Below are 139323 nucleotides of genomic sequence, written 5' to 3' on the forward strand. Positions count from 1 at the left end.
TGTGGCTCTGGAAGTAGTAGCGAAGCTTCCATGCTGCCATGACCACCGCATACACCATCTTCTCCATTTCTGAATACAACAATTTTGACCCATTTAGGGCTTCGGAAATGAAGTATATAAGCACCTGTGTCAATGCGCCTTCGATCGTGTGCTCTTCGACGAGAGCAGCACTTACGGCTGCGCCTGATGTGGAGATGTACAATAGCAACTCCGCTTTATCTGACGGACAGGACATGACTGCCAATTTTTCAATATATTGCTTTAGGTCTTCGAAAGCCTTCGCTTGCTCTTCGCCCCATTCCATGTTGCATGAGCCTTTCAGCGCCTTAAAAAATGGAAGGCACTTCTCCGCAGATTTTGATATGAATCGGTTAAGTGAAGCCAACCTGCCTGTTAACTTTTGCACCCCCTTTCTTGTAGTTGGCAGCTTCATCCTCCTGATGGCTTCTACCTTCTCTGGATTTGCCTCAATTCCTCTTTCGGTGATCATGCATCCCAATAATTTGCCTCTTCGGACCCCTAAGACGCATTTCTCCGAGTTCAGCTTCAGACCCTGACGACGAAGGTTCGCGAATGTTTCACGAAGGTCCTGGATATGATCCTCCTTCTTCTTACTTCGCACAACAACGCCATCGACATATGTGGAGATGTTCCTTCCCAGTTGATCTCCCAGTACTTTCTTGATCATTCTGTTAAAAGTGCATCCGGTATTGCGGAGGCCCTCAGGCATTCTCATGTACCAATATGTCCCGAAGGGGGTGGTAAAACTGGTATTCCCTTCGTCTTCCTTGTTCATGAATATCTGGTGGTAACCTGAGAAACAATCCAATATACTGAGCATCTCCGAGCAAGCTGCTGCATCGACTAGGGTGTCAATTCGTGGTAGTGGGTATTCATCCTTCGGGCATGCCTTGTTCAAGATTGTGAAGTCAATGCACATTCGCCACTTCCCGTTCTTCTTCGGTACCATGACAACATTTGCTAGCCACTCCGGGTACTGGACTTCACGGATAACGCCTGCGTCCAGCAATTTTTGTACTTCGTCCTGAGCCGCCTTCTGCCTTTCTTCGGACATTGTCCTATGGCCCTGCTTTACTGGTTTCGCCTTCGGGTTCACCCTGCGCTCATGCTCGATGACCTCTCTACTGACCCCTCGTAGATCCGAAGAGGACCAAGAAAACACATCTTGATTGTTGCAGAGAAACTATATAAGTCTGGCCTCCTCGGACTCTTCAAGCCCTTTTCCGATGATCACCATTCGGTCGGGCACATCTTCGCACAATGGAACCTTCTTCGTGTGCTCCGCCGGGGATACTCCCCCTGATTTCTCTGGCTCTTCGCTGTTTGCAGCCTCATTGTCCTCATCTGGCGTTTCAATGATGTGGACATTCTTGTTTGCGGTTGATGCATTGTCTTCGCATCTTCTTGCTTCTTCCTGATTGCCGAAGACTGTGACAATTCCTCCGGCCGTAGGCAGCTTCATCAATAGATGCGACTGATGGATTACTGCTGCGAATTTGACCAAGGTGTTGCGGCCGAAGATAGCGTTGTAGGGGTAGTTTATGTCGACCACATCGAAGGTTATCGCTTCGGTTCTCTATGCTGCACCTTCGCCGAACGTGACATTGAGCTCTATCTTTCCCAGAGCTTCGATTCTCTTGCCTCCGAAGCCAATGAGTGGATACTGCGACTTCTTCAATGCTGTTTCTGTGAAACCGATTTTGACGAAGCACTGCCAGACGAGGATATCTGCAGAGCTCCCATTGTCAACCAAGATTCTCGCTACATCATTTCCTGCGAAGTGCACTGAATTCTTGCCGATGTTTGCCCTTATGACGAGGGGGTCATTATGTGGATAGTGCTGCAGCCGAAGGTCGGCCTGCGTGAAAGATATTAGGACATGCAACCAAGTTGTTCGGAAGCATCTGCCTTCACTCACATGAGAGACAGTTCTAAAGTATTCTTTGCGTTGCCTCTTCGTCTCCAACACTAGTTCGTTTGACCCTCCGGAGATGGCGTTGATGATGTTAACCCTACGGCCGGAGGGCGCGTCGCTTGCTCGCTCTGGTATCTGCCCCGGCTCAAGCTTCGGAGGTGGGGGTAAACTTGTCGGGTCGTAAGACTGTGGCGTGGAGCTCCTCGACCATGTCTGATTGTACTGCTGAGGTGGTAGCATCGGTACTGATTGTTGCGAAGGTGGCGCATACGGTAGCGGATTGTAGTTGAAGACCGGGTATGACACCGGCCAATTTGGCGTAGGATCCCAAGTGGTTGACGTCGCCGAAGACTGTGGTGGCAACTGCGAGGTATGGTTGACTGGCTTCGCTGGCTGGGAATTCTGCCGATCAAACTCTTCTTTTCTTTCAATGGCGAAGGGGCATTCATTTGTCCAACGGCCTTTGTCTTTGCCGTGGAAAAAACAGAACGGAATTTTCTCCCTTCGACCGCCGCTGTCTCTTCGGCTTTTGTTGTGTCATACCTCGCGATGGTGACGATCGTCGCGGTTGGTCCTTTCCTCTTGGCGGTCCCTCTCGCCTTTCACCTGGTGATGGTGTCTGGGCTCTCGGGGTTCTTCTTCGGAGACATTGTTCACCGTTCTTTTGTGCTTCGGCTCATCTGCGTGCCACGGTTTTGAGTGGGACCTCTCGCTGTTTCGTGACTTCTTCTGCTCGCTCTTCTCCTCGAGCCTTCTTCTCTTCGCACGGTCGGATATGCAATATTCTTGCATTATCTCGAACAGCTTCGTTACTGTCTTCGGCTTGCACCGGGATATGTATTCTCCGCATGGTCCTAGGTTGATCCCCTTTACCACCGAATCGATGATGCTTTGGTCGGCGACATTTGGTGCTCTTGCACGAAGCTTCATGACACTCTGAAGATATTCTTGCAAGGTCATGCTACCTTGCCTGAGATCGTAAAAATCACAGGATGTGACTTCGTCGGGCCTCATGGCGCGAAGACTTGCACACAACTCGAAGCGAAGCTGCTTCCAAGACAAAATGGTTCCTGGTGGAATGTTTGCGTACCACCGCTGCGCCAAGCCCTTCAATGCGAGGAAGAGCGCCTTCGCTTTACACGCATTACCTCCTCCTAATACTCCTATGGTGGCTTCGTATTTGGGGAGGAACTCTTCGGGATCTGACTCCCCATCGAACTGCGGCAATATTGCTGGGTTGAGGCGATGAGGCCACTGCTCCTCCTCCAGCTCTTCGGACAATGGTGATATTCTTTGATGCCTTCTACGGTAGTGCTCTTCGCCGTCTGACTCAGAATGGTCAGAGATCTCTTCGACCGGCACGAACTTTGGGCAGAGCCTTGGTGGTTCATGCTGCCGCGGGTTGACCACAATCATCTCCTTCTGCGGTGGTGGTGGTGGTGGTGGTGGTGGTGGTGCCTGCAATTTCTCGAGCTGCAGCCGCTGTGCATGGAACTTCTCCTGCAGCGCATTGCAGCGAAGCTCCTCCTCCCTCAACTTGTTGTACTGCTCTTGACGCTCTGCTCCTGTGAGCATGGTCTCCTTCCCCTTCGCTCTTGTTATCATTTGTCTCTCCGAAGGCTCTGCTTCCAAGGCCTACTGCTGAGCTCTTCGTGCCTCTTCAATGCGGGCGTCGATGCGACGCATCGCCGCAATGTCTTTGGCTGAGACGCCGATGTCCAGAAGGTTGACTTCAAGCTGGCCGTCTGCGAGGGCATCGACGGAGATGACGTCGCTGCTGGTCCCGTTCGCCTGTGTTGCTGCTGGTTCGCCCTGCGAAAGGTGTTGCCGTGGCCGTCGTCGTCGTGTCCTCCAAAGTGTCTCCGTTGGTTCCCTTCTTCTTCGTCGCCGCCATGTGGTGTATCGAACCGACGGGTGGGTGTCAAACTGTTGGTGGAGAGTGTCTCCGGAACAGACGGACACTACAACAGTAAGGGACAAGCACACGATTCAAGTAGTAAATATTCTCTCTCTATTCAATGTCCCATCAATGAACATTACAAGAGGTATTTATAGGTGGCGTTACACCTCCCACGTACATTTACTCTTCTACACTCTTACAATGGTCATATTTCTGAAATATTCCTGGACGTACACGTAATTTCCCTAATACAAGCTTAGTGCGCTACAGTTCAGATGGGCCCACAACTGCAGATAATCCTCTTCGGCCTTCTCCACGAAGACTACACGGCATGTTGCTTACTCCTCGCTGATGCTCGCATCGTCTGGTCTTCGCGGGTCTTCGGCTTCCGACCCGAAGACAAGCGATGGCTACGTGGCCCGTTATTTATTCCTTGTCGTGACGCTCCCGTCGACCGGTCCCCGCGAGTCTTCGTCTTCCGACCCGAAGACGAGCGAAGACGGGAATCTTCTGTGTTCACTCCCGTTGGCTTCAATATTCTTGCTGCCCTGTCTTCGCGCACCTTCGGCGACCGGACCGAAGGTGGTGTCCCCAACAGTAGCCCCTCGGAGCCTCGGTCCGAACCTCGAGAGGGGCGCGGCTTCGACCCCGTGGACGCGGTCGGCGTTCCGAAGCGCCACCCTTCGGGCTAGGCGACGCGATAGTAGTTGGCGAAGCACAGTCCGTGTCAACCTGCAAAAATTGTACAGTCGTCGAGGAAGGAAAATTTTCAGGGTTAAACCGTTAGTTCGCGCCAAAACTGTCAGTTTTTAAAATTGGGCGGGAATTCTTGTGGTGGTTCGAAGACTTTGAAAAGACAGAGTTACCCCCGGTCTCTTAATCTCAGACGTGCAGCTAAATATTAGGTAATTAAATTTTAGTCCATATCTATTTGGATCTATGGACTAAACTTTAAGTGAGACATACATAGAAATATTACCCTTGGATTATTACCCTATATGGGCATAGTGAGAGGTAGTTTGGTCCCTTTGCAGTACATGGATGGAAAATGGGATGCGGCATTGACGATATAAATTAAAATTTCTATGGCACTTAGAGGAATTTCTAAATTTCTGTGCCAGAGAAGGAATAGACTCGTGTTCCTTTGTGATAAATTTGCAAGACACCAAGGAAAGATCCAAGTAGTTTATATGTGCAGTTTGTGCATCAAGGTTGGGCATTTAATAAGCAGGCACATAAGCCTTCGAAACCTGCTTTTTTTTTGTGAGGGCAGCATATTTGGCTAATTTCCCTCTTGTAATTGTCTATTTGTTTTTCTTTTATTAACTTTTAGATGAAAATATTGTCCTTGATGACGATCAAAGTCCCTATAACTTCCTGTAGAAAAGACATAAATACAACGGCACTTGTCTGCATATGAGATGGAGCACCAAATAATTTTGGCGGCAATGCATGGATTAAAGAAAAGGTGAGAGCGATGCTGCTGTGCATATGGCGGGGATGGCTGATGCAAACCACTGGCATTTTGTGGCTGAATACCTAAGCCTGCTTGCCTTTCGAGAAATCATTTTAGGCATCGCATTTTCGACGCCTTTGTTTGAACGTGCGTGTACCTTTCAGGCTCCCTGCGTGACGCATTTATTTTTGTAGATTCCTTGCTGTTCATGAAATTTCTTGGAGAGATCGGAGGACCCGTGCTCCAACAGGGATGAAATATGCGTTGGCATCCAGTCCATTCACAAGATCTTTACCGATTCATTTCAAGCACATGAATTCATCCAAGTTGAAGCCCCAAGTGTGTGTGTGTGTGTGTGTGTGTGTGTGTGTGTGTGTGTGTGTGTGTGTGTGTGTGTGTGTGTGTGTGTGTGTGTGTGTGTGTGTGTGTTCAAGTTGAACTTGAATTCAATTCATCTTCTCTCGAGTGAATACGACCAAAGCTACTAGCCCATAGTATTTCATAAGGAACGAGCTAGGGTTCTGGTAGTTAGGGGCCTGCTGACCTTCAAAAAGAAAATTTATACGGGCCTTGATCTTTCTTCTAGAAATACTGAAACAGGCATATTATTATTCTTGCTTTAGCCGGTTGATGAAAAGGGCCATTAACTTTTGCAGAACAGACATCTGTGTCTGTGGCCTCGCATTCCACGATCTACGGCGATCTGACTGAAAGATCCCCTAAAGCGGATGCCACATTTACAGGAGCTGATTTGCAGCTGCAAAATGCGTGCGCACGAGGCCAGCCACTGGCCGGTATCTATCCTTGTTCACAGCTGTCGATTTTTCAGAGGCCAGGCATCTCCGGCGGGGACCTGAACGCCACAGATTCAGATATACGTAGCCTGCTGGTCACCGGGCAGGGACTTGGAGCAGAAGCCGCCCGGCCGGCAGGCAGCATCATCATCTTTTTTTCTAGATCTCCGGCGGCAAGGCAACACCCCAGCAGCTTTACGGTGATTCAACCCCTTGTTGTAAAAGCGACACCGACCCTTCAAATTGCAGGGGTCATTATCGCGACAAATTAAAAGAAGACAAGAAAAAGAATGCACGCATCAGGAACAGTTCTTCCACGTCCTCGGCCTCCATGGGCTGCTCCGGCCGGTTACCTCTCAACTCTCAAGTGGTGCTTTGTGGCAGTACCCTACCTGACTACGTACTCAAACTGAAGCCCACAAAAGACGGAAGTATGAGTAGATCTTTTTCTTTGGTTGCGCCGTGCCTAAATTATTTAAAGGAAATTTGAAAAAGGAATAACGCCAAATGAATACCGCAGTTCAGTGAGTCTTTATTTTCTCAAAACGATATCCATGCTGTATCTATTTTTCGAAACACAATACAGATGCAAATGCTCACTTATCGTTGTATGTCATTTGCAGGGGCGGATGCACACCCCGGGCCACCCGGGCCGTGGCCCGGGGTTCGACCCAAATTTTTTTCATTTTGCAGTAGTTTTTACCTCTGAATTTGGATTAATTGTTGAAAAATGACTTGGATCAATTGCTGAAGAAGAATAAATATATTACTTCGCGATGACGCTTTTTGTATGTTATCTATCTTTCTGTTTATATTTTCATGTATCTTTTGAACTGTGAATTTGTGGACGTCTATACTTAAAACTCGGCCCGGGGTTCGACTCAATCCTGGTTCCGCCACTGGTCATTTGTATTTAAGTATATAACCGTGTCCTATATTGACTCTTTTTTCAATAAAAAGAGCTTTACTGAATAATAAACTTTCAGCCTCAGTAAACTAGCCGATACACACAACCTTTAATAAACATAAGAAAAGAGAAGAGCAATAAGACTCCATATTTAAGTAATTTTACAATTTGGACACACTCTTGGATTGGGTAATCACACTTTTGCAAATTCTCCTCTCCCACCCTCCTGCGCCCCTCTCCTTGAATGTTCAAATTTTCATAGTTTGCACGGAGAGGTTAAATAACACATATTATCAGGATCAACATATCTCCCAACACATATAAATCTACTATGCTCCAACTAGATGTAACATGACTTGAAATTAATAAAATTTTCCTTTTTGAAAAAAAACTTCAGAGAAATGTCTTCATGCGATTGAATTTGTTTTCTTAGTACAACATAGTGAGATGATCATAAACTTCATCATCATCCTACAACAGGATTCCATGGACAATGCATTTAAAGCACCTCACATATCTCAAAATTGAAGTCCAACCATTCTCTGATGACCGATTGACTAGTAGCATATGACCAGCAACCACAAATTAAAAGATGATCGATACGACTGACTTGATAACCGGAATCCTCTTGAGTGATAATTGTGCTTCTTATTTACACAGAAGCTCCATCAAACTGGAGCATTGGCCTCCAACTATTCTGACTTGATAACCGGAATCCCCTTAGCTTGAGCGATAATTCCGCCCTGGTAGGACATTGAGAGGGGATAAGTGCACCGGCAGTACCGTCGCTTCTCCAACGTAAACTATGTCAGTTTTATTCAAAGATCCCACGGCACAACAGAAGGGGGAGGAGGAACAATGATAGACGATTTCAAGGAGGAAAATGCTAAAAGGCGCCACCCTTGTCAGCCAGTTAGAGTGATGAGCAGAAGGCTTCGTTGTCATATGTTTGAACACCACAAACACCAACTATACCATTACACAAACTGTGCCGATGATAATCAATTCCTGCAAGTGAATACCGAAATCGGTGCAGATATGGACATGAACCGTCATTATTGTTACGACAAGATCCATGACATCTGCATTACGGCGGATCAAGCTACACATGTATCTTGATGCATAACTTCTTTTTACTTTGGAACATAGTACATAGCATACGCTCACAAACGCTCTTTCAACCTTTATCACTGAACTATGAATATGGGTGAATTACCCGAACATATCAGGTGCAAATCAATCTGTCCGTGCAAATTATGGAAACTTCAATTTGGGCCATCAGATCAACATCCAAGGAGAGGGGCGCAGAGAGGGGGAGGGGGGATTTGCAAAAGTGTGATTACCCAATCAAAGGGTGGATCTAGATTGTAAAATTATCCAATCCTCTATACCCCTTATATGTTGATCTGATGGCCCAGATTGAATTTTCTATAGTTTGCACGAAGAGGTTGGTTTGCACGTGATATGTTGCCTTCTAATATATGGGGTCACGAGGAGTACTGCACATAATAATTTGATGCACCTCCAAACATTTTCTAGTAGGTTCTATGCATGTAGCATTCCTCGATGGCGAACGGGTTTGTGTGAGTTGCGAGCACCAAGCCACAAGGGGCGCGAGACATGCCCCCTACAACGCAGATTTGGTGAGCGCAGGTGCTCCCCCCCACCCACCCCACCTATACACTCAGCTGCCGCCGGGCCTGACACCGCCACCGGCTATCCCACCCTGTCCCGCCGGGGCGCTATCGTGCCCCCTCGCCCACACCGCGCCCCCTCGCCCACGCCCACGCCGCCGTCTTTTCTAAGCCCAACGGGCATGATATTCCCAAAATCCGAACTCACTAAGTTGGCCGTCTTCCTCCACCACTCCGGCTGCCGGCCGCCGGCGACCGCCCCGCCCACCAACCATCCTGACGGCACCCGACGGTGTTGGTGCCGGCGTGCGGCGCGAATCTTGGCGCACATCGACCGAGTGCTCAGAGAGAGAACAGGAGCCGCCGCGCTCACCATAATATTTCCGTGCCCCCCTACAGCTACAGCTATAGCCCCTACTCCATCCAAATGAGAATCTGGACGCCAATCGAAGGGTCGTCGCGCGGCTGGGAGCGGCCGGCGCGGCGCCAAGTGGCCCCTGCAAAAAATCCGCCACACCCGCATCAACCCACTGGCCCTGGTGCGTCCAGCCAGGCCTGGGCCAGGCCCCCTCCCTCCCTCCCTCCATCCATCCCCAAGCCCACGCGCTGACACGCACAACGCGCCCCGGCCAAACAAAACAGCTTGCGCCGCAGGTCCATGCGTGGTCGCTCCCACCCGCCCCGGGCGCGGCCATCCCCCGCGCACCACGTAGCCGGGGCGAGCGCAGCCACACGCCGCCCCGCGGAGGCCACGCTCTCCTCCCAAGCACCATAACATCCGCCAGCGCCCCCGCCGCGCGCGCCACCGCCCGCTCCAACCCCAGCTTCTTTAACGTCTAGCAGCAGCCGCCCACCTCCACCCGCCCGCTCGCTCTCCTCCTCTCCGACCCACCGATCCCCAGCTGATCTTTTTCCGCTCCTCTCATTCCCTCCTCGGCTACTAGCTGCCAGTTGCACTTGCACCGCGCAGCATCTTGCTTTGTCCAGCGCGTGCAGCAGGAAGGGGCCGGGCTGTGCATGGCGCCGTCCGACTCTCAGCCGTGCACGCAGCAGCGGCCGCTGCCACCAGCGGGCGAGCTGCAGCAGCCGGCGGCGGCGGCGGTCTGCGACGTCGCCGCTTCGGACGACCGGGCGCCTGCGGCTGGGACGTCCGAGTCCCAGAAGGCGCCAGCGGAGGCGGCGGTGGCCAGCAAGGCTCTGGCGGCCGTGGAGCCGGAGAAGAAGAAGCAGGACAGGGCGGCGGCGGAGGATGCCGGGGAGGCCGTGGTGCCGCGGCGGCCGGCGGCGGCGGGGGCCGAGGAGAGCGCACGGGAGCGGCTGAAGCGGCACCGCACGGAGATGGCGGGCCGGGTGCGGATCCCGGACATGTGGGGCCAGGAGCGCCTGCTCAAGGACTGGGTCGACTGCGCCGTCTTCGACCGCCCGCTCGCCGCCACCACGGGGCTCCTCACCGCCCGCGACGCGCTCGTCGCCGAGTGCGCCGCCGCGCGCCGCCCGGCGGTGGTCTCGCACGGCCCCGCGGGGCGCACGCTCCGGGTCCAGAACGGCTGCTCGTGATCGCCTACTCGATCGCCTGCCGCGCGCGTGCATGCAGCTGAGATCAAGTCAAGTGCTTTTCTTTTCTTTTCTTTTTGCCCCCTACTACTTCTCGCTCTCTCCCTTCTCGATGATGTGATTAACTGATTACGTACACGTCTAGTCGAATCTCTGTTGGCCCGAATATGAATTTGATCGATAACCCCATCGAGTAATTAATACTCATGCTTGACTAGCACTGGTGGTTGTAATTAACGTAGTTGATCACCATTTTTAAGCATGCAACAATCTGTTTGGACCAACACTCCAGCTTAATTCGGGGGTGAATTCATCAAGAGCTCTTTATTTCCGTTTCATATGTTCATGTGTGGATTGAAAATTTCTCGTCCCTAGCTTGTGCCTACAAGCTAGACTTCTTGTGCATGCCTCTGCGATCCTATAATAATCTCTTGAACAACGCAGTTTAATTTTTCCCCCGGTAACGGAGTAAAACAATGCATCGGAATATTCAACTTATTTGCTGTGTGTTTTCTTTTGATGTGTGTCTTTCTCAGCGGCGGCGTATGGCAAATATTCTCTTTGCCTTGTGTGCCCGATACAGTGCACACGGCAAAGTCGTAAGCACACGGCAAATGTGCCGTTACCAGTAGTGATCTGAATAAGCGAGTGCTATCGCATGCGCTCATAAGTTCATTTGCTTGTTTTGTCATGAATTCATGTGTGCGCGTGCTTAATCACGCTCGTAGTCAAACTTTATTTACTACTGTACCACTGCCACAATAATCGCAAAGATCTCAAGCAGCGGCAAATATCTCTAGCCAATGAGGATAGCTTGAAGCAGCAGGAGCGCAGATTTAGATCTCCATGATGAAACCAGCACGAGATACTGCATCAACGTCTTACCGACGTGGCCTCCTGCCCTTCTTTCGTTTGATCGTCTTTCCGTTTGTGGAACAGATTCTCCCCCGCTTTACTGTACATGTTTTACGCACTAGCAGTCAACTAGCTAGTCCACCAATCCTCGGAAAAGTAATGAAAAGAAAAGAACATGTCACATTCACGGTATTTATACATGTGCACGCATGCATACCCATGATCTAGAGCCCTGAACATGAATAAAAAGCGAGATCCAAGTTATTAGGAGAAATTAATCAGGTGGATTTTCATCAAAAAGAAGAAATTGACAACTAAATTTGAGATCAAGAGGCGTTGAACAGCAAGATGTGGTTATTAGAATACACAATCAGACCCTCTTTGGAACCCAGGATTCTCAAAACACCGGAATATGGAAAAACTAGGAATCAAATGTCATTGTATCTTCAATCCTATGGAATAAGGAAACACATAAAAACTATATAGGAACGGCCATTTTGGATGGAAATTGGACGAGAGTGACATAAAGAAAACTTTTCATGATGTCTAACCTCTTGGTAGAATTATATTATATTCCTCCAAAATTGCTATGGAACAAAGCCGTTCCACATGAATTTCATGAGATTGGTAGGAATCCAATCCTTAATTTATTCCAAAGGTCCTTATAGAAAAATTCATATTGGAGCCAAATTTTATTAAATTCTTCCACTTTTTCGTTGTTCTAAAAGGAACCTCACGTCTCTTATCTCAACCATTCGAGCTGGGGACTATTTCTAGGCATGTGTATAGTCACCGGAAATGTGCCACGATATAGTATAACTAGCTAGCTAGAGAGATTCAAGAAGAACCAATCAACAAATGATCCATCACATAGAAGATCATTAACTTAATGTCGAGGATAATTTGACTTCGTAAATCTCGAGTATATAAATCTTTCAGCTCAGTCTCTCGGAGGTGCTCATAGGGATAGAGTTGCATGCATGTATTCATAAAAGGTGAGTGTGCGTGCGTTTGTGAGCATCCGTGTTTGTACTGTGTTTCGTCGCAAACAGGATAATTTGACATATATGTGACCAAGAGAATGGATGGCTACCTAGCTGGTGAACTTGATAGCTGATGCTAGCTGGAACAAATGCTCTCTCTCTCTCTCTCTCTCTCTCTCTCTCTCTCTCTCTCTATATATATATATATATATATATATATATATATATATATATATATATATATATATATATATATATATATATATTACTGTACTATCATAACTGCATTCACAAGATAGTTCTCCCTATAGCGAAATTAGGTATAAATTAACAATCTCTAAACGGATTTGCTACTTTGCAAACTTGATGTGTGCTAACAAACCTGGCACAACTCATAATATTAAGAATTTTGTACTCCCTTCATGTAATATATGATGAGATACACATGTGGGAGTAGCTACAAGCAAGTGTAGAATGGAATTTTCCTATATTTTGAAGAGTATGTACATGGAGTATGTGATCACACTTGAACATCTGTGATGGTATATACATTAGGTATGTAACGATATATGAAGTATGTAGACATACTTATTTTATATACTAATAATAAAGTATAATCATATATATTTAAAAGAGTAAATTGCACTCCAGGTCCCCAAACTTGTCCCGAAGTTTCGCTTGGGTCCCCAAACTCGCAAATCGGGCATCTGGGTCCCTAAATTCAACTTTGCGGTTCATTGACAGTCCAAAACCTGCCAGCGCAGCACCCTTTGCCCACGTGGAATGCCACGCGGGACCTGCTATAGGGTGCTTTTGCGAAAACCCCCCTTCCCTTGTAGTTTTTGTCAAACCCTAGTCCCCCGCGTCTCCTCGCCTGCCATCCCCAAATCGGATAGGGTTGCTCTGCTCCCCTTCGCTCACCCCGCCGCCGTAGCCACGGTCCCGCCGCCGCCGCCTCCTCCCTTGCAGGTGCCATGCACAGCGAGTCGAGCGCGTCGGCCTCGAATCCGAGTAGTCAGCTCCCACTCATCTAGTGCACGGAATGCGGAGGGGCCAGAGTCATGGTGCGCCGGTCGCGGAAGGAGTGGAGCAAAGGGCGACTCTTCTTTTGCTGTCCGTTCTACAAGGTGAGTGATCTTTCCTTGGCAATGCAGAATTGAGGTGAACGTTGTGCTTATTGAGTTATCGCCATGTAGATGGATGGCTCCGGCTGTCCGTTTTGGTACTGGGAAGAGGATTACGTCAAGGTGCTAGAGCAGAAGAGAATCCTTGGTCATGGTGGCAGGATGCAGGCACAAGTTGAAGCTGGTGGCAGCGCTATGGGCCGGATTGGATTGCATACAGAAGGAAGTGAAGGTGGCAAAGAGGTGGTGAATTGGATGAAAATTTTGTGCATTGTTAGTGTTTGTATGCTGTTAGTGCAGGTGCTGAACTTGTTTGTTACCCTCATGAAGTGAAAGAAACAAGTTCTGGTAACCTTGTGTACTAGTAATGGCAGGTGTTTGGAAATGTATCCCAGAATTAGTAGCATGTGTAGGAGTACTCTATATGTAGCTATGTATGCAGTGCAATGTATGAACTCTATGGTCAGCTAATGGAAGATCTATGCAATGTCATTCATCGTCTCATGAATTGAGAGCACATAGTGAACCAGATTAAGCATCCATTCATTGTAGCTTGCAATCTGTCATTGTTTTCAGATTTTTGACCATACTGTGTACCATACTGTCAGAGTTTGGACAGCAAAATAGTAGATGTGAGCATATCCTATTCTAGCTTTCCCATAGAGTTCTTTCCCATATTATGTACACAAAAGACAACTATGCGCTATACAAAAGCTTCATAGAGGCGTAGACAAAAGCTTGCATCCTGGCTGTACAAAAGTATTGTCTGAACTAATTGCCTAATCCTTCCTTCCCGCAGCTATTTTCTTCTTCCTTCCTGCTGGTGGCTGCTTCTTCTTCTTTTCTGGTGCAGGGTTCTTTCTTGCCTTCTTGGTCATCTTAGCTCTGCCCTCTTTGGTTGCTGTGGTGGATGGCCTAGGTCTTGGTGCAGGTAGGTTGGACTGGATGAAGTCACAGTATGGAAGAGGTTCTGCTCTTTCACCAACTCTGCTTGTTTGTGTTGGCTGCAAAAAAAATGGTCATCAAGAAATGTATTAGACAATTTGGTTACCAGTTGTGTTAGAGCATGATTGCTTACCAGTTCACTCATCTGAGCTGTCATTGGGTTAGGAATTTGTTCCTGAATTGGCATTGCATCTATGTACCTGAGGTTGTGCACTTCCTACAATATTGAAAACAGATGTAGTGATAAGTTTGGATAACATGACACCAGAAATGGTGGGAGGTATGCTAATACCTGAATCAACACATGGTCTTCAGCATTGTCTGTTTGTGCTGGTGTAGCCTTCCTCTTCAGCAGTTGCTTTGGCGTAAGACGAACCCTTTTCAGAGAGCACCCTGCAATGTTGTGGCCAGATTCCTTGCAGTGTGAACAATGCATCTCCACTCCATGCCTTGTCATCTTGGACCCCTCTTTTTCTTGAACTTCATGAGGCAGCTTTCTCCTTGACTTTCTTGGCCTCCCAACCTTCTTCTCATACACTGGAGGCAGAACTTTTGGGGCACCAACAACATTAAACCAAGTACTCTTATCTGCACATGGCCATATGTTGAAACCATAAGCAGTAGCAAATGCCTCAACAGAGTAGCATTTAGGCACAACTGATTCTGTGGGTATTCTTTCATGCCTCAAGCAAGAGATTGCATGGCTGCATGGTAATCCTATCAGATCCCACCTCCTACAGTAACAATGTCTGCCAATAATGTCTACAATGTACTGAAAGTCACCAGATTGCACCTCAAAAACACCTTTACCAGCTGGAACTGCATAGCAAGTGTTGGCAAACTGTGCATTCTTGAGCAGCTTCTTCCTTATTTTGGGACACACATGACCAGAGTCACTCCATTTATCAAGCATCTCTTTCTGTTTATTGTAGTGTCTGGTCATGAGCTGTCCCTTAATCTTTTGCAGCATATTAAGAATTGGCAACTCTCTGGCATCTCTTTCAGGAGAATGTCACACTTGGGACACTCACTGAAGAAAGCCCTCACCCAAGTGTTAGGTGGCATCTATTCCAACCAATCATAGGCATCTTTATCCAGAGGCTTCATTAATTCCATATTCATGTTCCACTTCCTTACAGAACTGGATCTAGCACATGCCCACAACTGGTTCTTGAGATTCTCCCCTTTGAAGTGCATCTGGAAGTTTTGGTAAAGGTGCCTCACACAGAATCTATGCTCGGCCTCTGAAAATACTTACTGCACAGCAGGAATTAGCCCTTTTTGTTTGTCTGTCATTATTGTCCAAGTGTAGGTGTTATCTATGCCCAGATCTTCTTTAAGTTTCTGCAAGAACCATTTCCAGGTTGCCAGAGACTCCACCTCAACAACAGCAATTGCTATTGGGTATATGCAATCATTTGGATCCATGCCAACAGCAGTAAGGAGCTGTCCACCAAACTTGGTCTTTATGTGGCATCCATCCAAGCAAATGATTGGCCTACAAGCACTAAGAAACCCCCTTTTGCAAGCATCCAAGGACATGTAACATGTACTAAAATGGCCTTCACTCAGGTTCAGAGTAAATGTGGTTCCAGGATTAGTCCTCCTCAATTCATAGCCATAATTCCAGAGCTCATTGTACTATTCTACCTCATCGCCATATATTTTGTTCAGTGCCATCCTCCTTGATCTCCAAAGCTTGGTCCTTGAGGGTGTCAAATTCCAGTCTTTCTGGATAGTTTTGGCAAAATTAGTCAAGTTCATCTTTTCATCAGCTCTGAAAGTCTCCAAATACTTCTCTGACAGCCATCTAGCAGTGCATCTCTTGAGAACCCACTCTCTCTCTGACAGTTATGAGTTCCACAAAAGGTCTTCACCATGAAATCTTTAACCCTGCTGTCAAAGGATGCATACATGTTCCATGGACACCCATCTGCACAGTGTGCTCTAACCCTCCTCTTATCATTCCTTGGCATCTTTATTTCGACCCTTTCCCTCAAACTGTATTCTGTGATAGCTTTCCTCAACATCTCAATAGAAGGAAACAACATCCCCACCTTAAAAATAGGATTGTCCATGTCTTCTTCCTTAAAGGTTTTGAACTTCAAGTTCAATCCTTTCCCATGAGATGACTCTGGTAGCTCCAATTCATCATCTGTTGAATCATAATCCAGTTCTGCATCATACACCATTACATCTTCAGTGCCTATCTTCTTACCCTTTGTTGTACCATCATCAATGTACTCCTCCACCACACTGTCAACAAAAAGGTCATCATCCTCATCTTCAACCTCATAGTCACTATCCATAAAGTCAGAGTCTTTGCCATCATCACTTTCAGGCTCACTTTCTGCCACTTGGTCATCCAAACTGGACTTAAGGTTCTTGTAAAATGCTGGGAGTTTCTCACCCTCCTTCTTCTCTACATAAATAGACTTTTTGGGACTGATCACCTTTGGCAGTACAGCAATTGGATCCAACACAATATCATCATAAGCTTTTGCAACTTGATTCTGGTGATCAAAGTACAATACAAAGTTCTTAACCTTATGAGTTATCTGCTTCATCACTATTGTTTCTTCATCTGAGCTCACAATCTTTAAGCCATCAGCTACAGACTTACCAGGCAGCAACCAATAGATCCTAAGCTTGGGTGAACTCACATCATATCCTAGCATTGCAATCATCTCTTCAGTCCAGAAAAAGGACCAACTTTTCCCATCACAGTAATCAAACCAAGAAACTTGTCCATCCACATACGTCCGGTTAACCCCAATTCCACAGAAAAAACTAGCATGATGGACCTCTACTGAGAACTCTGTAGACTTAGGGCCTACAACGAAATCGAAAGTGCAAGAACTGAAGCTAAACACAAATGAAATCGAAATCAGGACTGGAATCAGCAATCCTAGACGAAACCCAACCTTCCGAACTCCTACCAAACCCTAGCTTCTACCAGGGCAAAGGATCTCACCATACTCAGGCGCTGGATCCCCTTCCATGCGCCGAATCGGAGCCATCGAGCTCCTTGCCGCCTCCAATGCGCGATGCTTCACGGAGCTCCAGTCCCCTTGCGTGCTTCTCACCGTCGAACCCCGTTGCCCTCGCCGCCGCCACCTCCCCCTTGCCGCCGAACCCTGCTGCCGCCAGTCGCCTTTCTCCCCTCTCAGCTGGGGCAGGCGAGGAGACGCGAGGGACTAGGGTTTGACAAAAACTACAAGGGAAGGGGGTTTTCGCAAAAGCACCCTACAGCAGGTCCCGCGTGGCATTCCACGTGGGCAAAGGGTGCTGCGCTGGCAGGTTTTGGACTGTCAATGAACCGCAAAGTTGAATTTAGGGACCCAGATGCACGATTTGCGAGTTTGGGGACCCAAGCCAAACTTCGGGACAAGTTTGGGGACCTAGAGTGCAATTTACTCTATTTAAAAAATAGAACTGCTTTTGAAATTTTTCATGTGTATACCTTTGAAGTATGTTAGAATAAGTATATAAACATACTCAAAGTGATAAATGAGTATGCGAACGTACACACGATGGTATACTGATGATGAGAGTAGCTACACGCGAGTGTAGAAAAAACTCGTCTACACACACACTTTTAACATTTAGCATAAGCTAATTAGTATATTAAAAACCAAGGGAGTAACTAATATGTAAATACATGATGTTAACTGGATATTAAATTCAAATTTAATATTGAATACTCCGTCTATACATATGTATTTTAGGACATTGATACTATCTTCAGTATATACCACTTAGACCAATAAAATATGTAGAAGTAAATTGTTTCAAATTGAAAGAGTTACAAATCATGATAGTTGGTTTCACCATGAATCTAGTAACATCATTTTGATGTTTTCAAATTTTATAATTTTTCTTCCAATGATAGTTTGACTAAGTACACACCTCGAGCATTTATATTTATGGACCTATGGAGTATGACTGTATGTATAAATGATCTCAACATGTATAAAGAATTACGCCAAGTTACTGGAAGTTTGGTACACATCTAAAGAGGCATTAGCCTCAACACTCACTGATTGCACATGGGCCCTTTTGCTTTTGGTCCACTCGAAATCCGACTCCGAACATTTGGTAGCCCAAAAGCAGAAACAACACCAGATCTTTAGAAGGCCTGTTTTTTTTTTGTCTCTTGGTAGGTTTGTGGACTGATTCTGTAGTTAAGTTTAGTTTTTTCTTCAGTTTTGGTCCAGTAAGAAGCCCAAAGATTTTCAATTCCATCAGGCCACAAAAGATCAATACCTCCTCCTCCCCCGACTTTCAAGCACCAATAATCTCTATCTCTACTACTAAAAAGAGACTAAGGTCACTCCCCCCCCTCGTCGTCCTTCTCTTCGTACGTCGCCCCCACCCTTTGGTATCGTCCGTCCTCCAGCGAACGTCGAGCGTCCGTTTTGCCACCTGCGATCCTCCTCCGTTAGATCGTGTTTGTATCATGTGATCCCAGTAATTCTGCCGCCTACCCAGCGCCCGCCCGCAAATCTCGCCGCCTACCCAGCGCCTCCGCGCGCCCGCCGGCTAATCTCGCTCGCCTAGCACTCACACGTCCTCCGCGTACCGCCGCCACCTCCAACTCTGGCGCACACAGTAGCAGCAGCGCGGTGGGATGGTCGCATATCCACGGCGCGTGCGTCGCCGCCACGCCCTTCCGTGAGCCGACTTTGCCTCGGGTTCGTCTCTCTCCAATTATTTCTCCCTCCCCCCCCCCCCCCCCCCCCCCCAATTCCGAGTTCCTGATTTTAGCTGTTCATGAATTTGAGCAAAGACTCATGGTTTCTCCTCGCCTCGCCCCTAGATTCCGGTCGGATGGAAGGCGGCAGTGGATTCGACGGCGCAACCATGAAGAGGTGGCGGAGCAGCGCGGTGAGGAGGCCTAGGCCGAAGGGCGGCCCTGCCGCGGACCGGCGGGACAACACCATCTCCCCTCCGTCGCCGTCGACGTCGTCCAGTAGCGGCCCGAGGAGGCTGCTGGTTACTTCAGACGAGAACGCCGGCGGCGTCTACGGGGCCAGCGGAGGCGGGAGTTCCTTCTCAATGCCCCATTGCCGGAGTGCACCACCAAGGGGAGCATCCGGCTATGTTCCGAGGCCGCGGGCGGTGGAGCCAGGATGGCCGAGGGTAGCAGCCATGTTGCTCAGCCTGAGGGGATACGTGTCGTTCGACCTCGGGCGGTGGCAAGCCGGGGACGGTGAAGCTGAAGATCCAGAACGTGTTGCCGAAACCGAACCCTGATGTAGTGGATTCCAGGTCTTTGCCAGCGAAGCCTCCTCGGCCAGAAGATTCACGTCACCAGCAAAAGGTTAGTAATCTAGCAAGTGCCTGGAACCATTGTATTTATTTTGTATGGTGTGCTTGCATGCATTTGCACCGAATTCCTACATAATTTGATTCCAGAAAAGAATAGCCACCTTCTGAAATTGAATGGAAAACTAGCTGATTTTGCTAAATTAAAAAAGCCACACATTTGGCAAATGATTCAAAAGGATGATCTGCTTGTAGACAGAAGGTGCAAAAGATTCTGACAAGTTATCCTTTTCAAGAGATAAGAAATCCAGAAAGGAGAGGTTAGTTGAAGAAGCAATCAGCCAAAGTTCAGAGAGAACTGTCTTATACTGTCCGGAAGAGTAGGAGGCTTGCTAAAAAATCTGTATTGGACAATGAAATAGGTGAGGACTATGATACAAGTAATATTGGAACTCCTGAAGATTGGGATGGTAATGCTCCTTAGCTTAAGAACAAAGGAGGCAATAGCTCTAAGAAGAATGCCTCAAAGAAAATTAAAATTAAGAGCAAGGCGTATGAGGTTGACAATGAGTTCGTTACTTCCCGATCAAGTAGAGATGGCAAGTAAAGATCTAGGGAATCAGTTGATGATGATAATTCTGAAGAGGAACCAACCACAGACAGTGAACCTGAGAAGTGAACCTCTCACGACCCGTCGTCGTGCCCTTCAATCATGGATGGATGTGAGCGGCAGTACTGTTGAGTTCCCTGATGGTCTACCTCTGACTCCTTCAAGAAGTACGTGTAAATTAATGAATAGAGTAGACCCTTTCATGTGTTTCTGTAAGTATGTAAATTGTTGCGCAGTAATGGTTGAGTATAAAGTTTAATTTGCCTGCATGTTTGTTCTGACGCACCATCAGTATCTTGTTCATGTCTTCTGTTCAGTTTCCCTTTTCCCCTAATTGATTGCTCCTTTCATGGGGTTCATGTAGGTTACATTGGTAGATTTACATGCTTATGGATTTCGTGGGCGAAATAATTTTCTGCTCCTATGTACTTGAACACTGAGTACTCGTGGTTTAGGGGAGGGAGACGATTCGGGAGGTCCATGCTGCAGCTACACAATGGTAAGAAATTCTTTTACTGCTTTATGTACTGGATTTATGTGACGCTGCGTGCGTTGCTATGGGTAAAACAAATTTTCTCTATTAAAATCAATTTTCATTATATAAAATAAGATCATTTTGTATGATCACATGTATCCCCATCGTATTGTGTCATTTAAAATAGATCTTGTGAAGTCATTTGTGAAGTTCTAATGTTTTGCCTCACACTAAGATGGAACTATACTCTAAACTATGGTAGAATGATAGCATCTCTGCAATTTGTTCAGTATAATGATTATCTGTTCAATGTCTTTATGTCAGGCTCCAGCTGATGTGTTACAAATATCTTTGTGACAATTTGATCGCTGAGATTTTCTAGCAGAGAATTTCTTTAGCTATTTTAACCTGGACACCAACTGCTTGTTGTCAGATGATGTCAAGCAGTATCTATGTCTCACCTTTAAACTTTGTGTTTTTTCCCTAATAGTTCTCAGGCAATTTACTGTTGATGGCCGACCAGTTTATTCATGGCAAATCATTCAATTCCATGTGCTAGGAAATTGCAGTGCTGCAGAAATCCAGGAAGTGTATGCTAGAGTTGTTTTTCTGGCTGTCTGTTTGGATATTCATGCTACCATCTACAGCATATTTTATAATCCTTGTGAATTATAATTTTTGACATGGTTTCTGCTTGCAGGCCTTTGAAGATATGTTGAAATATTTCAAGGCTACCTGCCATACTCTACCACGGTCTGGAAAATCACTACTCGTGAGGTAAATGTGAGTTACAGGCTTACAGTCTAAACATCAGTAACCAGTTGTATGGCAAATCAGTATTCTCTAGACCATGGCAGATATATTATATATAGTGTAATTTCCTAATGCTTTATTTACTGGTGCAGATGTGAACCACAGTCAGACCATTACTTGCTTGATGAATACCAGTTCACTTATGACCCTAGGTGGTTCAAGGATCAAATCCAGGAAGTCCTAAGCTTTTGGCAAGGATCACGGGAACCTAAATTTGTCACTGAAGAGGAGAGGTGGAAATGCAGTTTCTGCAAATTCGCACCAAAATGCCCGATGATCACTTCCACATCAAGGTGTTGACACTAACCAAAACATGCTCAGATTTGGGTGGAGCTTGGTGAAATATTTGACACTGAGCTGAAGAACCAAAAGTAGTATTATTGACTGAAGAACCAAAAGTAGTATTATTGAAGGAATATTTGAAATGCCTTGCATTAATTCTTTTGTGTGTTCTGTTTTCTTCCCGGATGAAGAAATGTAACTTTGTCTCTCACATATTATTGATTGGCGATAGAATTCTGTTCTTGTTGCTTAAGGGCCTTGTAGCCTCTGCTCATTCTGCTCCAGACACGATTAGATATCTTGCTGATGCTTTTCCTCTAACCACCTATTGGCCTATCGAACTGTCATGAAGACAACATATCAGTGACGATGTAACCATGACGTGGCCTATGCCTGTCGCCATTGTATGAATAAGATGGCTGCCAAGTGCCAAGCTTTTGGGGGCATTGGGTTCATACTTTTACTGGTAGTTAAATACTTGATGGCTTGGAACCCATTATGTACACGAAACATAAAATTAAAATTAAGGTTATTTATGCCTTTCCAGGTGCCTGGTTGTGTTTATCACTAAGATGTGCAAGGGATTCATATTCTTCATATTTTAGGAGCTATTCATAAAGATATAAAGTCGGGCTATTTCTAAATGATTTGGTAGTTGTTTTGTACTTAATGTCCCGTAGCAACGCACGGGCATAGATCTAGTAATATATAATGTCGTTAACGTTGATGGACTTCTTTAAAAAAAGGTATGAACAGTTGTGCTTAGTCTTTTATTCAAAAAAAAGTTATGCTTAGTCCAAAACTCGAACTTGGATGGACATATCCCATCAAAAGGAACCTAACCAATTTATGTTGTCCCATGTTATTCATAGAAAATAAAATAGATAAGTCATGTTGCAAGTTATCTACGGGTGGCTTTTATATAACACCCAATGGGTGAATGACATACAAACAATACAGGTAACAAATAAATGGCAATATCTATCTATCTATCTATCTATCTATATATATATATATATATATATATATATATATATATATATATATATATATATATATATGCCAATCAAAGCGGACTTAATTAAAGAGAGAATACTTGAACAAGAAAAGGTTGCGCTTCTTGTCCTGTCCTTTTGTTTCGTCATGTGCAGTAGTCATTCCGTCGCCACACAAATCCGTATCCATGCCGGAGCGAGTCCTATTTGTTGACACGGAATCGCGCCAACAAACTCGAATGTGCTAGAATGAGTGAACGATCGTCAAAACGATCAACACCTGCGAAACCCTGGGCAGGCCGGTCTGCCCAGTGCTGCCGACCGGTCTGTCCGGTGCAAGCAGAGCGTCGCCGGAAACCTAGAACAGCGAGCTTGGGAGGGACCCCGTCGGAGCTCGTGAACGTAGGGTTGCTCTGAGGTCAGCAGGCCACTCAGAACGTCTTCAAACGCCGTCGAGACGAAGGAAGAAAGCAATCTAGGGCTGGAAAAGGCTAGGGTTTGAGAGATAAAAAGTAATGCGATTTTTGTATTGATTCGATTGAGAATAACCTCAATCGGTCTTAGCCTTTATATTTATAGACCGGGGAAGACGTACCCCTTCACGAGTAGGATTACATAATGACTCTTTACAAAAACCCTAATTCTACTTGGACTGTAAAGACCAGACCGGTCGGCCTTGGCAGATGCCAAATTTGGCTGTCAACATATGCCCCCTACTTTTTAGTGAGTTTACAATCTAAAAACCGGTCAGACCGGTCGGCCTTGGCAGGTGCCAAATTTGGCTGTCAACATATGCCCCCCTACTTTTTAGTGAGTTTACAATCTAAAAAGCAAAACAGAAGTATTCTATACAACACTAAGGCCTAAAAACACTGCTAAGGACGATTTTCATGAATCGGTCATCTCTTCTTCATGCATCTTGCCACACGCTTGGGTAGAATTTCTTCAAGTACTTCACATTGATAGCTCTAGGTAGTCGATCTCCTTGCAGCGTCTCCATCATGTAGAAATTCCCGAAGATAACTTTAACAACCCTATATGGACCCTCCAAACTCGGTGACCACTTACCAAACTTATTGCTTTTCATCCCAAAAGGTAATATTGTTTTCCAAACTAGATCTCCAACCTGAAAAGATTTATCTTTTACCTTCTTGTTGTAAGCTCTAGCAACTCGAAGCTTATCCTTCTCAATCTCTTTTAAGGCCTTCATCCGCTTGTCGGTCACCTCATCAATATTATCCATCATTGAATTATAATAATCAACGGCAGAAAGATCACTTTGCTTAGCCAATCTATAAGCGCCTAGATTTAGCTCAACGGGTAAAATGGACTCTTGACCATATACAAACTCAAAAGGAGTAATCTTGGTAGCACCATGATGAGATATACTAAGAGCCCACAATGCTTCAAATAACACTTCATGCCACCTCTTAGTATTTTCTTCTATTTTCTTCTTGATAAGCTTGATCAAAATCTCATTACTTGACTCGGCCTGTCCATTGGCCTGAGCCGCTGTTGGAGCCACTCTGCGTTGGACCGGTCTGACCCACCAGTCTGACCGGTCGGCTCTGATGGCCGATCTGAAAAGGACCAGTCTAACCGGTTGTGCGACCCAGTCTATCCGGTTGCTCCTGAGTTGCCTGCTGGAGTCATCTTTACAGCATTAAGTGATTTAGCCGATTTTCCATCGGCTTTAGAGTTGTAGGAACGAAACCCTCCTTGGTGCAGCTGATGAGCTCATAATCGGACAGATCTAAGCCCGATAAGCACTTGATGTTGTCATTGGCACCAATGGAGTTGGAATCGGCGGTAGCAATAAAGGAGGAAGTATCACCAGGTACAATCTCAACTTCATCGTCGATCCACTGAATAAGAAATTGATGCAAGGTAGACAAAACACATTGATTGGCATGAATCCAATCACGCCCAAGTATTAAACTAAAGTTACCTTGCACCTCGGAGACGAAAAAAGCTGTAGCAAGCGTCTTGCTTCCAATGGTCAACTCCATGGAAGCAACCCATTTGGCACCAATGGGATCACCTCCACCCACGCCGCTAACCGTCATGTTGGTCTTGATCAGCTCTTCGTCCTTCCTGCCAAGCTTCTTGTACAATGAGTAGGGCATAAGATTTACAATAGCCCCACCATCCACTAACATGCAAGAAATCGGCTTTCCATTAAGATGTCCCCTCATCTAGAGAGCCTTCAAATGGTTATCTGATTCCTTGGGCTTCTGAAACACAGCATCACGAGGCCCAAATTGAAGATGAGCCACCTCCTCTTTGGGAATTATGAGGTAATCCGAAGACATATGCATAATGTTGATCTCCAAATTGTTGCGCTCCGGGGACGCCTTATAATCCACCAGTTCCTCTTCTTCCGTTGCTGGAAGAGCTGGTTCCACTTCATCAACTCGAGAAACCGAAATAGGCACCGCTAATTCGACTGTGCTCTCTGCACTGGGCTCAATCGGTCTGACCGGTGGCTCAGGGCGGTCTGACCGGTTGGGAACACCGGTCTGACCGGTCACCGGGGTCGGTTTGACCAGTCCTTCTGCTGGCTGGTCAACCATCTTGACCTGCCATGCCTTACCTTGAGGGATCATGGGTCTGTATTTGTTGAAGTATTCATCCCTCCCCTTCTCTGCTTCCTGCTCCCTTTTTTTCTTGTTGCGAAGATGTTGGAGCTTCCTCTTTTGGGTATGCGTCAACCCCTCGGGACACCAACGGGGTTGATGGTACTTGTCCGCCACCTTACTGCCACCAGCCGCATAATTGTTAGCAGTAAAAGGTTTCTGGACAGGAGGAACAGAAGAAGTAATCGATTTATCAATCACCATCGGCTCTTTACCCTTATCTTGCACAACCACCTTAATCTCACCGATTTGGACAACAGTATCAGGTTTGGCCTTCTCTAGAGTAGCTTCTTGTTGCACCTCTGACTTTTTTTCCTTCACACGGTACTCAACCCGCGGAGGAACAAATCGCGCCGGCCTCTGCTGAGACCAGTCTGATCGGTCATAGGGGACTGGTCTGACTGGTGGTACCTGCTGAGCTGGACCAGATTGGTGTGCTCCGAATCGGTCATGTACTGGCATCCTGGACCTTTCCTCTCTCTGATATGGTGGTGGGTATGGCATTGGAAAGCACTGGAGCCAAATCCCCTCATGTTCTCACACTGGATTAACTGCGTTTGACGCCGGTGGAGACCAAGGCATAATATCATATACCTTCTGAGGAGGAAACTATGAATAATCACCCCTGCACCTGACGAAATACCTCCTTGGAGGTGAAGCATTGCCCCCAACACGGCGGTGAATGAGGTCTCTTTTTTAATAGCTGTTGACGCTTCTTAAAGCGTCAATTTACGTACCGCAAGTGCACGGATCGTGGTAGCTTTTCCCTTAGAGTACTCCCCCAAGGTTTATCATCCGTGGATCGGAAACGAACCGACTAGGGTTTACCATCTAATCTATCAAATCTATCCTAAACATGAAGCGAAGATTGCATATAAATTGAACACTTGATAGATATGAATGAAGTATAAGTGTTCATCACACCCACAACCGTAGATGAGATAACACAACCAAGGAGCTAGGGCCTATCGTCTCTAGGTACGGTTCTAGTGAAAAAGGTGATCAAAGCATAGATTGCATCTCAACTAAAGGTACACGAAATCATCTCTCAGAAAGGCAGCTCGCAAGCGGCCTACTTTCCCAAGGTAGCCGGTGCGAGGTGCGTGTCGACGCCTAAGGTTTCCCAAAGCTTTACCCCAGACTCCCATGGTACTCGCCATCGATCCTATTCCACATCATGTCATCGCTAGAACTTTTCCCTCTGCCATGCTGTCACCACACCAGGGTAATCAACCACTAGCTAAAACATGCTACCTCAATGTATCCGCAAGATGTAGACTAATTACCACGAATAGATCTAATCTTACTATGAACATATGGATGCATTACATATGAGAAAGAAAGCATGCATTGAAATAGACCAAAGTCGAGACAACTAGAATAAAGAGTAGATTGATATCACCATCGTGTGTGTACATACCCCGACGAATGTTGGGGATGACTCTCAAACCCCACCATGGCACAACCTCGCAGGGAGGCCATGGCGGCTAGGGGTGGCCTAAGCCATCTCCTAGGTACCCTCGAAGACTTGCGGCGGCCGTCGTCTCCCTCCGGTCTTAGCCATAGGTTTTCGTCGAGTTCTGGGTGGATTGGATCCCCTCCCTTGGGCGCCTAGGGGGTTTTATTTATGCCCTTGGGGAGCCTTGGGGCGTGTTCCACCTTGCCTTGCACGAGATCTTTCTTGGGAGAGAAGCAAACTTGGTTTCCATAAAATCAGCCTCGTCCAGATTTTCCTGTTTCGTAGCCCTTCATTGCCGACGCCATATATCCTATGTCCGGACTCTAAATAATGCAAATTCGGTGTCCAGATTGTGTGCCACGAAATTATCTCCAACTTTGGTATTCATTGCTTTCCTTGGAAACGAAGATAAGATCCCCAAAACAGCCTCGTAAGAAAATCTGTCTGATTTCGGACTTGTCTGCGCAGCAGGTATTTCGGGGGTCATATCTCCTAGCTCCTTGACCCGAATTGGGCCTTCCATATGTCCAAATCGAAGCACTCATCGAGGCCCACAACTTTGGTATTCAACATTTTTCCATTAGAGGCCGTTTAAGTCTCTGAATCCGCACCGAAATATCATGCTGTTTGCGCGAATATCTCTCGGGCTGAGTTGATCTCATGGGTAAACCTCCAAATCTCAAGCCTATCTTCCTTCATGTGGCTTTTCTCGACATTTTGACTTTCTTCACCTTTACATGTGGGCTTTAGACGTCATTATCTCCGCGATTTAGATAGGGGTGCTTGTCGTCCAAGCTCCAGCATCTTCTGTTTAAGTCCCCAGAGTTTTACGGCTTCGTGCTTTGGTCCTTGGGCTCTCTTGGAAGGTGGATGTGTATGAATGGGCTACGAATCAATATGGGCTTTGGTCCTTCCTTTGGGCTTTGGCCTTCGTCTTTCTCCGTGTTAGCGCTCGATCACGGGCCTCATCATTTCATACTCCAAAATATGCCAAAAACCTGCAAAAACGAAGTTCCTCCAAAATATATATATGCAAATGTTAAAATGACCAATAATTAGGCCGGGGTTAGGACGGTTAGTGATTTTGATATTGAATTCATGTCATTATCAAGGATAAATAAGGGGTAAAACGGGTACTTAAGGAGCGCCAACAATAGCCGATCTTGCTAAACGGCCTTAGTGTACTTGTTCAATAACTGTCCAAAGGTAGGTCCCTGATTCGCACGCCTTCCTTGTATCTTTGGCACATTCGTTTTCCAAGTACCCTCTTCCGGACGTTTCAGCTTGAAAGTCCGGGGTTGCTCCCTGGGCCGGTCCGACCGGTTGATGCTACCGGTCTGACCAGTTGCGCCTGGACAACGGGCTGACTAGATGAACTTGCTTGCCCCCCGGGCTTAGGAGCATTAACAAAAATCCTCAAAGTTGGCTTCCCATCATGAGTCTTTTCAGCAACGACTTCTCGGGCCAGAATCTTGTCATTTACATTCATCGGCCTTGAATCTCTAATCACCACATTATTCCCTTGAGCCCCTTCGGCTTGCTCCGGCTGAAGGAGAACCTTTGGATTATTCAGTTCCAAAGTGTGGACAGGAAAGGGAGTCTTGTCCACTTGCATATCAGAAAGCACCAATTGTCTTTCATCTACAGCCGATTGGATCTGTCGACAGAAAACATTACAATCATTAGTAGCATGCGAGAAAAAATTATGCCACTTACAATACGCATGCCTTTTTAGTTCTTCCAACGGTGGTATAGCATGAGATAAACGAATGTTTCCATGCTTAAGCAATTCATCAAAAATTCTATCGCACTTAGAAATATCAAAAGTAAACTTTATCTCATTCTGCCGATTCTTTTGAATCGGCTTAAGCGAAGGACACGTAGAAGATTTATCCTTTGATGGCCAAACAAACTCAGCGGTATATACTCCTTTTCCTCATCGTCCGAACAATCAGAATCATTTTCAACAACATGTGTGTTGGACCGATGAGGCTTAAAGGAATCTTTAGAATTTTTATATTTAAATTCAACACCAACAGCTCGCATTTGTAAATGATTAACCGTAATGAAATCAAAACCCTCAAGTTTCTCTTTCAAATAAGAACGCAAGCCATTAAATGTCAAATCCGCCAAATCTTTTTCCGAAAGAGATGAATTGAAACATCGATTTTTCAAAGCTTTAAACCTTTGGAAATAATCCAAAACCGATTCATCTCGGTTTTGTTTAACCGATGTTAAGTCTAGCAATCTAACTTTGGCTTCCCCACTAAATAAGTGATCATGAAATTCACGCTCTAATTGATTCCAATTTAACATCGATCTCGGCGCAAGCGAGGAAAACCAAGAAGAAGCGGGTCCGGTCAAAGATAAAGAAAATAAGCGAACGCGCAAAGCATCGTTAAGACCCGCTTCTCCCAATTGCAAGATATATTGACTAACATGCTCCCAAGTTGTACGAGAATCATCACCATTAAATTTAACAAACTCAGAAACGCGCCAACCAACAGGATATGAAACAAAATCCACCTCGGGAGGATACGGCATTTGAAATAAACGCGACCCACCCATATCAATCCCAAGTTTAGATTTGAGCACACCAACCAAATCCTCTTTAAACCTGTTGAAATCGGCCTGATAAGTACCGCTGGCCGATGCATGCGAAGAGGACGAAGCACTTTGTGTGGTAGGACCGGTGTAAGCCATGTTAGTGTTAGAAATCGGTCCTCGGTGAGGTCCAGATCCCTACTGTGACGTAGCATGAAGCCCGGTATGCATCACTATCTCATTAGTTCGGCTAGGGACGGCCAAATTATGGACGGAAGTGTGCGGCGCAGAGTGCGTTGGATACTGGCCCATTGGACCGGTCGTGTAACCGGTCTGACCGCCAACACCGGTCTGACCGGTCGAGGAGACCGGTGGGACCGGTGGCGCGTGGACAGTAGATGGCAGTGGTGTTTGCCCTGGGAACGAGTTCGGCGGCATCCCAAAGAATTGATCCTGGGTAGCAGATGTGCCAGCCAAATTCGCTTCTGGAATATAAGTGCCATCCTCGACGCTTTTGCCCTTTTTTAGTGCCTCAATCTAATCATTGAGCCCAGCAAAACTCTCTCCCGCGGCTACTTGTGCAGCAGATATTTTCGAATCTACCATAAAAGAGAATTGCTTGACTAATTCAGAGGGATCATTGGGAAGTACCTCGACCTTGTCTTGGTTCAGCTTGAATGATGGCTTCACGAACTCCCCGACCCTCTTGAATAGGCCTCCTCGCTTCTTCTTGAATCCCTGAAGGAAGTGCTCCCTCAGGTGCTCTTCAACAATGAGGTAGGTCTTGCGCTCGTCTTCAGTGAGCTCCTCTATGGTTGCCTTGATGATGTTGTCGTTGTGGATTTCACCATGAGTACCCATCTTTCCGGAGAAGCTAGATTAGATCGGTTTTAAAACCAGATAGATCTGTCCCCAGTGGAGTCGCCAAAAAGTATGTTGACACAGAACCGCGCCAACACACTCGAATGTGCTAGAACGAGTGAACGATCGTCAAAACGATCAACACCCGCGAAACCCTGGGCAGGCCGGTCTGACCGGTGCTGCCGACCGGTCTAACCGATGCAAGCAGGGTGTCGCCGAAAACCTAGAACAGTGAGCTCGGGAGGGACCCCGTCGAAGCTCGTAAATGTAGGGTTTCTCTGAGGTCGGCAGGCCACTCAGAACGTCTTCAAACGCCGTCGAGATGAAGGAAGAAAGCAATCTATGGTTGGAAAAGGCTAGGGTTTGAGAGATAAAAAGTAATGCGATTTTTGTATTGATTCGATTGGAAATAACCTCAATCGGCCTTAGGCTTTATATTTATAGGCCGGGGAAGACGTATCCCTTCACGAGTATGATTACATAAAAACTCTTTACAAAAACTCTAATTCTACTCGGACTGTACAGACCAGACCGGTCTGACCGATCGGCCCGACCGGTCAGACCGGTCGGCCTTGGCAGGTGCCAAATTTGGCTGTCAACACTATTAAAGTCAAGGGTATCTAGTTGAATAGCCACTATTTTTAGATAAAAAATTGTATATGTAGCATATACTATGTATATAATTAAAAATTGAAAATAACACTACAAAACAGACCCTTAAGTAACAATTTCTCTTGTGGACCAAAAAAATCTCAGTAGCCTAATCAGACAGTTCCCCCTCCCGGGCCTCCCGTCTCCACTCCCAATTCCGCCCGCTTCTATATAAAAAAAAAAAATCCGCCCGCTGTGCGCCCCCATCTCGCCCTAGCCGCCGGCCTATTGCCCTCCCGTCCCGGCCGTCTTGCCACCCCACCCGTTGCCCGCTGCCGTCACCTCACAGCCCGCCGCCCCGGCCGTCTCGCCTTGGGCTCGCGTCTGGGTCCTGCTCCAGCCGCCTTCCTCGTCGAGCTCACCCACGCCGGCATGCCGCGTAGCCGTGCAGGGGCGCACCGCGGCCACTGTGCAGCCGTGCAGGCAGGCGCGCAGCCACGCAGGGGGCAGGGCCTCCTCGCATGTTGCACTCGCGCAGAGCAAGAGCTAGCCAGTGCTCAGCGAAGTGAACCAAGGTGAGGATTCAAGAATTTATCCATATTTTGTGAATATATCATTGCAATTTGCAATTTGTGATTACTTATGGACTTATGGTTTTTTGAAAAATTAGCAGCAATGCAGTGAGGTTTTTTTCTCTAAAAGTTAAATACTTGTAATTTATAGGTTTGAACTATGAAAATGAATAAAAGTGGCAGTGACAGTACTAATTTGATATCTTTCTTACAAGCGATGGATAAGGACATCATAAAGTATTTTCAAGTCATGAAGGATGTAAAATTATCTTGTAATTTGTAAACATCCTTATCAGTGCTATTTGTTATTTTACTCTATTTATTTCAGATGTTCCCACTTTGAAATGATGATAATTTAGTGCATCTATTATCTATATGTCGAACAATTTCAAGTTATGAACCATTTATATTATCGGTAAAAAATTTACACGATTTGAAAATTTTGTATACCCACCCTAAATTCTAGACCTGCCCCTTTATCCAGGTCGATCGTAAAACACTATAAGGCCCTCCACAGTATACTTCAAGAGTGATGCTCAAAGAGAAGATTGCGGCATCACTCTCCGCGCCGCAGTCAGCGATGCCTGTGCCAAAAATTCTAGCAGCGGTGCTTGTTTGTAGGTGCACCGATACCCTGTTGATTAAAAAAAGGAAAAGTAAAATCTGTGTACTTGATTCCTTGTACTGCTCAGGTAAGGTAGCGAGCGAGTGCAGTGGATGAATGAAGCTCAAATACAGATTCATTTTTTTTCAGTTTGTGGGACCCACGAGTGATGCTTGAACGCTGCAACAGTAAATACAATTCTAGCTTCTCTCTGATGTGGCACTAGGGAATAGTTTGGGCATCACTCGCATTGTTGAGGGCGTAGCTCCGAGAAGTTAAATTCCCGCCAGTTTCACTCTTCGTTGGGCTGGAGCTGGTGGCTGGAGTGATATGAGAGAAAAATACTGTTGACCGACTGGTGGCTGGAAGCTGGTGCTGGAACGGTGTGAGAGAAAAATACTGTTGGGTTGGAGGCTGCTGGAGCTGCCGAATTGAGTGTTTGAAATTAATCGGCGAGGTAAGGACGGCGTCGTGGCAGCCTCGTAAACACTGGCAGTGCTCGCTCCACTACTCCGTGAGGTGAGTTCGAGGATGCTGCTCGAGACCGATCGAGGCCCGAGGCGTGCGGATCGGACCAGACGGCGGCGCCCGATGCGATCTGCCGGAGCGGCGACGGATCACGCGGAATGCGTGGGCGCTTTGGGTCCGCGATCCGGACGTCCAGCGGGCGGCTGAGCAGCGGAGCGCGCGCACGTGCCGCCGAGCCGGGACGAGTGGTGACTCGGATCCGCGTCTCCCGGAGCCGGCCCCCCGCTGACGCAGAGCAGCGCACCGACGCTCGCCGCCCGCCGGGCCACGGTGTTAGAGCAACCGTGTCATGGCTGTTGGTTGACTCATCCGAGCGCGAGGCTGCGGCACCAACCGGCAACCGGGAACCAGAAGGGGAGCCTCGATCCCCGGCGAATCTGATTTGAAAAGCTATCTGGAGCCGCAGCTGCAAACCGTTTTTACGTGTGATTTGCAGATCTCTCTCTCTCTCTCTCTGCGTTTCTCCTGTCTCTGTTTCGATTAGAGAATTGCAGGAAGGCTGATCAGACCTTCCACTTCCATGGTTAGCTCGTCTTACTCCGAAACGAGAGGATCTTCAACCTTTCGCTTCAAGATCCGGCGATGTAGACACGTGTGTGCGCGGGGCCTTCGCTGTTCCGTCCCTTCATTTTCCCCCCTTTCACGGCTGACCCAGTATTTTCACTATTTTTTCCTGTTTGTATATGTATTTGAGATCCAATAAATTTATGAGATAGCGTGAAAGTGTTTTCCAAAAGGATCCAACCAAACAGAGTGAAAGTCTTTTCCACCAGGATCCAACTGAAACATTTGATTTTTCCATATATTCAAGGGTAAATAAATATTTTCAATCACACTGCTTATTACATTTCAATCAAGTCTTCGGTCGATGAGATTTGAACTTACTTGCAAGTGTTGGAAGTCCTCCTTCAATATTGAGACTTAAAACCACGAAGCAAGATCAGATAAAGGAGACGGGCACCAGATGGAACGATGAGGCATTTGACGGTGTCGCGGGATTTCTAGGGTACCCACAGCCGGGTGGCGGAACGCACCCGTCTATTCCCAGAGAGGAAGTGCTCGGGAAGGTACTAGGCGATTGGGCTAATCTAGCTCTGAGACAAGCACACAAGAACACACGATCTAGAGTGGTTCGGGCCGCCGGAGCGTAATACCCTACATCCATTGGGAGAGGTTTTGATCTTGGTTGTGTATGAATCTATCCTCTGCCGGGTTTTAGCTTTCACCCAGCCTGAGTTTTTCTTCTAGCGGGCGCCCCCTTTTATAGACCAAGGGGTGCGGATACATAGGACGTTGGGGCCCCGACAAGTGGGCCCAACGTGACTGTGCAGCATACTGCGCAGAGTACTCAAATGGCTACAGTGCTACGAATCTTTCCTCCGATATGCTTCCATCCCCTGCTGACCCTCTGACGAAGGGAGGTCTTCTCTTGTCCCGTCAGCAAGGTGCCCGTTGGGGGAACGTAGCTTGCGGCGTGACCTGTTGAGGCTATTATGTAGGCGTCATAATGGGTGAAGCCGAGCCGTCGTGTCCATCTGTCATGGCAGATTGATAGGCGCGGCGTGGGCGGTGCCAGCGGCTCCACTACACGTCTTGGTAATACGCGATCAATAGTGTCCCCTGGTCAAAAACTCGCCTCGGCCTCTGCTATATCAATGCGGACGTTCACCTACCACAATGAATGTAGTGGTAGGTGAACCTTAATATGGAGACCAAGCGGCCTTACATACGTGTCCGTGCTTGCAGACGTGTGGCAGCTCCGGACCTCCCCGAGGCGGGGTGTCAATCCCCTCCCTTAGTGGGGGGTCCGGTTACTACACAGGGGTCCGGACCTCTACGGGAGGTCCGGAGCCCCGGCCGTTTGGGCTGAGCGCATGCTTCTTCCGGAACACGTGGTGCTCCCAGACCTTCCCTAGCCGGGGAATGGGTCCGGGACCGTTGTGAGGTGAACAGGGCTCCGGATCGCAAGGGTCCGGCTGTTTGGATGTAGTTAAGGATAACCACAAGGCTCTTGTCTAGACACTGCAAGAGGGGGTACCCCAGTTCTGGGGTACCGACAGACGGATGAAAAAAAAAGGAAAAAAAACTAATCAAAATTTCGAACGAGAATTTTACTATTTTTTCGTGCTACATTCATCTTCCATGGAACTTTCACTCAACACACGTTGCCTGCTATTTTTGGCAAAATAGCCGAATTAGTCCCTGAACTGTCATTTTAGCTCAATTTTATCCCTCAATTATGAAAACATCCAATTCAGTCACTGAACTATTGTAATTAGCCCAACTTCGTCCATTTGTTGGCGTGGCACACCATATTGCCTTGCCACCGCTATAACGCCATGTAGTTAGTCGCTAAGAACGTCATTTTAGCCAGCTATTTCAGACACAGTTTCAAATACAGTGATCGTTGCGGTAGCTTTTGAGAGCCGCTATAGGATAGCTATAGCTATCTATAAATTTAAAACACCGGTCCTTGCACACAAATGGAGTGGCAAGGGAGAGGCGGCCGACGCGAAGTTGGCAGGCGCTGCTCTGCTGCTGGGAGTGCGCATGTGTGGTGTGTGTTGTAAAATGACTCAATATTGCTGATGTTTTAATCCATAAAAATGATATGACAGGTACTAACATGAACATTTTAACATAAGCATACTCAAAAGTGCTACTGAGCCAAGTAACAAATATCAGGCAATGACAATATGATTAAACTGAGGAGGTTTTGGTTTATATTTTTGGGTGGAACCAATACCGGTGCCCCACGAACTGCAGCAGAGGAGCAGTCGAGTTTATATCCTTGGGTGGTACTTGTGTAGAGGGTTTGTCCCTTCGTGAGACAGGCGCCCAACCTTTTAACCCGTGCTTCCTGTCCTTCCTGTTAGGAATGAACCTGGACAGGGGTGGTTGGGAGTTGGGGTGGGCGTGGGCGTGGGCGGCGGCGCGTGCGTGTGGATTCTCATGTCTTCCTCTCAACTTCTCTTACGTGAGTATTCCACAACTCACGATTTAAGTTAGTTATCTCATTAGTTATTAGTGAAAACATCATGTGGTACTAATCATTTTCCCTCTTAGCAATGATCGTGAGTTTTTGGAGTTCTTTGATTAAATTAGACTAAATAGTGGGTCAAGCCCAATTAATCCAACAGGTGGTGGTCTGGTCTCTGGCCCTCCTCATCCGACTGGCCCGTCTCCCTTCCTCGCACTCTCTCGCCACCGCCACCCAGTAGGCCAGACAGATAGACGTGAGACCGACCCTTTCAGCCTCACCTGCAGCCACTGCTACCATTGCAGCCACTCCGCTGCCTATATAGCCATCACAGCCATCCACAAAAGCTAGCCAAGCCCCCCACGGCCAGGACTGCCGAGTAAACGCACCAGACCCGGTGGCCAGCAGTAGGCTGCAGCCGCCTTGGCTAGCTTAGCGCTAGCTCTGCGCGTCTGGTTGGAGTTGCTAGCTCGCTTCTCCTCCGGTCCTCCGTGGCCCCGCGCGTGTTCTCCGCGGAACCGGGTGCGTGGGAGCGAGTGGATGGCAGCAGCCGGGAGGCCTTCCTGCTTCTTCGCCCTGCTCCTCCCCATCATCCTCACAGGTGAGTTGAGCCAGCTGAATCTCCATGTGCCATCGTCTAACTATAGAAGAATCAGCTTGCCAAATGCCCAAATCCAAATGCCAAATGTCATTTTGTGGTAGCTGACAAGATATGCGTACGGTGCTCCTTTGTAGTGTTCCTTCTTGTCAGTCCCCCGATGGTTTTACTTACTCCGTTCTTGTGCTGCCTTGCCAATGCAATCTTGGAGCTCGAATCCATGATCCTAGTTCAATCCCCCATTCATTCAGGTCAACTTGTTAGAAACAGAATGCGCGTAGCACTTCACCGTTTGAAGCAGGCGAGATGGAACGTTCTCCAGCTCGCCAGGCCAGGTGAGGAGGTGCGCCATGGCGTAAGCCGCCGCCCACTACGGCGACATATCTCAACGCCGAATCACCACATCAACTTTTTCACATCTCTTTTTTTGCGGGTTGTTAGGTAGCCGCTCTCAGTGGCAGTCTGGCAGGCAGATCGAACCACATGCCCATGTGATCTACTGATGAGATCTTGCTTCCATTGGATCAATCGCGGACTGCTCCGTACTGTTATACTACCTATATATTCTACTGGTAGTAGATTTCTTCTTACTAGTGATAGCGTATTCGACGACATTGCCGTGGTTTAGAAGTTAGTGCTGCTACAATGGTCAAACTGCAGCACGAGAATCGAAACTTAACCATGCTTAATTGTTCGCTTCTCCGCTCACAGAATACTGTTGAATTAGTAGAAATCAGCCAGCTTATCACACCAGCCGAATAGAGGTTGATGACCGATCGATCGCTGAAACTTGGCAGAAATGTGAGATAGTACTTGTTGTTACTAGCATGAATGCTTAGTTGTTTACACATCCTGGATGATGCAACTGCAAACAGGAAACAACGAACGAACTGATGAGTAATACTATTTGAGATTTGCAGGGGAGGTGGCGGTGGCCGAGTTGCTGTCGATCGGGGTCAACTACGGGCAGATCGCCAACAACCTCCCGTCGCCGGCGCGGGTGTCATGGCTGCTCCGTTCCATGCGCATCAGCAAGGTGAAGCTCTACGACGCGGACCCCAACGTCCTGCGCGCGCGTTCCTGGGCACGGGCGTCGACTTCGTGGTGGGCATCGGCAACGAGGCCGTCCCGGCGATGGCGAGCCCCGCGGCGGCGCAGGCGTGGCTGCAGCAGCACCTGGTGCCGCACCTCCGCGCCGGCGCGCGCGTCACCTGCGTCACCGTGGGCAACGAGGTGTTCAAGGGCAACGACACGGCGCTCCAGGCGGCGGTGCTCCCGGCCATGGAGTCGGTGCACGCCGCCCTGAGCGCGCTGGGCCTGCGGGACCGCGTCAACGTCACCACGGCGCACTCGCTGGACATCATGGGGGCCTCCTTCCCGCCGTCGGCGGGGGCGTTCCGCCCAGCGGCGCTGCCGCACCTGCGGCCGTTCCTGGGCTTCCTCTCCGCGACGCGCGCGCCGTTCCTCATCAACTGCTACCCCTACTTCGCCTACAGGGACGACCCGGCGCGGGTGCCGCTGGAGTACGCGCTGCTCCAGCCCAACGCCGCCGGCGTCGCCGACCCGCACACGGGCCTCCGCTACGACAACATGCTGTACGCGCAGGTGGACGCCGTGTACGCGGCCATCCAGGCGCTGGGCCACACGGACGTCGAGGTGGTGGTCTCCGAGACCGGGTGGCCGTCGCGGGGCGACCCCGACGAGCCCGGCGCCACGCCCGAGAACGCCGGCACCTACGTCCGCAACCTCCTGCGGCGTGTCGAGGCGGGGCAGGGCACGCCGCGGCGCCCCGCCGCGCCCGTCGGCGTCTACGTCTTCGAGCTCTTCAACGAGAACCTCAAGCCCGGCCCGGCGTCGGAGCGCAACTACGGCCTCTTCTACCCCGACGGCACGCCCGTCTACAACGCCGGCGTGCACGGCTACCTCCCTCCGATGCTCGCCGCCTCCAACGCAGCGCCACAGGTAGCTATCCGGCCATTGTTCAGTTCTGCTTCTTCAGGCTTTGTTTAGCAACAAGTTGCTCTCGATCTTCACGTTTATTTCTTGCAAAATTTCGACGTGTCGTGCGTGGATTGGGAGGTTTTGGATAGCAACGGCTCTTGCCTGCCTTTTGCTTACAACCCTACCACTTTTGTCGTCGATGCCGTCAACGGATTGTTCCGGGTCTAGTGACCTAGTCACGTTTTAGTGGAGCTGGGAGATGCTGAGTCCTGAGTGGCTGCTAAAAGTGGCCATGGCCGGGGTAGAGTTCTCCACCAAGGCCAAAGGAAGATGCCGTAATCGGGTAGTTGCCTTAGCACAAACACAAAAACAAATGCATCTTATGTCTGAAATGATGGGCGAAAGCATCGTTCCAGCATTAATCCTCACAACTACTCCCTTCGTGCATTTGTGTGTTTGGCAGGTGATTCAATTGTTTACGCTGGTGGCCGTCGCGTCCATCGCCTTCGTCTTATCCTGACAGCATGAGCTACCGACGACGGACGACTAACAACTGCAGACAGGGAATGTGAGCTGAGCATCTCGTGCTGACAGGGTTTCTTTCCTGTTGCAACTCGCAAGGTAAATGAGTTTGAAATTATGATCTCACAGCATGCGTTTCTCTGTATGTCAAGACAACTAACAAAGCTGCATGTTCAGCAGGAACTTACTGAGTGATCTGCTCGTCTAAACCTGGGTGTACTCTGGATTGCTGATGGCGTTCAGGAGCCCTTATTGGATTCATACTGACATTAGAAGTTAGAACTGACAGAAGCATGTTCATGATCATCAGAGCTTACCTTTTGACTCGGAAAGGTAGAAAAAGTAGTAACAGCTGCATTGGCTGCTACTATGTATTAGTGGATAACTGATTCAACACTACGTAATACTATTCTTTTCCAGCTTGCTGGATTTCCTTTGTTTTATTCTCCGTGTATGGAGTTTGGAAACTGAACATATCGTTACATGATTGAATGCTTGTCCTTCACTCGCAAAGACAAGCAACAAACAGAAGGTACACGTTTTCAGATCAATGCTCGAAATTGTCACTTCAATCACGAATCAATTCCCAGAAGACTATAACAGTATGTGCCAAGTTTGACAATAATGCACAAGTCCAATGGCCCTATTTACGGGTGTGTTCCTTTTACATGTTCTGCTGGGGCTCCATTCAGACAAAGTAACATCATAACCCTTGTTTTCGTGCCAAAATTTGAATTTGATCTCCAACCCCGTGAATGGAACTACCTATACAAATGTGCAGATCAATGACACCGGTATGTACATCAGCTTGCAAATCATGATCTTTCAATTAAACCAACACAGCTTCCACAAAACTAGCATGGCAGAGTGGTGGACTGGTGGTATGCCGTATGCCTGTCAGTGGGGTCCAGAACCATCAGATTCAACTTGGTTGAATGGTTCAGTCAGATCTTCTATTCATTTGGATGCCAGATTAAAAAATTATCATCCAGCCAGGCCAGAAGACCATGTAGAGCTACTATGAGTGTCAAGTATATCCATCGTGCCCATCACTCTGATTCAAGCTCCTTAAATCTCCTCTCCCACTCCTTGACTTCATAATCCTGCTCTAACAGGTCCTTTTGGGTAGTGTAGACAATTTCCTCTGGTGTAATTACTTTCCGTTGTGCCATGTCACGTGCACTGAGTAACTGAAAAGATAGAAAAGCACAAGACAAATTTATGGTACTTCAAAGGTTCGTATTAAAAAAAACTATCATTTAGTGAAGATATGAATCCAAGTATCATCAATTACTATCTAAAATGGGTTAGACACCAAGATAAATTGACTAATATTGAAGAATGCAATAAAGATGTGCACAATGAAACTTTCATGTTCACCATCTATTTTCACTTTATACAAATAGCCAAATATGAAGCAGCTATTGGCAACAGATGGTCCAAGCACCAAGCTGCATAATAAATGAATAATATCACACGTTATAGGTTAAGCACCTGTCTAGTGGTTTCTTTCTAGAAGCTTCTGATGCAAGGAACAATAAAGTTGCTACCTATCACAACCAAGGATGGCTTATAAGGTTTATGCGAATGACCCAAACCCATCCTTGTTAGCATTAATCTTGTTTCTAGATAGCTGTGTCCAGGTTCAACTAGTGTCTAGATTCATTGCTATTAGTGCTAGCTAGATTTCAGCTCTAGTTAAAAGAGAATAAAATGCAAATCATGTGGCCACTGACTGCGTTAATTATGAGGATATCATGGACAGATGTGCAGCATTGTATTAGCTATATATATGTGAGAAAAAGATGAAGGCAGTGTGGCCGCAACAACCAAAAAATTCTTGTGTTGTTTTGTGCTTTCGTGTGTGTCCACAAGACTACAAGAGAGAAACGCTAGTTTGTGTTTGTGATAAACACTTAAGATAGTGAGTGATTTCCAACAATCCCAAGGTTCTTGAACAGATCTATGTGTGGGTAAAAAACAATTACCTTTCTTCTGAGAGAAGAATCTGGTGACAGAAGTTCTTGAGCTCGCTGTTCTCTGGCCTTATTCCTCTTTCTAATATCATTGTTGGTTTTGCGTACCAGAAACCATCTAAATAATGGTATTGCAAAAAAGGAGCCGGCATATATCTACAAGTGACCACATTGCATCAGGACATATTATTGATAATATTCTTAATTCATAGGTGCACAATGTAATTCCACCAATCAACAATTTGCAACATTCACGACATTTTCAGAAGTTCCAGGCCATATGTCAACTGAAATGACAAATGAATCGAAGGTCCACCTTATAAAGAACTAAACTGGCATTTCAAGCCCAGTCATACCTGAAGTAAAGGATATAATTGTGCAGCAAATGAGATAAGTCCACCAGGAGTTACTGTCATTTGCCTTCAAGGTAAATTTTAATACATATGTTAGTAAAAGGAATCACAATCCAATAATACTTGGGGCCAGAATTAAAATTCTTACTTTAACAAGTTTCCAAGAATGATGACACCAAAAAGATTAAGTCCTCCCAAACCAGCAACCATTGCCTTCTCTGATGCACTTGCTTTACTGCATAATCAACAGGTGACCGGAATGAAAAATAAATAAAATAAACCAAATAGCAAATTTAGATCTGATGGGGAAAAAAATACAATCGGGCATTTCAGGTTTTTCTCCTTTTTAGGGTAAAATTTTATCTAGGCTAATTCAACATTGGTATGGATGATATATACTGACCTGAATTTCCACAGTTTCTCCTCTAAGTACTTTTCAACTCCACCAAACATAGCAGACCATTTGGTACCCACATATTCCCTACTCCCACCACTTTTTGAAGAAGCAGTACGCTGCAGTGATGGGAATCGATACAGAATGTTTCCCTAAATAAGAAAAAAAATCATTAAGTTATTTAAAATTTCAACACGTCAAGCAAGATGTGTTGAAGTACATTGGCATCTTTAGTATGTAGCTGGGTTGAAAGTTTAGGCTACATTAGACAATGGCAGTTCTCTAAAAGAGTATTAAATAATAGAGAGAATAAAGTTGGACCTGCTCATCAACCTCGGGATGTCCCTGGAAGCGTAAAAGAACTGGAAGAATAAATGATTCATCATCCTGCAATTCAAGAGATTATATGAATATGATAAGCCTCGCCTCAATTTATAATTCAAAGGAAGAGTATGTTGCTTTTGAAGGTGCCAAGAGTAAAGAACTAAATTAAGTCTAACAAAATAAGTAATACTACATATGAGCACTTTGGGCCAGAGAGTTTCCATGCCTTGGACTCTTCTGATGGTGGCGGCACATCAAGAAACGGTGCCAATTCTTCAGCTGTAACAACTCCACCATTTGATGAAATATACTGCCCAATCTATGAAATATTCAAGGAGCCATTAGAAATCTGTAATAGCAATAGTTAATTTATGATAGATGGCCTTGCCAATTTCAAATAGAAAAATCTACATTTTTTCTCAAAAGTAAAAGGAAATACCATCTTCCACCGCTTCTCTTCAAGCCCATCATTTGGATCACCATCCCCAAACACAAATGAAAATACCTGTGGAATTGATTTAATCAACATTACATAAAGTTTCAGCTACCCACACATTCCATCATTACACATTAAGAATAAACAATCAAGTCAAACCCTTTTAGATTACAGATTCAATAAAGTTCATCCCGTCATTCTCTTTTTCTACTCGACGCCTTCTGTAATAATCTGCATCCAAGTACCTGCAGGCCCATGAATAGTGTGAATAATAAGAATGTACATGATCATTTCTGTTCAGGTACAAAGTTGCAATTCCAAATGAATGTGTAGGTTTATGTCCCATTTCACTAATTCATTGTAGTCGCATTAACAGGAACCTTTATGAGGTATAACATTGGACCTTGCAGCACCAGAATACAGATTCGTCTAGCAATTGAATGGCTGGATAGCTTAAAATCATTTTTTTAAGAAAAGATAGCTTAAAATCACTGCTACTGTAGTTAGAGTTGCCATCATGAATATTCGACCAGGAACATTATCATGCCCAAATCATTGGTTTCCATGAAGAGTGTAATGATGCATTCCAAGAAAAACATATATAACAACAAAGCACTTCAACTCAATGTGGTTTCTACTATTGGTTTGTCAATAAGCAACATTTCAAATGGAACTTCCATCGGCTTTTCCCCTAGGATGGTTTATTTGAACATGAAATTCTAGAACACTACGCATGCAAAGCACTGGTAATATCCAACTTGGCATGTACTGTAATGACACTTTGAGTAGCTCCACAAGCCCAAGGGCAAAGGGGGTTGTCTTTTTATCCCTTTAAGGAAAGAATATAATTGGGTAACCCAGCAGTTTCAAAACACCTTATAAAAATCACATGAAACTTACCAAAACATATCTGTCGGAATGATGATAGTTGAACCATAAGATCTCCGCCGCCTACCACGACTATCTTCATCACTGCTAGTAGAAGAGGAAGTGCTATCAATCAAAGGCATGTTGGGTTAAATGACAATACCTAGCTAAAGTTCCCAAAACAATAGTAATGAAAAATCTTCAAGATTTATTTTACTTTACGCTTTATGAATTGAATTAAGACAAGAGCACCTCTAGATATAGTAAAACATCCACAAGAAGAGGTAAACATATTTGTTAAAACTACTCTTCATTCTCAGCATGTGTTTTTAGCCATCGATGTGTAACATATGGACAGAATGATCACTTCAGGGAGTTGAACAATATGACAAAGATGAAGACATTTTGCCAGGATAGCTTTGGCATTCAGTCAATAGACATACAGTAATTAGCACACACAAACTCCATCCTGTGATAGCAAACATACCTTGAGCTTGAGAGAATCGCAATTATAGTGGTGTACACTAAGACAATGGAGGCAATAAGTGCCGTCCCGAATGAAACCCGTATCAAATAAGCACCCACTTCCTGAAAAGTGAAAACGGGCACCACCAGAAACCAGTATCAGCAGAACTCGAAGTAAACAAGAGCACCCTTTACATCTTTGCTTACTCCAAATACCTTAGCTTTATCGACCAGAGGCTCGACCCTCATCCTAAACGACTTGCCTGCAAGCTTTGCCCTGTAATCTTTTGGGAAGACGTACAGAACCTCCCCATCCTCCGACACCTACACCGTTCGCAACGATTGTCACCGAACACCGGAAGGCAAGCTGCGGAGGAGACAAGGACGCTAACAACGGCGCACCTCCAGGAATCCTTCGGTGTCGGCGGCGAGAGCCTGGAGCGCGCGCTCGGCCTGCGCGAGCTGCAGCCCGGCGCGGGAGGCGACGTCGCCGATGGTGACGCGGCCGCCGAAGTGGTCGATCGCCTCCATGGCGCGGTCCCGCACGTCGGAGGGGAGGCGGTCCGTCTCCACGGCGCCGCCGGGGCGCGCGAGCCCGGGCCCCGGCGGCGCCCCGACGGTGCTCCCGGCGCGAGCCCGCACGTCGGGGCGCCACGTGGGCGGCGGGGGCCGGCCCGGGGCGGCGCGGAGGCGTTGGGGAACGGGGGGAGGGGCGGGGAGGGGGAGGAAGGCGGCATGGCGCGGGGCCCCGCGGGGAGGAGGGAGGAGGGGCGGGCGCAGACGGAGGTGGAGGGATAGAGAGATGGAGGCGGCGGCGGCCATGGCGGACGCCGGCGTGGTTTGAGGGCGGGGTTTAGGCGGCGGTGCTGGGCATTCTGCGGGGAGGACGGAGGAGTGGCTGTGGTCTGTGGAAGGAGGAGATGGCCGACGTCTGTGCTGGCCGTGGCCACGAGATCGGATTTGGTCGAACAAGCCACCGGGGTCCGAGCCGGATGTTGGCTCCGGCTTGGGTCCGTCTCCTCCGAGAGAATTCACCGGGCAGAGTCGGAGAGGCAGAGGGCTAGAGGGTACTAGGGCCTTGTTTGGGTGTGCTAAATTCTAGCACGCACACTTCCCGAAAAAAAAATCTCACATGCATGAAGCACTAAATGAAGTCAATTTGCAAAATCTTTTTAGGAATGGGTGTAATTTTTCACGACGAATCTAATGACGGTAATTAATCGATAATTAGCTACAGTGATGCTACAGTAACCATCCTCTAATCGCGCGTCAAATGCCTCATTAGATTCTTCATGATCACTAGCGCGGGGTTTTGAAGTTGGTTTTGTAAACTGACTTTGTTTGACACCATAATTAGTGGTCAAAGTTTGTTACTATTCACTAGCGCTACAATCCTTTCCAAACCAAACAAGGCCTAGGATTCTTTTGCGACAGCTTAGCTTTTTTTAGCGACCGTGCGACCGTATCTGATCACATTTTTTATTGAATTAATTGGATCTATGCCATTATAATTATTTAAGTTCACTGATCTGCTATTACTATTTATCATATTGAAATCGTGTCATTACAATTTCAAAACTCTCTGAAACATGCCATTACATACCCCTTCAACGTGTTTCTCAAAATTTATGGACCAAAAATACCCCAGGCTTCTTCTTCCTCTCATTCCCTCCCTCTTTCCTCTCTCTACACTGCCGGATCCGCCGTGCGCAACGAACACCTCGGCGGAGCGGACGGCCACCTGGGTGCATCCGCCGTGCGCGCCACCGGGCGCCTCCGCGCATTCGACGGCCGCTTGGGCGTGGCCGCCCCGGGCTCGCTAGCTGCCTCCGCCTGCCTGGGGTGGATCTCGCCGAGCCGCCATGGGAGGCCGCCTAGGAGGCGAGAGGGCCTCCGCCGCGAGGAGCCGCGCCGAGCCTACCCCCCGCGCTGTGCTGCTGCTCTGGCAGAGGAGGGCGAGAGGGGGAGGGGACGCTGGGAGGCGGTGCTATCCCGGTCGCTGCGAGGCGCGCCGCCGTGGCCAGGCCGCCGCGAGGCTCGGCGCCTCCGTTGGCCGGCCACTGCGAGACGGGCCGCCGCGGCTGTGCCCGCCCACCGGCCGCCACCATCGAGCTCGAGCTCGCGCCAGCCCGCCCCCGGCTCGCCGCGGCCACCTCGCTGGAGCGCTGGGGAGGAAGGTAGGGAGCCGCGAGGGAGGGTGCAGGCGATGGAGGGGCTCCACCGTGCCGTCCCGCGGGCCTGTCGCTGACCCGCGGGCACGCCGTCCCGTTGGAGCTTCGTCGCGGGAGAGGGGAGGGGGAAAGAGGAGGGATCCGGCAGTGTAGAGAGAGAAAAGAGGGAGGGGATGAGAGGAAGAAGACTGGGGGTATTTTGGTCCATAAATTTTGAGAAACACGTTGAATGGGTATGTAATGACATGTTTTGGAGAAATTTGAAATTGTAATGGCACGGTTCTAATATAATAAATAGTAATTGCAGATCAACGAACTCGGATAATTATAATGGCATGGATCCAATTAATCCTTTTTTATTAAGAGAGAAAAAATAATTACATAAGGGTTACATAGAAGCGAAACCAACCCCTAAAGCACCACGAGCTAGAAAATCATATGGCGACAACTGTGCGACCTGAACGTCGACCTAAAGCACCTGCAGGTATTTCTAAACACCTATAACCTTCATGGAACCAAGCCACAATCTCATCTGCCACCATAGCTAAGACATCTTGAATTGTTTGCACTTGGCGATCAAAGGTCCTATTGTTCCTTTCTTTCCAAAGAGTCCAGCAGACCAGGACCACAAAAGAGTCAAAGCACCTGCGCACATCCTTGGAAATGCTCTTCCTAGCAGCAGTCCACCAATCGCAAAATTGCTAATTTGGAAGTTAGGAGTGACAGCTTCCCAACTAAACCGAAGCAGTGCTTTGAACGATTTCTCGTGAGAGCAACCCAACAACAAGTGATCTATAGTTTCTGACATCTGATTGCACAAGACACAGGTGTCATCATCTTGTAGGCCACGGCGCTTACGCCGATCTGCCGTCCAACAACGATCATAGAGTACCAACCAGACAAAGAACTTGCATTTCGCTGGCGTGCGCATTTTCTGGAGGATCTTAGCTCCTTTGATTGGATGCTGACCAATGAAGAAGGGTCTGTAGGCCGAAGAAGTGGTGAAAATTTTATCTGAAGTCCACTTCCAGCAAATTCGGTCATTCCGACTGTCATCAAGCTGAACCTCCCTCATTAAATCTCAAATGTACAAGTATTCTAGGAGAACTTGCACAGTAAGCGCACCAGAAATGTCGCGGATCCATTGATTATCCTGCAAAACTTCTGCGACCGTTCTCCGCTTCTTTATTTGGCGACCAACAGTATTTGAAAGGCATGGCGCCAGGTCGGAAATGGACTGTCCCTGCAGCCATCGATCGGTCCAAAACAGGGCCTTACGGCCATCACCCAGCTCAACAAAAATTGAAGCTGCAAACATTGCATCCACGACTTTATCAGACTCATCCGGGAGCTCATGCCAGGGGCGTGGGTCCTCAAAACGTCTTTGCCAAAAACCATCTCATACGCAAGGCATACCCAAAACACTGCAAGTCAACAATTCCCAGCCCTCCCAAGTCAGGCGGGCGACAAAACACTCGACCAAGCCAGCCTTTCAATAGGAGTTCTAAATCTAACAGGAATTTAAATAAGAATCTCTCTAATTTTAATCGTACTTAAATGGATGGATCCATTCTCTTCACATGCAAATTACGCTTTTGAAAAAGATAAAATGTATATCTAGTATTGCAGATACTTGTAGGTGTTTTGCCTTAAAATTACATTGTATCTCTATTTTAACTAGCAGCATGGAAAACGACTTCCGTTCTCATCAATGTACAATAGAGAGTGGTTACTAGATTTATCTCGAGATATTTAATTACATTATCTAATGTATTATAGTTTTATAAAGAAACAATGGTTTTGAAAAAAAAATACCTCTAACAAATAAGAAGTGATATGATATATAGGTTGAAGGTGGAAGAATGATCTAATGAAGCTGGCATATTTAGAATCTTTGTTTTCGCTGCACTGTTTTTAGAATCTGGTATTTTAGAATCTCTTTATAAATGTTGGTCAAAACTTCACCTAGTTGATTGTGCCGATGTTTCAATGATATGTATCTCGAAAAGAGAACTTTAACTCTTTCGACATTTTACAATGGTTTTGAAAAAATTACCTCTAACAAATAAGAAGTGACATGATATAGGTTGAAGGTGGAAGAATGGTTTAATGAAGCGGTCATATTTGGAATCTTTATTTTTGTTGCACTGTTCTTAAAATATGGTATTTTAAAATAGTTTTTGTTTTTTTTTAAATTGTACTTTTTACTTACAATGGGTTTTCGCCCAAAAAATATAAAATCCATTCAAATTCATATCTTGTGGGTCGATGCCATCCACGTTGGTGGGCGCCGGACGCCGAGCGCTTTGCCAAAGGCAAGAGGCGAAAACCCACCTGGACACCTCGCGCTCCCGCCCCAGAACCAGAAGGCCAGAACACCAGAAGCCCAGCGTAAAAATCTGCAGCGGCAGAGCAAACACGACCGGGACGCAACGCAACCGGCCACGACCACGAGCCCACCGGCCAGTCCACCACGTCCACCGCAAGGCAACCGGCGAAGCTCGCGGGCACCGGGCTGAGAGCGAGAGATCAAATGGCGCCGCTGTGCTCCGCTTCCCCGCGGCCGCTCGAAGCCCCAGGCCAGCCCAGAGTTCTAAATAGCCGGCTATAGCTTCCGCTAAAGACGGCTATAGCCTCTATGAAAGACAACCACTATGGCATTTAGCCCGCTGAAGCCAGCTATAGCCCGTTAAATGCCGGCTATAACCCGCTAAACACCGTAACGGTGACCTTGCCACTAAATACCTTAGCCGGCGATTTAAAACCATGGGCCAGCCTCGCCTCGGCGCCCGCCCGCCGCGGACGGTCGCCGCGGCCGCGGGCGCCCGCGCCAGCGGCGCCGAGGCCCGCGCGTCGCTGGTGCTGGCCCTGGCCTCGCAGGCGCTCGCCGCATCGCAGCGCCGCGCCGCCGACCTCGCCGCCGAGGCCGCCAAGTACGCCTTCCCGTCCCGCCGCTTCGAGCCGCGCACCCTCGAGGAGGCCCTCATGTCTGGTCAGTGATTAATGCAAAATCAATAGCGACGGCTTCTGCTCCCCCTCCCCCCAGGGACGGAGAGGGGGGGCGGACATGATCCCCAATTTTACACTAGAAATTTAAATTTTGATTAAATTTTTATATAAATTTGTATGGTTGGCTTCCCTCTAACAATGAAAAAAATGATTTCCTGGCTCCGCCCCTGCCCCCCCATGGCGAAATCGCTAGTGTTTTAATGCTCGATTACTGAGCGAGCTGCATGTGCGTTTTGCTTGCAGTTCCCGATCTCGAGACAGTCCCGTTCCGTGTACTGAAGCGTGAGGCTGACTATGAGATTAGAGAAGTGGAGGTAATTGTTATCATTTTTCACCCCAAACGGTTAAAAAGGAATCCAGTATGAAATGACGGTATCAGGTCCACTGAGTAGCACTCTCTTCTGTTCTGAACTTTGGTCAGTCATACTTCGTTGCTGAAACAACGATGCCTGGAAGATCTGGGTTTGATTTCAACGGATCATCTCAGTCATTCAACGTGCTGGCGTCTTATTTATTCGGTAAGGTATTTGCCACGTTTCCACCATAGGTCAGAAGTTCCTTGTTCTGTTGGTTAGTCTGAAGAATAATTATAGGGAAAAACACACAAGGTTTATTTTTGGGATGCTTGCCTGCAGAACGTAGCTTCTGAGCAAATGGAAATGACTACTCCTGTTATTACTCGGAAGGGTGAGCCCAGCAGTGAAACGATGGACATGACAACCCCGGTGATAACAAAGAAGGTGAGCGCTGTATGCTTTTACACGTGCCATTTTTTTCTAGTTGTATTTGTTTGGTGATTCAGGGTAATTTATTATTGGTTAGGAATTGATGAGGTTTTACCTTTCCTTTTTTTTTCCCACCTGCAGTCAGCTGGTGAAAATAAATGGAAGATGTCATTTGTGATGCCAGCGAAGTATGGTTCCAACTTGCCTCGCCCAAAAGATCCTTCTGTGAGCATCAAAGAGGTGCCCGGCAAAATTGTAGCAGTTGCAGCATTTTCAGGTCCGTATTTAGTACTTCCTTCTCATATCCACAATCCGTTTCATGGTTGTACATTTTACTTCTGCTCTGGTTGATTGAGAAGATTTCTCATTTAAATTCAGAATCGAGCAGGTCATGTAAAGATGTTCTATGAACCTTTCCTTCTGCTGAAAATTAAGATCTTTTGCTGGAGAAATATTATTGTCAAATAATGAATTAGCCAAACATGTCTGTGGTGCCTTGCATTATCACCAACCATATGCTTTTATTCAATCAGCAAGTGATATAGAAGGCTAGGACATAGAAGTTGTGATGTTCCCTCACATTCGAGAACACTAACATGATCTGTATGATGTATTCCTTTCATGGTAACAGAAAAACAACCAGTTCTTAAAAAAATGAGTTTTCAGATCAAAAAGAGGTGTCCCTATTTACCATTTATTTTACCTGATATTCTTTAATGTGTTTTTTTGTTCAAAATATAATAAAAACACACTGAACTCTACCTTTTTACCTTCAAATTTTACTTCAATAAAAAAAAGTTTTCATGGCCAGAGTTAAAAATATTGGCCAAAATTTTGCGACAATCCGATAATTCGGTTTTATCAGTGGGGTCCGAAATTTTTTTACTGGCCGAAATCGATTTTTAAATATTTTTATATTAGAAAATAAATAAAATAAAAATAAAAAATCCCGAAATTCCTGATATTTCGGTTTTATCGGTGCGGTCCCATATTTTTTTCCCTACCAGAATTAAAAACCTTGTTCACGGCCATAAGCACCTTAATTTGTTTTTTAATGTTCTGAAGCTAAAATATGGCCACACTCTCTTAAATGAGTACATTTCCTTTTTAACCTTTGTCGCGGTGGTTTTGCGGGCACACAAGGAGGGATAGAGTCCGGAACGAAGTTATTCGGGATAGAGTCGGGGTGGCACCAATTGAGGAGAAACTTACCCAGCATCGGCTGAGATGGTTTGGACATGTCCAACGAAGGCCTCCTGAGGCGCCGGTGCGTAATGGGGTTCTTGAGCGGGTCAATAATGTAAAGAGGGTAGAGGTAGACCTAAACTGACGTGGGATGAGTCGGTTAAGAGAGACCTTAAGGATTGGAATATCTCTAAAGAGATAGCTTTGGATAGGAGCGCTTGGAGACTAGCTATCAATGTGCCTGAACCTTGAACTTATTTCTTTCGGGTTTCATCTCTAGCCTACCCCAACTTGCTTGGGAAAAAAAGCTATGTTGTTGTTGTTGTTGTTGTTGTTGTTGTTGTTGTTGATTTTCAGGATATCATCACTTACAAACTCGTAATTCGTAACTATACGGCAATGCAATCTTTATGAACCATGCTGCCACTGTCATGATCCATACTGCTTTTCTGTTGAAACAGGTTTGGTTACGGATGCTGACATAAGCAAGAGGGAGTCCAAATTGCGCGAATCTCTTCAGAAAGATACTGAATTTATAGTGAAAGACGGTTCGGTGGTGGAAGTTGCACAGGTATAGCTTCTAATATTGTTATGAGCCTTATTTTGACCCAAGTTCATACGAGGAATGTTATCAGAGCTGATTCCTAGTTTTATGAATTGCAGTATAATCCGCCTTTCACACTTCCATTCACAAGGCGTAATGAAATAGCATTGGAGGTTGAGAGGAATGATATATCCTCCTGATGTCCTAGATTAACAAATAAATTGTTAGAATTTGAGAGTATATGCAAATGTCCGTTGTCCCTGATGTATATATATATACACCATATCTGTGTTCCCTATTTTCTATATATGTAGTCATATTATTTATCACATGCATATCATACAGAATTGTAAAATGAATGTTAGGATCTTCTAAGTTTATTTTAACTCTGGTCTCTTCATTTATTAGTGGTATGATAGCATCAGAGCAGAAGTGGCCTATCTTATGATCCTTGTCATAAGGTAATTTTTGAATTGTAACCAAAACCCTTTTTCTGGACATCCGGTTAAAATATGGGCTTCTCCTTTTCTTTCTTCATGTGTCATGCCTTTGACATTATATTGACGTGAAGTAACTTTTTCACTAAAAGGGAGTATTTAATGACGGTGTCCATGAAATTGCACTTATCAGTATGTAGCTCTTCGATGTCTGTATGTTGCTTCTTTGATCCAAACTCTGGATCTTGTATAATTGTGATCTTTGTGCAGCACTGGGTGCCAAGGGGATACATTCTAACTGTTGAATGATTTATAGGTTTCTTGTTTTTAAATCATTCTGTGATTAAGGATAACAATAGATGCTTTCAAGTTTAACCTTGTTAGTTTTTTACACTGAATTTCTGCTTTCCTGTCAACAGGGAAAGATAACTCTGCTTTTAAGTTTTTACAAGGACCTAGTTTATAGATTGACTGACAGGGACTATCTGTACCTTATATACTTTTTAGGCAATTTGTGTGTGGCCTATCTTCTTTTTTTTAACAAATATTGCTCAGTACAGCTGCAAAGTTCATTGGAAATTGCTATCCAATTTGAAAATCTCATCTGATCCTAGGTCCCACCAGTCATCCTCACATAATGATGTTTTTCCAATTTTATCTCTTTATGATGTCACTGAATTGCTTCTCCTTTCAACTTCTTATTACATAGGTGTGTGGCAAATCTGTTAAGAACATTGCCCACTTTGCTATATTTATTAAGAACATTCATCGGATATCTCAGTTTGGTTTTGTTGATGCATTTGTCTGCAGTTTTGCCTTCGCCAGTCATTACTACACTTAGGATTCTTTTGTCTTCGGAAATGCCAGTCATGACCCTCGTAGTTTGAGTTGTGACCACTTCCTTTTTGTTTGTTTGTATGTGAGAGTATAATGTGGCGTGGCTGTTAACATTGTTGATATCAATTTCTAAGCAAGCAAAATATGCCTTCATTGTTTTCATCATTGCATAGTGGTATATTTATAGCTACTATGAATGATTTGTCTTGTTTTTATGTCTGGTGGAGAGGTTACCTTCTGATTGAGCTGACGTTAGACTAACCTGAGAAATTTATGTAAATCATCTGTGATGCACTGATGCTACAAGTGGTCTTGCTATTTCAACTAAGCAAAGGGTGACAGCACTTTGCTAGTTTGCTGGTGCAAAACACCAATCCATTGAATTGGTCCACTTATCTATATATCTTATATAAGTACAACCCACTAAGAGTCATTAATAGCTATTTCTCTCACATGTTGTAAAGCCACATCATCATTTTATTTCCACCATTGGATCTGAATGAAACCCCATATCCTAGCCTTCCACAACCCACTAAGAGTTCTTACCTTTTATCTTGGTTTTATTATTGTCATATATAAGTGCAACCCACTAAGAATCATTAATAGCTATTTCTCTCATATGTGGTGAAGTCACATCATCATTTTATTTCCACCATTGGATCTGAATGAAACCTCATGTCATGGCCTTCCACAACCCAGTTCTTACCTTTTTTTACTTGATTTTATTATTGTCATATGACGGAATTAGCAACAAAACGTCAAAAAACTAATGTATGTGCTAAGATCTCTCGTTTATTTTTATCACATCCCTTTCTAACATCCTATTATACTATAGTAAAGTGGATCATGATGGTGGAAGAGTCATTAATAGCTATTTCTCTCACATGTGGTGAAGCCACATCATCATTTTATTTTCACCATTGGATCTGAATGAAACCCCATATCCTGGCCTTCCACAACCCACTAAGAGTTCTTACCTTTTTACTTGGTTTTATTATTGTCATATATAAGTGCAACCCATTAAGAATTATTAATAGATATTTCTCTCACATGTGGTGAAGCCACATCATCATTTTATTTCCACCATTGGATCTGAATGAAACCTTATATCATGGTCTTCCACAACCCACTAAGAGTTCTTACCTTTTTTACTTGATTTTATTATTGTCATATGATGGAATTAGCAACAAAACGTCAAAAAAATAATGTATGTGCTAAGATCCCTCGTTCATTTTTATCACATCCATTTCTAACATGGATCACGATGGTGGAGAATCCATAACCAATTCAAATATCTACATTTGTCCAATGAAACTATTAAACAAAATATATTCTTTCCAATTATCAACATTTTACACAATTGTGTTGCCCACACTTAATTTTTAAAAAAAAATTTGTAAAAACTTCACTTATCCAAAGAGAGTCGATGCAAAGTCCAATCTCTTGCTTCACAAAATAATGCAGACATTTCCATTTCAACATTAAAGAGTCCTTATCGTAACTATTATGGTTCCTCTTTTATCAGTTTCAGCAACTATAACTTCTTATATATACATCAACTTCAGTATTTAAGCATTTCTTATATACAACCATGTCATATATCTCCAATGCTAAAATTACCTGTAATTTCGTAACTCTATCTTTTCAGCACATTGAACTTCAATATTTTTGCTCTAAAATCCCGCAGCAACGCGCGGGGTATTCAACTAGTTATATCAATAGCTAGGAGGAAGCTGGCATATACAAGTATACAACTCTATTACACTTCCTATATATTTGTGCGCACTTCTTGTGGTTTGAGCACTTGTTGTTTTTTGGTTCTTTGCATCCATTGGTAGGATACCAGGAGTTAAGGGCGAAGGGATAGATGGTGACTCCCAAGAAAAGCGCTTTCTATGTTGCATTGGTGTACACTTGCTTCCTAGTGAACCATGCATGTGACCATGGTACGTGCTTTATTTGTCATGCATTCTCATAATCAGCATCATAACCAAAAAGTGTCATTTGGCACCTAGTCCATTGTTTAGCTGTGGTATGGTACTTTATATATTGTGGACTATCCATGAGACAGCAGCACAAGTCCCCATACCTCGTTTTTTATAACCTAGCTAGTTGTTCTAAGTATCTAGCTGCCTTTATGGTAATCTTGGTGACCTTGTTGAGGCCCTATTTAGTTCTCATCCCATAAACCCCGTAAACACAAAAAAAAACGTCACATCGAATATTTCAACACATACATGGAGTACTAAATGAAGTCTATTTACAAAACTTTTTGTATGGATGGGCTGTAAATCGCGAGACGAATCTAATGAGCCTACTTAATCCATGATTTGCAACAGTGATGCTACAGTAATCATCTGCTAATTATTAATTAATCATGAATTAATTAGCATCATTAGATTCGTCTCGCGATTTACAACCCATCTGAGCAAAAAGTTTTGTAAATAAACTTCATTTAGTACTTCAAATTAGGAAGATTCCATCGCAAATTTTTTTTGCAAAACATCTAAATACGGCCTGAACCTGCAACTGTCCTTACTACTGTTTGTAGTTTCCTCCTTTTCATTCATAGAGACATTTTCAAAGGAAATCATTGAGAACAATAATCTAACTAAAAGAACTCAAGGGAGGGAGGGAGGGAGGGAGAGAGAGAGAGCGAGCTCGGTGACTCATTTCAAAATTGCTCCACTACACTAATTTTTCTTTCAAAATCAAAGTTCGCTGATTTTGAGTAAAAGTCGCTTCAAGCCTGGCTCGTTAGGCCCGGTTTGATGTTGGATTTAAATACAGGAAACTACAATAAATAAGTGCAAAAACTAAATCGAGAAAAGCTCGAAAAAAAGTTGAGCTGGATCATTATCCACCCCACAATGATGACAGCCAAGAAAAATGATTGGGAGCTGTTTAGTTCCCAAAAAAATTTCTACAGTACTCGTCATATCGTATTTTTGGACACATGCATGGAGCATTAAATGTAGTTGAAAAAATAACTAATTACACAGTCTAGCTAATTAGCACGAGATGAATCTTTTAAGCCTAATTAGTCCATAATTGGACATTATTTGTCAAGTAACAACGAAATGTGCTACAGTACCAAAACCCAAACTTTTTCGCGAACTAAACACAGCCTAATATATAGACCATAAAAATAGGTGAAAACTGTAAAATCAGAAGAGCATGTTTCTCACTGATGCTCATAGAATTTGCATCAAATGCCTAAGAACCTAACGAGTTGTTGTGGTTGATATCTGATGAGAGCCTATTTTTGACTTGAAGCAGATGGTGTGAGATTTGGTTACAGTGGGAGTACTGGTCCAAACTTTTGGGGGAGCTTAAGCCCTAATTTCTTACTTTGCTCAAAAGGAATGAACCAATCTCCGATTGACATTGTGAAAGACAAAGCCATCTACAACCTGCAGTTGGAGCCCCTTGAAAGGGATTATACTGCTACAAATGCAACTATTGTTGACAATGTCTTCAACATTGCGGTTTGTTCTGAACCAAATAGTTATTTTTAATTGTGTATGTACATGCAAAATTGGCTATCCTTATTATATTATTTTAGTTTTGTGGTTGATAACGATATCCATTTGCACTATTCCTTCTGCATGTTATTGTGTTTCTTTCTCAGTTGTGCTTAGGGAAACTGAGGAACCGAGGAATTGTGGTCTTTTACATACGTTAGGGAAAACTATATCTTCAAAACCAATAGAAAAAAGAAATTGTCTTTTTAATGAAAAACATGCTAAGGCATGGTCGCGAAAAAATAGAAAAAGAAATTGTGATATGATTCGTTCACCTTTGTACATGTCTCTTCTCAGTTCTTAATTGATTTTTCAATATGAATCATTTGTTGTACGTAAGTTGAATGATGCAGCTGCGCTACAATGACACTGCTGAGACGATTAAGGTGGGTGGGATAAAGTATAAGATGAAGCAATTGCATTGGCATTTACCCTCGGAGCACACCATCAATGGCCAAAGGTTGCATGTACACTGTGATATAGTTGTAAATCGTGGAGTATCTATTGTACTAAGTGTATGCACCCGTGATAGGTTTGCAATGGAGCTCCATATGGTTCACTTCACTGAAGACGACAACATTACTGTTGTGGAAATCCTCTATCGATATGGCAAACCAGACCCTTTCCTTTTCCAGGTAAATCTCTGTGATAGGAACAAGGACTGGCTATATCATTTATCATCTATGCATTGCATATTGCAGGATGTCAAATAGTGGGAGCCTGCACTTTAGTAAAGCCGATACTAATTTGACCATTTACCTGAGTGGGAGCATTATATTATTTCCATCGTGTGGAGAGATGTCTTTGAGGAATTCACCTTGTACTATGACTATAATTCATATAATTTTTGCATTTTGGTCAGTCATGATTAGATGTTTGATACAAAGATGTGAACTTCTACTCATAACCAGGAGCTTCTGACCAAAAGAAGCCAGGAACTGGATGAACTGATCATGGTTAGTATTTTTCTCTAAAGTTCACGGCTTGTAAATGATCTGCCATTTGCATCTGAACTGGATGAGCTTTTGGGTGTAGTTGCATGCTTGGTGTTTGATGATATATTTTGTGTGACTCAGATAAAGGAGCAGCTGGCTGAATTACATGCCGAGGGCTGCAAGGCTGAGAAAGGCGATCCTCTCCCTGTTGGAGTGGTGGACATGACAGAACTGAAGCAGGGTGGAGATAGATACTACAAATATGTTGGATCCCTCTCTGCACCTCCATGCACCGAGAATGTGATCTGTACCGTCCTTGCTGAGATAACCCATGTCATGTACTAGAAGCATTGTGAAGAGTGTTGGTGTATATGTGAGCCCATGTATAGAGACCCATCTAGAGGCCCATGTATAGGATCTATATATCCCACCCTTTTAGGATTTGGAGGAATACAAGTCATTATTCTCTCCTACATTGTATCATTTGTCTAGGGTATCTCCTCTCCTACCTCCCATCTCAGGGCCGTCGGCCGCTGGCGCTGCTCTCCCTCTCCCTCTCCCTCTCCCTCTCCTCCTTCCCAGTCGCTGGCGCCGGATCTGCTCTGCTCCAGGCTTGCGCGGCCGACCCCTCTGCTCCAGGAGCGGCGCCGCCCCTGCTCCAGGCCGCCACCGCCGGCCCTTGCGCGGCCGGCCCCTCTGCTCCCGGCGCGGCGCCGCCCCTGCTCCTGGCCGCCGCCGTCGGCCCTTCTGCGGCCGGCCCCTCTGCTCCCGGCACGGCGCCGCCCCTACTCCAGCCCGCTGCGGGTGAGCCGGCCCTGGGTGCCGCCGCCGCGGGCGCGCTGGAGCTGCCCCTGGCCCTCACCGCCGCCGTCCAGGGCGGGCAGGGCGCGGGCGTGGGCACCAGTGCCGCCGCCCAGCCCGGGCCCCTGGAGCCGCCGGCCCCTGGTGCCCCTGGCCTCCAGCCCGCAGCCCCTGCGCGACACCACCCCGCCCTCGCCGCTGCTGCGGGCGAGCCGGCTCTTGGTGCGGCCGCCGCGGGCGCGCTGGGGCTGCCCCTGGCCGCTGTCGCCGCACTTGTAGCCGCCGGCGGCCCTGCCACCGCTCCTCTGTTCCAAGGCGCGATGGCCGCCCCTTCTCAGTTCCAGGCAGCCGCCCAGGCGCTTCCTCTGCTCCAGGGCGCGCCTCTGTTCCAGGCCGCTGCCCAGGCGCCTCCTCCGATCCAGGACGCAGGCCGCGTCGCCGTCGCCACTGCTGCCTCCCCTGCTCGCGCTGCGCTAGCTCCAGCCCCTGCAGCCCCTACTACCGCGGCCGGCGTGGGCCCTGCTGGTCCGGCTGCCAATGCTGCAGCCACTGCGCAGCGCGCGTGGCTCCAGGCTGCCACTACCCCCTCTTCTCCATGGCCTGGGCTCGGTATGCCCCCTGCTACGGCCGACGCCACTCTCGTAGTGGCTCTCCTCGCTGCCAAGTCTGAGGCTTCGGCAGCTCAGGAGCGGGTCTGTGTTGCTGCCCTCGCTTGGGAGCGCGAGCGCTCCGCGGCCAACGCTCTCACTCGTCGGGTCGCCACAGAGAAGCACCACTTATTTGTCCCGCCCGTCGTCCCCTTCACCGAGCACGGCGTTTCGTCCTCCAACCAAGCTCCGCCCTCTGGATCTGGACCCCGAATCGACCCCCTCCCTGGAGCTCCTCTCACCGGCCAGACCGGGGGTGGTGGAGGGGACGTGGTGGTGGTGCTCGGGGCACTCCGGACCCGACCCCGGCTCCCACTCCTGCTCCTGGCCCTGGAGGTACGCCCTGGCCATCCTTCAGCGTCCCATGGCCAGGGCGCATCCCGATGTGGCCGTTTCAGGGTCAGGGGGGTCCTCGTCCTCAGCCCCAGTCGGCGGCCATGCTCGCCGCTGCTGCTCCCCTGTTCGCGCCGTTCTGGACCCCGTGCGCTCCACCCAGCCAGCAGCCGGCCTGGCTTAGGAGTGGGACCAGGCTGCACTGGCGCAGTCCTTCAGCGCCATGGGGCGGACGCCGCCGGTCAGCACCGAGTGAATCGCCGACTCGGGTGCCTCCTTCCACACCACCCCAGATGCCGGTATCCTCTCTTCAATCCGACCCCCACACCCCTCTTGTCCTTCTTCCATCATGGTTGGTGATGGGTCTTGTCTTCCTGTCACCGCCGTGGGTTCTACTCCTGGCTCTTTTCATCTTCCCAATGTCCTTGTTGCTCCTTAGATGGTTCATAACCTTCTTTTTATTCGTCAGTTTACAGCTGACAATTCTTATTCTATCGAGTTTGATTCTTCTAGCCTCACTGTAAAGGATTCGGCCTCCCGGCGTCCGCTACTCTGATGTGACAGCACGGGGCCCCTTTACACCATTCGCCTTCATTCTTCCGCTGCACTACTCTCGCCTTCTTCTTCGCTCTGGCCGTCTTGGTCTGCCGTTTTTGCCGCGACGCCGTCTACCACCACCTGGCACCGCCATCTTGGTGCAGCTCAATCGTAGTGCCGATGTTCCTAGTAATAGGGCTCCTGCTGAGCCCCTCTGCCATGCGTGCTAGCTCGGTCGTCATGTTCGGCTCCCTTTTTCTTCTTCTTCTTCGCATGCGACGTATGCATTTGATCTTGTTCACTGTGACCTGTGGACCTCTCCTATTCTTAGTCTTTCTGGCTATAAGTACCATCTGGTGGTGGTCGATGATTTCTCGCACTACTCTTGGACGTTTCCTTTGTGCGCCAAGTCTGAGACCTTCCCCACCCTCCTCCACTTTTTTGCCTGGGTGACCACTCAGTTCGGGCTCACCATTAAGGTTGTCCAGTGTGACAACGGGCGGGAGTTCGACAACTCCACCTTCTGTTCTTTCTTCCTCTCTCGGGGTGTTCAGCTGCGTATGTCTTGTCCGTATACCTCTTCTTAGAACGACAAGGCTGAGCGGATGATTCGCACGACGAACGACGTCGTGCGCACCCTTCTGATCCAGGCCTCTCTGCCCCCGTGCTTCTGGGCTGAGAGCCTCCACACCGCCACCTACTTGCTTAACCGTCTTCCGTCCACTGCTTCTCCTGCTCCCACTCCACACCACGCTCTTTTCGGTACCCCTCCTCGCTATGACCACCTTCGGGTCTTCGGGTGTGCATGTTATCCTAACACCTCCGCCACTGCTCCTCACAAGCTGGCGCCCCGCTCGACTCGTTGTGTGTTCCTTGGTTACTCCTCTGACCACAAGGGGTACCGATACTTTGACCTCACCTCTCGCCGCGTCCTGATCTCCCAACATGTCGTCTTTGACGAGTCAGATTTCCCATACTCCATCTCCTCCACACCTTCTCCTGACCCCGAGCTGGAATCTCTGTTTCCGACTGACCCGGTGGTTCAGCCATCTTTTCCTGTTTGTCCTTTCCCTGCAGGTTTTCCCTGTACACGGGCACCATTCCCGATGATCTCTGCTGCGCCGAGCGCGGCCCCGGTGCCCGCAGTCGCACCACGCGCGGCCCCCGGACCTCGAACATGCCGCGTGCGGACCCGGTGTCTCCTGCTGCGCCACGCGCGGCCCCGGTACCTTCCCCTGCACCTGCGCGGTACGCTCAGCTGGTACAGGTGTACCGGCGTCGTTCGGCGCCGGTACCATCGCCGCCGCGGTATGCTGAGCCGGTGCAGGTGTACCGGCATTGTTCGGTGCCGACACCGGTGCTGCCTCCTGCTTCGGATGCTCCTGCGACGCCTCCACCGGAGCCGTCGCCGCCGCCTCCACCGGCTCCCTCTCGAGCCGAGCCGGCGGTGTACTACCCGCTCGTCATCCATCGGGATCTTCGGCATATCTATCCCATGGTGACTCGACAGATGGCGTCTCAGGCCGCGACTCTCTCCGCCACCGAGGGAGAGATGCGGGTCTCTCCGGTACCCTCCTCTGTTCGCGACGTCTTGGCAGATCCTCACTGGCGTCACGCGATGGAAGAGGATTTCGCAGCTCTTCTTGCCAACCAGACGTGGGACCTCGTGCCGCGTCCGTCTGGTTGCAATGTGGTGACTGGCAAGTGGATCTGGACACATAAGCGTCGGGCTGATGGCACACTGGAGCACTACAAGGCTCGCTGGGTTCTCCGGGGGTTCATTCAGTGACCTGGTGTGGACTATGATGAGACCTTCAGCCTAGTGGTGAAGCCTGCTACTGTGCGCACGATCCTCTCGCTTGCGCTCTCGCGCTCCTGGCCTGTGCACCAGCTGGACGTGAAGAATGTGTTTCTTCATGGCACTCTGTTAGAGACTGTTTACTGCTCTCAGCCGGCGAGATTTGTGGACTCGAGTCGTCCGGATATGGTCTGCCAACTCAACAAGTCTCTCTATGGTCTGAAGCATGCTCCTCGGGCTTGGTACTCTCGGTTCGCCACTTTCTTGCTGACATTGGGGTTCACCGAGGCCAAGTCTGACACGTCTCTCTTCATCTACCGTCGTGGGGATGAGACTGCATATCTGCTGCTCTATGTCGATGACATTGTGCTCACATCCTCCAATCAACAGTTGCTTCAGAGTGTCATTTCCTCTCTGCAGCAGGAGTTTGCTATGAAGGATCTGGGTCAGCTCCACCACTTCTTGGGCGTCACTGTTGAGCCCCGCCCATCTGGCCTTCTCCTTCACCAGCAGCAGTACGCAATCGATATTCTGGAGCGGGCTGGGATGACTGATTGCAAGCCCTGCTCCACTCCTGTCGACACTCAGGCGAAGCTGTCTGCTGATCTGGGTGATCCGGTGGCTGATCCTACTGCCTACCGGAGTCTGGCTGGCGCTTTGCAGTACCTCACCTTCACCAGGCCGGACCTCACCTACGCTGTTCAGCAGATCTGTCTCCATATGCATGATCCCCGGGAGTCACACCTTGCTGCGCTGAAGCGTCTCCTCCGCTATGTCCGTGGCACTGTGGACCTCGGCCTGGTGCTTCACCACTCGTCTTCTGCTGAGCTGGTGGTCTACGCCGACGCTAACTGGGCTGGCTGCCCGGACATTCGTCGCTCCACTTCCAGCTATGCCGTCTTCTTGGGCGGCAACCTGGTCTCCTGGCCGTCTAAGCGGCAGCTGGTTGCCTCCCGCTCCAGTGCTGAGGCGGAGTACCGGGCTGTTGCTAACGGCGTGGCAGAGGCGTCCTGGCTACGACAGCTCCACCAACCCCGTCCAGCATCAGCGGACGAAGCATGTGGAGATCGACCTACACTTCGTGCGCGACAGAATCACCATCGGCGATGTTCGGGTACTCCTTGTCCCGACTACCTCCCAGTTTGCTGACATCTTCACCAAAGGACTATCCTCCTCGATCTTCTCGGAGTTTCGCTCCAGCCTCAACGTAGCCGGTGGCTAGTTGTGGCTGCAGGGGGATATTTGCCCTTTGTACTCTATTTGTACTATCTTCTTGTCCAGTCTTGAACACCGCTGCGCCGGTAGTTCAGACTTGGGGGTGTTGGCTTTCTTGTTGTCCAGTCTTGAACACCGCTGCGCCAGTAGTTCAGACTGCGGGGGGGTGTTGGTGTATATGTGAACCCATGTATAGAGGCCCATATATAAGATATATATATATATATCCCATTTTTCTAGTGTTTGGAGGAATACAAGTCATTATTCTCTCCTACAAAGAAAACTATCACGTCGTTTAATTTATGCTCTGAAAATTACGGAGGCCTTCGCACTTATAGGTAAGAGAAATGAGCAAGGAACAAGCTGCTGATCTGATGGCCCCTTTGGAGGGGAGTTACAGGCACAACTCCAGACCGCTACAGCCACTGAATGGTCGCAAGGTTCAGCTCTACGACAAGTCTCTGAAAATCAGAAAAGTGATGTAGCCTACTGCAGCCGGATCTACTAATGATAATGCATTGGTTCGTCGCAAGCCCTGAACACCAAATAACGAGTAAATCAACATGGTTGAGTCGAATCCTGTAACCTGTGACCGCCATTGTCATTATTTAATCCTCTGTTCCGCCATTAGTTCTATTTCAGCAGTCAGTTTTGGCACTTGTTAGAGCGAAGTTGATTGATTTGATGCTTATTCGAAAGTGCTCTGTTACATCAAACCAAATTACATTTTCTTGGGCTGTTTGGCCGGGATCTGTGGTCCGTTTTTCTTCTTTTGACTCTGCATTTTTAACTCGCTCTTTCCCTTTTAATTGAAAGTAGAGCTCCTGCCCAGTGCCCAGTTCATTCCAAAAACATTAAACCAAAGTTACCAGTTTAATTTGATTTTGCTGTGGAGCATTATGTCCGAGAGCAGTAAATTCAAAGAGAAGATAAACCATTGCCCATTGGAGAAAATAATAAACGTTCAAAAAAAAGTGAAAAATAAGGGCCCATCCGGGTTCGAACCGGAGACCTATCGATCTGCAGTCGATTGCTCTACCACTGAGCTATGGACCCCTGCGCATTATGTAGCAGAAAGGTTATATATATCAAAACCACTGAACCTACTTCTCACCGCATCTCCTCTATTCTGCCCAGTTACCACCATCGATCTTCCAGTCAATTCCTAAATTTACATCAAATTGACTGATCGCCCAATCCGAAAATTCCAAAAAAAAAAAGTTCGCGTTTTGAATCCAAGAACCCTGAGATAGATAGATATTATATAGATACCTTGATGGATATATGGATCAAAAACCTCCATCACTAAATAACTAAGCACGTAAATATGGCCAAAGCCAACATACTCCCTCCGTTTTAAAATGTAGGTCGTTTTGACTTTTCTATATTCATATATTTTGCTATGTATTTAGACATATGTCATATCTAGGTGCATAACAAATACTATGAATCTAAAAAGACCAAAACGATATATATTTTGGAACGGATGGAGTATTATTATGCACACTAGTGTATGGGAATCCTCGATTGGATATGTTGTTCCTCACATGCATTAATCAGTGCTAAAATAAAATAATTAAATTAATGAATGATGCGATGCATATCCATCCATGGAGGCTAGCTGCATGTACTATATAAATCGATATCTGATTCTGATGTATCGGCGTACAACTAACTCACCCTGCACATACACTACGTACTCACAAGTCACAACGTAGTAATCCTACTAGGTAGCTAGCTAGTAGATCGAGCTGGTGTGGCATGGCCGCTGCAAGGACGACGACCTCCTCGGAGCTCCTCCTCTTCGCGGCGGCCGTCGTCGTCCTCGCCGCCCACGCCGGCGCCGAAGACCTGGTGTCCCAGGCGTGCACGAACGCGACGCGGCACTTCTGCCGGCTGCAGCTGAGCAAGGACTCGTGCGCGTCGGCGCTCCGGTCGGACGAGCGGAGCGCCGCGGCCAGGGACCTGCGCGACCTGGCGCTGGTGGCCGTCGACCTCGTCGGGGCCTCCGCGGCGGCCGCGGACGCCGCGGTCAGCGCCGCCGCGGCCAAGGGCGGCGACGCGGGCACGGAGCGCAGCCTCCAGTACTGCCGGGTGGACTACGACGACATGGCGCGCACGGTGCCCGAGTGCCACCGCCTGGTGTCGCGGTACGATGCCACCGTGGTGGCGGCCGACGGCGGCTGGCCGTCGGCGCAGTACTACTTCGGCTGCGTGGACAGGCTGCGGGACGCGGCCGTCGGGTGCTGGGACCAGGTCAGGAACTGGGCCGAGCTCAAGAAGGCGGTCGGGAAGGAGGTCCGCGACGTCGTCCAACGGGCCAACGTCGCCAAGCTCATACAGGAGCAAATGCTGGGAACGGAGAACCCCTTCGAATCACAGCATGATTAATAACGCAAGTTTACTATTAGCTAAGCATAGCTTAGCTTGTACTAATAAGGACGTAATCTCTGTCGTCATTATTGCAATGCAATCAGAATCAGATGGATTTGCTGTCTATGCATGAGTCTTGAATCTTGATCATCTTGGCTGACTGGCTAGGGAGCTCATCAGATGCATGCAGCCCATACTTGTTTTAAATATGTACGTCACAATTGATATTTGATATCAAACAATTAAAGGTACGATGTACTGAGACCGGTCTCAATAGAAGTTTCATGGCATCAAATTCTATACTACAACATCAATTTTGTTGATATGGCGAGAAAAGAAAGAAGAAAGTTTTATGGGATGAGAGAGGAGTTTCATTTCTATAAAACTCAGCCAGCACAATTAACTACTCTCTTCGTCCCAAAATAAATGCACTTATAGAGTTCAAAATTTGTCCCAAAATAAAAGTATACATCTATGAATGAGACAACCTTGTTCTAGTTACCTTCTTCTATTTTCTATCATCCCAAGGTGCCATGATTATATTTTTATAGGGGTATATTTGTAATTTCACACTAGCATTGATCTCCACATTCAAACTCTAGAAGTGCATTTATTTTGGGACGGAGAAGTATTTCTCAATCTGAGTAACTGTGTTATGAAACTATGTGCTGAGACTGGTCTGATGGGAATGAACCCGTGTGCACGTCGGCAAAGTGACAGTAATGCCAAAAAAAGAGAGAGAGAGACATGGGGACATATCCAGCCTTGCTAGGTAATAAGGTGATACATAGACATTAATATGCGGCGCAAATCCTCCGCTTGGATATCCATCAATTGTGAGTCGATATATACCCACAACTAAAGTTAGCTTTGAACATAATAAGGCTTTAGCATTGATACTAAGCCCGAGATCTAGATATCTTTAGGATATATAATACGACACTACTATCCTAATAAGCATGCTCCTATAATTAAAATTTAAAATCTAGTGAGCTCTTGGATACCAAGCGACACATCTATCAATCCTTGTTAGGAAAGGGGTATTCATATATTAATTAATTAATATGTGGCGCATATCCTTTGCTTGAATATCCATGGCAAGTCAATGCAGTTGCACGCTTCTACAATTAAAATTTGAACATATATAAACTCTAGTTTTGGATATGCAGCCCAAGTTTTATCTTTGGGATGATACTACAATATATCCTGTGTATCCTTTGCTTCCACAATTACTGTTCAATCCCATGCTCAAGTCTGTTCAATCACATTGGGAAACTAAAAGATATATGAGATACGGATAATACTAGAGTTCACAATCAGGCTGGGAAATTGAAAGAATGGATATATGAGATATTGGATAACTAGAGCTCACAAATCACAATCTGTCTGATTGGGAAATTAAAAGATATATGAAAGATGCTGGCAATCTTGCAGTTGATACTACCAAATATGGTCATAAATGTGACTGAACTCGATAGATGTGTATGCTTCCACATATCCATTCTGACCACTACATTTATTATGCGTGAATCCTCGTTTCGGATACTCCGTACATCCATGATCCATGCATCCATGATATACATCCATGGTTGTATGAATGCTTCCGCCATTCCTATTAAATTAATTAATATAAACCGATCAAGTTCTTAGCTAATTGCATCGATCGAGCACTATAAATTCCATGCACCATCAACCATGTAGCACCGAGCCATTGCATATCCATCTCTGGTAGCTAGAGCGTTGGGCACACGCAGCTAGAATCGGGATGGCGGCATCCACGACGACGGCGTCGTCCTCCGGATCCACCCTTGTGCTGCTCGTCCTCTACTTGGCTGCCTGCTTCCACGCCGCCGAACCCAAGCCCAAGGCGGCCGGCGGCGACAGCAGCGACCTGGTGGCGAGGGCGTGCGCGAACGCGACGAGCGACTTCTGCCACATGCACCTCACCGCCAAGTACTGCGTGTCGACGCTCCGGTCGGACACGCGGAGCGCGCGGGCCCGGGCCCCTCGCGACCTGGCCCTGGTGGCCATCGACCTCGCCCGGCGCGGCGCCGCCGCCGCGGACGCCAAGGCCGCCGGCGCGCTGGAGAGGAAGAGCAGCGAGGAGGAACCAAACCGGTGGGAATCGGTCCGGCCCGGTTTCGTTTTGGACCGGTACGAAACCGGCTCAAATTTAAAATTCAATTTTGAATTCAAAAATAAAAAATTCTCAAAAAAATTTCTAAAAATACTTCAAGGTGCGACGAATCTAATAGTGTCAAATTTTCTCAAAAATTCATTCATTTAGTATAGTTTGCGGAATTTTGAAGTTAAATAAAAAAAGCGTGCATACAAAAGTATACAAATACAATTTAAAAGTAGTACAAAAGAGGGTTAGAGGGTTCATTTAGGCTAAAATATGTTATACAAACATTTATTTAGTATAATTTGCGAGCATTTGAATTTAAACCAAAAAAGAAAAAAAATGAATTTGGCCGGTTACCAGTCAAACCGGCCGGTAAACCGGTCAAACCGACCGGTAAGCCGGTCGGAACCGGTTGAACATGCGATTTTGAATTTGACCGGTTTTCACCGGTTTCCGGTCAAACCGGTCCTGTAAACCGCTACTGGACCGCGCCAGTTTGACCGGACCGATCGGTTTATTTAACCATGGCTGATGGTCGGCGTGGAAGATCCGGTCGAGGGATTCGATGACGACTTTGACGATGAATGATTATATTGATTGTCCCTTGCTTGCTTTTGGAGTAATTACTTACTGACTCAGTAGCTTACCGACTGAGTAGCAGTAGCAGTACCAACTGAAAGGTATGGTATACTTATACTCAGTATATAGTAGTCAGTACAGTAATTGTTACCGTGTGCAATGGAATAAGGCAACTATCAGGTGCAAACTAGTTTCTTTGTGCAACTGTGCAAACTTCTAATTTAGACTATATGATCAACATACAAAAAGCATAGATGATTGGTTAATTTTACACTTAACCATCCGGCTCTAATCATACTTTTGCAAATCCCCCACCCACTCTAACTGCGCATCTCTTGAATATTGATCCTATGACCCAGATTAGAAGTTTACACGGTTACACAAAGAAGTTGATTTGCACACAATACATTACCTTATTTAATATGATATCCATTACACACTTACATAGATTACTGCTTATTTAATATGATATTCATTGCACACTTGCCCAGATTACTGCTTGCACTGTACTGTTGTTTCTCGATCGAGCATGTACTGTAAAATTATCGGGATTTATAAATATCTCCGATTCTCCGGTGTGATTTTGTATCCCGTTTTCATTCAGTTTTCTACGGTTGAGATCGTGTATTGATTTGTGTTCGAGTCGTGTGAGCTGCAGGGGTGGTGTTGGGTTTATTTGTGTTGACTCTGGTCTCATTTGCTAATTTCGTGCTGTATCAGTTGCTACTGTTGTTTTGTCACTTTGGGGAACCACTGGCAGCCCCGGCCCATGGGCCCTGGCAGTGGTAAGGGCAATCAAGCCCCGGCCCCTGGCAGTGGTAAAGGCAATCAAGCCCCAGCCTCTCTGTATCAGCAGGAACATTCTGAGCATCTTCAAGAGTTTTTTTAAAAAATTTACTCTCTAAATTATTATTTGAAGAGTTATCTACATAAAAATCGTTTTTCCTGCATGTTTGCAACTATGTGCTGTGATCATGGTTCATAAGGCGCTAAGGCGACTTGTGGCGACTTACCACCCTCACAACGCGCGGCGAGGCGACGCCATAGACATACTATGAACATGGCATGACAGCCATAGACATACTATGAACATGGCATGACAACAAAACTTAGTAGCATATACATACTTTTTTGGACTGCTGTACCTCCCATTCTCCCATTTCCAATTGCTCTTGCCACCCCTTCTCTTCTCCCATATAGCAAGCTACACAAAAAATGACCAATCAGCAAAATCAACAGCAAAATAAATAAGTGAAAAGGTTGCTGAATTCAACAAGACAGCAACATGAATGCATGAACAAGACAGCAGATGCAGAGGCACGAGGAGGGAGGAGGGAGGAGCCTGCGGGCTAGCGAGACGCAGAGGCACGAGGAGGGAGGAGCCTGCGAGCCGGCGGCCGGGGTCGCGCTTGCGCTGAGGACGACGCACAGGATTCGCGCTTGCGACGCGGAAGGCACAGAGGATTCGCGCTCGCGCCGCGGACGGCGGACGCGCGGAGGAGTCGCCGCCGCCGCGAGCTCCAGGTGCGCTCGTTCCCCTTTCTTCTCTCTATCTCCCCAAATGGCCAAATCGATGAACGGACGGTCGATTTCTCTACTTGGATATCGATTTCCCGCCGCCCCCCCAATCGATTTCCCGCCCGCCTCCTCTGTTTCCTTCCCGCCCTGATCTATTTCCCGCGCGCGCTCGTCTATGGCGGCCGCCACATCGTAACAGGACGCCTACCGACGCCTAAGCGACGCCTTGGGCCTAAGGTGGACGCCATACGTGCCCAGGCAAGGCGTAGGGGACGCCTTGTGCCCTGCGGGCGCCTGGACGCCTACGCGACGCCTAGGCCATGCCTTACGAACCATGGCTGTGATGTAGTTTGTGTCCTATTCGGCCATGCATGGTCACAAATGTCCTTTTTTTAAAAAAAGAAATAACAATTTTTCAGCAAGATTTCCATCCCGTGGCGTCCTGTGACCCGATTTGTTACATGACAACTCCGTTTAGTCTTCACAATAGACACCATTGTTTGTCCAAAAGAAGTACCTCAATCGAAAACCAAGGCACCAAGCCAATTCAAAGCAGACCACCCCACTCGAAACGGCGCGTCCAAGGGGCAAGAGAAGCTTCCGCTCATCCATCCTCGTCTCGACGATCGACCGCGGCTGGTGGCGCCAAGCGCCAAGCACCAAGCACTCCTTCTTCCACGCGCCCGGGACCCATCCCATACATAAACTACGAACTAGTACTACTAAACCTCGTTAGCTTAGGTAACGGCTGGTAGGCGGTCGCGCTGTCGTGCAGCTGAGTTAACCAAACTCGATTGGCTTAGCTCGGGCAAGACAAGCGCAAGAGCACGCGGCCGGGTTCTTCTCGGGAGGCACAATCCAATCCAATCACAGGTTTAAATTACTCCAAAGCGACCAGCCAACCCCCCGGATTAAGCTAGTAAGACCGTCCACAGCGATAGGAGGAAATGGAGGAGTAAATCTACTGTTTGACACTGTAGATGCACTGTTTGGCACTGTAGACAGAGAGGGCGTGGGAAACGAGGCAAGAGCAAATTTGCTCTTGCTCTTGCCATTGTGGACAGCCTAAGCCGCCCCCACCCCTCCCAACCCCTGTCGCCTTTTCAAATCCCCACCTCCAAACCATTGGCGCCTCCGATCCCCGGCAGCTTCAAGCAAGATACCCTCTTCCACCCCTCGCCGCCGCGACACGCTCGACACGACACCACGACCTCTTCAAAACCATACCCAGCTGCCCTACTGCCTGTGCTTGGCCACACACATACACACAGCCCCCGCGCAGCCACAGAGTTTAGGCCACGTTGAGCCGCGGGGATGCCACCGCTCGACCTCGACACCCTCGTCTCGTGGAGCGATGGCGCCAGCGGCGGCGGCGGCGGCGGTGGCGAGGAGTTGAAGGCCGCGTGCGGTCGCGACGCCGCGCTGTCCGACGGCGGCCCCGGGGCCTGGGAGCGCGACGACGACGGCGACCCGTACGCCCCCGCGCAGTCGCTCCGGCTGAGGATCGGGGAGGATATCGACTGGAGCGACGTCGCCGCCGGGGCAGTGTTGGAGCGGGACGACTCCACCAAGGGCGCCGGCGCCAACCCCAAGTGCGCCGCGCGCCGGAGCGTGGCCGCCGCCGCCGCGAGGGGCTCGCTGCCGTCGCCCGCCCCGACGGCGCGGAGGGCGGTGGCCGTGGTCATCGGCGGCCTGGCGCCCGCGGCGGCGGGCAAGGCCGCGCGGGACCACGGCAGGCGGCGCCGCTCCCCGCGCCGCCCCGGCGGCCGCGCGAGGGTTTTCACGGCCGGGGAGGCGGCCGCCGCGGACCGCCTGGCGGAGCCGGGCTCGCCCAAGGTGTCCTGCCTCGGGGGCGTCCGGTCGCAGCAGCGGGCCGCGGCTGAGGGCGTTACCACTGGCCGCCGGTGGTGGGCGTGGCTGGTGGCCGACGTCGTGCGGCCCGGCTGCTGCTGGAACGGCCGGCGCGAGAGGAGGCCCCATGGGAGCGAAGCCATTGGTTCGGCGGTGGCGGCGTCAGCGCCTGTGCTGGCTGCGGACGTGGCATCGGGGCATCGGATCGATCGGTGGAGTAGGTGTGTCCGGTCACGTAGTGTCGGCCACATCCCACATGGAAACTTTTGTCATCTCTAGTTTAGCTCTGGGTTGTCTCTGCTCATGGTCGGCCGGATTCCTGTACACGGGACCTTCACCAGGTGTTCGATTTGAATTTGAACCATTCTGCCTCTCCATTGTCCAAGTCTCTTATGTGTCATGCGTAATGGGTCAGAGCCGAAGCCACCTTGTGTTTTTCTGGATCCAGATTGCTGATCAGTAATAATACTACTATTTGTTAATCCGGAACTCTTGTCGCCGAGCAGCCTGTGTTTGTATTGTAGGAGATGTCCTCGTATTGTCCTAATTGCCTGTATTTGTGACATTCCCTGCTGTAAATGTCATTGAAAATTGCTATCTTTCCTGACTAGCGCTCGCCCCTCTTTCTCCAACTTTTGATTGTCAGGCAATCTAAATGTTAGAACATCTCCAAGAGGTTAGCTAAATAGATCTTGTTAGATAAAAAAATTTAAAATTCCTAAAAGTAGCATCCATAAGACTAGCTATCAAGCTAGCTAATGTATCTGACTAGGTACCCCAGGAAGCTCGAGAGCCAAAAATAACTAAGGCCTCGTTTAGTTCCCAAAAATTTCCTACACTATCCGTCACATCGAATTTTTTACACATACATGAAGTACTAAATGTAGTTGAAAAAATAACTAATTACATGGTCTAACTAATTAATACGAGATAAATCTTTTAAACCTAATTAGTCTATAATTAAATAATATTTATCAAATAACAACGAACTATATATAGTACCAAATCCCAAATTTTTTCGCAAAATAAACACAGACTAACCTACCTCGTTCGCTATCCCACCCTCCCCATCCTCGCGTGACGTTGCAGCCCCCTCGCCGCCGCGGTCCTCTGTCCCCGCCCCTTCCGAGCTCCCTCCCTCCCCCTGCAGCGCCCCCCCCCCCCCCGGCGAACTCCCTCCTACTGCTCTGAGCCCCCTCCGTCGCTCCTCGGCTGCTGCCTGTTGCGCCTTGGCGGCGGGCACGGCGGCGACGCCCCTCGGCGCTGGCGGCCCTCGATGGCAGCAGCCCATGACGGCGGCAGCCCTGGGTGCTGTTGCCGCCTGCTGCACGGGGAGCACACGCTGGAGGAGGGGAGTGGATGATGCGGTAGGACCTATGCGTCAGTGAGTTGGAGAGAGGAGAGTCTGGATATGTAGAGAAAAATTTTACTAGTTTGTTGATTCCCCACCTGATGCTGTTATCCGACCATTATAGAGGGAAATGCTTAATCCACCAGAAGAATTCGAATCTTAGATTTTGTACTCAAATTGTACAACAGTGCTCTTTCAAATAACTGCACGTATTTCAAGCTGGGACCCCGACCGCGGCGGCGCAGCGCTCGGGAACTCGGGTTCTGTTTCGGCTGCGCGCCCGGCCGCCGGCAGTGGCTTCGCGCACCGAGCCCGGAGCCACGGAACGCGCCCCGCAACCCCTAGCGCGCGGCGCGCGCCCTTTGCGCGACCGGGCCGCGATGGGAACAAGGCCTGGCGTGGACGGGCGCACGGCGCAGCGAACCGGCTGCATGCGCTACCACGGTGAGCTAGCACGTCGTCGCGTGGGGGTGCCGCGCGGCGCAGGCGATCGGTGAGCTAGTCCAGCAGTTGTTAACATCCTTCTCACAATGCATTTTTATTCATCATCGATGAACTATGTACTACATGTTTATTCCAAAACAGAAGCTATGTACATGCAAGAGGCTTAATGAGCAAAGCCTCCTCCATTTGCAACGACAAGGCACATCACCGCTGCAAAAGAAAGTTCACAGCACTAGTGATAGGGATCACACACACCACGACGAGGCTGGGAAGCTTCCTCCTTCCATCCACGCTGTTGCAGTACGACGAGGAGAGGTTCTATCTACATGTACGGATCAGTGGTACCCCACATCCGCGCCGTCATCGATCTGATGTGACGATCAGCTTGGATGCGCCTCCTCCTCACCCTTCTGCAATCATCGACCAAACAAGAGCACACGCACACGATCAGAGAACGGATCCCAGAACCCCGAGGCAAAATTCGCTGGTGGCAAGATCGAAGTAGCCGGCATGTCAGTACTACGTACCTTCTTGTCCCCTTTGGCGGCGGCGGCCCTCTTGGCGGCCTCGGCCTTGTCCTTGTCCGCCTTCCTCCGCAGCTTCTCCAGCTTCTCCCGCTCCATCTTCTGCGCAATCGAAGCAACCCAGCTCGGTTAGCAGTAGCACCACAAATGACCAAATCGCACGCCGTCGCGGCCGATCGCACGACGCTTGATAATCAGTTGGCGAATCACCCGTCACCTGTATGTAGACGTTCTCGGCGGCGCGCTCCTCCTCGCTGAGCACCCTGCCGGAGGCCTTGTCGGTGAAGTATCGCGGCGCGCGCCCACCAGCGCCGGCGCCGCCCAGCCCCTCCATCCTCCTCGCAACGGCCTCCGCGACCGCCGCCCACGCAGTCCGAGGGACGAGAGCTCCCCCCACGGCCCTTGTTGTAGCCATCCCCTTCCCCTCTCCTCTCACACGGTCCTCTTGACCCCCAAGAACACGACTGCGTCGACACGTTGCCGGCGGCTCGCGGATCTGGATCGGATTGGCTCCAATCTATTTGTAGTTGTAGGAGACGCCGCCCTCGCCTTTTTCTGTCAGTGTCCGGCGATGCTTCGAACCTGCTAGATTCTCACGGGAGTGTGGATAAGGACGACCGGCATGGCGAACCCGGTTTCGCGAAACCGCGACTGAAACAGAGTGGGTTCTCCAGTATCGTTCCGTTCCGTTCCGTTCTAGTCCAGCCTTCGGTATCTATCCGATTGGTTTGGGATAAAAAACGGTGGAAGAAAACTAAAAAAAAAAACAGAAAAGAGAGAAGAAGACCCTATCGCGTGGCGAGCACCCATGCGATGGTGGCTATGAGGGAAGCAACCAGCAGCTCGGTGCGCCGGCGCAGCGGCGTTCCGGCGAGGCGGCAGCAGCTCCGCCCGCCCACGCGGCGGCGCCGAGTTTTTTTCCTCTTCCTGGCGGGCTTCGGGCTCACCCAAAGCTGTACTGGGCCATGTCAGGCCTGACCAAGTCCGTCATGGGGCTCTGGTGTCGCCTAGCTCCCCCGGCCCAACGAACCGCCTCAAGTTCAACAATCCCCCATATCAGGTGGGCCCCGAGGCGGCTTCCTTTTTTCTCCTTAAATGCTTGACCATTTTCTCTCTGCTTCAGACGACAAGCCGCAGCAGCAGCCGCAGTCCGGCAGCGGAACCGCGGAAGGAAGGAGCGAGTCGGGGAGGGCGGGTTGGTGAGGTGGTGGGAACGCGCGCGGCGGGAGCGGGGGCGAGGATGGCCGCGGCCGCGGGGAGGAAGGTGGCGGTCGCCGCCGTGCAGTTCGCCTGCACCGACGTCGAGGCCGAGAACGTCGCCACCGCCGAGAGGTATGGCCGCCTGCATCACCCCCAGCTAACCCCGTCCCTGATCCCGGCCCCAAGCCCCCAAAGGAGCAAAAATCCTAGCCGTTTAGCTCAATCGCGGTTCGCGGACGTTGAAGTTTGCTCAAGTTATGATCTCTGACTCCAATCCCTAGCTAATCCCGTCCCTGATTCCCGCCCCCAAGGTGGTTTTTGTCTAGAAGGGGGTTGATCCGTGAAGATTTGTCCTGAAATCCGCCTTCAGTGCGCACTCCTACTGCTTGGTTTGCGTGCAGGAGTTTGCTTTCGGGAACGGTGCTTCAACTAGTTCTCTCATTACAAAATCTAGATGAGTATCTATCCTTGCTAGCACTTCATTTCTCTTTGTTTTACCATCAAGTACCTAGCCTGCTAGCACTTCAGTTTCAGTAACTCAACTACCCTGTTTTTGCGAAATGGATTTCTATACCTTCTACCTTGGATTGGACAATCCTGTCAACTACTTTATTCTGCCCTGTCCCGTTGCCATTCTTTTCTCTGTCAGGCACTTTATTCTTGCAATGAATTATTGAGGCATCTGCCTTGGTGTTTGGATTCGATATGTACCTCTTTATGGCGTCCTTTTAGATAATGCAGTGAAAATATAGTACATCTTTTTCAAGTCAAAATTATTAGCTCTCTAATACAATTTTCTACTGCCTGTGCTTTTAGATAATGCTATACTGATATCTTCTCCAAAATCTCAAATCACAAAGTTGATGCTTATGTTTTCATTTTATTCATTTGGTGAGTGAGGTTTAGCTAATTATGTTACAGGATCTTTTGTATTCTAGCATCGCAAAGTGAAATCGTTATCCATCTGCATTAAGTCTTCTATCTTTGTACTTTGTATGCTGAGGAGTGAGGACTGCAAAAATATGTCCAACTACTGCAGAGTTGGTTCTTCTCACCACATTTTAACTAACTTGTTTCAAGCCACTGGTTAAGTTCTGGCTTCTAGCTACTATGTTAGAACTGGAGGACGTTTCTTGATCACCTTTTTGGGTAAATTAGCAACATATGTTTAACGAGTCAGTTTTACACCCTTGCAGTGATAACTCTTTTGCCACCTTTCCTTGGAAGTACTTTGTCACTTTCCTGAAGGGCAGGACTATTTTCCAATAGTTACAGTGCTGTTCCAAAAAAGGGAGAAAACATTGTTGACTGCTACAGTTACAGTGTGCTATATTTCATTGATTATTATTTTAGAAACTATAAATCCCAAAAAAATCGCCTTAACTCTGTTTGCAATTTTCTTGCACACCTCATGTATCATAACCACATTACAGTTCACCTTGCTGACTTGAACTTCTTGAACTTATTCTGTTTCCTGTTACTCTTTCATATATACATGTAGCATACTTGAAGGTGGATATTTATTTGAGTCCATTGTTGGATGATTGGGTTGCAAAGCTATTGTTTAGTTATGAGCTTGCCAGATTCTGTTTGAAATTGATACTAATGGTTTTAATCTAGAACTCACCAATAGTGTCGGGGTGGCTTTCATTTACTTTAAATGCCATTCTCAGATGGACAGTTCAGAACTTTTTTTTGGTCACTATATCATCCTCTGTGTGTTCAAATTTCACCAGTTTTGGAACCCTCTTTTTTTAGTATTCCATTCTTGTGTTAAACTCAGCACTTTTAGAACTTTTTTTGCAAGATTGTGAAATTTATTCTGGCTCTGGTAGCAAATTTAGACATCAGTGATTTGAGTTATTTTATTTAAAATGACCGGGAGCCATATACTTTGCAGTTCTCTCTCCCTCCCTCTCTTTTCATTTATCATCGTTGAAAAACATGGGAACTGATCATTTGTATTGCAGGTTGATTAGGGAAGCGCACAAGAAAGGTGCGAAGATTGTACTCATTCAGGTAAATTTATATGTGACATAAAATATTTAGCTCAAAATAGTCAAGACTTAACTGCAATGCTTCTTTCAAAATAAAGCAGAAAGAAAATAGGAGTTTGCATAGATATTCTTATTTTTGTATTACTTGAGTTTATAATTCTCCATATACGTATTTTATTCCTGTCCTAGGAATTGTTTGAGGGGCACTATTTCTGTCAAGCTCAAAGGATGGATTTCTTTCGTCGTGCTAAGCCTTATAAAGGCAACCCAACTATCGCAAGGTAGACTTTGTTGTTCCTTTAAGCTGTCAATAGTAATGCATTCGTTCAATTTCTTTAACATATACACTTACACCTTTGTGCTCCAACCCTCTTGGTTAACAGGATGCAACAGCTTGCAAAGGAGTTGGAAGTTGTGATACCTGTCAGTTTTTTTGAAGAAGCAAACAATGCCCATTACAATTCAGTGGCAATCATTGATGCTGATGGTACTGATCTTGGCCTCTATCGCAAATCACACATTCCAGATGGACCAGGTAATAAATGTCATAGTACTTTCTTGTTCCACTATAGATTGGGTTATCTCATCTAAAGAAACTCTCATCTAAAGAAACTACTACTGTTTGTCAGGTTATCAAGAGAAATTTTATTTCAACCCCGGTGACACTGGCTTTAAGGTAATTCGTTGTTTTCTAGGTTGCACTCCAACTTTGTGTGTATATTCCTCACAAAAAATTTAGGTTTTTTGGTGTTCTTACCCCTGCTTTGAAGTGCAATTGTGATTTTTCCCTTATTTTTTTTAACTTTGTGATTTTGCCCTTCATTTTTCACAAGTTGTTGCGATTTTGCCCTTAATCTTTGCTTATTTGCCCCTGTTTTGACCGTTGGCTAGGGGTAAAATCGCACTGATTTGTGAATAATAAAGGGCAAAATCACAAAGTTAAAAAAAGGGGCAAAATCATAATTACACTTCAAAGTAGGGGTAAGAACACATATGTCCCAAAAATTTATATAGATCTTATATATATTTGGAACTGTAACTGTGTTTGTGGTCAGCAAAAGTTCACTTAAATGTATTTACTGCTATTGATGCAGGCTTTCAAAACCAAGTATGCGACGATTGGTGTTGGTAAGTTATTTGTGTTCTGCAGTGATACCGGCACTTAGTTTATGTACAGTAGCACTAATAGTAATTAATGTGACATAATCTCACTCATAAATAATGCCATCATTCTTAAACTTGTAGGAATCTGCTGGGATCAGTGGTTCCCGGAGTGTGCAAGAGCAATGGCTCTTCAGGGGGCCGAAATACTATTCTATCCCACTGCAATTGGATCCGAACCGCAGGATGGTAACCTGGACTCTCGTGAACATTGGAAGCGTGTCATGCAAGGCCATGCTGGTGCCAATTTGGTACTATTTGTTGTTTTATATAGTTCATAATGCATTATCAGCTTCATGTGGAATCATAAAGATGTTTCTATGTTTGCTGTTCATCTAATTGATACTGGTGAAACAGTCTTTTCTCTGATCATGTCATGATCCATCTTGAATTATCCAGGTTCCTCTCGTTGCTTCTAACCGGATAGGTAGAGAAACTGTTGAGACTGAGCATGGCAAGAGCACTATAACCTTCTACGGGAATTCCTTCATTGCAGGTAATCTAGCCTGTGTATATCTATATACTGGACGATAGAAGAACCAGAGAATTAGAAACATGTGCTTAATTGAAGGCCTGTGGTTCTCTGCAGGACCAACTGGAGAAATCGTGAAGCTTGCTAATGACAAAGATGAGGAAGTACTGGTAGCGGAGTTTGACTTAGACGAGATAAAGTCAACCAGGCATGGTTGGGGGATATTCAGGGACCGCCGCCCTGAATTATATAAAGTGCTATTGACACTGGATGGTGAGAAATGATAATAAGCTCAACTTTAGCGCGTTTATCTATCCTTGAATAGGACGTGATGAGCTCTACATTACTGGGAAGGCACAGGCTCCCCGAGTGTTGCCACCACATCGATGATAGATTTTCCCTTCTTTCCCTGTCCAAATATGCTTTGCTTGCATCTGTACAAGCCACCTGTATGATTCGTGATATTTTACCATTTTCACATTTCATGAATAAATAGTCATGCAATGCAATGCAATGCAATGTTTTGGCTCAGGAAAAAGAACTATCAGAGATTCAAATAATGCATCATTGCTTTCTTGTTACCCTTCGATTTATGCTAGCAATAGTCTATTTGAGCGCCTGGTTAAAGTGTTTTGACCATAATACTTTGCAGAAGCTGCAGAATCAGCATATATGATTCCATATGCCATTCACGATCGCTTTATCTGACAACTGTTTGCTAACTTTTCACATGTGATCCGTTCCTTTTTCCATCAGCTAAGTGAGGATTCTTGTGAACTCTGTTTCTTGTGTTCCCTAAAGTGCTCGAGAGCACAAAATTGCAGTAACAGTGCCACGCATGATGCTTAGCTTCTGTACTTGGTTACTTTTCTGGACATGGTTTTGTTTGTGTTTGTTGATTCCTGCAAGTTCTTAGTCCTTCAACTTGCTCACCAGAGTCTTGCGAAGCCGTGGCAATGGATCGGGTGATTGACTCACAAGTCACAAGTTCACAACTGAACATAAATTCCGCTATATTTACATCTCTCTGAAAGTGAAAGGAAACCAACACTAGGCGTGTGGAACTTGTTGCTGATTAAACCTCGGAGCAATAATCTAAAACCCTGTTCTATTCGCCCCCTTGTTGCTTTTTCTCATCTGCTGGCTCATGAAAGGCATTGATCATGATGATGATGCGCATCCTCCGGTTCTTCCTCCTCCGGGTGGGGCTGCGCGAACTGGAGCTTGAACCGGCCGCCCTCGCGGCGCGCCTGTAGCAGCTCCCGGGACGGTATCCTGACCTCCCGCAGCACGAGGCGGCCGTCCTCCCGGTGGGGCCGGAGGTAGAGCCACGGCTTCCCGCCGGCCCCGATCACCGAGATCGGGGGCGGGAACGGCGCCGGCCTCCCGCCCCTCGCCCTCCTCCCCGGCCCCTCCCCGCCGCCGCCGCCGTCGCGGTGCTGCCGCTTGCACGGCCCCACCAGGGCCCGCCCGGCTTCGGCGTCGCCGTCGCCGCCAGCGCCGTTGTTGCTGACGTCGTCGGAGAGATCGCTGAGGCCGATGTCGCCGGAGCTCTCGGCGCCGAGGCCCTCGGTGCAGATCCCGAGGTTGCGCGGCGGGAAGGGCGGAGGCGCCTTGATGCACGGCCGCGGCGGCGGCGGTGGCGCCGGGGGCGGCGTTACTTCCGCACCATCATCATCGTCATCGTCGAAGCCGACGAGCAACGGGTCGGGTGCCTGCGACGCGGACCTCGCCGGCGCGGCCAGCGCCAGCGGCGGCCGGGTCCCCTGCTGCTGGTACCCGTAGGCGCACGCGGTCGCGGCCATGCACGCCACCCGGGCGGGGGCGCGCGCGCGTGGTGAGGCGAACTCGCTCGCCCTCGTCCTTGCCGCGGGCGCCCCTGTATTATAGGAGGCCGAGGCGATATGAGTCGTGGCCGCTCCCTGGGGAGGGGCGGTGGCCGAGCCCGAGCGGCGGCTGGGGCCACGGCGCCCCTGCGCGGGGGGCAGCGGGCGGATTGGATGGGCTGCTGGATGGACGGACGCGCTCGCGGCTACGATGAGAGATTCCGAGATTCAGATGAGATCGACGCGCGCGCGGCGCGAGGCCGTAACGCCCTCCTCCCCCATCTCTGCCTGCTCTGCTGGATTCCGGGCTGGAAGATCGCGTGCCGGCGACCCGCTCGGTTTTTATCCGCGTCCGCAACCATCGCTGTTTACCGCGTATGGTATGGCCATCGAGCGATCGCGTCCTGGAGACCGGCAGCGTTTTGCGTCCAGAATCTCGCCCCGCGAGTGCCACAGTTGATGGCCGCCTGTGATTCCGCTCGGTGCCGCGGCACACGCCGGATTAGCAAGCGATGGCGCCGATGGTTTACAGGAGGAGGCCGGTCAGGGTTTGGCACCTCGTCGTGGGCACGGCACGCCAACGGATGGGGGGAAGGTGGCGTATCGATTGGTTTGTATATGTATTTGGGGTGAGATGACCCGAGGAAGGAAAGACGGAACGGAACTCAACATGGCGACGCGAGCAGCATCGGACGGAGGAGGAAGCTGATGCAGATTCGATTCCTGGGTCCGAGGAGTGGAGCTGACGATCGACATGGGCGGGGCGCGGGGCGGGGCGCGGGGTGGGGCGGGGCGGGGCGGGGCGGCGGAGGATAAACAACGCTGTGCAATGCCGTGCTAATTTTTTTTTAAAATATTCCGTGCTAAATGTCCTCTGGAAATTCTGATACTCAGGCGTTCGGCATGCTGCAGTACTGCAGAGCTTTGGCGATGATGACGATGCTGGATTTTCTTATGGATCCCTAGTTCTAGTTGGAGCTTTGGGCAGGGGAGGTTCACACTTCACAAAGGCCGGGACGCCGCCACCCACGGACGGACGGACGGACGGACAGCTCTAGCCAATAGCAACTCGCGAAGCAGAGACCCGGCAGCACGGCTTCGCGCTGGGGCGGCCAATTATTGTGTGTCCCGATCGATGCCGTCCAATTACACTACTTCCTCCGTTCCGAAAAACTGGACGTTTAGGATATGATCACGGTAACCAAGGTGGAGTTAATTAGGGGGTATTTTTTTCTGTCTGTCCCTAGTAAATAGACCTGGGGTGCATTCCTTCCGAGAAACAGCTTAAGCCCAATTGGCGAGTGGAGCTAGGCGTGGGTCGCGCGCACCACGATTCGAGTCCTGGTGGCCGCAACTTTTTTTGATGGATGCCCCATTTTGCATGGGGATTTTGCATGGCGTTGTTCAAGCCTGCATGGCGCGTGTTTGGGGCGCGTTTTGCCGCCGCGGTTCGCTCGTTTCGGCCGGGAAAACATTTTTTTGATGGTGTTGGCGCACGTTTTGGCCCTTTTTTCACTCCTTCGACCGGGAAAACAATTTTGCGATGGCGCCACTCCCTCTGACGTTATAGATTCACCGTGGATATTTAAACCGAGTTGTTTCCCTGCCGACGCTTGCTTCCCTTTGCTTTGCTTTCTCTAGCGACACTTCTTTGATTTTCTTTCCCTGGCGACGCTTCACGGCGCAATGGCTGATGGCAATGCTACATTTGACCTCAACGTTAGATTAGAAGAAGATGACGACGATGGCTTCGATCTTAACAATGGTAACACTTCTTTGCTTCTTTGCTTTGCCTTGCCTGCTTTGATTTGCCTTGCCTTCCTGATGGCGACGCTTCTTTGCTTTGCTTCTTTACTAGCTGTTCATTTAGAGGACGGCGGCGGCGGCGGCAACATTCCCTTTGACCCCGTCGAGCATGGAGATGACGACGGCAATGCTACCTTTGATTTCAACGAGCATGACGATGACGACGACAACGGTGGTTTCGATCTGAACGAACCTGTACATGATGAGCATGCCAACGGTACTACCTCTTTTTCTTCTCTAGCTGTTCAGATCGAATGTTCTTCTTTTGTCGCTAAAATATTCATGTTCTATTTTTTTATAGGATTCGATTTGAACCTACCACCAGATGAATTTGGAGCGGTTGATTTTGATTATGTACAAAACCTAGCTGGTGAGTTCATTGTACTACTACGAATAAGCTTGTTTTTCCCTCGAGTAAAGATCATGCCGTGAGTTATTTGCCTTCACTACACCAGAACCGAATTACCTTGGCGGCCAGGAATTTTCTTGGTGGCCAAGTTTTAACCGCCAAGAAATATAGTCTTATCTTGGCGGTGCTTGCTAACAGCCAAGGAAACATAATTTCTTGGCGGGTTTTGTAGGCAGCCAAGAAAATTTGTAATTACCTTGGCGGTTTTAGAAGTACGCCAAGAAAACCACCCATTTCCTTGGCCTTTTACTCAAACCGCCAAGTAAATTGTGCATTTCCTTGGCTGTTTGGTCGAACCGCCAAGGTAAGTGTGCATTTCCTTGGCTGTTTCGTCAAACCGCCAAGGAAAGTGTGTATTTCTATACATTGTCCTTTGTTTGTGGCATATTAGATTGCAATAATTAAAATCATATTTAGTTTTGTCAAAGTAAAATGCACCTTAGTTCTGCAGTTATTCTTAAAATTGATATGTGATGGATAAACTTCTTGATGGCGTGTATACGTGGGTTTTGCACATCTCATCCGCAATGAGTACACATGTCATGTAAGCATGAATGAAATACACATAAGAGTAATTTTTTAGTCCTTATATTATATCTGCATATATATTTATATTTGCAATCATAAAAAATTATCATAGCCTTGATTTAGCATGTTTGTTCATGAAAATAGTTTAATTTTATTTTTATACAAATGTACCTATGTTGGAATTTAAACTTACTTAGCCTATTTATTAGAATTAATTCACATTTGAATTACATGTGTTGCAAAAAAAGGATCTTTAAATTACAAGAATTGTATTTTAAGTCCAACGAGATCTTCAGCTGCCAAAAAAATTATGTATTTGTTTTTTTAAGAAATGAAATTATATATTTGTACATGCATATATTTAATATCACAAGTGAAAATATGTTGTAGGTCATTAATCGGTTTGAATTATGAGAAGCAAAAAAAGGTAAATTTTAGCGTCGATTACACAAAAGGGTGAGAGAGAGAGATGCAGAGGCAGAGAGATAGAGAGCGCGCGCAGTTTTTAGCTGAAAAGTTTGGAGGGAAAACTCCCGCCATCCATCCGCTGCAAAATTTGAAAAGAGCCTTATCTCCTCCCGACGCCTGCTGTCCAGCCACACAAGGCGCAATCCCCCCTCCCCTCCTCGGCTCCGGTTAGATCAGACCAAATCGACCTCCACATGTCATGGCGGATCTCGGTCCTCCGGCTCCAAGTTCAAGCATGGTGCCTCCTTCCGCGCCGACCCCATCGAGAACCTTGCCCCCAAGCTGCGTGGCGCCAATTCCACGCTCGCCTGCACCGACCTCGTCGCCCCGAGCTCACGGCCTTCGGTGCAGGGGATGCCGCTGCACTCGCCAGCCTCGTATTTGGACTCAAGCAGCGGCCGCGCAGCAGCTCGATGCCGTGGCCTCCAACGTCCGCAACACCATGCCCAGTCCCAACTGTACAAGATTGAAGATTCCAAGCTGCAGTGCAGTGCTAGCTGGTCTGATCTACTTCCTGTTGCATTGGTCCGGTTTCCAAGTCCAAGAATCCAAGGTCCCAAGCTCTGAGGTACAGGATTTGTCCAGTTCGTAGCATTCTATTGGTACCAACAATTTTTAGCTTCGATTCAAGTCTACTTGGTTGCGTTTGCCTTATTGCGTATGCTTGTGGCTATCCATCTCTGTTTGCCCGTTGCTTACAACTACTTGATGCTTGTGCGATTCAAACATGTAGAATGTCAGAGGACATGGCTTGGAACTGTGGATATTTTGCTAATCCAAATAATTTGGATGTGCCCAAGCACAAGATATGCGGGAGGGAAATCAGAGGGGGTTTGCAATTTGTCTTGAGGCAAGTGCATCTGTGTATGTGTGTCAGAACGTCAGCTTGCAGTTATAAAAGAGGAACATATAATTATTGTGCATATTCTTATTGTCTCTATTCATTTTCAGATGACTTGGAAGCTGCAAGGCATGGAACTCCAGAAGGTGGAGAACCCAAATCTGCATACGAGAGTTTTGGAGAGTTATTATCAACGATGTCCGATTTAAGCAATTTTGTGGAGAATTTTGGTTTCTGTGTGTAGCACTCAATTTGATTAATACTAGTTGACATGAACAGATTTGGAATAGAATAATTGTTGCTTTACGGTGGATATGATTTTGGATATTGAAATGCAATATTTTTTTTGTTCAATAGATATGTTTCCTTGGCGGTTGGCAGCCAATGAAACTCATATTACTTGGTGAGTGAGGACAGTCAAGGAAACTAATTTACTTGGCTGTTAGCGGCAGTCAAGGAAACTACTTTACTTGGCGGCCAGTGACAGCCAAGCAAAACAATTTGCTTGACGGCTATTGGCAGCCATGGAAACTAATTTGCTTGGCGGCTGAGACATTTCCTTGGCGCTTTAGCCATTTTTCCATTTCCATAGATTTCTTGGCGGGCAAACCGCCAAGTAAATAATTCCTGGCGGTTGGCCGCCAAGTTAATGGAATTTCCTTGGCGTTCTACTCTTGGCGGACTTTGCTTGGCGGCCGGCCGTCAAGGATCATTTTCTTGGCGGTTTTGGCATTTTCCTTGGCGGTATTTGGCCACCAAGGCAATTATGGTTTGGGGTAGTGCTTGCTTTGCCTTGCCTTCCTGACGGCGACGCTTCATGCCGTGAGTGAGTATTTGTACCATGCATGAATAGGAAGCATGCCGTGAGTATTTATATTTAGATCATACCGTGAATGAGTATTTGTACCATGCATGAACAACCTTTTAGATCATGCCGTGACTTAGCTTGTTTCTTTTTTCTATTTTTAGATCATGCCGATCAAGTAGTCCAACCGAAGCATGACTATTCTGATAATGTTAGACAACAAGTGTACCAAGCACTTTTGATGAGAAGCAAGAATGGGCGTCTAGGTAAGCACGATACAGCAATTGTTTCTGAGCAATTTGGAGTAAAGATTAGAACAGTGCAGCGCATATGGAAGAGAGGTAAAAACCAACTTGCTCAAAATATTCCGGTCAAGGTTCCTAATTTAAAGAAAGGTAGAAGTGGCCGTCCAGCAATCCCTATTGATTTGGAAAATTTGAGGAACATTCCTCTCCAACAAAGAATGACCCTAGAAGATGTCTCTAGTAGACTTGGTATTAGCAAGACTAAGATACATAGGTATTTGAAACAGGGTCTGCTTAGGCACCATTCTAGTAGTGTCAAACCTTACCTCACGGAGGCTAACAAGAAGACTAGATTGAAGTGGTGCATTGACATGATTGACCAAAGTTTGCTTGATGATCCAAAGTTCAAGGATTTGTTTGACATTGTGTTTATTGATGAGAAGTGGTTCTATATCTATCAAAAATCAGAGAGGTACTACTTGCTACCCGATGAAGATGAACCACATCGTATTTGCAAGAACAAGAACTACATTCCTAGGATCATGTTTTTGTGTGTTGTTGCTCGGCCAAGATTTAGAGATGGAGTATGTGTGTTTGATGGCAAAATAGGTTGTTTTCCACTTGTTACTATTGAGCATGCTATTAGAGACAGTCCTTATCGGCTGCGTGGTGAGGAAGTAATCAAGCCAATCCAATCAATCACAAGGGATATCATAAGGGATTTCATGATAAATAAGGTGTTGCTGGCAATTAGAGCAAAGTGGCCAAGAGAAGATGTGCACAAGCCAATATTCATACAACAAGATAATGCTCCTACTCATTTGAAAGTGGATGATCCTCAGTTTTGTGAGTGTACTAAGCAAGATGGCTTTGACATTCGGCTTATATGTCAACCGGCCAATTCTCCAGATTTTAACGTTCTAGATTTGGGTTTTTTTCGAGCTATCCACGCGATTCAGTACAAGAAAAATGCTAAGACATTGAAAGAACTAATTCCAGCAGTGCATGAGGTAAAAAGATCTAATTCCATTTGATTGTTTCAATACAATAAAGAGAGTAAGACATAGAAAGATCTAATTTCTTCAACACTTGTTTTGTAGGCATTCTTGGAGTACAGTCCATGGAAATCAAACAGGATATTTGTAACATTACAAACTGTGTTGAAGGAAGCAATGAAGGTTAAAGGTTGCAATAATATAAAGATTCCTCACTTGCAGAAGCAAAGACTAGAGAGGGAAGATAGTCTGCCATTGCAAATCCCTTGTGAAGCTTCATTGCTAGCTGAATCCATAAGTAGTCTCCCTGCAAATTAGAAGATGCAAATTAGTTTATGCAAATTAGAAGATTGCTAGCCGAATGCTTACTGTTCAAATGCATGTACCTTACTGTTTGCTTGCTTCATCTTTGCTTGCTTCACCTTCTTTGTTGGCCTTTGCACTTTTTCTTGCTTGATTCATCTCGTCCAACTTCTGAACAACTTGTTCAGGGAGAATGATGGTGTTACCCTCCAATTGAAGTTCCTCCACAACAGGAATGTAGAACTTACAATCAAAATTTTCCATGCCATCGAGAACTTGTGTGACGAGGTCGTAATCTTCATGTAAAAGGCCACAACAGGCACACCTGCGAGCGTTGCGGCGAGCTTGGCGACAGGCTTCTCCGAAGACGCCGCCAGCGTGGAACGTCCTGCAGCGAGGACAATCGACCACCTCGTCGACGTCCGGCACCTCCTCGACGACGTCCGGCACATCGTCCTCGACGGCGTCTGGCACGTCCTCGACGGCGTCTGGCACATCGTCGTCGACGGAGTCTGGCACCTCGTCGACGGAGTCCGGCACCTCGTCGACGGTGTCCGGCACGACAGACTCCGAGACGGTACGCTGGGCTGCGGCGGCGGCGTCACCGCGCGCGCCGGTCTCGCGTGCCCGTTTGTGGACGCGTTCCAGAGGCATGGAGTATGACTCGTTGTCGCCGTCCATGCTCCACGCCGCCGCGGCGCCCGGAGCGCGAACCACGGCGTCGCCGTCGTCGGGCACGTCCGCGCGGAGAACCGCGTTGGGCACTTGCTCCACCGAGTCCGCGATGAGCAAATACTCCGAGCCAAACGATGGATCCATGGCGAACCCTAACCGCGGCTGGAGACGAAGTGGATCTAGGAGCATGGGAGATGAAGTGCGGCCGGTGACTGAACTGCTTCGGAGGCGCGTGGGAGATGAATGGCGTCGAGCACGCGCGGTGATAATTGCGGGCGATGAATGCGGTAGCACAACGGACGGTTGACTCGCGTGCGCGAGGGCAAAGGCGTCCAAATACCGCGGCGGCGCATCGGGAGGAGCCAGGACGTCAAACCCTAAACTTGACGTCAAAGAAGCTAGTAAAGGAGCCAAATACCTCTAAATGAACAGCTAGTAAAGAAGCAAAGCAAAGAAGCGTCGCCATCAGGAAGGCAAGGCAAAGCAAAGCAAGCAAGGCAAGGCAAAGCAAAGAAGTGTTACCATTGTTAAGATCGAAGCCGTCGTCATCTTCTTCTAATCTAACGTTGAGGTCAAAGGCAGCGTTGCCATCAGCCATTGCGCCGTGAAGTGTCGCCAGGGAAAGAAAATCAAAGAAGTGTCGCCAGAGAAAGCAAAGCAAAGGGAAGCAAGCGTCGGCAGGGAAACAACTCGGTTTAAATATCCACGGTGAATCTATAACGTCGGAGGGAGTGGCGCCATCGCAAAATTGTTTTCCCGGTCGAAGGAGTGAAAAAAGGGCCAAAACGCGCGCCAACACCATCAAAAAAAATATTTTCCCGGCCGAAACGAGCGAACCACGGCGGCAAAACGCGCCCCAAACACGCGCCATGCGGGCTTGAACAGCGCCATGCAAAATCCCCATGCAAAATGGGGCATCCATCAAAAAAAGTTGCGGTCACCAGGACTCGAACCGTGGTGCGCGCAAACCACGCCTAGCTCCACTCACCAACTGGGCTAAAGCTGTTTCTCGGAAGGAATGCACCACCAGGTCTATTTATTAGGGGCAGACAGGAAAAAATATCCTCTAATTAACTCCACCTTGGTTACCATTATCATGTCCTAAACGTCCAGTTTTTCGGAACGGAGGGAGTATTTTGTATCTTTTGGGCCATCGCTGTCGAGAGCTCACCCTCACCGGCGCCTTCGACGACGAAGGAGGCTACCGGCCGGGTTTTATGTGCACAGGGGAGAAACCTGGAAACGAGTCTCACGAGCGGTTTAGTTCATGAACAGCGACTAAATAGGACAAAACTAGTCCGAGCAACAAATGCTCTTGCACGGATTATAAATAGACGCAAGTGTTAAATGTTCGGACATAAATTGTGCAATGTAATTAGAATGGCTTATCTTATAGCTCCCTCTCATTTTTTTATATTCTATGTATTCATATTGATACTTTGGCCGTGTTTGGTTTTTTACCGGCACATTCCCGAGAAGAGAATCTCACATGCATGGAGTGCTAAATGAAGTCTATTTGCAAAACCTTTTCAAGAATGAGTGTAACTTTTCGAGACGAATCTAATGACGGTAATTAATCGATGATTTGTTACAGTGATGCTACAGTAACCATACTCTAATCACGCGATCAAAGGCCTCGTTAGATTCGTCTCGCGATTTACACGGGGGGTTGTGGAGGTGGTTTTGTAATTAGACTTCGTTTACTACTCTAAATTAATGGTCAAATGCGCTACAGTAATTCCATCGATTTTAACCAAACACGGCCTTTGTATTTTTTATCATGCTGTAATGATAGGGTTTCATTTTCATTCATACCTTTTTCTCTTTGCATCACATCTGCTCCATTGGTTTTTTCCAAACAGTTTTTGAGGCATTGGTAACCGTGTATGACGAGTTTCACTGACAACTACTACCATCTCTCTCATCATAAATATTGTGACACGTTATCTAATTTTGATGATGTGGTACTTCCTTAAATGTAAAAAAAACTTTTATGAAACTTACACTGTGAATGATCTAATTTATTCTAATTGTAAATTTCAATAATATTATCTTTCTAATATTTTAGTATATTTTCTTTTTTATACTAACATATTTGCTGGTAAGAGTAGTTTGTTTGCATTGGACACGTATGTATTCATGCAAAATTATTTATTCCTATGTGGAGCTATTTTGTTCACTTATATATATATATATTATAATTCATTCAATTTTTAAAATTATTCGTTTGCTTAGTATATTAAATTATTTGCATTTAAGAATAATTTCTCATGATATTGATACGTATAATTATTCATTCGTGTGTGGAACCATTTTGTTCATTTCTATAGGTTATTGTTCACGCTGTAAAATTATTTGTTCGTTTCATATGGATGTGAGTGTAATTTGCTCGTGAAATGAACACATTTGTTCTCAATGCATAACAATTTGTCCAACTATAAAATTATTTTATTCACATTACAGGCTAATTTTGTTAATGATGTTAAATTATTTGATATTTTTTTACGAAATTATTTGATCGCATTTAGATTAAATTATTATTTAGTGCTGTGGACCCCATTTGTTCATGTATGTGTACTCATTTAATCGATTTGAGTAATATAGTTTGTTCACTGAATTGTCTAATTTTAATCTATCATATTCTCTGTTTCTGTATACCATATCTCTTCTCTCATGAGGCCACGTCGCTTTCACCCGCCCGCCCCGTCCGCGCCACCGGCCATCCTCTCCCCTGCTTCTGGGCTGCTCGGCGGCCGGTCCTGCTGGCGGATCTGATCGGCGCGCCGCCTCTCCGTCTCCACCAGCCGCTGCTCCGCTCCGCGACCGGCCTTACCGATGCCTAGCCCGGGTGGCCACGACGCATCGCCTCTTCCTCTCCCCGGCGGTGGTCGGTCGGCGCGGCCGCGCGGGGCGTATCCCGCCGCCGGACCAGGATGTCCTGCGCGCTCGGCGCGACAGGCGACGGCACAAATCGTCGTCGCCGCCTCGCCGGCCTCTCCGCTATTCCGCCTCACCTCTCCGCGACTCCTCAGCTCCTTCAGTTTGCCTCAGCTCTCCGCGACTCCTGAGTCCCGGCCGCTTGGCACGACAGGCGACGGTGCGAGTCAGAGTCGCCGGCCTCTCCGCAACTCCGCCTCGGCTCTCAGCGACTTCGGAGCCGGCGACCCCGACTGCTTCCATCTCCAGTTCCCCGTCCGCCTCCAATGGTCGACGGCTCTGCTCCGACCTCGATTTTATTTGTTCATTTAGAGGTAATCAAAATTCATTCATTATCTTTATTTCCGTAAGATGAACTGGATACGAGGTTTTTGCATGAGAAACAAACAACCTTCCATACATCAGAGTCTTCCATAGGTGAATTCTGCATTTTCGTGTTCATTAGTTTATTTATTTTCCTTTTGTTATGTTGTTTGCTCCTGACAGACATTGCTATGGTACTTTGAATTACCATGGCCATAGAAGCATCTTACGTTCACCGTCATGTTCTCCTTCGCCTCCCCAGACACCTCCGCCTGCAGATCCGATGACCACGTGCAGTTAGCTTTACACCGCAGGGACCTCATGGTCGGGTGAGTTTGCTTTGGTCTCTACAATGATATATGTCCATGCTACTGCAAGCGCCAACAGCACCATCTCAATCTTGGTCACCTGTTATCGGAATCAGTGCCACAAGACGTCGCTGTAGACAAGGTGGAACACGAGATCAGCTAGCTCCTTCGTCAACTACAAATTTGTCAATGAAGTTGTCTGCATATACAGTTTTTTCCCCCCAAAAAATACAATTGATTTGCCTCAAAATCTGACCTCGGTGTATTTATGCAACACGCAGGAATTTTATTTTCGGATGCAGTTCGCACAGCCATCACAATTCAAGGTACTGTGTTCGCTACATCCATAACCATTCAGGGTATTTTGTTCGCTTTTCCCCCCTTGCTTCCTATTATACATGTATTGTTTGTTATAATATTTCTTTTGCGTAAAATGTGCCCACCACAAATTATATACCACCTAGGCAAATTGATATGCTATCTCGGTAGCGTTTGTACTGCATCTGCAGAGGCAGGCAGATGCGTGCGGACAGACACTGCAGTTAGGATTAGACTCTGAATCCTGAGTTAGAATTTAGTCTGAACCAATCTTTTATTTCTGTTTCGCAGTTATGTATTGGAAGTTGCAGTCATTCTTTGATACCAAATGAAGATGACCAAAACTACAGATGATAACTCCAAATGGATTGATATTTGCATAGATGTTCATCACTGCTGCTTCGTATGCACCCTGAAGTGCATGTTTTATAATGCAAAATTTTGGCACGAATGATTGGGTTTAGCTGAAATGCATGTCTTAACAGATTAGCTACACCTTTCTCTAATGCATACATTTTGGCATAATCCTCGCTATATCTTCCAATCTAGGTACTTTTCTGTTTTACGGACCCCCTTGGGTCTCAATTTCAGTACAAGATGTAACTGAACAAAAGTAAATCTTGCCTCAAAACTTTGTAAAGTCTTTTGATTCAGGTTTTGTAATTTCAGTTCAGCTGCTTCACTACAACTGCAGTTGATTCTTTGTTTTGGGCTATCAGCCTGGTTATTAAAACGACATTTAAATTTCACGAGAAAACGTTCTTGTGAAATCGACGTTTAAACGTTAAAACGTCCGTTTAAACGATAAAACGTCCATCGTTTCGTTAAAATCTACCCTCTATTCGTTTCGTCGTTTTATCGTTTTAATAACCCTGGCTATCAGCATTTCCCATTATTGACCTTATCCCATTATGGCCCTTTCCTTTTTCTCTTCTGCTGATTTGGAATTTTGGATACCATTCTTCCTCAGCCTTTATCTGATTTCGCACGCTAAGAAATCGTGGCTCCATCCCTGCGCAACGCGCGGGGTTACCTGCTAGTTAGATGTGGATCTTTTCTATTTGGCAGAATAATTTATTTACCATTTGGCCGTCCGATATTTGAGCTCAAGTACAAATATTTTGAGTAGAGGGTCTGTAGCCGGCAGAGTCAGATTTTAGCGGGGCGACACCAAGGTTAACCTAACCGGTGGGAACCGGTCCGGTTTGACCGGTTACCGGTCAAACCGGTCCGGTCCGGTTCCGGTTTCGGCCGGTACCCAACCGGCCAAAATTCAAATTTTAAATTTGAATTCAAAAAATGAAAAATTCTCAAAAAATTCCTAAAAATACTTCAAGGTGTGATGAATCTAATGGTGTCAAATTTTCTCAAAAATTCATTCATTTAGGATAGTTTGTGGGAATTTAAAGTTAAATCAAAAAAGAAAAAGAAAAAAATGGGCCGGCCCATGAAGGCCCACCGATCAAATCGGTCAAACCGGCCGGTAAACCGGTCAAACCGGTCGGTAAACCGGTTGCACGGGAGCTTTTGAATTTCAAACCGGTCAAACCGACCGGTAAACCGGTAAAACCGGCCGGTAAACCGGTCAAACCGGCCGGTAAACCGGTCGGAACCGGTTGCATGGGAGTTTTTGAATTTATTTGAATTTGGATTTAAATTCAACCGGTTTCCACCGGTTACCGGCCTAACCGGTCCGGTAAACCGGTACCGGAGGGCGGCGGTTAGGCCGGTCCGGTCGGTTTTTAAAACCCTGGGCGACACACGTAGCAGTGAAAAAAAAATAATATAGAGATATTAGAATGGGGCCGACGTGGTGAATGGTGGTTTGTGGTGCCTAGGTCTATATTTGTGTTTTGTTTCACTGTGGACTGCGTGTGATGCGGAGTGCCGAATATAGGGGGTTCTTATCTATCTCGTGGAAGATAGACAAGACATCTATCTTTAAAGTCCATTTTGGTCTATTTATCTACTACAAATATGTTCAACATTTTAATAAAATTAATTCAACATTTTGTTAAACATATTCAACATTTAATTTCCAAAATGTTGAAACTATAAAAACAAAATGTTGAAATTGGAAACACGAAATGTTGTAAATGCTAAAATAAAAATGTTGGAGGTTTTTCTCTGGCGAGCTTCTTCGACGGCGGCGTGCGCGGGCGCAGCGTGCGACACAGCAGCGGCTGCAGCAGCGTGCAGTGCCGCCAGCAGCAGCCCAGCGGGCAGCACAGCGGCGGCCGCGCAGCGCAGCAGCGCGGCGGCGGGCAGCACAGTAGCGCTAGCAGCAGCACAGAAACGCGGTGGCACGGGCGGCGGCGCATCCTGAGAAAGCGAGCAGAAGGAAGGAGAAAGATAGGGTTGGGGAGATCTAATGGTTGAAGTGATTTGCACGAATCTCAAATATTGGAAGGTGGGAAGAAAAAATCTTACATAAGATATATAGGATTTGCGCGAATATAGCCAGGTCGGCCCATAGTCTCTGCGCTTTACGCTATTGGCCCAGCAGAAGGGCCCACCCGGGACTGTGCCCCCGCGCGTTCTGATTTTGAGAGAGCGAAATCCAGAGATTCACAACGTGCTGTCTTCTTGCTCTTTCCGGTCCAACATAACAAAACATCGTTTCAGGCCCAGCCAGATCAGCACACGTCCGCTATTTTTTTGACCGTACTTAAGCACATCTTTCCCTACGATTCGCGGCCAATTCAAAGTCCATAAAAGCAGACAACGTCGCCAGTTTTTTCCGGCCGTTTAGCAAAAAGGTCCTCGGACTTTATAGAAATCAACTCACAGTCCAACCTCCTCTCTCAAAATTTTTGCAAAAGAATCCTCAATATTTCTCAAAATCAACCCGCAGTCCAACCTCCTCTCTCAGTTCTTTTTGTAAAAAAAAGCCCCAAACTTTTTAGAAATACAATCCGCCGTCCAAGCCTTCTTGGGCTGACTTGCCACTCGCTCCGTGGGCCTCAGTGGGCCGAATTCAGCCCCATGCTGGTTTGCCTTATCTATTATTCTTTTTCAATTACGAATAAATTTGCTCAAACTTTGAAATTACTCAGCAAATCACAAAAAATAGTAAAATAGAAAATCAAATTGTTTCGAAATCTTCATGAATATATCTATACGTTGGATCCATAATAGAGTATGTTTTACTATAATTTTTTAAACTGTACACTTTTGCCTATATTTTTAATGGGCAAATATGAAAGCTTAATACTAACTCCTCTTTCCCACCTTAACACATAGTTACCACTATTCTTCAACCACAACAAACATAGCCAATAAACATAATACATATATCCCAATAAAAAAATAGTACTTATATAATAAAAACAAGACAATTTATCCCTCAAAATATATAGAGAACAAAAAAAGAAAAAGAAAAATCCACGATTGACATATATAATCACCGGTAAACGAGAATTTCCAATTAACACAAACAAATACCACTAATATACTACATAATGAATAATTCAGATAACATTAGTCGTGCTCATATACATAACTACAAAGGGAAAAAAGAAACACTTTTATGATACATAAACCAATAGCTCAAACAATGATTTGGAGTATGCAAAATTTATCTTTGGCTGAACTAACCATCAATTTCAGTAATACAACGGGCATGTCCACTGATTTCCAATTAACACAAACAAATGCCACTAATATACTACATAAAGAATAATTCAAATAATATTAGTCGTGCTCATATACCTAACTACAAAGGGAAAAAACACTTTTATAATACACAAAGCAATAGCTCAAACAATGATTTGGGGGTACGCAAAATTTATCTTTGGCTGAACTAACCATCAACTTCAGTAATACATCGGGCATGTCGGCCGTCCGATCGGCTGGACGGATGGCCCAGATCGAGCCAGTCCTGGCCATTTTATAAAAAAGCCCTTCAACTTTAGCGAAATACGACCCGCCGTCCGGCCTCCTCTCTCAATTCTTTTTGCAAAAAAGACCCTGAACTTTTCAGGAATACAACCCGCTGTCCAAGCCTTCTTGGGCTATGCTTGCCACTCGCTCCGTCGGCCTCATTGGGCCGAATTCGGCCCGATGCTGGTTTGCCTTATCTATTATTCTTTTCTAATTATGAATAAATTTGCTCAAACTTTGAAATTGCGCAGCAAATCACATAAAAAATCATAAATAGAAAATTAAATTGTTTCGAAATCCTCATGAATATATCTATGCGTTGGATCCATAATAGAGTATGTTTTACTATTATTTTTTTAATTGTACACCTTTGCCTATATTTTTAATGGGTAAATATGAAAACTTAATACTAACTCTTCTTTCCCACCTTAATACATAGTTACCACTATTCTTCAACCACAACAAACATAGCCAACAAGCATAATACATATATCTCAATGCAAAAAATGGTACTTATATAATAAAAGCAAGACAATTTATCCCTCAAAATATATAGAGAACAAAAAAAAGAAAAAGAAAAATCTACGATTGACATATATAATCACCGGTAAATGATAATTTCCAATTAACACAAACAAATACCACTAATATACTACATAAAGAATAATTCAGATAACATTAGTCGTACTCATATACCTAACTACAAAGGGAAAAAAAGAAACACTTTTATGTTACACAAAGCAGTAGCTCAAACAATGATTTGGAGTATGCAAAATTTAACTTTGGCTGAACTAACCATCAACTTCAGTAATATAATGGGCATGTCCACTGCCCATAAGCGGCAACGCCGCGATTTTTTCTAGTATTTCATTAAAAGGAGGAAAGAGTACAAAGTTTCTAAATCATGAACTGCGATTCACAAACCATGAACTGCGATTCACAGTCTAGAAACCAGAAAGCTCAAAAAGGAACGTATTACAAGGCAGCGATTGTGCGACCCAAAGCGCGCCCACAAGCAGCCAAATAAGGCTCCAGAGTCTATGCCAGCCAGCATGAACCCAAGCAGCAACTTCTTCCACAACAAGGCACAGAACACCACCATCGACACAGATCGCTCTGTGTTCAAAAAAGATTCGACTGTTACGTTCTTTTCAGATGATCCAAAACACACGTCCGCTATAAGCACGCGTTATCCATCCTTTGAGGCTCTGACAACTTGACACCACTCTGATAGCCTTGGAGTCGGAAGCTCAACGCGTGATTCAAACGTACTAAAAGTGTGAGAATTTGCAACACCTACAAAGCAGCCGTTCTGTACTCGCCTCACTAATTCGTGCTAGCAACCATATGAATATATGATACGAACCGTCAACAAAATCAGCTGCCTAAAAGTTGTAAGTCTTGGAAAATACATTTCTTGTTTCACCAAAAGACACCGTGCATCCAAATGTTAAAAGACACCTCATTTTTGTTAATAAAATGTTTTTATGTAACCTTTTGAATTACAACACGGTTGTTAATGACCTGTCCCTCCACATTATATTTTCCTAAACCCACCATGAGATGCATATGCATAAATCTTTATTTTTTTAAAGCCCTGCAGGTCATATAATATGTTATGTTGCGAAAGGGCCTGTAGTCTAGTGATTATAAGAGCCTCGGTAGCACCTGAAGTCCTGAGTTCGACTTCCTATAGGAGCGAATATTCTGGGATTTAACGACGTTGTGCTTTAAGTGGTAGGCGACGTTCCCGTCGACAGCGAGGTGCCTGTAGAGGATTTGCCGGCTCAGTTTTCGAAGATACTCATAGGGGTAGAGTTTGCGTACGTGTGTTCATAGGGGTGTGAGTATGCGTGCGTTGTGAGTGTCTGAGTTGTACTGTGTAATCTCAAAAAAAATATGTTATGTTAGATTATCAGTACTAGCACCAAGGACAAAGTTTGTCCGTTTGAGTCTTTTACCAAAAAGTTTCCTATAGAAATCATTTGTCAGGTTTCCACTGCCAAAAAGTTTGACCGTTTCGGTGAAGACACTGAAATGATGTAGTACGTGTAGTAGGTAGTTAAGCACCTGACCTGAGCCATGCATAGGTAAGATTCGAACAAAAAAAGAGATACCTGAGCCAAAAAGTTTAATGGTACGGATCCAAATTTTCCTTGAATGAAATTTAGTTAATCTGCATTTTACGACAGTTTCTAAAATTTCCAAATTTCCCTTGAATGAAATTTTAAGATCCAATTCTTCCATGATCTAATATGTCTTCCATTCGCTGCACCTTCACTTTCTAAAATTTCCGGACACAATTTAAGAAGGGAAAAATGAAGCAACCTTCAAAGGTGCAACCATGGTACATCAGTATATATCTGAGATACACAAGCCAAGTATGCCGTCCATCAGAGAAGAATGATCTTATCCTCTCTTTTTTTGTGAAATCAGAATGGTCATATCTGAGTTCTGAGGTCAACTGTACATGGGTAAGAAGGATCTTAGCCGAAAGGTCAACCGTACATTATTGAATGCGTAATTATCTACCTACGGATCCCATACTGAGACGTTTAATATTCATATCTTATCAGAGTTAACTACTATAGTGGTTCTATACCTTAGCCTCGCCCCTCGGGCCGCGCATCCTGCTACCTTAGCCGCCTGGGGGACGGCTAGTTAGCAGAAAACTATTGAAATCTGTTTTCACTAAGATTAAGTTCATCGTATCTCTCACGGAGATCCCACTTGTCAGATCAAAAGGTTTGACCAAAGAGAGAGGAGATTGGTTTTGTCAATATTTTCTACCAAAATTCTAATACCTTTTACACCAGCAATTTTCTATACCATCGTACCCGCATATTACTTTTATTTGGTACACATTTTACTTTCTTTTGCACATACATTCATACATAATTCACATCATTATTTGTTTTGGTAGGATAACAGTTGACATCATTATTTATGGAAGAAAAAAAAGACGTGTATTATTTTTTAAAGAAAAATAAATAACATCGTTGCTTGATAGATGAATAATTAAATATGTGCATGTGACACTCTACTAGTCAAGTATAATGGGACAAAATTCTCACATTGATTGCTTCAAAAAAATCTCACATCGATTGTTCCATTGGTGCTATATATTAAACGATCTTAGCCGCCACATCGAGCTCAAATTACATCGTTGAAGACTAGGATTAATCAATGTTCCAACTTCCAAGCAAACAAATACCACACCTACCTCGGCAGTTTGCCAACTTGTGCAGTGGAAACTACTGCTCTCTTCGTCCTAAATTATATTATTAGTTATTTTTTCCTAAATACATTTTGAATCTAGTTTAATATTATAGATACTTATGATTTTTTCTATAAACTTGATCAAATATAGAGAAGTTTAACAATAATTTTTTTATTTATACACCATAATACAAAGAATCTGAATATATTTTAACTCTTTTGCGAGTAAATATACTTTAACTTGTATACATCACAATCATGACTAATGTGCCAGTAAGTCCAGCTCTATCTTAGTATTAGTCATGTAGATTAACATCACGACATGCTGCTCATCATAAAAGCATCAAATTTTGATTTTCGGAAAGGACGATAACTCTCGTTATACATAGATAAATGTACACGTATATCTGATTAGCCTTTTGAAATAAACTCTCAATTTAAATAAATAGAAGAGCTTACGAATGATAGTTAAGGTAGATTTGACCAGTGCTATTTTGTAGATTTTAATTTTTAAAAGATCTAAATTAGACTAGATCTAATTTTTTTTGTAACGGTAGATGTGGTTAATTAAGGTAGAGATATAGGATCTAAGTTAAGATGGATCTAATTTTCATATAATAGCAGGTGTGGGTAATTATGATAGATATAGAGGATAATTTTAGACTATCATAGGATATGAGCGTAATTGTTTAAAGCAAACTAAATTCAACTGCTAGAGAGAGAGTCGCTGATGAAGCCAGCAAAACAGGAGCGCTGCTGGCGCGATGGAGGGGAAGCGGCCGCGTTCCACGGGAGTAGAATATGCAGATGCTTGTCTGCACAAGATTGCCTCTGTGGAGTCAGGAGCTGATCTGCTTGGCATCCCGGTAGAACAAAAACCAATCAGAAGGTCAAGCGGATCCTGCCGATTTCGTGCTCATCACCGATTCTTTGCTGGCAGATCAGCTATGGCATGACAACTGACAGCCTAAACGGTTCTACCTCCCCGGCCTGCCGCCTGCTCCAGATTAAGAACGATGATGGTGCACTGTCCAACCTGCACCTGTTCTGCTCTTTTGGTTTGTTTCAGAAAAGTTCTCATTTTTTCCGTTCCAAAAAGAAAAGTTCTCATTTTTCCGTTTCAAAAATGCTAGAGTTTCAGCTTTTCCTAGCTGAAGCCCATTGCGACGTGTCTCTTAACTTCATTCGTAGCTCACATGAGGCTCTAAAAAGCTGTAATTCGAATTGGACTTGCTGAAATGTGCAAACCCAGGGGCTGAGACGACACTATGGGCTAGTTTGGCAACACATTTCCCCGCCGGGTTCCCGGCCTTTTCCCCGGGAACAAAGCCCACGCGGAAACTTTCCACGGCCCGCAACACCAGCACCTTTGGAAGCCTACTCGGCAGGGGACTCCGGCCCGTCCGAGCCAATTTTCCCCTGGAATAGCCCCCGGCCTCCGGACACCGGGCAGAGCCCCCCGTCTCCGTCTCTCCGACCCTCGTCTCGCGCGAGGGAGAGAAGCGCCGCCGCCGCCACATGCTGATCTCCCCCTCGGACGTCGCCTCTGCAGCTTCTCATCCGCCATAGACTCCTGATCCGCAGCCACCTCCACCTCTGCATCAGGTGAACCCACCTCTGTCCCCTTCTCCCTGGCCTCCGCTAGGGTTTCTCCTCTCTCTCACACCTTTTCTGTAGATCGTGCAGAGCATAGTAGATTCGGTTGAATCAAAGCATAATCGAACTTTCCTTGAGACAAAATCCACATTTGTTCACACAAAATCCACATTTGAACACTCAATCGTGTTCAGTCATAGTAGTGTCAGAAAATAATTTTGCCTCTATGAGTTCTCATAATGTTTGATCATTTGCTGATGAGCAGTTTATCCTTATATTCCATTTTTTATTTAAAATTTATTGTGCTACTTTTAGTGCAGATGGATGATTAACTAGGAAAAATAAGAGTTGAGTTACATTTTCCATGAGCCGATGTATGTCCCCCCAATGAAAAATCTGGTGTGCTAATTTTATTATAGGGAAAAGAAGAGTTTGATTTTGTATCACATTTCGGATGACCACTGGTGTGGATTGCTTAGTCTTATAGCTGTATAAGTAGTAGTATTGCAATGATTAACAGATGGCTAACTCATAAACTGCAGGAGTATAGCTTCAAAATTCTTAAAGCGAATGGTGTATTGTACAACCTGCTCTTTTAAGTTAACAGCTGACCTTTTAAATTTGTTGTTAAGTAAAATCATATTGTATGTGTGGTACGAAAAATGCATATGGAAAGCTAACAGCTGACCTTTTAAATATGAGTTAACATGTCGCTATTTTCTTTTTCTTATTTGCAGTGTACTTGGTGGGAACTAATGCATGATCTTGCACTGGTTTGATGCATCAAACAGAGGTGTGGTGAATTAATTTTGATAGTGCCAATCTAGTTTTAGGAAGCAGTATGACCTGGTTTGCCTATATATACTAGTACAGTTTAACTACATGTATTGTTCATTTTTTTCTGTTGCAAGTTAACATCATCCCTAATCCTGGTATTGTAGAGTCCTAGAAGAAGGCTACATTTTTTTTTGGCTAATTTCTTTGATTTATGTGGTTGATTGCATGATTGAAGCTCATACTTTACTTGCTCATTTAGTTTGTACAATTTTTACATTGAGGAACACATACTCGTATTTGTGAATTCATCTATGATGTGGTCTTGATATAATTAACTTGGTGCTGGATATTTACACTTTATGAACCTTCTGCTGAAATGGCTGAATTATTTCACATTTTTTTTATGTTAGCACTGCAGTGCGCTTGGTGGAAGCAATACATGATTTGCGAAAAAATGAAGTGATGCATATTGTGCTGAATCAACATGGCAGTTTACCAGACCTTTTGATGCTCCACACATATGTTCTTTGTATCATGCAAGTACGTGGTATTGTGTGATTGTAGAAATTCTTAAAAATTGTAGCCCTTCTCAACATTGTAACCTCTTTTGCTGTCGTAGACAACTTGTGAGTGTAAGAAGTTGTAAGAACCTATATCTGAACAAGATATTTGTTTTTTTAATATGTAAGGGTGCAGCAAAGTATTATCGAAATTTTGTTTGTGTGCTGCTGGTGAATATCCACATGTTCTCAGATTTTTTTAACTTTTTTTTCCTGATATTTTGAGCATATATTTGTATCTAGAAATTTCTATCCCTTGTCTTCCAAACAGTGGCAGACAATAAACCCCGGATGGGGATTCCTCCCCACGGAACTGAAGGGGATACCATCTGCGGGGATTACCCCCCTTGGGGGTTTCTCTCCCTGGATATCCTTCCCTTTGCTGCCAAACTAGGCCTATAGATTGGAACGACCGGTATACTTCGGGGCTAGCTAATCCCCGCGCGCGCGCCAGCAGGCCTCCCGACACGCGATCTCCGGCAGCCCGCTAGGCCGCTACCTTCTTTTTTTGGAAAGTTTTTTTCCACCGCAACTTTCTATATTTAGACAGTGATAACTTATAAATATAATTTTATACATAACTTTTTGCATATAACTTTTGAGAGGATAAATTCTCATCATAATTTTTACGCTACATATAACTTTCATTTATAACTCTTTCCTAACAACTTTTTAACGAATAACTTTTTGGTACAACTTTTACGATACATAAGATTTGGATGTATATATTTTTAAAAAATTTATAGTGATAATTTTTTAATACAACTTCTATGGAGGTATTATCAAGAAGATTTATCGCGGAATCTTTTACATACAAGTTTATTATACAACTTCTAAGCACATCCTCTGATATATTTTTTAGTTCAATTTTCATAAAATAATTGTCAAGAGAACTTCTCTAGAGAAAAACATAATAGAAGGTAAAGGAAAAACGTGAAAAGTAACAAAAATGATAACAGTTTCCTCTACGGAATGTAAAGGAAAGAAAAAAAAAAGGAGAAACCAAAATACCTGGGACGTTGTGCGGGTGGGTCGTGGGCGCGGACTGGCAGACAGCTGCATCTTTGGCTGTAACGTCGGCACTCGGCACGTCGCGCGCCAGCAAGCGCTCTAGCGCGCGATCGCTGTACTGGATTCTCGGTATACTTCGAGCAACTGTTACTTCTTCAAACAAATATTATAGTGGGTGAGAAGCCGACGAAAATTTGTTGGGAGCTGAGAGAAAACAGGAGCGGACGGTTCGTCACATGCCAGCAGAAGTGGGCGAAGAGAGCTGCTCCTCCGGTCTGATCTGTTCACATCACAGCTTAGCATTAAATCTTAGTTGGGCCCGTCGCTACCGCGTTTGATCTGGCGCTTCTCCCAACCGGCCTGCGGCGAAACCACTAACCTTGCTCTTATTCAAAATAGCTCACATTAACGCGTACGTCACCGCGTGCAAGCCTGTGCCAATCGCGTACGTCGTCGTACCCAATCCGTGGGGGGAAATATAGTTTGTATTGTACAAGCATTTCTTTTGCTTGCAAGGGATGCCAAATTATTCTTGGATATATATTAATCAATGTAAAAAATAACAGGCTAAGATATTTAGTGGAAGCCCTTCCAAAAGGTAGAAGAGCTGTAGTGAAAACTATAGCGGAAGCTAAATCATTTAGTGGAATAATAAAATAATCAATAATTACATATAAATTTAGAAGAATTATTGGTCTAACACTCTAAAAAATAAACTCAACACATATATTGACTGTCCAACTGTGTCTCTACTGCTTTGTCTATGATTCACTCTAGTTATATTGATTCTTTATTTCTTTTGAATAAATCTTTAGCGGACATAGCAGACATTTATTACCGCTAAATCCTGTAAAACCCCCTTTAGCGGATAAATGTTGTATAGCGTAGCGGTAGGTCTCCTAAAAAGCTAATAGCGGACAATAGCGGGCTATTTGCGGGCTATTTTGTACATTGATATTAATATTTCTTCCCCTGTTCTAACAAGTAATGGGGAGATAAGGCAATAATGCACATATAAAACAAAGGGAAGATATTATCTGGAGAAAAAAAATACAGATCGATTCTGCCCCCAAAACAGGGGATAAAAGTTACATAAAAATTGAAGGGAAGGGCAAAGAACATTTGAACGCCTGGATTTTTTTTTGTCTTTCTTGTGGATTTGCTTCGGATAAAGTGCTGACTTTTTCCGTATATGATGTGGGCATTTGATTTTCTCAATCTATCGAAAAATGATTTGTTTTTGCTGGAGAGGGAACATTTTTCTAGTTTTTCGTCTTGTTGGCTTCCCACAGGCCTCTCAACTTTTTCCACCATTACCGCTAGTGTTTGGTGTAAGTTTTTTTTTCCACCATTACCACTAGTGTTTGGTGTCAAGTTTCTACACTTAGCGAACTTAGCTCAGCTGGTAAGGTTCCTTATGGTCGAACCTGCCCACCAGAGTTCAAGTCCTCGACTCAACACTGGTACTCGTATTTTTCTAGATTTATTCAAGGGTTTAACCGGCGCTACTCTTTCTGTGGCAGGCGACACGACGAGTGCCAGTGGTGGCTTTCTCAATCTCGAGGATCGATCTGCCGGCTCAGTCTCTCGGAGCTGCTCATAAGGATATGGTTTCGTACGTGTATTCATAAGAGTGAGTGTGTGTGCGTTTGTGAGTGTCTCCATCTGTACTGTGTTTCGCAAAAAAGAAAAAAGTTTCTACACGTGATACCTAACACAACGGGTCAAGTTTCCACTTTCTAGCAGAACACAAAAGGCAGCTTTATCGGCACTGGATCAAATTAAAATGAAAAGAAAAAGTTTACTTGCCAGTCCATGCATCACGTTGTTCCCATGATTGCGAGATCTTGAGTTGATGTTCCATACTGCCTTTTCATTTTGCAGTTCTAGAGTATTCACGACCGAAACACGATGCTTCTTTATTACATGACAAGTTTAGGATTATGCTGAATTAGAATAGTAGTGCGATCAAAATACGTATATTCTTCAAAAGAGCTACATGAAAAATGAAGGTTAGCTACATCAAAATACGTATATTCTCCGTCTGGCCACAGTCCAAGCAGCTAGCTCCGCTCCCCCCCCCCCCTCGGGCAGCTAGGGTGGCAAGTAAACCAGCCACCCCCTCCCTCCTCCCACCCTCGCCGTCGCCACAGGGGCTCGCCGGAAGCCCGAGCGGCCCCTGGGATGGCGGATGCGGGAGCTTTTTTTACCTTGGCCTTGCTGTGTGCATGGTGGCACGGTGGCAGCCTCGGCAACGCCGCGCGGCGCCGGGCTGTGGCTGCGGCTGCGCGTGGAGATGGCGTACCGCCAGGCCTGCGGCGGGCGGGGCGGCTATCAGGCTCGCGCGCTGAAGCGTCCCCTCATGAGAGAAGACTTAGAAGTGATACAATATCAGTATCAGGAGGCTGATAACACTTTTATTATATCAGATGGTACATCACCGTACAACTCTACGCGGAAGTGGGCAGTGAAGCGCCACTATCGCGAGGATAACAACTAACACCCACACAACGATATTAACTACGAAGAGGGGGTCATCAGAGTCTTGCGCCATACGGAACTTCCTGCGGGTGACCCTATCCACAGGCAAGGTTGGGTGCAGGACGGACAATATACTCAACGTCTTCTGGAACGAAGTCCGGATCTTCCTCTGTAAAAATTAAGAATGGGGTGAGTACAAACGTACTCAGCAAGTCCAACCACACCCACGGAGGGGGTATAAAGAGAATATAATGCACAGGGTAAGTCAAGGATAAGGCTAGAGTTTAGTTTGCGGAAAGCTAATTTTTATGCAGAGGTTTATTTGAAAGAAAGGGGTTTTCAAAAGCAATTGTCTTGCATTGAGTAACACGTCGGGTTGATCTACACAGGATCCCAGTTTTAAGTTGCTACCGGACTCCTCGTCCACCGTAGCACACGGCACAGCTGCCGGACACTTTTCCAAAATAACTCACGCCAACCCATCCAATCCCAGAAGAAACACTAGTTATGTGACCACACCGTAACTCGCCCAGTACCGTGGGCACGACTATTCGAATAGATTCTTAACTCTGCAGAGGTGTGCAACTTTACCCACAAGCGGGGTACCGCAACTTGATCACCTTAGTGTCGGCGCAGATCCCAACAAAGCCATTACCCACCTTAGCTAGACCTGACTAGCCAGGATCCACTAAGGGGTCATTGACCTATCACAGAGGTTTTAACCGGGGCATAAGTCACACAGAGATAATTTCTTCTCCTTGATCACCCATTGCTCTCAGCTCTCCTGATGGCTATCAGACTATCTAGTGGGGTTTATGCTAAGCCGTTGCCCATTCAATGGTCGAGTGGTTTGCACGATAATGGAGTTAGGTGAGATGACACACCAACTCGGTCCTTAGTGGTGACAAGATGGATATCTCCCTTCCTTGCTCTGCCACACAGGCACGAGCACACCATTCGGCAATTCACACAGAAATGCCATCCATCCTATATAGACTTATCCTTCAAAAATTCCACATTTACCCTTCCCACACACACTCACACATTTTCTTTTTATAAAACAAGTTGTAACGAGTTTAAGGTCCTAAGCGTTCTAGCAGTGATTAACGTCCAAACACATTTAGACATTAATCTAGGTGGTCAAGGAATGGTTATAACAAATCAAGGGGTGGCTATCCAACCATGTTTTCAACAGGCAGAACATATGCAACTTTATAAATAAGGCCAATAGGTTGTGTTTATAAAAACTAGGACAAAACATGCATCAAAGGGTGGAATTGAACTTGCAGTCTTCGAAGCCTTCCGGGAGGTCCTGATCGAGGCACTGTCCTTCGGGTTCGGGGTCGCAGAACTAGTCCTCATTCGCTTGCTCGCAGTACTGCTCGTCAACGGGTTCTCCCTCGTTCACACCGTGATCTACGACGCGTACAAACAATCACACAATCAAGAAAAAGAAATAAAAGTTTTATCGTTGAGCTCGAATCGGAAATAATTAAGATATGGAGATAGGAGTAATATTTTTGGGCGGTTTCCTAATGGCATGGCCAAAACTATGTCAGGATTGGCGTGGTAAAGTTTCAGGTCGATCGGAGGTTGTTTGGCGCATGAAATGATAGGTTTTGTAAAGGTTTAGGAGTTAAACCGGGATTAAATAAGGATTCAGGGATCTATTTGCAAATATTTTTGAGGGGCAAGGGCTTGATTGGTGTTTTAGAAAATATCCGGGCTATTCTGAAAAAGGTCAGCGGTTTATTTAGAATTAAACTTATATGATGGAAGGCTAGTTCCCTAAATAAATAAGAGTGGAAGGGCCTTTATACAAAAGTGACATATAAGGGGGGGGTTCTTTAGGAAATTGAGGGAAGGGCAGGGGGTTCTTGGGCAAAATGCCCTTCTCCTTCCTCTCCCCCGCGCAGAACAGAGGAGAGGGGGGTGCTCGGCGCCGGCGGCCGATTCCGGCGCCCTGGGGCACGGCGGCGGCCGGGGTTGGGGGCAAAAGAGGGAGGGGGACGAGGGGGTTCCAATCCCGTCCTCACCTTGGGCTGAGGTGGCTTGTGGTGGCGGCTCCACGGGCGCAGACGGAGGCCGGCGGTGGAGCTCTGGGCGGCGGCGCAGTGGAGCTCGGGGTGGAGAGGGGATGGCCGGCAGCGGCTTGTGGCAAGGTGGAGGGCGTCTAGGCCCCTTTATAGGCCGGAGCAGAGGGGAGGGGGCGGCGTCACATGCTGCCAGGGAGCTACACCATTAATGGCGGTTGGTGGTGACGGGACGGCTCGGCCGGTCAGGGCGTGAGCGGCGAGGCCGCAGCACAGAGGCGAGCTCGGGCGACGCTGTGCGCGGGATGCTCGGGGACAAGGCGCGGGCGGCGGCAGTGGCGAGCACAGGGAGGTCAGCGGCGGTGGTGTGGCGAGGGACTGGTGGTGGGGTCGAGCTGCTTGGAGCGATGCGGGCGTCGCGGGGCAGAACGCGGGCGCGTGCACGCGCAGCGCGGCATCGCTCGTGCGCGGGCAGCAGCAGGGCTTGCGGCACGCGTGGGTGGCGCGGCGCGGTGCGCGCGTGGGCGGCGCGGCGAGGCGGGTGGCGTGCGGTGCGGCGAGGTGGGGTAGCGCCGCGTGCGTGCGTAGCGATGGTCAACGTGGCACGCGTGCGCGCGGTGGCTTGTCGCGTCGCGGCGCGGCACGACGTGGGGCGCGCGTGCGCTCGTGGCGTGGCGGCTCAGCCTGGCACGTGCACACGCGCGTGGCGTGGGCCGGCGCTCGGTCAGGGGGCGGCGTGCACGCGTGGGCAGGCGGCCGGCGAGGCGAGCGGCGTTCGAGGGCGCGCGGCAGAGGAGAGGGAAGATGGAGAGAGAGAGGGAGGAAAAAGAAAAGAGAAAAGGAAATGGAAAAGGAAAAAGAGAAAAGAGAGAGATTCGCGGCGGTGACAGCGGCCGGACGTGCACGCGCGCCGGTCGGGCGTGACCAGGGCTTTCCTAATCGACCGTTTGCACCGAACCGGCGCCCAACGGTTCCGGTTTACCGGACCGGTTTGACCGGTTACCGGTAGAAACCGGTCAAATTCAAATTTGAATTCAAAAAACTCAGTTCAACCGGTTCGTACCGGTGTACCGGCCGGTTTGACTGGTAACCGGTCAAATTAAATTTTTTTTCTTTTTTGGTTTAAATTCAAATGCCCGCAAAGTATACTAAATAAATATTTGTATAACATATTTTAGTCTAAATGAACCCTCCAACCCTCTTTTGTACTACTTTTACATTGTATTTGTATATACTTTTGTATGCACGATTTTTTTGTTTAACTTCAAATCCCCGCAAACTATACTAAATGAACGAATTTTTGAGAAAATTTGACACCATTAGATTCGTCGCACCTTGAAGTATTTTTAGGAATTTTTTATTTTTTGAATTTAAATTTAAATTTTGAATTTGGGCCGGTTTGGTACCGGCCCAAACCGGAACTGGGCCGGACCGGTTTGACCGGTAACCGGTCAAACCGGACCGGTTCCCACCAGTTAGGTGAACCCTGGGCGTGACGCGTGGGACAAGAGCGAACAGGGAGACGGGACGGCGATGGATTTAGATGCCGGGATCGGGTTTTTTCGGAAGATCGGGCGGGAAAAATGATTTGAGCACAACGACGAAAAACTTTTAAAAAATTTAGTGCGTGATTTAATTTGGTGAATTTTTGGAATGTTACACGCGTGTAGCTAGTGCGGTGGCCTTGGCGGCGCGACTTCGTGGATCTCGCGTGGCGGCGTTCGGCGTCCGCGCTCCGGCCTTGGCGGGTGGCAGCGGCGGACGGTGCCTGCTGGCTGCCGTCCCCTGTCCTGCCGAGTTTGCGTGGCATGGATCTGGTGCCATGTTGCACAGTCCTCTGTGCGGCGGGCTCTGCGGTGGCCATAGCCGGGCTCAGGTGGTTTGTGGGGTTCCAGCGGCTAGATCTGCGTGGGCGACGACGTCTTGGCGGCCTGGCTGGCATCGCGGCGGGGCGTCTCGCTTCTTTCGTCGGCCGGTGCGCCGGGCATGGACGTGTCGTGGACGGGTATGGAGATGTCTGCGGCTGCGCAGATCTGGCGGCGCCCCTAGTTAACGTCCTGCGACGGCCTTGGGCATCGGCTGCTCGTGCAGATCCGGCGTTCGGAGGCCGATACAAGTCCTGCAGGGTGCAGCTATCTCTCTCGCTACTCGCTCGAGGGGCTCAACAGCGGGGCATGATGGCCGGGCTCTGGTCAGGCGTGCTGCTCCTCACCATCAGGATGAAGGCTGTGGGAGACGTCGGCGAAAGCCTTGCTTGTTACCAACGAGCGACAACGTCGACGCCCGAGGGTGCCGATTTTCTCGATGGAGACATTGTCATTTTGACTCTCACACCACCATCCAGATCCTGCTGGTGGGTGGCTGCTCATGGTATGGCCGGCAACGTGCAGGGCGACGGCTTCATCGGTGACCGACCTTCTTGTGCTGTCATGCGGACTTGATTCGGTGTGCACAGGGAGAAATCTCAGCTGGCATCTTGCCGGCCAGCAATGATGCTGCTTGTTTGTTGCAATATTTTCCTTGCTGGAGGCTTTGTCGATATGCTATGCTATTTGCAGATCCGTGAGTGTCAGGTGATACGAGAAACCGTTTGAGGAAATTCTTGGCCGGCGTAGTGCTGGTGTTGGCATTGGTGACATCTGTTGTCGGTCAAAACCCACCGGCGAGTAGCGACAGGCAACACGAAGAGCCGGGAGGCTGCCGGGGCGCTGGCTGGCACCGGTCCCTCGGTCAACGGCCCAGATCCTGGCACATGCCGACGCTTCCAGAGATGCAGGGCGTGCCACCTGATCTATACCCGATCAGAAAGGTGCAAACGTGCTTTCGATGGTTTGCCTGCATGCACAAACACATGTAAACATTAGTCCGAGCCGTGGTCGGCTCCCCGGGACGACTCTTGCATCGGCTTTAAAGAGCCGATCGAGTCCCGGTGTCAGATCAGATCTGCATATCTGGATGTTAATAGATAAAGCAAATAACTGCAAAAACTGCTTAAATTAGATCTAGTTAATCCAATCCACAACGGTAAGAGCTTCACTGCTAGATCGGAACATCCTACACGTAATTAGGCCTAACGAGCGTAATAGATAACCAAACTTTAACCAGAAAAGAGGCCTAAGAATAAGCGAAAGCCGATTCCCGGATCAATCCCTATTAAGATCAGAGCAAAGCATCTAATACGTCGCCGGATCATCCAACCCGTTTGCAAGGCCTAACCTAGCAGATATTAAGCCGATTCTTAAGTACAAGAACAAACCATAACAGATTAGATCTACTAGATAGAAAAGAAGCAAGGTGTTATCTCTACGCGACTAACTCTATGCAACGAGAATTAGTATAAGATTAATACATAATCACACAGAGATAACATGATATTCGTAGATGATAAACAACAAGAGCATGATAGATCTACTAAAGGTCATGCTACGAATACCAGGATAACTAGCACTACTCACCATCAAAAACACTTCAGTACGAGTAATACCAAGGTAAAAGTAAGAACAATGCTGCCCAGATCACAAGAAGTGATCAGGACAGCATGGCGCTTACTTGGATGAAACCCTAGGATTAGGGGTGGCGGTGCACCGAGAATTGTTGTTGCGAGACGTGATGACGTTCTTTTTTACGAATGTCATAGGGTACATATTTATAGTCCGGAGACTTGGAAAACAATCTAAACTAATGTGTCCATATTGGACTCTATCTCTAACTCAAACTGAACTTAAACCTAAAGGTACATGGCCCAGATGGCCCGAACGCCCACGCAGGAGCCGATTCGTAAGCCTCCTTTAATTTTTGCATTAAGCCCAACACACTTGCGGCCCATTAATTAACCCTGCTAATTTATGGCGATAACACATGCCCCTGGTTTTGGCAATGATAATTCCAAAACCATCTCGTTGCTTCATCTTCCTGTTGATGCTCATTAAAACGCACTACAACCACCACGGAAGACGCGACGTCTCTGCAGCCGGCTCCTCGCAGAATGTGAAAGTGTCGATTCATCTTCCATTTTTTTCTATTTAATCTCACGCTGAATCGACTCCTTTCACCACAAACTCGTCTTCCTCCCTCAGCCAAACAGCGCAGAGCACCCAAACCTCCTGTAGCCATGGCGATCTCCTCCTCCTCTGGCTCCAATTCCATCGGCTCCCCCTCTTTCCCCCTCTTCCTCGAGTTCCTCCGTCTCCTCCCTCGACCCCATCTCCGAGAGCCGACGCCGGAATACAACCTGACGGCGGCGCACGAGGCGCTCACTCCTCTGCATTGGGGTGCAGAGGAGTTCGACTTCGGGGTCGTCTCTTAAGACGATGAACCCAACAGCAACGGCGAGGACCTCCGGCTCCTGTTCCAGGAAGAGCTGGAGGAGAGTAGCGACGACCACTTCTCTTGGGACAGAGTCGATTCCTCCTTGGAAGAGGAAATCGACTCCTCCTCTGACGAAGACGACCCGATGGCTAGAAGCGCCTTCCGATTCCTCGGCTCCTCCGAGGAGGACAACAAGGAGGAAAGCAACGGCGGCGGCGGCTGGAGCAGCGATGACGAGGCCAGTGACGGTAGCAGCGCCGACAAGAGCGGCGGCGGCGACGACGACGGCGACGACAGCGACGGCGTGTAAGCATCTAGGCCCTCTAGTCATGTTTCGGTGATTAATGACAACCATTATTGTGACTAATGAGTTTGTGCAGCTTAATGAATCATTACCGCTCATTTGGTCATATGTCAAAAGAAGCCCCTCAATTTCGTTATTCAAAAAGGCGATCTCGGTATTCAACTCAAATATATGTCAAGACTAAGGATCTTTCTAGTCCTAAGTGTAATAAGGCTGAGAAGGACACTTAGGTTAGTATAGGTTTTGTAGTTTTGTAGTGATGGCACTATTAAGAGGGGTTAAGGTCAAGTAACTTGAGCATTGACATGGTCATTTGAAAATGGATGCACACTATGGTCACTCAGGTTCTAAAGAAGTTCAAATAAGTGGTTTTCAACTTATATCTTAAGAATATTTGGATTTCATTCAAAGACTCAAATCAGAAAATGCAAAATCAGAAAAAGTCTATACACCGGTTTAACCGACGATCTCATTTTTCTATACGTCGGTTAAACGCAGTCAGCAGAGTCTGGACAAGTTCTATACACCGGTTAAACGGATGATGTTTGAATTAACGTCGGTGCATTAGTCCAGTGTTGGTTTTTCCAGGGTATTTCAAGTTCTATACACCGGTTAAACCGATGGTGTTTGAAATGAAACATCGGTGCAATTGACCAGTGAGATGGTTTTTCCAGGGATTTCAGAAGTTGTACTCACCGGTTAAACCGACGATGGATTTGAGTTAACGTCGGTGCAGTTGTCCAGAGACTTGGTTTTTCAGTTGATCAGTGGACAACTACACTCACCGGTTAAACCGATGATACGTCGGTTAATCTGCCCAAGTTGTGACGGCTAGTTTTCAGAATGGGCAGTTTACATTCATCGGTTAAACCGACGCTGACTATTGGAGGTACATCGGATTAACCGGCGCTAAGCAGTTTTCTGGCAGCTTTTCTCCAATGGCTCTATTCATGTGAGCTGCCTATATATACCCCTCCAATGGGTCATTTTGCACTCTCTTGACACCAGGCAACATTTCATACACTCATATATTGTTGAGAGCCACCTTGAGCTTCATCATTCACACATTTGTTCATTCAATCATTCAAGAAGCAAGACTAAGGACTTGAGTAGAGAGAAACTTGTGTGCATCCGTTCTTGGTGATCGGTTCTTGCTCAAGTGAAGACCCTAGCTTGTTACTCTTGGTGATTGGCAGCACCTAGGCGATCTTGGTGATTGAAGGTGTTTCTTCCGGAGCTTGGCAAGGATTGTGCTAGCCCGAAGAAGGTTGTACGTGGCTTGAGCTCCACCATGCCGGGATGGTGAACGGAGACTCTTAGTGAGCGCCCAAGTCTCGGTGACATGGGAGGTGACAAGACTCTTAGTGAGTGTCACAACGTGGATTAGGGGTGTGTGCCAACACATCGACACCACGGGAAAAAATCCGGTTGTCTCTTGTCCACTCTTTCATTTGAAGCACTTACTTTATTGCAATTATTCTTGTGCTTGACCTTAGAGATCATAACTTAGCTCTACCTTGCTTAGTTTTATATCTTTGTTAGTTTGTGTAGTTTGCTTTGTTAGTCGGTTGGTGAATTGAGCCTTACTAGCATTGCATAGGTTAAGGATATTTTAATTGCCTTAGAAATTTGAAAAAGACCCAATTCACCCCCCTTCTTGGTCCATCGATCCTTACAATTGGTATCAGAGCCTCGTTGCTCATTTGGATCATTAGGCTTCACCGCCTAAAGCTATGGCCAAGATGGGAGGTTCGCCGCCTCACTTCGAGGGCAAGAACTTTGCCTATTGGAAAATTCGTATGGTCGCATACCTTGATGCGATTGCCCCCAAAGTGTGGTTGGCAACAAAGACCGGGTTCACCGGAACTCCCACCTCGGAGCAATTGAAATGGAATGCTAAGGCTAGAAATGCAATTTTCGAAGCCATTAGTGAGGAAGCCTTTGCTAGAGTAATTGGCATGGACTTAGCAAGTGATATATGGAAAGAGCTAATTGAAATTCATGAAGGCTCCACAAAAGTCCGTGAACAAAAATATCACTTGTTTAGAGCTAAGTATGATTCCTTTAAGATGCTAGCTCACGAAAATTGCAATGATATGTATTCTCGCTTGAATGTCATTGTCAAGGACATTAATGCTCTTGAAGTTTCTAAAATTGACAGTGGCTCCATCAACCGCAAGATTCTCATGTGGATCCATCACAAATGAAGAATCACCACTACCTCCGCCTCCCATGTGCCTCATGGCAAAAGGTAACACAAAGGTATGTGAGGTGGATAGTGAAGATGATAGTGATGAGGAGCTTGACCCTTATGAGTTTACTAACCTCATTAATGAGTATACATCCGTCATCAAGAGGGAAAAGGGCAAAGTCAAGATTCTTGAGAGCACTCATGCCAAGCTAGAGCTTGCCCACTCCGACTTACTTGGCAAGTACAATGACTTGCTCAAAAAGCACAATGAGTCACTTGTACTTGCTAAGCAAGTTGAAGAGAGCCACAAAAAGCTTAAATAAGAGCATAGGGAGTTGGCTCACAAGTATCAAGAACTTGAATTTGCCTATGATGCAATTGACCCAAATCTTGAGAACTTTGTCAATGAAACCATTAAAAAGGTCAATGCTTCTACTTCATGTGATGACCTACTCATTAATGCAAATGCCACTAATATTGTGCCCGAGCTTGCTCCTTCTAGGGAAAAAGAATTGATGGATCAAGTGGCAAGCCTCAAGAGTAGTGTGGAGAAGCTCTCAAGAGGAGAATACATCCACAAGGAAATTCTCTTTAACAATGCACGTGACTATGGCAAGAGAGGTCTTGGTTCATTTCCGGAGCCAAATCAAGGTACCACTCCTTCTCCGGAGATCAAGACTAGCTTCATTAAGGAAGTTGGTTCATATTGCCAATATTACCAAGTCACCGGGCACCACACTAAGGAGTGCACCTTACCATCACGTCCTCTTTCCACTTTACCCAAGAATTACTCATCAATGTTTCAAAATAACCATTTTCTTTTGAGTAAAGTGAAGGGCAAGGTGAAGGCCAAATTCATTGGCAAAATTACTAAGGAGTCCAAGAAGAAGCTCCCCAAGCAACTTTGGGTCCCAAAAGCTCTTGTCACACATATGCAAGGCCCAAAGCTTGTTTGGGTTCCAAAAACTCAAAAGTGAATTCTCATGTGTGTAGGTGAACTACAAAGCCGGTGGAAGACATTGGGTACTTGATAGCGGCTGCTCTCAATACATGACCGGCAATGATAGCATGTCCACCTCTCTTGAAGACCCCGGCGATCATGAACATGTCACCTATGGTGATAACTCAAGGGGGAAAGTCTTAGGTTTGGGAAGAATAGCAATTTCTAAAGATTTATCTATTTCTAATATCTTGTTTGTAGAAGCATTTAGTTTTAATCTTATTTCTATTGCTCAATTATGTGATCTTGGACTAACGTGTACCTTTGACAAGAATGGTGTTGTGGTAACTCTTGAAGAAGACAAGTCATTGGTGTTCACGGGGTTTAGGCATGGCAATATTTACTTGGTGGATTTCTCTTCAAAGCAAACAAGCACCATGACATGCCTCTTCACCAAGTCGTCTTTTGGGTGGCTTTGGCATAAAAGAATCGCTCATATTGGCATGAGAAACCTCAAGAATGCCCACAAGAGAGGGATGATTACCGGCTTGAAGGACGTCACATTTGACAAGAACAAGCTATGTAAAGCATGCCAAGCCGGTAAGCAAGTTGCAACACATCATCCCATCAAGACGATGTTGTCTACCTCCAAGCCGCTCGAGCTACTACACATGGATCTCTTTGGTCCAACTACATACAAGAGCATTGGTGGTAACCTCTATTGCCTAGTAATCGTTGATGATTTTTTCATGCTATACTTGGGTCATGTTTCTAGGCGATAAGGGTGAAACTCCGGAAGTCTTCAAGACATTTGCAAGAAGAGCCCAAAGGGAGTACAACTCTCCAATTGTGAAGATCCGGAGTGACAACGGCACCGAGTTCAAGAATATGAAGATTGAAGAATGGTGCGATGAAGAAGGCATCAAGCATGAGTTCTCCGCTACCTACACGCCTCAACAAAATGGAGTGGTGGAAAGAAAGAACAAGACACTCATCACTCTAGCAAGAGCAATGTTGGATGATTATGGCACGTCCGAGAAGTTTTGGGCAGAAGCAATCAATACGACGTGTCATGCATCTAACCAAGTGTATCCCCACCGACTCCTCAAGAAAACTCCATATGAGCTCATCACCGGGAAGAAACCAAATATATCATACTTTCGAGTCTTTGGTTGCAAATGCTTTATCTATAAGAAGAAAAGGCTCGGTAAGTTTGAGAGTAGATGTGATGAAGGTTTCTTTCTTGGTTATGCATCAAACTTCAAAGCATATAGAGTATTCAATCAAACCTCCGGGTTAGTTGAAGAAACATGTGATGTGGAGTTTGAGGAATCTAATGGCTCCCAAGAGGAGGTTGTTGGCTATGACAATGTAGGTAATGAGGAGATTGATGAAGCTTTGAAGAAGATGTCCATTGGGGATATCAAGCCGGAAAAGATGCATGAAGGCAATGATCAAGGGGGAGGACCTTCCTCATCTACACCAAGCACCTATACGGCACCCCAAGTGGATGAAGATCAAGATAAAGATGATCGACAACCTCAAGAAAATGTGCCAACGCCAACACCCCAAGTCCAAGAACAAGAAGAGCAAAATGTTCCACCACAAGCACAAGTCACCCATGATCCACCCAAACAAGCATCCACGCAAGTACCGCTAGTGAAGCATGGTCGCATCTCCAAGGATCATCCAATTGGTCAAATCATTGGTAGTCCTTCCAAGGGAGTAAGAACTCGCTCTAAGCATGCTTCATTTTGCGAATATTACTCGTTTGTTTCTTGTATTGAACCCACTAGCATAGAGGAAGCACTTGAGGACTCGGATTGGGTGATGGCCATGCAAGAAGAATTGAACAACTTCACCCGCAATGAAGTTTGGGTCCTCGAAGCTCCTCCGAAAGACAAGAACATCATCGGCACTAAATGGGTCTTTCGAAACAAGCAAGATGAACATAGGGTGGTGATACGCAACAAAGCAAGACTTGTGGCAAAAGGGTTTTCTCAAGTCGAAGGTTTGGATTTTAGTGAAACTTTTGCTCCGCTCGTAAGACTTGAAGCTATCCGCATCCTTCTTGCTTACTCTTCACATCACAATATCAAGTTATATCAAATGGATGTGAAAAGTGCTTTCTTAAATGGCGTTATTAACGAACTTGTTTATGTTGAGCAACCTCCCGGGTTTGAAGATCCGAGGAATCCTAATCATGTTTATAGGTTGCACAAGGCACTCTATGGGCTCAAACATGCTCCAAGGGCTTGGTATGAGAGGCTTCGTGACTTCCTAATCATGCAAGGCTTCAAGATCGGGAGGGTGGACACCACTTTGTTCACAAAAGACGTCAACGGGGATCTTTTCATTTGTCAAATTTATGTTGACGATATTATTTTTGGCTCAACTAATGATTCACTAAGCCATGAGTTTGCTACCATGATGTCTAGGGAATTCGAGATGTCCATGATTGACGAATTGACCTTCTTCCTTGGTTTTCAAGTCAAACAATTGAAGAAAGGGACATTCATCCATCAAGAAAAGTATACTAAAGATATCTTAAAGAAGTTCAAGATGGATGAGTGCAAGCCAATCAAGACACCCATGGCAACCAATGGGCATCTCGACTTGGATGTGGACGGTAAACCGGTTGATCAATCCATCTATCGTTCTATGATAGGGTCTTTGCTTTACCTTACCGCATCTAGGCCCGATATAATATTTAGTGTGTGCTTGTGTGCCCGCTTTCAAGCAAACTCAAAGGAATCACACCTCTCGGCTGTGAATAGGATCCTTCGGTATCTCAAGCACACCCCAAGCATAGGCATGTGGTACCCCAAAGGCACTAGCTTAGATCTCTTGGGATACTCGGATTTGGATTTTGCCGAAAGCTGTGTGGATCGCAAGAGTACCTCCGAGGGTTGCCACTTGCTTGGGCGTTCTCTAGTTTCTTGGTCGAGTAAGAAGCAAAATTCCGTGGCTTTGTCCATCGCGGAAGCGGAATATATAGCGACCGGTGCTTGTTGTGCCCAAATCCTATATATGAAGCTAACCCTTTTGGACTTTGGTGTGAAACTAGATAGGATCCCACTCCTTTGTGACAATGAAAGTGCCGTAAAAATTGTCAAAAATCCGGTTCAACACTCTCGCACAAAGCACATTGATATTCATCATCACTTCTTACGTGATCACGAAGCTAAGGGAGACATATCTCTTCAAGGTGTGAGATCCGAGGAGCAATTGGCGGATATTTTCACAAAACCATTACGACACTTCATGTAGATCTTAATTTCTTGTTATGCATTTCTTGTCATATAGATGTGCACTTCATGTTTACTCTTCTTTCGCATGTGGTTGTAGTTTATATTATCATTGCATGCGTAAGGGTCACAAAGGAGATCACTTGATGAAAATGATACTTGTTTCATATACAAGATCTTAATTCATGAAAAGTGAAAAGAGCAAAGTGTTAGGTGCGTTATTGCCTAGTGAGTCATGTCATGATGAGTTTGAAGCTTTCTATCTTCAATATTCCTATGACAAGGCTCATACATTTTATTTGGTGTTTTGTCTCGCTTTGCGGCTTTTTCTTGTGTTGAAAAGAAAAACTATTAAGCTAGTGTGCTACCCTATTTATTTTGAGGGGTAAAGTCGCCTATGCAAGTCCATTAACTTGAGTTTAGTTGAATTTTATGAGTTTATTGGACTTAGCATAGAAGAGTGAGCTGAGTGAGGGGTTTTTGGGTTCACCGGTTAAACCGATGCCTAATGGATCTATACCCATCGGTTTAACCGGTGTTACTAAGTTTCTGTCTCAGCTCAGTCAAACCAGGCGTTCAACCGGCATATACAAATGTCAGAGCATCGGATCAACCGGTGAATGTAACTCAGTTCTGACCAAGCAATCAACCGGTGTTAACAGCGTTCAACCGGCGAGTTCAAAGTGCATATCATCGGATCAACCGGAGTTCAGATGATTTTCTGCAGGAATCTCGGGTGAACTGAACTAATGAAATCAACCGACGCTCAAGACCTAGGCATCGGTTTAACCGGCGTTAAGGAAAATCGCGGGCCCACTTGTCATATCTGTTTCTTGCTCGCGCCGTGCCCTCTGTTTTCTTTTCTCCCTTCATGCCGCCGCCGCTCCGCACCCGACTCGAGCCGCCGCCGCACTCGTCTCCGCGCCACCGCTCGCCCATGAAATCGTCGCCGATTGTTCCACGCCGCCCGCCTGCACGACGCCAAGCCGCCACCGCCGCGCCTTGCACCACCGCAAGCTGTTCGCCGCCCATGTAGTCTGCGCCCGCTCCACCACCCGCGCATGCCCGTGCCGCCCGTGTGCCTCCGCGCTGCCGCCACTGCTACTCCGCGTCACCGCCGCGTTCTGAGCCGCAGCTCCCGCACATCTTGCCGCCCACGTAGCCGCGCCTCCACGCTTTTCACACCGCAGCCACCGCGGCTTCGCGCACGCAAACTGTTCGAGGGTTTGCCCGAGCCACTTTTCGCACCGCTCGCACGCCACGTTCTAGCCATCACCAGTCGAGATGGGTCGCGAGAAGAGGAAGGGGATCGAGGTTGTTGTGGAGAAGCCCGTCCGCAAGCGGACTCGCGCATAGAGAGAGGCCGAGAGGGCCGAGATGGTGGCCAAGGCCACCGAGGAGCATGCGTCAGGACGTGTTCGCCCGTTCACGATCAGAGAGCAGCTAGCCAGGGGCAGGGGCAGAGGCCGAGGTATGGGTAGAGTCCGAGGAGCCAGGGCCACCAGAGCCACGACTAAGGCAGCAGCAGAGACAGATCACTCAGATACAGCTGCAGATTCAGATGCAGATTCAGAGGCAGAGAAATCTGAGCAGTCTCAGGGGCAGAGTACTCAGGGGTCACCGACTCCACGATGTTCTGGCCGCACTCGGCAGACGTCCCCAGCTGCAGAGGTTTCGCCAGCGACCGAGCGTCGCACAGGACCGAGGACACGAGGAGGTCACCAGCCACAGAAGCCTCGCAGGTCCGCAGTAGCAGCAGCAGCCCGTAGAGCCGAGGCCCTAGAGGCCGAGCGCGCAGTGTTCCGTATGGACACTGTTGTGCATCTGGAGCTAGGTGTACTGCTCCAGAACTTGACCAAGGCCAATGCGGCGAAGGTCAAGAGGCTCAGGTGAAGTGTTGGAGAAGAGGACTGGTTCCCCGTGACCCGTGACAGCAGGGTTGACCATAGATTCTGGACACTTCTTCAAGCCAGCTTCTACGAGACCTACCAGAGGCGAGGGCACAGGATCTTTCCGCACAGGGTGCTTGACTGGGTTTCTCTGAGGACAGCTGCAGGGGGAGCTGATATTAGAGAGCACTTTGCCCACTTCAGAGGTCTGCCCAGGCTACTTCAGATGGAGCAGAACAGGTGCATAGAGGACTGGGTCAGAGTGTTTTATGCCACAGCCTGGATCGCTCCCGAGCGTAGAGCCGTACACTTTGTTTTTGGAGGCCAGGTCTTTGGTCTGTCGAGGGCGACGATAGCAGGGATACTTGAAATTGATTTGGTTGATGTCTCCCTGCACGAGATGGTATTCGGAGACGCAGATCCACCGCGCAAAGCTATGATTGGCGGGATTGCACCTTCTCACGAGGCGATCTCTCAGTGCTTCCGCCAGCCGTTTCCAGCGTCGTATGCCAGAGTACCTAGCTTGTTGACCCCAGAGGCGTACGCTATTCACATGGCACTCCGGAGGACTCTGTTACCGAGGAGTGGCTACCCAGAGGGGTTTACTGGCCTGCAGCAGCTACTGCTCCTACACATCCTCACTCACGAGCCGTTTGATATAGTTGACTTTATCATAGCTGAGATCGAGGATGTGATCACTGACGGGATGGGGGTTGTGAGGCAGTTCCCTTATGCACACTGGATCAGCTATATTTGTTCTATGATTGTACTAGCAGAGTCACCTGTCAGCAGTGTGTACCGTCAGGATGAGGCTCCCCGGTTCCCAGTTTACCGTCCGACAGCACCATAGGACCGGAGGAGGGGCAGACAGGCAGAAAGAGCTGCTATGGCACGACTATCACCTGACGTTCAGGCCCGAGTGGCACAGGAGGATGAGGCACTGCTAGCTGCCGAGGCACAGCTTCCCGGAGGAGATGATGAGATACACTGGTCTGAGCTTGAGTCAGACTCCTCCGAGGACGTCGAGTACTTTCCTGCTGCCTCAGCTAGTCACGACCACGAGGCAGGGGGGTCCAGAGAGCCAGCTCCAGAGTCACCAGCAGCTGCTACAGTCACCGAGTCCCAGGTGACCCAGCCGTCCGAGCTTACCTCTCTCCTACAGCAGCTTGTCACTCAGCAGAGAGAGGATCGGATCGCGCAGGAGGAGGCCAGGAGAGCCCATGAGGCTCAGCTAGCAGCGATTCAGAGGGAGGCCGCCCGAGAGCACGCTGCAGCTGAGGAGCGTTTTGTCGGGCTTATCGATAGAGTCTCTCAGAGGACAGACGCTCAGTTCCAGCAGATGCAGCAGGGCATGATGACGATTTTCAGGATGATCACACAGCTGTACACTCACACCGGACTCGCACCGCAGCAGCCAGGCCTTCAGGTTGTTGGAGCACCTCAGCTTGCAGTCACTCCAACTCCAGCGCCCACTACAACTCCAGCTACTACAGCGACACCGGAGACCATGTTCTCGATGTCCGCACTCCTTGGGTCTGCCGATCGTCCGCTCTTCTCACCACTGCCAGCGACTACACTCTTCCAGGACTCACCGTCGGAAGTACAGTCAGTCGCTCTCCCCGTCGTACCACAGACACTACCTTCAGGTTGAGGAGGAGAGGAGTCCATACTTCAGCAGTCGACACAGCCGGCAGCTTCAGCACTCACTACTTCAGATGTTGACACATCTTCTGCTGAGCCGGTTACCACGTCTACGGACCCTCTTCCAGGCAGTGCTAGCATGAGAGCCTCGACGACAGCTACACCCCCTGTCAGCTCCGACCAGCAGCTTCCGTCTATCACCGAGGGTTCACCGTCCGACGACGATGATGATGACGACCCGGATCGGTTCCTTGCCGTGCCACGACAGTCGGATCAGTAGCTCGCCTTTTTGGTGCTTTGATGCCAAAGGGGGAGAGAGTCAGGGGAGTTGGAGTCAGGGGGAGGGTAGAGATAGAGAGAGTTCGTAGTTATCAGGACTTTGATGTTATATCTCATTTGATGTTAGTTCATGGATATGTTCATTTGTCGCTTGAGTTTGCTGTGGTTTGAGACATATCTATGGATTTCGTTTGAGCCATTGAGCTCTTTGGTCCTTTTTCGAGTTTGCTTGTATTTATCCTGTTTTATCTTTCTCGCTCTCTTGTTATTTATGTTTGTGTTGTCATCACTCACCAAAAAGGGGGAGATTGTAAGCATCTAGGCCCTCTAGGTATGTTTCGGTGATTAATGATAACCATTATTGTGACTAATGAGTTTGTGCAGCTTAATGAATCATTACCGCTAATTTGGTCATATGTCAAAAGAAGCCCCTCAATTTCGTTATTCAAAAAGGCGATCTCGGTATTCAACTCAAATATATGTCAAGACTAAGGATCTTTCTAGTCCTAAGTGTCATAAGGCTGAGAAGGACACTTAGGTTAGTATAGGTTTTATAGTTTTGTAGTGATCGCACTATTAAGAGAGGTTAAGGTCAAGTAACTTGAGCATGGGCATGGTCATTTGAAAATGGATGCACACTATGGTCACTCAGGTTCTAAAGAAGTTCAAATAAGTGGTTTTCAACTTATATCACAAGAATATTTGGATTTCATTAAAGACTCAAATCAGAAAAGGCAAAATCAGAAAAAGTCTATACACCGGTTTAACCGACGATCTCATTTTTCTATACGTCTGTTAAACGCAGTCAGCAGAGTCTGGACAGGTTCTATACACCGGTTAAATCGATGATGTTTGAATTAACGTCGGTGCATTAGTCCAGAGTTGGTTTTTCCAGGGTATTTCAAGTTCTATACACCGGTTAAACCGATGGTGTTTGAAATGAAATGTCGGTGCAATTGACCAGTGAGATGGTTTTTCCAGAGATTTCAGAAGTTGTACTCACCGGTTAAACCGACGATGGATTTGAGTTAACGTCGGTGCAGTTGTCCAGAGACTTGGTTTTTCAGTTGATCAGTGGACAACTACACTCACCGGTTAAACCGATGATACGTCGGTTAATCTGCCCAAGTTGTGACGGCTAGTTTTCAGAATGGGCAATTTACATTCATCGGTTAAACCGACGCTGACTATTGGAGGTACATCAGATTAACCGGCGCAAAGCAGTTTTCTGGCAGCTTTTCTCCAACGGCTCTATTCGTGTGAGCTGTCTATATATATCCCTCCAATGGGTCATTTTGCACTCTCTTGACACCAGGCAACATTTCATACACTCATATATTGTTGAGAGCCACCTTGAGCTTCATCATTCACACATTTGTTCATTCAATCATTCAAGAAGCAAGACTAAGGACTTGAGTAGAGAGAAGCTTGTGTGCATCCATTCTTGGTGATCGGTTCTTGCTCAAGTGAAGACCCTAACTTGTTACTCTTGGTGATTGGCAGCACCTAGGCGATCTTGGTGATTGAAGGTGTTTCTTCCGGAGCTTGCCAAGGATTGTGGGAGCCCAAAGAAGGTTGTACGTGGCTTGAGCTCCACCACGCCAGGATGGTGAACGGAGACTCTTAGTGAGCGCCCAAGTCTCGGTGACATGGGAGGTGACAAGACTCTTAGTGAGTGTCACAACGTGGATTAGGGGTGTGTGCCAACACATCGACACCACGGGAAAAAATCCGGTTGTCTCTTGTCCACTCTTTCATTTCAAGCACTTACTTTCTTGCAATTATTCTTGTGCTTGAATTAGAGATCATAACTTAGCTCTACCTTGCTTAGTTTCATATCTTTGTTAGCTTGTGTAGTTTGCTTTGTTAGCCGGTTGGTGAATTGAGCCTTACTAGCATTGCATTGGTTAAGGATGTTTTAATTGTCTTAGAAATTTGAAAAAGGCCCAATTCACCCCCCCCTCTTGTTCCATCGATCCTTACACGGCGGAAACGTGCCGGCGCGAAGCCCCAAGCGCCGTAGGCACCTAGGTACCTACAAGTGGTAGATGTAGGTAGTACTGTAGGAGTATTACTGTAGCAAAGATTGTGCCGAAGGATTCGCCCCTTTGTCAAATCGGCTCTTCCTCTTGTAAAAACTTTATCTTTAATGAATAAAGTTCCTTATCACTTAATTTCTTGCTCGAACAACCCTCCAAAAGCCGATGGCACTGCATCGGGCTTTACCAATATCCAAGAGCCGACGAAATTCAAAACTGGAAGTAACTCGCATAAGAACAAAGCATCACCCCCACTCAGAATCCGACTCGAAATAGATATTCCAAATCCAAGCGCAATTCGAGAATCCCGCTCCATAAGTTCGAGCGAAAACTCACAGTATCCAAAACTTGAACCAGAGCCCGCAAAACAACCAAACCCTAAGTTAGCATATCTGAACCATGGCGGACTCTGAAGCACAAACAGCGAGATCTCCAATCGTAGATACAGCAATCCTCGGCCTGAAGGTAATATTTAGCCTGTCCTTTCAACTTTCCTCAGCTTATTAATCCTCCGAATGAATTAAACTCTGAAATATGACACCATATATAAATTTTTGAACTCCATGTGTCAGACATCCTTTTGCCGCATCCTTCCAATCCCAAATCCTTTTGTCTTGGCCCACGAGCTTATGAAAATTCCACATATTTAATCTCCTTTGAAGCGAATAGAATCCCCTTCATAAGTCAAGACCTTAATTTAAATTCCTGGGCCGACTGCTTAAGAGCCTGGTCTAATCCACCCGAGAGCTGGATTGCATGGTATAGCAGAGTAGCAAAAACCTATATGCCCTTGTGGCAAGAATTGAACATAGCTGAGGCACTCAGTTTATCATTATCCACCCTTGATAAAGATGAAAACCTTCTAAAAACCATCAGCTATTTCTGGTCCGATGCTCTGAACTGCTTCCTCTTTGGTCATGGACCCATGACCCCTACTCTACTAGATGTTACCATGATTACTGGCCTAGACATTAGATCCCCTGATCCTGCAGCCCACAGAATGGTAGAAGTCCCCTTCAAACTTTCATCCAAGGCAGACTGCATAAACTGGAGTACTTACATGAACCAGCACATGAAGACAAAAGGTCTAGTAACTAAAAAGAAACACACAGCCTTTTAAAATCTTTGGTTAGAACATTTTATTTTCTGTGGTCCTTCCTTAGCTCCAACTAAGAATTACCTTCCTTTGGCTTACCATCTGGCCCATGGCAACCGCACCAGCCTAGGCAATTTTTTTCTCGGAGAAACATAGAGATGTCTCCATCTGATGACAACTAGTTTGCTCAGCCAAAGGAAACTCAGAACTGGAGGCCCTTGGTGGTTCATTCAGTTATGGGCACAACTCAACTTCCACCATCAGATTCCAAACTTTCAAAGCCTAGCCAAGAATTCCTTCCTCGATGAGAATGGCAAGCAAATTAGATGCACCAACTATGGCCAAGCCCTATTCAGCCTCCCTGGCAGTAAACTGATCTCGATAGATGCAGCAAACTGATTTAGAGTTTTCTACAAAGGTCTAGACAATCCCCTCTACTTTCCATTCACTGAATCTGAAGCCTTTGAGAACAGAACTACCTTCAGGCTGGATAGCTTTGCCGATGACGACGGCACTCGGCATCTGTATTCCCTAATGATCCGACCTGCCTTCCTCCCTGTTGGCATAAATACTTCCAACAGAATCATCAAACCAGGTTATGAAACCTATCAACCAGTCGTAGCAGCTCGGCAATTTGGCTTAGGACAAGTCCCTCCCCACTTCCATATTCACCACTTGGTGGAGAGTAGAGCCGATTTACCCGATGGTCTTACCAGTTCAAGATGCTACAGCATGTTTGACAACCTCCACATTTCAATACTAGCCGATGTGTCCTTTACTCCCTCGTCAATCGGTTTTAACACATGGTGAGGAATGTGGAAAACTCATGTATTCAGAAGAGCTTTAGGCCCTCTACAGCAGCAAATTGATCCTGAATATGCAATCCCCGAGGAAGAGGTACTGAATCCGTGCACTTATTCTAAGTCTTCCACCACTTTACTTGGCTAACCCTGCTCACCTTGCCTACAGCAACAAGATGATCCAGAACCCATGACCAGTAACGGGGAGCCATTCTACTTCCTTCCAACCGCCCCTGATGTTCTTTTTTGCAAGGAATCACCGCCAATGAAGAAAGTAATAATGACTGTTCAGCCAGACTCACTCCAGTCGGCTTCTAAGCGGAGACAGACCTCTGGAAGTGCTGCCCCCCGAGTCCCAACTAAGAAAAGGATGATCATCGCAAGACGAGTCATCAAGAAAACAGTACAACCTTCCCCGAATCTATCAGAATCCAACACCAACCAGGTAATTCATCTCTCCGAAACTTCTTCCTTACGCATATATATTCTGGTTGACTGTAATCCAATTTTCAGGACGCAGCTGGAGACACCCTCAGTACTGGAAGCCCAGCACAACAGGGAACCACCGTTCATAAAGCCGACACTGGAACAACTGAAGTCCAAGAACAGCAAGAATCAACCATCGTCCCAGCAGAAATTCGCAGTGAAGGAAGTGCAACAGCTGATGTGCTGATGGAAGCTCAACTTGGAACTCCCGATGCTCCGATGGAGGTGCGTGACGAACAGGCTGACATAGCCGATGCCCCTATTGTCGCCTCAAACCCAACTAAGCCGATCACACCTGGACCAACCATTGCTTCTTCCTCAGAATAGGTAACACTACATGAGCCGATTCTAAATCAGTCGATAACTTCATTGATGCACCTTGTTCCAAAACTAACTCTAATATCTCCACAGGGCTTCAATATTTCAGATTTGCTCTCCTTTGACCCAGCATCAATGGGTCTGATTGCGCCTGGAGCGAAAGTACCACCATCACAGCAGCCGATTGACCTCGCGGATCAGCTTCATCACATCAAAAATCTGCTATCTGCTCCAATTAGTACCCTAGTTGACGATTCCAGTGAAATAAAGAAAATCCTCGAGCAGATAGAATCCCAACTCCCAGAGTCACTTCATGTCAAGCTCTGGCCAGCCGGCCATCTTCCCTTCTTTCGGGCAGAGGTGAAAGCAGCACAACAGAGAATAGAACTACGTCATTCTCAAATTCCTCTGAAAGCCGACATCGCTCAAAAGTGCAAGATGCTCAACCAGAAGAAAGCAACTCTGGACGCCAAAGCCGATATCTCCGCGAGTACAAGGCGAATCAATCTCCTGGAGAAAGAACTGGTGGAACTCGAAGAAAAGGTCCACACCATCAAGAGACTAATCCACAAGGAGAAAGCCTTGATTGCAATCTCCAAGCAAGAAGCCCAAGAAATAACCGAGCAAATACGGGTAGAGTTCGCAGAGATAAGCACCTTGAGTCAACAGATAGTAACAGGCGATGACAAAGACGACGAAGAGATCATAGCAAGAGCCGACGCCATACGCACAGAATCCATCCATGCCATAGAAGGGTTCCTAAACTAGTAGAACAATTCAGAGGACATTTAATGTTGCCTGTTAAATCTAAAACTCGTACCTATTAAAAACATCTTAAGTCGATGGTTACACATCGGCTGCCTTGCTTCTCATATATATATATACATATATATATACATATATATACATATATATATACATATATATATACATATATATATATATTACTGGCCAACTCAACGTGTTGGCCTCTCTCACTTTTTTTATTTTTTATTTACTGGCCAACTCAACGTGTTGGCCTTTTATAATATGGCCAGATGGATTTCATCGGCTCTTGTTATTCGCCTTCCCACATGCTCGGGAAATATTTCTTGAGGTGTTGGCCATTGACAGCTCCAGGAAACTTGACACCGTCCAACTCTTCAAGCATGTACGCATTTCCAGGCAAGACTTGATCAACCTTGTACGGCCCATGCCAAGTTGGAGACCACTTACCATACTTTCTATCTTTAGTTCCCAATGGTAGCACTGCCTCCCAAACCAGGTCTCCAACCTGGAAATCTTTTGGCTTAACCTTTTTGTTGTATGCACGAGCGACTTTAGCTTTGTTTTCCTTGATCTTCTCAAGTGACCAAAGTCTTAGCTCCGTGAGATCCTCCACATTGTCGCTCATCAAGGCTGCATACTCCTCAGCCGACAGATCATTCGGAAACTCAACACGCCTCGATCCGGCCGTGATCTCCCATGGCAACACAACATCTTGATCGTAGACCAGATGGTATGGTGACATCTTGATGGATCCGTGACACGAAATACGATATGCCCACAAAGCCTCTGACAACACCTCATGCCAGCGCCTAGGATATTCATCGATCTTTCTTTTGATCAGCTTGATAAGGCTCTGGTTGGATGCTTCAGCCTGTCCATTAGCCTGGGCATAATATGGGGATGATCTGATCAGCTTGAACCTCGTGTCATCGGCAAACTTCCTAAATTCCTCCGATATAAAGACCGATCCTCCATCGGTCGTAATGGTCTGGGGAATCCCGAACCTATGAATGATGTGCTCTTTAACGAAACTGATCACATCTTTCGATGCCACTGACCTCATGGTGACCCTTGCTGGATGGCGGGTTGATCTGGCCAATCATATCCATGGCCCAACCCCTGAACGGCCATGGCTTAATGATAGGATTCATTACTGATGCCGACACCATCTGAATCTTGCCGAATCTCTGACATGCCTGACATCCCTTGCAATATTTAAAGCAGCCCTCAAGCATTGTAGGCCAGTAATATCCCGATCGCCTAATCAGCCACTTCATCTTATGAGCCGATTGATGAGTACCGCAGGCTCCCTCATGAACATCATGCAAGAGCCGATTCAACTCCGAAGGCCCCAGACATTTAAGCAGCAGTCCTTCCAAAGTCCTGTAGAACATATCATCTCCTATTAGAACATACTTCATAGCTTTGAGTCTTATCCTTCTGGGTGCCCCCCAAGCCGAATCCTTCAAATAATTGAAGATATCGGCTCTCCAATCTCCAGGTTCTAGAAACTGAACCTCTACATCTACCCCATCGGTTGTTTCCTTGTATCCGGAAGCCATCTGTGCCAAGTCATTGGCTTCATTATTCAAAGTCCTACGTATCCAGTGGAAATTAATGTACCTGAACTGTGACATCAACTCACGGCACTGCATCCATATCGGAAAAAGAGCCTCGCTCTCACATCTGTATTCTTCCGTGAGCTGAGAAATCACCAGTTTTGAATCCCCAAAGATTTCCACCGCTTCTGCACCAGCTTCCAGGAGTAATTCCATCCCCTTGTGAACGGCCTCATACTCTACTAAATTATTGGTGCATGGAGTGGTCATCCTGATGGAAAAGGAATAAGTTGCCCCTCGAGACGATACCAAAAGAATTCCTACACCGCACCCATCATCACACGCCGATCCGTCGAAAAACATGGCCCATGGATGTATGAAAAGTGCAGCCACATCAGTGCTGATCCTGTCTGCAATGAGATCCGCCAGTGCATGTCCCTTGACTGCCTTTGCCGGTTGATATCGGATATCGAACTTTGACAGTGCGAACATCCACTTTCCGTGTCGGCCTTTCAGAACAGGAGCCGACAGCATATGCTTTATGACATCCGATTTGCAAATAACGATTGTTTCCGCCGAGAGCAAAATATGATGAAGATTTGTACATGTAAAGAATAAACAGAGACAAAGCTTTTCAATCTCAGGGTACCTGGTCTCGGCGTGCAACATGCGCCTGCTAAGGTAGAACACAACCCTTTCCTGTCCGTCATGCTTTTGAACCAGCACCGAGGCGATGGAGGTGTCGCCTACGGATAAGTATACGAAGAAGGGCCTATCTTGCTGTGGAGGAAGCAAAACTGGAGGTTTCGACAAGTATTCCTTGATTTCGTCGAAAGCTTGTTGCTGCTCTGCCCCCCAGTGAAATTCATCATCGGACTTGATTTTCACGAGACCCATGAATGGCTTGATACGTCCAGACAGATTGGAGATGAATCGTCTGACAAAGTTGATTTTGACGATGAGCTTCTGCAACTCCTTCTTCGTGGTAGGCGGCCTCATCGTCCTTACAGCTTCTTGACTTTTTAGGCCGATCTCGATCCCTCGCTCATGTACCTGGAATCCTAAGAACTGATCGGCCGATACACCAAAGGTGCATTTCTTCGGGTTCATTCTGAGCCCAAACCTCTGAGTCCGCTCCAATACCTTACGCAAATCTTCCAGACGACATCATCAATGTAGATTTCTACCAGTTTGCCGATGAGATCATGAAAAATGTAATTCATGGCGCGTTGATATGTCGCACCGGCATTTTTCAATCCAAAGGTCATAACCAAGTACTCGAACAAGCCGACCGCGCCTGGTACTCTGAACGCGGTCTTGCTTATATTCTCTAGGCCCATGAAGATCTGGTTGTAGCCGGCATTACCATCCATAAAGCTCAGCATTTTGTGACCGGCAGCTGTGTTGATCAATATTTCCGTGACGGGCATCGGGTACTCGTCCATTGGCGTTGCTCTGTTGAGGTCTCTGAAATCCACGCAGACTCACCATCGGCCATCCTTCTTCTGTACAGGGACCACGCTGGTGATCCATTCTGCATACCGACATGGCCTGATGAACCCTGCGTCCAACATCTTTTGCACCTCTTTCTTAACCTCCTCTAGGATTTCAGCCTTAATCTGTCGTGCTCGTGGTTGAAATGGCCGAAATCCTTTCTTAAGCGGGAGCTGATGTTCGACGATGCTTCTATCCAGACCGGGCATTTCAGTATAATCCCAAGCAAAACAGTCCCGGTATTCTTTCAATAGTGCTATCATCGGCTCACGCAGGCTCGGGTCTAACGTTTTGCTGATAAATGTTGGTCGCGGCTTATCCCCGGGACCTATATCGACTTCCTCCAAATCATCAGCTGATGTAAACCCGTACCCCAACTTGCCGTCGCCTGTAAAATCAACTGTGGACGCAGGCAACTCGTCGTCATCTGCCACGTCGACAGCAAATACGGAGAGATAACAAAAGAAAATTTTCGGCTGACCACACGGGCTGGCCGTTTCTGTATTACCATTCGAAACTGAATGCTCATTAACTAACCAACTGCCAGAGCAGGCTATTGTTTGTTCATCAGAATGTAACAATTCCAACTCCAAATAAGAATTATCTACCTTTTGGGGTCGGTCGCTGGGACCGGCCTCTCTAAACCTGCTGAATTTCGTAGCGTGCTAGGATGTGTTTATTCTGTGAGGCCAGTGGATAAGACCAGCCTCAATCCGTTTTTTGTCGCTTCGATCCGATCACAGTCTTCTAGCAGAATCCCTGAGATCGGCTCTTGTCCTTCCGCGCCCCAGGCGTTCATGTCTGCGAGCGAAACCTCGCTGGAGTCATCTGCATGGACCACCTCCACTTTGTCGCCATCCCATTGAACCAAACACTTGTGCATTATGGAAGGAACACAACAATTGGTGTGAATCCAATCTCTCCCAAGCAGCACTGTGTACGTACTCTTACTGTTGACGATGAAGAACGAAGTCGGGACGGTCTTGCGGCCGTCTGTAAACTCCACAATGAGGACGCCCTTTGCCTCTGATGGCTGCCCGTTGAAATCATTGAGCATTACGTTGGTCTTGATAAGGTCAGCAGTAGAACGACCCAATCGGCGCAGCACTGAATACGGCATCAAATTAACTACGACGCCAGTGTCGACCAACATCCTGTTCACAGGCTTGCCGTTGATGAGGCCCTTGAGATATAACCCCTTCAGGTGTTTGTAGCTTTTCTCCTTGGGCTTCTCGAAGATGATCGGCTGGGGGGCAAGATCGAGCTGTGCGACGGCCAACTCCGCCGGTTGGGGCGCCCGAAACTCTAATGGGAGCACGAACACCATATTCACATCAGTCGATGGCTTCTCATCGGCTTATGGCTGCTTGGGGCGCCACTCCCTCCTTGGAGGGCGCCTTTCCACCCTTTGCGGGTGCCTGACTTGCTCCGCGAGATCCGGAAGCGCCTTCCTCAGCACGTCGAGGTACCTTGCTTCCGCCTCTTCGAGATTGCGTAAGCGCTGCACTCTGCGCTTCTGCGAGCAACTGAGTCCGTCAAGACACCATCGTGGACGATGATACTTATCCTCTCCTTCGAGCTCAAGATCATGCCTGGATGGCCGCTCAACATGGTCGTCGTGACGCGCTTTGGGCCCCAAGCGCCGGAACACCGATGTCTCGCCTGACTGGCATCCCCGAGGCCTGCACTCCAGCAATCATCGATAGTAGGCAATCGGCTCATGCCGGAATTCCAACAGTACCTGAAGAACGGGCAATGCCAGTGGTCGCGCACAGCCTGGCGCCTCCCCAGCGTTCTCCCCGCGCGGTGCTCATACACCTCCTCTTCCGATTCATACCGGCGACGCAGCTTGTACTGATACACGTATTTTTCAAGAAGCCGATTGGAAGCTGGGAGTTGATTGCGGATGTGACGCACTTGTTCTTCAGTAATATGTTGCTGCTCCGACTTGTCTTCATCCTGGGGCCGTTTGCCAGAATTGGCCTCTCTAAACCTCTACTCGTCACGGCGGTGTATGGGTCCCGCCATGTTAATCTGGAACGCAAAATTCTGGCCCTCAGGTCTAAGATCCAACAGCTCCACCACGTTAGCCTGTGGGAACGGTTGACTGTCAACCTTCATCGTGTGTTGGGCCAGAATTAATCGGCCTTGCTCAATAGCCGATTGGATCTGCCGACGCAGCTCCTTGCAGTCATTCGTGGCATGGGTGAACGAGTGGTGCCACTTGCAGTACGGCCTCCCCTGCAGCTTTTGCGTCGTTGGCAGCTTGTGATTCTCTGGGAGCTTCAACTGCTTTTCCTTGAGCAGTAAGTCGAATATCTGCTCTGCCTTGGCCACGTCAAAATCAAAGCCCTTCACAAGCCCCTTCTGTTTGACCCACCTGCACGGGACAGGATTTGCCCCCCGGGTCCACTCTGCCACAGCCACTTCTTGTTCCCCGCTAGAACCATCAGAATTATCTGCTTGGGCCATATTCACATGGTGCTTGAATTTTTCCTGGTACAGCTCAGGGTGATAGTGTTCATACGTCGTGAGCTTCTGTACCATGTGCGCCAGAGAGGTGAATTCCAACTGAAAAGCCAGATCCTTGATCGGCTTAGCGAGCCCCAGAACTGCCAAATCGACTGCCTCCTTTTCTGTGATGCGTGATGAGTAGCATCGATTCTTAACCTCTCTGAAGCACTACACGTACTCCAACACACTTTCCCCTCGCTTCTGCTTGACTTGGGCGAGGTCGGCAATCCCAGCTTCAGCAGCCTCTGAGTGATACTGGGTGTGGAACTGATCTTCCAGCTGCCTCCAAGTGCGGATCGAATCTAGGGCCAATGATGTGTACCATCCAAAGGCTGAGCCCATGAGAGACTGGCAGAAGAACCGGACCCTCAGAGGATCCGATACTGAAATCATCCCGAGCTGCGTTAGGTATCGGCTCACATGCTCGATGGAGCTGGCCCCTTCTGACCCGCTGAACTTGTTGAACTCCGGGAGCCGATACTTGGGTGGCAATGGGATCAAGTCGTAGTCGCTTGGGTACGGCTTGGAATAGCCGATCGCCTTTCTCTTGGGCAGAATGCCGAATTGGTCCCTTAGTATTGCATTGATCTGCTCCACACTAAGAACTTCTGGGCCGAGGGTTCAGCACTCGGCCCGGTAGCGTACTTCGCTAGCCATGCTTGTTTCTCCGCATCTGTCTCTGAAGCTCCTATACTCGCCAACTCTCCCGCGCGTGTTGGGTTGATGTTGTCAGGTATGTACACGCACGCATAGCCGTGTGGGATCTCCTTAGGCAGCTCGCTCAAGAACTGGCCTTCCCCGGGATCTCCGCCGATCTTGTAGATGACGTAGATCGGCGAACTCTGCGGCCCTGGAGTTGTGAGCGAATATGGCAATGGCGTCCTAGACTGAAGTGGGGCCTCTCCCCTGTGACTCCCCAGGATTGGTCCCAATGGGGAGTACTAGTTCTTGATCACCTCCTGGACGACGCGATATGCCACGCGCTCGAGCTCGTTCACCAGGCTTTCTGAGTGCCGATGAAGCGAGTGAGCCACCATGTAGTTTATCTCCTAGCGCAGGGCTCTGGTGTGCTGCTCTGACGATACGGACAGGTCGACGTTGTCAAGAGCGCCATCGGGTGAGAACCCCTTTCACCTGATGCCGTGGTTGCGGGTCCTCTCGAAAGAGCCGATGAGATCGGCTTCGAACTGAGCTTTGACCTCATCATACTTCTGCTGGTGTTCGGGGTCAGCTCTTCATACGTGACAGGCTTGGTGATCGGCGGAACCGGCACTTGGTTCTGAGCTCCAGTCATCCCAGCGGTGGAAGTTGTTGCTGATGAATGTCCCACTGGGCGTGCCAGAATGTGTTGTCGGTCAAAACCCACCGGCGAGTAGCGACAGGCAACACGAAGAGCCGGGAGGCTGCCGGGGCGCTGGCTGGCACCGGGCCCTCGGTCAACGGCCCAGATCCTGGCACACGCCGACGCTTCCGGAGATGCAGGGCGTTCCACCTGACCTATACTCGATCAGGAAGGTGCAAATGTGCTTTCGATGGTTTGCCTGCATGCACAAACACATGTAAACATTAGTCCGAGCCGTGGTCGGCTCCCCGGGACGACTCTTGCATCGGCTTTAAAGTGCCGATCGAGTCCCAGTGTCAAATCAGATCTGCATATCTGGATATTAATAGATAAAGCAAATAACTGCAAAAAATGCTGCAATAAGATCTAGTTAATCCAATCCACAACGGTAAAAGTTTCACTGCTAGATCGGAACATCCTACACGTAATTAGGCCTAACGAGCGTAATAGATAACCAAACTTTAACCAGAAAAGAGGCCTAAGAATAAGCGAAAGCCGATTCCCGGATCAATCCCTATTAAGATCAGAGCAAAGCATCTAATACATCGCCGGATCATCCAACCCGTTTGTAAGGCCTAACCTAGCAGATATTAAGCCGATTCTTAAGTGTAAGAACAAACCATAACAGATTAGATCTACTAGATAGAAAAGAAGCAGAGTGTTATCTCTACGCAACTAACTCTATGCAACGAGAATTAGTATAAGATTAATACGTGATCACGCAGAGATAACATGATATTCGTAGATGATAAACAACAAGAGCATGATAGATCTACTAAAGGTCATGCGACGAATACCAGGATAACTAGCACTACTCGCCATCAAAAACGGTTCAGTACGAGTAATACCAAGGTAAAAGTAAGAACAATGCTGCCTTGATCACAAGAAGTGATCAGGGCAGCATGGCGCTTATTTGGATGAAACCCTAGGATTAGGGGTGGCGGTGCGCCGAGAATTGTTGTTGTGAGATGTGATGACGTTCTTTTTTACGAATGTCATAGGGTACATATTTATAGTCCGGAGACTTGGAAAACAATCTAAACTAACGTGTCCATATTTGACTCAATCTCTAACTCAAACTGAACTTAAACCTAAAGGTATATGGCCCAGATGGCCCGAACGCCCACGCAGGAGCCGATTCGTAAGCCTCCTTTAATTTCTGCATTAAGCCCAACTTACTTGCGGCCATTAATTAACCCTGTTAATTTATGGCGATAACAACATCGTTTGGTGCCATCCTCTCGCTGGAGGCGATGCTGACTTTTCCTCCTACCCTTGCGACAGACCGAGGTTTATGTGAAAAGGCATGCAACAAACCATCCGGATATCAAACTTCTAAGCAGGAGAGTGATGTGATGGCTTGGTACCTATGAGTACATTGCAAGATTGAAGCGGAACGAGGAAGAAGTTTAAAGCTTAGTCTTCTAGGTTTCTTTATTTGCTTTATTGCTTTTTTCTTGTATTTGTGAAATTCCTCGTTTGAGGTCTAGAGCCTAAGAGCTCTTGTAACTCTTTTGACTGTAGTCATTCACTTGTGAATGATCAAGGCCGGAATTTTCCATAATCTAAAAAGCTAGGCCAAAGGACATTTGAATACTCGAAATTTCGTTTTTCTTGTGGAGTTTCTCGGATAAGGGTTGACTTAGATCATGAAATTCCCTGTTCGTAGAAAATGATTTTTTATGTTACCTTTTTTCTTGTATTTCCATTGCTTTTGGTCTTGTCGGCGTGCCCTGGTCTTCTCAATTTTTTAATCCATATACCATCACGGGTTTGGTGTTTAATTTTCTACACGACACGTAAGAATCCAGTCAATGCGTATTTCCACTTTCCACCAGAACAGATAAGAAGCATAATTGGCAGTCTGACACTAGATCAAACCCAAATGAAAAGAAAAACTTTGCTTGCCATTGCCAGGCATGCATGCAGTTGCTCGCCTTGAGCCTTATCTTCTTCCAATTTCTCAGATCTTCTCACCTAGTGCACCTTGGTGCTTTTGTTGATGCTCCACACAGACTTTTTAATTCTAGAGGTCTTCCGATCCTTCAGTGTTTAACGTTGGGCCATTGGCTATTCATTACTGACTTGAACAATGACACGCAGCCAGCCATGCGCCGATACAGGTCGCTTGCTTGGTTAGTTTAAGCCGGATTAGCCGCCAGGTCCACGGCCTGCAGATCCCAATGAGGTCGCCGGCCACCGCCCACCGGCGCCACAGCATGCGCAAGACGACACGCCGCTTCTGCCTCCGTTCATTACTCGGAACGAGGACGGCGAGAGGATGCAGGATCGAGCTCCGGATACTGCAGAATACGCTGAAGCTACGACGCACAGCAGGCCGAGGCCGGCCGGCGCCGTCCGGCTGCTGCTCATCTGCTGATCTCAATCATCCCCAGTAGTGGCTCTCAGAAACAAGAGACGGTCAGCGCGGCTGCCGGCGTGCTCGCCGTTTCCTCGCACAGGCCGGTGGCGGCGTGTTGACATGTCGACGGCCACCGGGACCATGCGTCGTGCTGCGCGGTGACTCTGACTCTGACTGGGGGAGAACGAACTCAACTGGAGCAAAATGAATGTCTTGGATTGGACTAGATGGTGAAGTCTGAACATGTACAGTTAGCTGTCCACTTGGCCGTGTTGATGTTCTACAGTGAGCAAATGCCTGCTCATCTCTTTTCTTCCCCTGTTTCGCTTTCTGTTTTCACATTAACGGCTCGGCCGAAATGAACCACCCACCATTGTACCGTGGTGAGGGACTCTTGGAAAAGGAAGTCAGAGGCCTCTACCATGGAATTACAGTAGAAATGTCCCTTGGATTAGGTAAGACTCTTGTTGAATGGAAAACCATATAAGAAAACTTTGTCCATACATGTACACTAGTCAACTATAATTATCATCTTAAATCATAATAGAGAAATTATTCCACGAATTTGTATTGTCCATGCATTTTCTATACATTGCTAGCTCGCTCACGCCTTCAACTCTTGCATGTAAATTCGAAGGCCGTACATCCTAGAAGCAAAATCAGCACGGGCAGGAAACTACTCCGTCTTTTCGTACGAGCAAGTTTCATGCTCCCAACGCATGGCCACACTCTTTGACGAGTTTCTTCCTTATCTCTGAAGTCCTCACGGCGATCTCTCAAGTCTTCGCAGCGATCTCTGAAGTCTGTGCTAGTCGAGTTGCAGAAGTTAAATTTGTTTCTTCAGCAACGAGTTTCAATTCAGACGAGGAAAAAACCGACCTCGGTAACTGGGTTGGCGCCCAGTGGTTGGTTTTGGAACACGATGCACTGCACGCTGCTCCAATCGCAGTCAGCTTTGAAAATTATTTTATTTCGAATAAGATCAGTCGTCGGACGCGCTAAACGTGTAGGTTTTTCCTCTATAAAAACCCACAGCCGGTGCCTGGTCTTCTCGCCACCCATCGGAAACCAAAACCATCCCTTTCTCTCTTCTCCCTCTCCCTCCTGCAATCTCAAGACGTGATGGGGACTCCGCAGCGGGTCCTCCTCGCGCCGTGGGCGCTGCTGGCGGTGGTGGCGCTGCAGCTCGCCGGTGCCTCGCATGTCATCCACTGGAGCCTCGAGGCCGAGGCGGCGCCGCCGCCGTCGGTGCCGGCATCCATTGTCAGCCCCCTGCTCAAGACGGGGTACCATTTCCAGCCGCCCAGGAACTGGATCAACGGTATGGTAGCCCTGCTTCTGTCTTTTCTGTGCCTTGCTCTTTCTAATCTCTTTCTGTCTCCAAGCTACCCATTCATAAGCTCCCCATGCTGGTAGTACTACGAGCAATTGAAGTCAGTCAGATCATGGACAGAAATGGTAGTGAATAGGAATGGAGATGGTTTATGCCTGTAATACCAAACTGAGCTCGTCATGGGGATAAGATGGGCGTTTCATGAAGCTAATATCTCGATGAAATCATTTATAGTGCCTTAGGGGAACAGCAACTAAGTACAGCATGGTAGGAGAGGAATCAAATTAATCTTGTCTAGCCCCGGTGGTTAACAAGGAGCTCTGCAGTTGTTTTTTGTCCTGTGTTCAGAAAAGTCTCAGCTGCAGCCTGTCAAGTTTTGACAGTAGCTGACAGTGACAAAGACCTGCAGGCTTAATCAAGACGGGTGGTGGTTATTTACAATAATACAGCTGCTAGCTCTTTGTTTAAGTGATAGACTAATTGCTCTTTTTTTTATGTTGGTTGCTGTAAATAAATTTGGTTCTAACATGGTTTTGTTTTTTCTTCTGTTCTTGGAACCGGTTCTGATTGCTGGGATGTTGGCGAAACTCATCTGTGCCAGATCCGAACGGTATGCCTTATAATTTCCAGCCCATCTCTTGCAGCTATCTCTGTCTTCTGCTGCCTGCTAGTAGATCTGTAATGTTTGCAAGTATCATCAACAGCTGTGTTTCTTAATTGTGGGATGATGAATAGCATATTTTTATAGGGAGCTAGTAGCAAAGGACGTTTTGACGTTCAATGCATGTTCTGATGCCCCGCAGACTCCGCATGAGGAGGCACTGCACAGGGGTAGGGACGTCCTTTTCCTCTGGGCTCCACAATAGCCTCAATGAGCCAGATATGGAAGCAACATAATTAATGTGCATGTACAAGCAAGAATTTGACTACCAGTAGTATAAGTTAGGAAGAATTCAACACGTACATGACTTAAAAACATGTTGGAAGACAGTACATACAGTAAATAAAGAAAGAAAAAAGAAACAGGAGCTGAGAAGCATGCTTTATTGCTAGATTCTGTTACCTAAAGTTTTTGGTCAAAAATGAATACACAACAATGACAGAAACTTGGAGCTAGCAGCTGACATGGTTGGGAATTTCGGAACTGCAGCTCCGATGTACTACAAGGGGTGGTACCACCTGTTCTACCAGTACAACCCCAAGGGCGCGGTGTGGGGCAACATCGTGTGGGCGCACTCGGTGTCGCGCGACCTCATCAACTGGATCGCGCTGGAGCCCGCCATCTACCCCAGCATCCCCTCCGACCAGTTCGGCTGCTGGTCCGGCTCGGCGACGCTCCTCCCCGACGGCACGCCGGCGATCACCTACACGGGGATCAGCCGGTCCGACATCAACTACCAGGTGCAGAACGTCGCGTTCCCCAAGAACGCCTCCGACCCGCTGCTCCGGGAGTGGGTGAAGCCGGCGGAGCTGAACCCGATCGCCGTGCCGGAGGGCGGCATCAACGCGACGCAGTTCCGCGACCCGACGACGGCGTGGTACGCCGACGGGCACTGGCGGATGCTCGTCGGCGGCGTGCGCGGCGGCGCCCGCGGGCTGGCGTTCGTGTACCGGAGCCGGGACTTCCGGCGGTGGCGCCGCGCCAGGAAACCGCTGCACTCGGCGGCGACGGGGATGTGGGAGTGCCCGGACTTCTTCCCGGTGTCCGGTGCCGGGCTGGAGAACGGGCTCGACACCTCCGAGGCCGGCCCCAAGTACGTGCTCAAGAACAGCCTGGACCTCACCCGGTACGACTACTACACCGTGGGCAGCTACGACCGGCGCAGGGACCGGTACGTGCCGGACGACCCCGCCGGCGACGAGCGGCGCCGCCGCTACGACTACGGCAACTTCTACGCGTCCAAGACGTTCTACGACCCGGCGAAGCGGCGGCGCGTGCTGCTCGGCTGGGCCAACGAGTCCGACAGCGTGCCCGACGACAAGGCCAAGGGCTGGGCCGGCATCCATGTACGACGACGTGGCTGGCTAGCTAGCTGCTGCTGCTGCTTAGAAATTTCAGAGCTTTGAATTGAATCGTCGTTGGTGGTGGCGATGCAGGCGATCCCGAGGAAGATCTGGCTGGACCCCAGCGGGAAGCAGCTGCTGCAGTGGCCGGTCGAGGAGGTGGAGAAGCTCAGGGGCAAGCCCGTCAGCGTCGCCGGCAAGGTCGTCAAGCCCGGCCAGCATTTCGAGGTCACGGGCCTCGCAACTTACCAGGTCAGTACTGCAGTCAATTCTCTCTAGTACTAGCTAGCTAGTCTAGTCCAGCCAAGATCCGCTGCTGGCCCGTGACTTGTCGGCGTTGATCCTTACATTACATTGACACGCCTTGCTTGTCTTGCCCCGCCACTTGCGCCCATCATCTCCAGTTCACATGTGCACCTGGGCTTCTTGGACCCTCTCGTTTCTCTTCTTCTAGAGAGCGGGGGGGGGGGGGGGGGGGACTAATCTTTAGTGGTTAGTCTACTCACGTGTGAAATAACGCCAAATAGAATCGATCACTTTTTGAAAATTCGTCGTTCGTCGTCCTGTTCTTCCGGAGAAACTGATAGATCATCAAGAGAGAAATTAC

General features: G+C 47.2%; 9 protein-coding genes, 2 long non-coding RNA genes, 1 other non-coding gene and 2 pseudogenes across 17 annotated transcripts in view; 10 read left to right on the forward strand and 4 right to left on the reverse strand.

Annotated features, from left to right (window-relative positions):
- The first annotated feature begins 9289 nt into the window (after window positions 1–9289).
- LOC120703548 (protein BIC1-like) lies at window positions 9290–10519 on the forward strand. Of its 3 annotated transcripts, none has more exons than XM_039987670.1 (2): window positions 9290–9873; window positions 9919–10519. In XM_039987670.1, exons 1-2 carry the CDS (start codon window positions 9645–9647, stop codon window positions 10182–10184), a joined length of 495 nt encoding a protein of 164 aa, XP_039843604.1. In that variant the 5' UTR covers window positions 9290–9644; the 3' UTR covers window positions 10185–10519. The 3 variants fall into 3 exon arrangements, with proteins under 3 accessions (XP_039843604.1, XP_039843610.1, XP_039843598.1); XM_039987676.1 differs by having other exon boundaries at window positions 9291–9862; window positions 9908–10519; XM_039987664.1 differs by having other exon boundaries at window positions 9291–10519.
- Window positions 10520–18907: 8388 nt separating this feature from the next.
- Window positions 18908–21789, forward strand: LOC120703568 (annotated as a pseudogene).
- A 15037-nt stretch (window positions 21790–36826) lies between these two features.
- Window positions 36827–38810, forward strand: LOC120703590 (annotated as a pseudogene).
- A 96-nt stretch (window positions 38811–38906) lies between these two features.
- Window positions 38907–44154, reverse strand: LOC120703578 (uncharacterized protein At5g03900, chloroplastic-like). Of its 2 annotated transcripts, none has more exons than XM_039987698.1 (13): window positions 43585–44154; window positions 43399–43506; window positions 43205–43305; window positions 42751–42825; window positions 42023–42095; window positions 41854–41919; window positions 41641–41733; window positions 41412–41477; window positions 41100–41242; window positions 40845–40931; window positions 40700–40763; window positions 40356–40499; window positions 38907–39557 (listed from the first exon to the last, which is right to left on the reverse strand). In XM_039987698.1, exons 1-13 carry the CDS (start codon window positions 44002–44004, stop codon window positions 39417–39419), a joined length of 1581 nt encoding a protein of 526 aa, XP_039843632.1. In that variant the 5' UTR covers window positions 44005–44154; the 3' UTR covers window positions 38907–39416. The 2 variants fall into 2 exon arrangements, with proteins under 2 accessions (XP_039843632.1, XP_039843640.1); XM_039987706.1 differs by having other exon boundaries at window positions 42751–42822; window positions 43585–44152.
- Window positions 44155–47751: 3597 nt separating this feature from the next.
- Window positions 47752–51348, forward strand: LOC120703599 (heme-binding-like protein At3g10130, chloroplastic). The gene is made up of 8 exons (XM_039987721.1): window positions 47752–47931; window positions 48123–48345; window positions 48606–48676; window positions 48784–48885; window positions 48998–49102; window positions 49229–49364; window positions 50734–50843; window positions 50936–51348. Exons 1-8 carry the CDS (start codon window positions 47887–47889, stop codon window positions 51014–51016), a joined length of 873 nt encoding a protein of 290 aa, XP_039843655.1. The 5' UTR covers window positions 47752–47886; the 3' UTR covers window positions 51017–51348.
- An 11516-nt stretch (window positions 51349–62864) lies between these two features.
- Window positions 62865–62936, reverse strand: TRNAC-GCA. The gene has a single exon. It is a non-coding gene; the product is annotated as a tRNA-Cys (tRNA).
- A 6611-nt stretch (window positions 62937–69547) lies between these two features.
- On the forward strand, window positions 69548–70815 carry LOC120703603. Its single transcript, XM_039987734.1, has one exon. It carries the CDS (start codon window positions 69790–69792, stop codon window positions 70603–70605), a length of 816 nt encoding a protein of 271 aa, XP_039843668.1. The 5' UTR covers window positions 69548–69789; the 3' UTR covers window positions 70606–70815.
- Window positions 70816–72187: 1372 nt separating this feature from the next.
- Window positions 72188–73314, reverse strand: LOC120703623 (uncharacterized protein At2g27730, mitochondrial-like). The gene is made up of 3 exons (XM_039987768.1): window positions 72863–73314; window positions 72649–72747; window positions 72188–72531 (listed from the first exon to the last, which is right to left on the reverse strand). The coding sequence occupies exons 1-3, from the start codon at window positions 73058–73060 to the stop codon at window positions 72502–72504; spliced, it is 327 nt and encodes a 108-aa protein (XP_039843702.1). The 5' UTR covers window positions 73061–73314; the 3' UTR covers window positions 72188–72501.
- A 457-nt stretch (window positions 73315–73771) lies between these two features.
- LOC120703611 (N-carbamoylputrescine amidase) lies at window positions 73772–78035 on the forward strand. The gene is made up of 9 exons (XM_039987744.1): window positions 73772–73977; window positions 75816–75864; window positions 76032–76123; window positions 76226–76377; window positions 76472–76518; window positions 76937–76970; window positions 77088–77254; window positions 77403–77499; window positions 77593–78035. Exons 1-9 carry the CDS (start codon window positions 73886–73888, stop codon window positions 77757–77759), a joined length of 897 nt encoding a protein of 298 aa, XP_039843678.1. The 5' UTR covers window positions 73772–73885; the 3' UTR covers window positions 77760–78035.
- Window positions 78036–78415: 380 nt separating this feature from the next.
- On the reverse strand, window positions 78416–79644 carry LOC120703615 (protein FANTASTIC FOUR 3-like). Its single transcript, XM_039987759.1, has one exon. It carries the CDS (start codon window positions 79278–79280, stop codon window positions 78621–78623), a length of 660 nt encoding a protein of 219 aa, XP_039843693.1. The 5' UTR covers window positions 79281–79644; the 3' UTR covers window positions 78416–78620.
- A 2747-nt stretch (window positions 79645–82391) lies between these two features.
- LOC120703634 lies at window positions 82392–86039 on the forward strand. Of its 2 annotated transcripts, XM_039987777.1 has the most exons (4): window positions 82411–83080; window positions 83246–83376; window positions 83464–85413; window positions 85504–86039. In XM_039987777.1, exons 3-4 carry the CDS (start codon window positions 84247–84249, stop codon window positions 85714–85716), a joined length of 1380 nt encoding a protein of 459 aa, XP_039843711.1. In that variant the 5' UTR covers window positions 82411–83080; window positions 83246–83376; window positions 83464–84246; the 3' UTR covers window positions 85717–86039. The 2 variants fall into 2 exon arrangements, with proteins under 2 accessions (XP_039843718.1, XP_039843711.1); XM_039987784.1 differs by lacking the exon at window positions 83246–83376 and having other exon boundaries at window positions 82392–83080.
- A 3029-nt stretch (window positions 86040–89068) lies between these two features.
- On the forward strand, window positions 89069–90957 carry LOC120703643. Of its 2 annotated transcripts, XR_005687106.1 has the most exons (4): window positions 89069–89627; window positions 89800–89945; window positions 90041–90250; window positions 90534–90957. It is a non-coding gene; the product is annotated as an uncharacterized LOC120703643 (long non-coding RNA). The 2 variants fall into 2 exon arrangements; XR_005687104.1 differs by having other exon boundaries at window positions 89800–90250.
- Window positions 90958–98780: 7823 nt separating this feature from the next.
- On the forward strand, window positions 98781–100452 carry LOC120656711. Its single transcript, XR_005667972.1, has 3 exons — window positions 98781–98948; window positions 99677–99732; window positions 100127–100452. It is a non-coding gene; the product is annotated as an uncharacterized LOC120656711 (long non-coding RNA).
- Window positions 100453–136425: 35973 nt separating this feature from the next.
- Window positions 136426–139323, forward strand: part of LOC120703652 (beta-fructofuranosidase, cell wall isozyme-like) — a 4281-nt gene continuing 1383 nt past the window's right edge. Inside the window, exons 1-4 of the mRNA XM_039987803.1 lie at window positions 136426–136700; window positions 137314–137322; window positions 137863–138719; window positions 138810–138968. Of these exons, the coding sequence (XP_039843737.1) occupies window positions 136502–136700; window positions 137314–137322; window positions 137863–138719; window positions 138810–138968 (1224 nt within the window). The 5' untranslated portion in view covers window positions 136426–136501. The remainder of the gene's footprint in view (window positions 136701–137313; window positions 137323–137862; window positions 138720–138809; window positions 138969–139323) is intronic.

The sequence above is a fragment of the Panicum virgatum genome, chromosome 1K (genome assembly GCF_016808335.1).
Source record: "Panicum virgatum strain AP13 chromosome 1K, P.virgatum_v5, whole genome shotgun sequence".
Classification (NCBI taxonomy): domain Eukaryota; kingdom Viridiplantae; phylum Streptophyta; class Magnoliopsida; order Poales; family Poaceae; genus Panicum; species Panicum virgatum.

Excerpts from the sequence above, each read along its gene's own strand:
- LOC120703615 (XM_039987759.1), bottom strand. The coding sequence starts at position 79,280 with ATGGCCGCGACCGCGTGCGCCTACGGGTACCAGCAGCAGGGGACCCGG.
- LOC120703599 (XM_039987721.1), top strand. The coding sequence starts at position 47,887 with ATGGCGCCGCTGTGCTCCGCTTCCCCGCGGCCGCTCGAAGCCCCA. Across the intron at positions 48,346-48,605 it reads CGAGGAGGCCCTCATGTCTG|TTCCCGATCTCGAGACAGTC; the intron begins GTCAGTGATTAA and ends TTTTGCTTGCAG. Across the intron at positions 49,365-50,733 it reads AGCAGTTGCAGCATTTTCAG|GTTTGGTTACGGATGCTGAC; the intron begins GTCCGTATTTAG and ends CTGTTGAAACAG.
- LOC120703623 (XM_039987768.1), bottom strand. The coding sequence starts at position 73,060 with ATGGCTACAACAAGGGCCGTGGGGGGAGCTCTCGTCCCTCGGACTGCG. Across the intron at positions 72,748-72,862 it reads CCGAGAACGTCTACATACAG|AAGATGGAGCGGGAGAAGCT; the intron begins GTGACGGGTGAT and ends TCGATTGCGCAG. Across the intron at positions 72,532-72,648 it reads CCGCCAAAGGGGACAAGAAG|AAGGGTGAGGAGGAGGCGCA; the intron begins GTACGTAGTACT and ends CGATGATTGCAG.
- LOC120703634 (XM_039987784.1), top strand. The coding sequence starts at position 84,247 with ATGAGTATTTGTACCATGCATGAACAACCTTTTAGATCATGCCGTGAC. Across the intron at positions 85,414-85,503 it reads TAATTCCAGCAGTGCATGAG|GCATTCTTGGAGTACAGTCC; the intron begins GTAAAAAGATCT and ends CTTGTTTTGTAG.
- LOC120703548 (XM_039987664.1), top strand. The coding sequence starts at position 9,645 with ATGGCGCCGTCCGACTCTCAGCCGTGCACGCAGCAGCGGCCGCTGCCA.
- LOC120703611 (XM_039987744.1), top strand. The coding sequence starts at position 73,886 with ATGGCCGCGGCCGCGGGGAGGAAGGTGGCGGTCGCCGCCGTGCAGTTC. Across the intron at positions 73,978-75,815 it reads AACGTCGCCACCGCCGAGAG|GTTGATTAGGGAAGCGCACA; the intron begins GTATGGCCGCCT and ends TTTGTATTGCAG. Across the intron at positions 76,124-76,225 it reads GGCAACCCAACTATCGCAAG|GATGCAACAGCTTGCAAAGG; the intron begins GTAGACTTTGTT and ends CTTGGTTAACAG.
- LOC120703578 (XM_039987698.1), bottom strand. The coding sequence starts at position 44,004 with ATGGCCGCCGCCGCCTCCATCTCTCTATCCCTCCACCTCCGTCTGCGC. Across the intron at positions 41,920-42,022 it reads GGATGAACTTTATTGAATCT|GTATTTTCATTTGTGTTTGG; the intron begins GTAATCTAAAAG and ends TCAATTCCACAG. Across the intron at positions 41,243-41,411 it reads ATCCCGAGGTTGATGAGCAG|GGAAACATTCTGTATCGATT; the intron begins GTCCAACTTTAT and ends TTTCTTATTTAG.
- LOC120703603 (XM_039987734.1), top strand. The coding sequence starts at position 69,790 with ATGCCACCGCTCGACCTCGACACCCTCGTCTCGTGGAGCGATGGCGCC.